A 144,179-nucleotide genomic window follows, 5' to 3' on the forward strand; every position below is an offset into this window, starting at 1 on the left:
AGCTGTGTTGTGTTCGAATTATGTCTTTTTGATGAATTGAACCTCTTGTCATTATGACAAAGTGCTCTTAGTCTCTTATAATATTGCATTATTTGAAATCCATTTTAACTCATATTAGTGTTTAATAATAGTGTTTACATTGTATATCATTTTTTCACTTTATATTTTTAATATGCTTATATCCTCATATTGAAACATATCTCTTTTATTTTTATTTACTTATTTTTTTGGTGGATAGCCACTCCAGGGATCAAACTCTGTACCTCCTTTTTGTTTTTAGGAATGGAATGAGAATTTGTTTACAAAGATGTGGGTAGAATACAGGGAAAGTCTTTGAGATCTTCATCCAGTGAGATAAGAAATATGTAGAACAGATAAGGAGTACATTACAATTTGTGTGAAGAAAGGTTAAAAGATGGGAATATATTTTGCTGAGTTTTGTATAGACATTGGAAGGATGCACAAGAAATCCATCAAAACTGTGGCATATAAGGGAAAGAGGGAGACTGAGTATTTAGGTGCAGCACTGTGGATGAGACATTTTCTTTTATTTTTTATTATTATTATGATTTGATTTGATTTGATTTTGTCAATATACAATGTGATTGATTATTGTGGCCCATTACCAAAACCTCCTTCCTGACTCCCTGTCCACCATCCCTCGCAACAACCTCATATCTGTTTGCTTGTTGTATCAACTTCAAGGAATTGTAATTGTTATGTCTTCTTCCCTCCCCTCCCCAGTTTATTTGTGTATTTATTTATTTATTTTTAGCTCCCACAAATAAGTGAGAACATTTGATATTTTTCTTTCTGTGCCTGACTTGTTTCACTTAATATAATTATCTCTAGGTCCATCCATATTCTTGCAAATGGCAGTACTTCATTCTTTTTTATAGCAGAGTAGTATTCCACTGTGTAGATTTACCACATTTTCTGTATCCACTCATCTGATGATGGACATTTGGGCTGGTTCCAACTCTTGGCTATTGTAAAGAGTGCTGCGATGAACATTGGGGAACAGGTATACCTTCAACTTGATGACTTCCATTCCATTTTTTCATATGTCTGTTGGCCATTTATATATCTTCCTTTGAGAAATGCCTATTTAGCCCTTTTGCCCATTTTTTACTTGGGTTGCTTGTTTTTCTCTTGTTATGTTGTTTCAGTTCCTTGTATATTCTGGATATTAATCCTTTGTAAGATATTTATTTTGCAATATTTTCTCCCACTCTGTTGGTGGTCTTTGAACTCTGTTAATTGTTCCTTTTGCTTTGCAGAAGCTCTTTAGTTTGATATAATCCCATTGTTTATTTTTCCTTTAGTTGCCCATGCTTTTGGGGGGTATTCATGAAGTCTGTGCCCAGTCCTAGTTCCTGAAATGTTTCTCCTATGTTTTCTTTAATAAGTTTTATTGTTTCAGGGTGTATATTTAATTCTTTAATCCATTTTGAGTTGATTTTAGTATATGGTGAGTGGTACCAGTCAAGTTTCATTCTCATGTATATTGATATCCAGTTATCCCAGCACCATTTGTTGAAGAGGCGCTCTCTTCCCCAGTATATAGGCGTGGTGCCTTTGTCAAAGATCAGATGGCTGTAGGTGTGTGGGTTGATTTCTCGATTCTCTATTCTTTTCCATTGATAAGCATGTCTGTTTTTATGCCAGTATCATGCTGTTTTGGTTATTATAGCTTTGTAGTATAGTTTAAAGTCAGGTAGTGTTATGCCTCCAGCTTTATTTTTTATGCTCAGCTTTGCTTTGGCTATGCATGGTCTTTTGATATTGCATATTAATGTCTGAATAGTTCATTCCATTTCTGATAAAAATGTCATTGGAATTTTGATGGTTATTGCATTGAATTTGTATGTCACTTTGGGTAGTATTACATTTTCACAATGTTGATTCTTCCAATCCAAGAGCACGAGATATCTTTCCATCTTCTTGTATCCTCTCTAATTTCTTTCAGCAGTGGTTTGTAGTTCTCATTATAGAGATTTTTCACCAGAAGTGGGATTGCTGGCTCATATGGAAAATCCATCTGTAGTTTTTTGAGAAACTTCCACACTGTTTTCCATAGTGATTGTACTAATTTACAGTCCCAACAACATTGCAGGATTGTTCCCTTCTCTTCATATCCTTGCCAGCATTTGTTATCCTCTGTCTTTTTTATTATAGCCAGTTTAACTGGGGCAAGGTGATATCTCAATGTGGTTTTAATTTGCATTTCTCTGATGACTAGTGATTTTGATCATTTTTTAATATACCTGTGGACTATTTGTATATCTTCCTTTGAAAAATGTCTATTCAGTTCCTTTGCCTTTTTAAATTCAGTTATTTTTATTTTACTGTGTAATTGCACGAGTTTGTTGTATATTATGGATATTAATCCCTTGTTGGATCCATAGTAGGCAAAAATTTTCTCCCACTCTATAGGTTGTCATTTCACTCTGTTGATAGCTTCTTTTGTTGTACAGAAGCTTTTTAGTTTGATATAGTCCCATGTGTTTATTTTTTCTTTGGTTGTACTTTGGGGCTCATGTTCAAAAAGTCATAGACCTAGTTCCTGAAGTGTTTCACCTTTATTTTTCCTTAGTAATTTTACAGTTTAAGGCCTTATACTGAAATCTTTAATCCATTTTGAGTTGATTTTAGTATATGGTGAGAGGTGCATGTCTAGTTTCATTCTTCTACATATGGATTTCCAATTTTCCCAGCACTAAGTATTGAACAGGCAGTCTTTTCCCCAATGCATGTTTTTGTTCCCTTTGTCAAATATCAGATGGATGTAAGCCTGAGGGGTGATTTCTGGGTTCTCTATTCTGCTCCACTGGTTTCAGTGTCTATTTCTATGCCACTACCATGCTGTTTTGGTTGCTATAGCTTTGTAGTATAACATGAAGTCAGGTAGTGTTATGCCTCTGGCTTTATTTTATCTACTTGGGATTGCTCTAGCTATTTGAGGTCTTTTATTGTTCCATATGAATGTTGAGATTGTTTTTTCCATTTCTGTGAAGAATGTCATTGGTTTTTTGATGGGGATTGCATTGAATCTGCAGATTGCTTTGTGTAATATAGACATTTTCACAATGTTAATTCTTCCAATCCATGAGCATGCAATGTCTTTCCTTCATTTTGTGTCTTCTTTAATTTCTTTCAATAGTGGTTTGTAGTTCTCATTGTAGAGATCTTTCACCTCCTTGGTTAAATTGTTTCCTAGGTATTTTATTTTGTTCATGACTGTTGTAATCAGGCTTACTTTCTTGATTTCTCTTTCTGTTAACTCATTATTGGAGAATATAAATGCAACAGATTTGGGGGCATTTATTTTGTATCCTGCAATGTTACTGAAGTTATTAACCACCTCTACGAGTTTTTGATACAGTATTTAGGTATTTCTGTATTTAGTATTATGTCATCTGCAAATAGGGACAGTTTGACTTCATCTTTTCTAATCTGGATTCCCTTTCCTTCTTTCTTTTGTCTGATTGCTCTGGCTAGTATCTCCAGTACTATGTTAAATGGAAGTGGTAAGAGTGGGCATCCTTGTCTGGTTCCTGTTCTTAAGGGAAAAGCCTTTAGTTTTTCCCCATTCAGAATGATACTGGTGGTGCATTTGTCATCGATGACTTTTATTTGTATTGAGATACTTCCCTTTTATACCTAATTTTTTGAGAGTCTTTATTGTGAAGGGATGTTGAATTTTGTCAAATGCTTTTTCAGCATCTATTGAGATAATCATATGGTTTTTGTCCTTGAGTTTACTGTTGTGATGTATCACATTTACGTACTTTCATATGTTCAACCATCCTTGCATTCCTGGGATGAATCCCACTTGATCAAGGTGTATAATTTTTTCGATGTCTTGCTGAATTCTAATTGCTAATATTTTGTTGAGGATTTTTCTATCTATGTTCACAAATGATGTTGACCAGTACTTTTCTTTTTTTATTGTGTTTTTATCTGGTTTTCATATCAGAGTTATCTTGGCCTCATAGAATTAATATGGGAGAATGGCTTCTCTTTCAATTTTTTGGAATAGTTTGAGGAGATTTGGTATTAATTCCTCTTTGAAGGTTTGTTAGACTTCAGCTGTAAAGCCATCCGGACCTGGGCTTTTCTTCGTTGGGAATTTGCTGATTACTACTTCAATATCATTGCTTGGTACTGGTCTGTTCATGTTTTCTTTCTCTTTTTTGATCGATCTGGGTAGTTTGTATGTGTCGAGAAACTTATCCATATCTTCCAGGTTTTCATATGTTGTCATACAGTTATGATTTTTGGATTAAAGTCTGTTTTATCTTATATAAGAATAGCTACTCCTGCTTGTTTTTGGTTTCCATTTGCATGGTATAATCTTTTCCCATCATTTCGCTGTGTGTCTTTACATGTGAAGTGAGTCTCTTTTGAAGTGGGTCTAACTTTTTAATCCAATCAGTGTCTTTTGAATGGGGAATTTAATCCCTTTACATTTAGGGTTGTTATTGAAAGGTATTATCTTTCTCCTGGCATTTTATTGATTTTTGTTTGGATGTTTTAAATATCTTTTGTTCCTTCTTCCTGTTTTTTTGTTTGTCTTATTGTTTATTTTTTGGAGATGGCAAAATATAATTTCTTTCTCTTTCTTGTTTGCATTTTTGTTCTACAAGTGGGTTTTATTCTTTCTTGAGTAATCGTGGTAGTGATTATCATTTATCAAATTTCGAATGCAAGGCTTCCTGGAGAATTTCTTATATGGCTGGTTGTGTGGTGGTGAACTTCCACTGGTTTTGTTTGTTGGGGAAATATACTATTTCTTGGTTATTTCTGGAGGTTAGACCTGCTGGGTATAGTATTCTGTTCTAGCCAGTAGTGTCTCTGTTGTGAAGTCTGCTGTTACTCTGATGGGAACACCCATATAGGTGACTTGATGCTTTTGTCTTGCTGATTTTAGGATTCTGTCTTTGTCTTTGAGTTTTGACTGTTTGACTATAATGTGTCTCGGAGAGGATGTTTTTGGATTGAATCTGTTTGGGGATCTTTAAGCCTTCTGGATATGAACGCCTGTGTCTCCTTATACCTGGGACATTTTCTGCTATTATTTTGTTGAATAGGTTTTCAATAGTTTTTCATTATTCCTCCCATTCCAGAACACCCATGATTAGGATGTTTGTGCAGTTAAGGTTGTGTGCTAGCTCTCTTAGATTTTCTTCTTTTTTTTAATCCTTTTTCTTTTTCCTTTTTCTTTCTTTCTTTTTTATTTTTTTTTTTTTTGTCTGCATGGATTATTTCAATAAGGCTACCTTCAAGATCAGAAATTCCTTCTTCTGCTTGCTCTAACCTGCTTCCTAAGCTCTTGGTTGTGTTTTTAAATTTCATTGAATGAATCCTTCAGGTCCTGGGGTTCTGCTGCGTTGTTTTCAAGTTATTAATCTCTTTGTAAATTCCCTATTTCATATCCTGGACCCTTTTTCTCATATCATTGTGTCACCTGAGTCTTCTTGTATCTCATTGAGTTTCCTTAAGACTGTTGCTTGGAATTCCTTTTCTGTCATTTTAAGAGTTTCCTGCTCTATGGCATCTGGTACTTGAGAATTAGTGTATTCTTTTGGTGGTTTCATATTTTCTTGTTTTTTCATATTTTTAGTATCTCTACATTGATGTCTGGTCATGTCATAAAGCAGTTGCTTCTTCTATTACTCTGGAGTTGGCTTTGAGGAGGCTTACTCCTGTAGATGTGTTTTGCATTGACCATTGAATAGGGTGTTTAAGTATTGGTTCCAGTAGTATAGTTTTCATGTGGGTACTTTGGTACATTGGAATTGTGTATGAGTGCTTCTGTAGTGTGGGCACTGGGGCACTTAGTGATTCCTTGCTGAGGTTAGTGATACTGTGTTGGTTCTTCATGGATGTGGGCCAGCTCTAGAGTTCTTGGGAAGCATCTGGGTGCTTTGCTGCTCTTTGACTGGGGCAGGTGAACTTGGCTGGGCTTTTTGGCACTCCAGCTCACATCCCATGACCCTGATGGTTGCACTGGCATATACTGGAACTCCTCAGTTTGAATGGATAACCACAGGCAGGGTTTCTCTTTCCTCTTTCCTACACGCAGAGGCTCCTCCTGGTTGCTTGCTTCCCCCAGTTGGGGGATGAGTTCATGGTGATTGGGATTTTCTTCCTTACTTTATTTGGGTATCCTGGGTTTCTGCACTTCCTGGGGGTTCCATTTGTGTCTCTCCCCGGGTCAAGGGAGTCATGTAGGCTGCACATGTACTTCCCACCCCCAGTTGTGCTACTGCATTTGGCAGCATAATTCCCCCTTTGGGTTGGGCCACTGGGTTGCATGTTTGCACTCACTCATCTCTTTCCCCAGGCTCTACTGGTGACTCTCTTTTCAATGAAGTTGATTGGTCAACAGGCCACCCACATGGCAACAGTGGCTGCTGTTGTGGTGATCAGCACTCTTGCAGCAGAGTGGCTGTGGCAGTAGTTGTGGTGGACTACCAACATGGCAGTGGTGTCTGTGGCAGTTGCCCTCAGCTCCTGAGTACCTGCACACTCTTGCTGTTTGTCTTCAAGAACTCCCAAAATTCCTCAGTTCCCTGCACACTCCTGATATCTGTTGGGTATCAACCATTTTAAAGTAGAGATTTTTCTCTTGCTGGTAGCAGAAGAGAAAGTCATAAATATTTGAAGTGTGAGAGAAATTTAACACGAGTGAGGTTCTCTGATGCTGAGATATAGAAGGCCACAGGACAAGAAACTGTAAGCAGCCTCTAGTTGCTGAGGGAAATCCCTGGAAAACATTCTGGGATGAAAAGGGAGTTTTCAGTCCAACCACCTTAAAGAACTGAGTTCTGCTAAGAATATGTTTGGAAGAATATTTTCCCTAATGCCTCCAGATGAGAACTCAACCCAGCTGACACCTTGATTTCAGCCTTGCAATATCCTAAACAGAGAACCCAGTCATGCTGTGCTGAACATGTGAACTATGGAAACTGTGAGATAATAAATGGGTGTCGTTTTAAGTCAGTAAATTTGTGGTAATTTTTTACGTAGGAAGAGGAAATTAATACAAGTTATGATTTACGTACAATAAAATGCTTAGATCTTAAGTGTGCCATTCAATGAGTTTTGTAAAATGTGTATGTTCATGTTACCTGCATCCCTATCAAGATAGAGAGTATTTCCATCACCCCAGAAAATTCCCTCTAGCCCTATTAGTCAGCTCTACCAACATCAGGTAACCTCTGATCCTATTTCTATCATTACAGTTTTTTCTGTTGCAAAATTACAGATTAAATTGATCATTCAGTATGCACCTTTTATATCTGGCTTATGTCACTCAGAAAAATATTTTTTAGATTCAGCCATGGTATAGGACCTTATTTTTTACTGTTAAGCAGTGCTAAATTGCAAAAATATTCCACACTATATAATAATTCTAGACACCTTGGCTGTTTTCAAATTTAGGCTATTATCAATAAAACTGCTGTGAACATTCTTGAGTAGGTCTTTTAGTGAATATATGCTTTTATTTCTCCTGGATAGCTGTCTATAGGTGGAATTGCTTTGTTATACAGTAGACATATGCTTAACTTTATTTGAAACTGCTGAATAGTTTCCCAAAGTTCTAGCATTATGCTCTCCCAACAACATTGTATGAGAGTTCTGATTACTCCATATACTCTTCAAGATTTGGTGTTGTTAATTTTTTTAATAGCAATTCTAGTGGGTATGCAGGAATATCTCATTATGGCTTTATTTTTCATTTGTCTGATGACCAATGATATTGAGCATTCTTTCATGTTCTTATTGGCTATTCATATATCTTGTTTTGTGAAGTGTATTTTGAAGTGCTTTGCCCAGGTTTCATTTATTATATTTCAAATATTATATTTATTATAAATAGATTTTCATTTATTATTGAGTTCTAGGTATTATTACTTGCTATTCTGGGTATAAGTCACTTGTCTGCTGTATGTTGCAAATATTTCATCCAATCTGTAGCTTTCCTTTTCATCTCCTTAGTGTTATGTTTTGATGAGCATAAGTTTTAATTTTGATAAAGCAAATCATATTAATTTTTTCCTTTATATTTCATACTTTCTTTGTTCTTTCTAAAAATCCTCTGCCTGCAACAAGTTTGAAAAGACATTATCCTATGTATTCTTCTAGTAGCTTTATAATTTTAACTGTTGTGATTAGGTGTATGATCTATCTTAAATACTGTTTTTGTGTGTTGTATGAGGTAGTAGTTTAGGACTTTCTTCCATTTGGATAACTGATTATTCTAGCATCATTTATGAAGAGATTCCCCTTTGCCTTAGTAATTTGCTTTACACCCTTTTTGAAAATCATATGTGTAGGTCTAATTTATGAACTTTCTGTTTTTTCCCAGTGGCTGATTTGTTCATTCTATTGCCAGTATCACATTGCATTGATTACTGTTGCTCAATGCAAAGTCTTGAAGTCAGGTGATGTGAGTCCTTCAATGTTGTTCTTTTTCAAGATTGTTTTGACTCTTCTAGGTCTCTTGCCTTCCCAAATGAATTTTAAAATCAGCTTGTACATTTCTAGAAAAGAAAAAGATAGGATTTTTGGGATTTCATTGAATCAATGTTGTTCAATGAGATTTTCTGTAATGATGAAAATGTTTTGTCTCTGTGCTGTACAATATGGTAGCCATCAGATATATGTGGCTTTTGAGCAACTGAAATGTGGCTACTGTGACTGAACAAAATGACATTAAATTTTTTTTTTTAATTTTATTTTGTCGATATACATTGTAGCTGATTATTGCTCCCCATCACCAAAACCTCCCTCCCTTCTCCCTCCCCCCCTCCCCCCCCAACAATGTCCTTTCTGTTTGCTTGTTTTATCAACTTCAAATAATTGTGGTTGTTATATCTTCTTCCCCCCCCCCCCGGTTTGTGTGTGTGTGTGTGTGTGTGTGTGTGTGTGTGTGTGTGTGTGTGTGAATTTATATATTAATTTTTAGCTCCCACCAATAAGTGAGAACATGTGGTATTTCTCTTTCTGTGCCTGACTTGTTTCACTTAATATAATTCTCTCAAGGTCCATCCATGTTGTTGCAAATGGCAGTATTTCATTCCTTTTATAGCTGAGTAGTATTCCATTGTGTAGATGTACCACATTTTCCATATCCACTCATCTGATGATGGGCATTTGGGCTGGTTCCAACTCTTGGCTATTGTAAAGAGGGCTGTGATGAACATTGGGAAACAGGTATACCTTCGACTTGATGATTTCCATTCTTCTGGGTATATTCCCAACAGTGGGATAGCTGGGTCGTATGGTAGATCTATCTGCAATTGTTTGAGGAACCTCCATACCATTTTCCATAGAGGCTGCACCATTTTGCAGTCCCACCAACAATGGATGAGAGTTCCTTTTTCTCCGCAGCCTCGCCAGCATTTATCGTTCATAGTCTTTTGGATTTTAGCCATCCTAACTGGGGTTAGATGGTATCTCAATGTGGTTTTGGTTTGCATTTCCCGGATGCTGAGTGATGTTGAGCATTTTTTCATATGTCTGTTGGCCATTTGGATATCTTCCTTAGAGAAATGCCTACTTAGCTCTTTTGCCCATTTTTTAATTGGGTTGCTTGTTTTCTTCTTGTAAAGTTGTTTGAGTTCCTTATATATTCTGGATATTAATCCTTTGTCAGATGTATATTTTGCAAATATTTTCTCCCACTCTGTTGGTTGTCTTTTAACTCTTTTAATTGTTTCTTTTGCTGTGCAGAAGCTTTTTAGTTTGATATAATCCCATTTGTTTACTTTTCCTTTGGTTGCCCGTGCTTTTGAGGTCGTATTCATGAAGTCTGTGCCCAGTCCTATTTCCTGAAGTGTTTCTCCTATGTTTTCTTTAAGAAGTTTTATTGTTTCAGGGTGTATATTTAAATCCTTAATCCATTTTGAGTTGATTTTAGTATACGGCGAGAGGTATGGATCTAGTTTCATTCTCCTGCATATGGATATCCAGTTGTCCCAGCACCATTTGCTGAAGAGGCAGTCCCTTCGCCACTGAATAGGCTTGGTGCCTTTGTCAAAGATCAGCTGGCAGTAAGTGTGTGGGTTGATTTCTGGATTCTCTATTCTATTCCATTGGTCAGTGTGTCTGTTTTTATGCCAGTACCATACTGTTTTGGTTATTATAGCTTTGTAGTATAGCTTAAAGTCAGGTAGTGTTATGCCTCCAGCTTTATTTTTTTTGCTCAGCATTGCTTTGGCTATGCGTGGTCTTTTATTGTTCCATATAAATGTCTGGATAGTTTTTTCCATTTCTGAGAAAAATGTCTTTGGAATTTTGATGGGGATTGCATTGAATTTGTATATCACTTTGGGTAGTATGGACATTTTCACTATGTTGATTCTTCCAATCCAAGAGCATGGGATATCTTTCCATCTTCTTGTATCCTCTCTAATTTCTCTCAGCAGTGTTTTGTAGTTCTCATTATAGAGATTTTTCACCTCCTTGGTTAACTCAATTCCTAAGTATTTTATTTTTTTGGTGGCTATTGTAAATGGGCAGGCTTTCTTGATTTCTCTTTCTGCATGTTCACTATTGGAGAAAAGAAATGCTATTGATTTTTGAGTGTTGATTTTGTATCCTGCTACTGTGCTGAAATCATTTATCAATTCCAGCAGTTTTTTTGTAGAGGTTTTAGGCTGTTCGATATATAGGATCATGTCATCTGCAAACAGGGACAGTTTGACTTCATCTTTTCCAATCTGGATGCCCTTTATTTCCTTCTCTTCTCTGATTGCTCTGGCTAGTACTTCCAACACTATGTTGAATAGGAGTGGTGAGAGTGGGCATCCTTGTCTAGTTCCTGTTCTTAAAGGAAAAGCTTTCAGCTTTTCCCCATTCAGGATGATATTGGCAGTGGGTTTGGCATATATGGCTTTAATTATGTTGAGATACTTTCCCTCTATACCTAACTTATAGAGGGTCTTTGTCATGAATGAGTGCTGAACTTTATCAAATGCTTTTTAATTTTTTTAATGAAACTTAATTTAAATTTAAACAGATACACATGGCTAGTGGCTACCATATTGGAATGTACAGCTCTAGGTCAATTTATTGAGAATTGACATCTTAATATTGAGTCTTCCTATCTAAGAACATCTTGCATCTCTCCATTTATTCATCTTAATTTCTCTCAGCAATGTTTTATGGTTCTTAATGCATTGACCTTACACACATTTTGCTAAATTTATCCCTAAGTTTTGTTGTATTTTGTCAAATGCTTTTTCTGCATCTACTGGCATGATTACAGGATTTTCTCCATTAATCTGATAAGATGGTGAATTACATTGATCAATTTGTATATGATATATATATATATATATATATATTTATCCAACATTGCATTCCTGCAATAAAACCAATTTAGTCAGGGTGTATTATCCTTTTTATATATTGCTTATTTTGACTTTCTAATATTTTGTTAAGGACTTTTGTATCTATGTTCAGGAGTGATATTTGTGTATAATTTCTTTCTTGTATGTCACATTTTGGTATCAAAGTTATACTGGTTTCATATATTAGTTAGAAAATGTTCCTTCTCTTTTATTTTTTGAAAGAACCTATATATTATTGGTATAATTTCTTTCTTAATTGTTTCATAGAATTCACCAATTAAGCCATCTGGGCCTGCAAATATATTCATGGGAAGTTGTTTAATTATGAATTTAATTTCATGAACAAATACAAGGGTACTTTAAAACGTTTGTGTAAAATAGAATTAAAAGATAAATATGAATTTTTCCATGAGGTTTTTGAAATATCCTCATATAGGTTTCCTACTTCTTCTTGTATTGGTTTTTGTAATTTGCTTCTTTCAGAGAATGTGTTCATTTTTCTGCATTGTTGGATTTATTGGCATAGTTCATAATATCTTTCTTTAAAAATCTTTGTAACATCTGTATAATCTATAAGTATATTCCCTTATTCCTGATATTAATAACTTTTGTTTTCTTTCTTTTGTTTTCTTGATAAATCTTGCTCAGTGTTTATTGATTTTATTAATCTTCTCAAAAAAAATCTTCTGGCTTTGTTGACTGTGGTGGGTTAGAAATCTTGATTCTCCTTTGATCTTAGAATAGGATTTTTAGGTAATGCATGAATGAGCCAAAAGGCTCTTGAGTAGGGGACAAAAGTCCACAGATAAGTTTGGCAAAAGCCAGCTAATCAATTCTAATACTGTTTAGGGATGGGATTGTGTACTTTGACTGTTTTAGATTGCTGGTTTGATTCTGGCTTGAATGACTATTGACTATTTAACCTACTGATTGTTTTTAAGATATCTTAAGGAAACTGCTTGAATGCTGTTTAAATATGCTAAGGAAATCCCTGTAGGAAGTATGTGGAAAAGAAAATGTTTAACAAGGACAAGCTGTTTGTTGGTGAATTAACTTAGATTTTTACAAATTACATTCTGGAATGTCACATTGTTAATTTACTGCTGTTACAAGTTTTACACTGCCTGTTTTTATGTCCTTCTTTGATGATTAAATCAACTGATTTTTCTTGTGAAACTTCCTTGTCTTGTCAATAAAAAGAAAGACTGATTTTGAATCAGAGCTGCTCCGCTGATGGATGGCAGTCCCTCCAGGCTTTATTGATGGTACTTTGAGTGAATTCTTTCTTTCTCTTTTTTCTATCTCAGTTACACAGAGGAAAGTATAACAGTTGACAATCTCTACTGTTTGTTTTTAATTTACGAATTTCAATTTTATTTTTATTATTTTTTTCTTCCAGTTATTTGGGCTTAGTTGACTCTTGTTTTCTGATTTCTTGAGGTGGAAGCAAAGGTAATTGATTTTATATCTTCTTTTCTAATACAGACATTTAAAGTTATAAATTTTCCTCTGAGTGTTTTAGCTGCATTACACAATTTTTGACATGTTGTTTTGTTATTATTTATTTTCACATATTTTCTTTTTTTTTTTTTTCTTTTTCTTTTTTTTTTTTTTTAAATTTTATTTTGTCAATATACATTGTGGCTGATTATTGCACCCCATCACCAAAACCTTCCTCCCTTCTCCCTCCCCCCCTCCCCCCAACAATGTCCTTTCAGTTTGCTTGTCATATCAACTTCAAATAATTGTGGTTGTTATATCTTCTTCCCCCCCCCACTTTTGTGTGTGTGTGTGTGTGTGTGTGTGTGTGTGAATTTATATATTAATTTTTAGCTCCCACCAATAAGTGAGAACATGTGGTATTTCTCTTTCTGTGCCTGACTTGATTCACTTAATATAATTCTCTCAAGGTCCATCCATGTTGTTGCAAATGGCAGTATTTCATTCGTTTTTATAGCTGAGTAGTATTCCATTGTGTAGATGTACCACATTTTCCTTATCCACTCATCTGATGAAGGGCATTTGGGCTGGTTCCAACTCTTGGCTATTGTAAAGAGTGCTGCAATAAACATTGGGAAACAGGTATACCTTCGACTTGATGATTTCCATTCCTCTGGGTATATTCCCAACAGTGGGATAGCTGGGTCGTATGGTAGATCTATCTGCAATTGTTTGAGGAACCTCCATACCATTTTCCATAGAGGCTGCACCATTTTGCAGTCCCACCAACAATGGATGAGAGTTCCTTTTTCTCCGCAGCCTCGCCAGCATTTATCGTTCATAGTCTTTTGGATTTTAGCCATCCTAACTGGGGTTAAATGGTATCTCAATGTGGTTTTGATTTGCATTTCCCGGATGCTGAGTGATGTTGAGCATTTTTTCATATGTCTGTTGGCCATTTGGATATCTTCCTTAGAGAAATGCCTACTTAGCTCTTTTGCCCATTTTTTAATTGGGTTGCTTGTTTTCTTCTTGTAAAGTTGTTTGAGTTCCTTATATATTCTGGATATTAATCCTTTGTCAGATATATATTTTGCAAATATTTTCTACCACTCTGTTGGTTGTCTTTTAACTCTTTTAATTGTTTCTTTTGCTGTGCAGAAGCTTTTTAGTTTGATAAAATCCCATTTGTTTATTTTTCCTTTGGTTGCCCGTGCTTTTGGGGTTGTATTCATGAAGTCTGTGCCCAGTCCTATTTCCTGAAGTGTTTCTCCTATGTTTTCTTTAAGAAGTTTTATTGTTTCAGGGTGTATATTTAAATCCTTGATCCATTTTGAGTTGATTTTAGTATACGGTGAGAGGTATGGATCTAGTTTCATTCTCCTGCATATGGATATCCAGTTATCCCAGCACCATTTGCTGAAGAGGCAGTCCCTTCGCCAGTGAATAGGCTTGGTGCCTTTGTCAAAGATCAGCTGGCAGTAAGTGTGTGGGTTGATTTCTGGATTCTCTATTCTATTCCATTGGTCAGTGTGTCTGTTTTTATGCCAGTACCATACTGTTTTGGTTATTATAGCTTTGTAGTATAGCTTAAAGTCAGGTAGTGTTATGCCTCCAGCTTTATTTTTTTTGCTCAGCATTGCTTTGGCTATGCGTGGTCTTTTATTTTTCCATATAAATGTCTGAATAGTTTTTTCCATTTCTGAGAAAAATGTCTTTGGAATTTTGATGGGGATTGCATTGAATTTGTATATCACTTTGGGTAGTATGGACATTTTCACTATGTTGATTCTTCCAATCCAAGAGCATGGGATATCTTTCCATCTTCTTGTATCCTCTCTAATTTCTCTCAGCAGTGGTTTGTAGTTCTCATTATAGAGATTTTTCACCTCCTTGGTTAACTCAATTCCTAAGTATTTTATTTTTTTGGTAGCTATTGTAAATGGGCAGGCTTTCTTGATTTCTCTTTCTGCATGTTCACTATTGGAGAAAAGAAATGCTACTGATTTTTGTGTGTTGATTTTGTATCATGCTACTGCATTTTCACATATTTTCTAATCTCTCTTGTGATTTCTTCTTTGACCCATGAGGTTTTTAGTAGTATATTATATAATTTCAAAATATTTGGGGATTTTCTATGTACCTTGTTGTTATTGGTTTCTATTTTAATGATTGGGTGGTTGGAGTATGTACTATGTATTATGTAAATCTTTAGAAATGTGTTGGGACTTGTCTGATGGCCCAAGATATGGTCTATATTGATGAATGTTCTTTAGACAAATGCATATTTTGCTCTTAATTGTCTGGTATTCCATAAATGTCAATTAGATCAAATGGTTGATGATTTTAATTATTTCATATTCTCTCTGATATTTTTCTGTACACATTATCAATTATCAACACGGTGAAACGGTGTTAAAGTCTTCACATTTCTAGGTTTATCTATACTTTCCTTTGTTTCTGACAAGTTTTGCTTCATATATTTGGGAACTTTGTCTTTAGGTGCAACACATTTAGAATTGTTATCTCTTCTTGATTAATTAACCCTTTCATCATCATGAAATATCCCTCTTTATCTCTAGTAATTCTTGTCATCATGAGTTCTACTTTGTCTGATATTAATATAGATATAACATCTATCTTATGCTTAGGGTTTATGTCCTTTCATTTTCAGCTTCTTTGTGTGATTATGCTTAAAGTCTGTGTCAAGCAAGAAAAATGTAATAGAGTCTTACTTTATAATTCTGTCTGACAATTTTGCCTTTAATTGAGGTGTTTAGTCTATTTGCATTTAATATGATTATTGATTTTTGTTTGCCTAATCTGCTCTTTATTTTTCTGTTCCTATTTTCCTAGCTTTTTGGGGGGTTAATCAAATTCTTTAAGTATTTCAGTATATTTCCTTTATTGATATTTTAGTTATTCCTCTTTCTATTTTTAACTATTGTTTTAGGTATTATAATACATCTTCAACTTATCACGGTCTACATTATTCAAAATCTTTATCATTTCATGAATATTTAATAATTTTGTGACAGTATATTTCAATTACCCACCCTTTCGTTCTTATCGTGTATTTTATTTTCACATATTACATAAACCACACATTCCTTTGTTGTTCTGTTTACATTAAATAGCTGTTAGTTTTTCAGAGATTTAATAGTATATATACAAAAATATGAATAAATGTTTAAGAGACTATTTGTATTTATTGACCAATTTACTTTTCCTGATAGTTTTCATTTCTTCCTGCAGAGCTAGGTTTCTATCTGATGTCATTTCCCTTCAGCTTATTTAATTTCTTTCAGTATTTTTTATAGTACAGTTCTGTGGTAGATAAATTCTTTCAGCTCTGTCTGTCTAAAATGTGTATATTTTACCTTCATTTTTAAGGGAATTTTTTTACAGTTTACTGGTCTTCACTATTTTTTATAGAAACCAGCTATCATTCTTATTATTGATCTCCTGTGTGTAATGCTATTTCATTCTCTGGCTGCTTTAAAGATTTTCTACTTACCATTGGTTTTCACAATTTGACTGATGTCTGTAAGTGTGTTATGTGTATTTATCTTTCTTGAGATTTGCTGAGCTTCTTGGATTGGTGGGTTGGTATCTTTTATCAATATTCAAAATAATTTTGGTCTTATCCCTTCAAATATTTTTATGTTTCATTCTCTCTCCTTTCATCCTGGGACTCCAATTACATATATGCTAGACCATTTGATATTGCCCCACAGGTCTCCAATATTGTGTTCTTTCGTTCTTTCTTTTTTTCTTTCTTTCTTTCTTTCTTTTTTATTGTCATCTCTTTGGTTCAGTTTGGAAATTTCTATCTTTGAGAAAGAATAAGATCTGCCTTTGAGTTTACTAGTAAATCCTTTTGTGTTAAGTTCAGTCTTCTTTCATTCCAATTGCTTCGTTATTTTAGATATTGTATTTTTTAGTTCTAGAATTTCCATCTGGTCCTTTTTAGAGTTTCCTTTTCTCTGCTGAATTTTTATATCTCTTTATAGAGTTTCTTTTATTTTCTTTAATTTCTGAAGCATATTTATAATAAGTATTTTAAACATTGTTCTTGTTAATTCAATAGCTGGATCATTTCTAGGTCTCCTAATGAATTTTGTTTTCAGTATTATGGTTCACATTTTTCTGATTCTTCACATATCTACTATTTTATTGGATATTGGACATTGTAGATGATGTTGTATAGACTCTGGATTATGTTATCTTCTTCCAATTGTTAAGTTTTGTTTTGGAAGGCAGTTAATTACTTCAGAGTCTCCTGGATTCTATAAAGTTTGGTTTACAACTTTGTTTGGGGTGGAAGGGGGCTATTTTTATTTTTCCCCTAGTCCTAGGGTATAGCCCTTACTCCAAGTTTATAGTTCTTATTCCTAGAGCATGATCTTTCCTAGGGCTTAAGTGAATGCCTGGTGTGTTCACCAAGGTATCTTTACTCTGGATGGGTTGCGACTCTAGTATCTCCTCAGTATTATGTTAGTTCTAAAATCTCTGTTCAGCTCTTAGTCTCCTAGTAGCTGAGGATTTGGGCAAGGAATGGAACCAAAGGGCACTTCTATATAATTTTCTATAATACTCTCATTTTCAGTAACTGCCTCACAAATTTCAGTCAACATAGCAACTTATAATTCTGATCTCTCTTTCCTTCACCCATGAGTCTGCTGCTTTCTGCTTGGGTTCTACTCCCTGCACTGAAGTTTGGAAATTGCCCATAGGTAGAAAGCCAGGGAGTATGTGGACCTCAAATTGTGTGCTTCTCCTTACTTGAGTATAGCAGACCTGCATTCAACTATCATATGCCTGAAAACAATTGCTTCATATATTCTGTCAAGGAAGCATCTGAATGGTGCAAAGGCCTCATGAGAAGGAATTGGTCCACACCCACCGAAATCAGTATTGAAGACATATAAAAAATTAGAACATTTCAACTAGAGTAAGCTGTCAGATTTCTCAACATATTCTCTGAGGACCTGGAAGGATCCAGTGTTACTTAATGTAGTTCTAGCTGCTTCACCAATTCACTATGCCTTTTACCCTAAGTGTTAGAAAAGGAAGAGATTGAGCATTTCATCAAACCCTTGTAATGGTTACAAATGCATACTCTGCAAGATTGTACAGAGATTGAATGCACTGTGAACAAGGCACTTATTCCCCAACTCCATCCTGCATCCAGCTCTCAAAATTAAGCAACTTCTTGATATTCTTGCTAACAGGAAGGTCCTAAAAAAATGACCTTTCCCAAATGTATCAGACATCAAGAGATGATAACTACTGCAGATACCCATAACAGCATGCTCATTAAGGAATCTTCTGAATTGAGTACCTGTCATGAATTCAAATTGCTATCCTTTTTGGAGTTTTTCAGTGTTTCATAACAACTCTGCATCTGATCATTCCAGGTCTGATAATATATTCCAATAATATCTGAGGGCATTATTTCAAGTCTTGATTAATTAAATCAAACACAAGAAACAGGAAAGTAAAAGTTCCATCATTCTAATGTTACTTTCTTAGGCAACTAGTGACCTCCCTACCCCTTTTCACCCCATCTGCAGCAAGAGGAGATTCAAGGGAGTCCTCTTTCTTAAAACAGCAAGATCAATAAGCTTCCCTGCAATTTGATTTTTATTATGTTTTTCTTCCACAGAAGTTAAGAATTTTTGAGTTACTTCATTGTTTACTATGAAAAAAGTGTGTAGTTTGAAGTTTATCAGCACATGGACACTTTCCAGGCTAAGACATTGGTTTCCATGTATGTTCTAGAATGAACATCATTCATTCTATAATGAACATCATGGGTGAACATCAACCAACTCTTTCTACTTCCTCTTAGCCCCCACAAGTCAGGTCATATTGACACTGCTACTTGCTTGCAACTGAAGAGCAATATTACATACATATAAGAATTCTGTACAAATTGTCAAGGCAACCCAGTTGTAACAAAAATCAAGAAAAATTACAAGGAGCTCCATGGCTATGTCTTTACTATATGTGCTATTCTCACTTCTCTCTGAGGATTGCATTCCAAATCAGGAGTAGATATTCTTTGTATCACCATGTCACTAGGTAGACAGCATTAAAGTATCTTGCTGAGTTCCTAAGATCACACCCATTGAATGCTGGTATCCTGAACTGTCTGACCTTGCAAATTCTGGGTTATACTGAGTCATGTCTATTGGAAATTTTGGTGCTGAAAGATCTCCCATATTCACCTCATTAGGCTGATCAAATTACACGATTAACTTCAAGGGATCTCAGATTACCCTGAGTCTTAAACTGGACCAGGAGGAGGTATCCATAAGACAACTACCCAAGGAATTTAAGCTTTTCCAAGCTGTCAAGAAGGGTTATCTGTCCATAAAAAATGCCGTGTAGGGAGGAATTGCAGCATTTTTTAAGAAGGCAGTTTTCTTGTTATCTTGGCCATGCTAAATGTAGCATATCTGGGATCAGTTTACAAGAAAGCCTCATAGAAGCTACTTGTGATGTCCTGGAATTTATTCTGATATTTAAAAGACTAAGAGTACAGACTGTGACAAGCTACTTGACATAACTAGTTAAAGGCACCTACTTTTCCATGGTGGTAGGGGAAATGGAGAAGCAAAGGGATCAAGAAGACTTAGATAAGAATCTATATTGATTTTGCAGGGCCATTCTAGAGCAAGAATTTTCTTATTGAGCTTCCTCTCAAAATGTCCCAAAGGGATCCCAGGACCACCTCTAACGTCTGCCGTGCCAGTTGTTTTCAATACATGAATTAACAGGCACTACTTTTTCTGATAATGTGTCCCACACATTGAGATTTAAAATTTATTCCACTATTTAGAAGATAAAAGTAACTTCAAAAATTTGGAAAACACAGAGAGTTTGAAAAAAAATGCTGATAATTTCTTGGCCTAACTCACCCTAGAAAACAATTACCATTAATATTTTGGTATATTTCTTTCCTATTTTTTGAATGCATTTAAAATCATTAAACCAGTTATTATAAATTAAATATGTTTGTACATGTCAATGCACTTCCAAGCGACTCAGAATTCTCTGAAATTAAAAGTAAATTTAACATCCTCATCTCCACCTCAGCTGTTCTTCAGTCCCACAAGTAGAGATACCACTTACACTAGTCATTGATTCCTATTCCTCTCATGGTTTCTAACTTAGTAGTAAAGAATGCGTTTATGCTTCTATTTCTTGGTGTTTTAAACAGCATCTATTGATTCCTTTCCATTCAAGAGAGTTTAGTGATTAACAGCTGAGATTCTGAAGTCAGACTGCCTGGGTTTGAATCCTGGCTCTGTGACCTGGCCCAAGTTTCTTAATCTCTTTAGGCCTTGGTTTTCTCATAGGTAAAAATGGTGATAAAAATAGTACCCACCTCACAGCATTGCTGCAAAGATTATATGAGTTGATGTAAAACGTTTAGAATAGTGTTTAGCATGTATTATATGCTCAGCAAATATTCTTCCTATTTCCATTCTACTTCACCATATTTGCTATATTATTTTAAATTTTTCTTTATAGATTTCAATAATAAATAAATCTGTATTTTGTATTTCAACTTTAAACAGTGTCTACTGATCCTGAAATGTGAGATATGAAAGATAATATAATCAGCATTCTTTTAGTTACCTCCCTCCCACTTCCCAACTTGTGTTAACTATACCTTTACTTTCATGTGATCAAGTTGGTTAATCTTTATATTCTGTTTTGAAATTGTAATTCTTTTTGTTTCTTTTCTTGCTACTCAAAGTATTGCCCTTCCACCAACAACCTTGGAACTTAGGATTCTGGGGCCTTGGTAGAAATGCTGAAGCTCAGGCCATACCTCAGACTTGCTGAATCAAAATCTGCATTTTTACAAAGTCGTCAGGTGATTTCCATGCTCATGAAAGTTTAGGTGGATTGCTTTAGAGCACTACTTCTCAACATGACTGCTTCCCAGGTGATTCTAATATGGAAGCAGGAATGAGAATCATTTATTCATAGATAATTGTGATGGGAATCTAAAGTTACTCCAAACTCTACTCTGATGAACACTCAGAACCCCTGGACCCTTGGAGCCTCTCCACTCCAGGCAAGTAGTTTAACTGTCTTTAGAATGTAGATGCCGTTTTCAGGTTTAATTGTGATGGCAAGTCTAAGCTGTCAAACACATTGCTCTAAGTGGGTGGGATGGCAGTGGGTAAGAAGAGGAGCTTTAATGGCCTAGCATTTCTGAATGCAATTCTTTAATTTTACTAAAAATTGCCCCTTGGCCCACTTCTGCTCTTGGATTTCCTGAGTCTAAGCTTAGCACTTCTCTGGAGTTCTCTTAGAAGAAAGTACTCTTAGTACCCCAGTTTTGGGTTGTAGTTTTTCCTCCTCTATTTCCTCCTTTAATCAGACCCCATCTGCTTTCTGTCTTTAAGGATTTCCTCAAACTTCCTAGGCTATTGCTAAATGCCTTCTTATTTTCTAGCTCCGCTATGGATTAATTATTTTTGAAAATGTGTTTTCTATCATTTCAATGAGACTATGGGAACAGAAATAAATACATGTGCTCAGTCCACCATCTTTTCCTAGAACACCTTCCCCAGCTGAGTATAAGAAATTTGTGGTCAGGAACATTCTCCGAACTATTACCAGCATATCTCAACACCCCCAAGCAAATAGTCATGATTAAGGAATCATGTAGGCAAGTAAAAATGCACTGAAGTGGATTATTCAGGAAGACTGACCAACTCTTGTTAGGTCTTTGATTGGTTCTTTTGTCATTGCAAGCTGAATGTAATGAGTTAAATTTGTTGATTTATTAATGGTATGACATCTCCAGCGTTGCTCTGGCCACTTAGACTTAGATGAAGACTTAAACATTCAAATTCCAGATGCCAGATGATCTAGGTGTGTTTGCACCTAGAACAACATACTAACAGATGGTATGCATTTAATAAATGATAGTTAGATATGAATGAATGAATAACTATGTGCCTACATAGCACTCATTTGTACCATAATACTTTGTCTCTACTACCTGGTTAGGAGCTGGACCAAGGTGAGTTTCTGTTCTCTGATTTACGTGACAGAGCCTGGGTCATGTGAGTCTAGAGGCAGATGGGCAGGTGTGGCATGACCATGATAATCAATAGTAAAGATCTTTATATGGAGATTTGTCAACAGCCAAACCGTTGGACTTATCTCTGCCAGAGCCATCTGTTAATGACTTTTTAGCTACACTTCCGGAGGACACATCAGAACAACAAAATGAAGAAAGCAGTAATTCTTCTCTAGTTCCTGAGTCACCTAGAATTTCTACCCTTACTAGAATAACACAGCGGCTGATATTCTCAATGGAGCTCCTTGTCAGTTTAAAGACCGTATTTTAGATGAGGGAGAATGTGGATTTTGTATGTCAGGTGGCAATGTGTCAGGCAGTGTTTTTGTTCCCCGGACTCCGTTATGTTTGCAGGTTGCCGGAATTTGTTGGTGTAGCAGTAGAATTAGACTACAGTCTTGTTACAAACCACGCAGGATTTTCGTCAGGCTTTCCTTGGTGTAATGCAACCTAATGCAATAAAAACAATTGCCTGGAGGGAAAAAAACCTCTCCTCTAGCCCTCTGAGCCTATATAGCAAATGGCAATATTCTAAATGAATTCTGCTGTCTGTTGGATAATGTTGCCTTTGCTCAAAACACATGCTAGCCGCCTGTGTCCTACATTTATCCCCTGTTGCTACTTAACCATCCATACTAAGAATGTTTTCTTAAGGTCTTCTCCCCTTTGACTTTTCCCTAGTTACTTGGCTAACTTTTTGCCTTTTTTCCACCAAGGGTTCTTGCCTCATACTCTTCCTCCAAAGTGGGAAGGAAAAAGAGCCTATTGACAAAACAAAGATAAATGTTTTGAGGAGCTAAAGTGAAAAAAAGAACTATATGTGAAAGATTTGGGCTCCCCAAGCAGGAGGGACATTATTAAAACAAAAAAACACTCTATTTTTTTGAGAGGTCTTTATGCTGGAGCTACAGCATACGGTACTGGGTGGTATGACTGTTCATATCCTGGAATTTCTTGTAGGATATAGCTACTCTTTAAGTGAAAACTTTGCTAGGGACAGAACCCTAGAAGAAAACGATCAAAAGGATTTTTGAAAACAGAGGGAGAAAAAGAAATATAGAGAGAAGGAGACCACAAAGAAAGCAATGTGATTGAGTTGATGGAAGGCTGTTTTTGCATAGCAAGAGGAAACAGTCTGGAAAGCTGTATTCCTTAATGTCCTACAATCCTAGCTCAGAGGAAGGTAACCAAAGACAGACTCACAAGCACAGAGCAGATTGAGTAACAAACTGGGTAACCTTATAGAAATCTTTGGCGAGAAGCCATTTGATTAGAATTCTGGTTCATTGGAAGAGCTAAAGATCCACTGCAAGAGTTTTATTTTATTTTATTTATTTATTTAATTTTTTTTTGGACCTTGGAAAATCTACATATTCACTTAGCACAGTATAATGGAAAATGGATCAAATCTGTAGTCATACAATTTGGGTTAAATACTAGCTTTTTCACTTACCAGCTCTATGAGCTTAGGCAAGGTTGCAAACCTCCCTTAGCCTCACTTTCTGTATTTGAAAACCAGGCTAGTAACATTTATCTCAAAGGAACATTTTCAGCATGTATTAAATGAGATCATATGTAGAAAGCATGTGCTAAAGTATCATTTGTCATCACTGTTATTATTTCAGGGCATAAGCTGTTAGTTTATTAAAAAGAAAAAAAATTCCTCCAGGGAACTGTCGAGTACACGTCAAGACTACCAGGGAAATTATCTATATATGGTCTTTATTGCATTATCTTAGCATTTCCAACTTCAACTTTGTAATATTTACTCCTTCCTGGTGCTTTGGCTACTGCAAGAGATTCTTTTGGGTATCAGAAATATGTTCTTTTTCTCTGCAGAAGAAAAATTGGTCAAGCGTGGATTTTCTCAAAATAACATGTGAAAATTCTTCATCTTTAATATTGCTAGCAACGTACATTCAACAACCAAATTGCAAAATACCTATTGATGGTGACCTTGTACTTGTGATCAATAAACTCCACTTGTTCGACACTCTGAATTAAAACATGGAGGAAGAAAAATCCAGCTAGTTACTAATGAAACTTGACCATGATTGATTAAACTAAGGAGAACATGGCATCCACTTTGACATTTTCTTGTTTACACCTATGTGCTGAGATCAGATCACAGATGCAGTAGGTTTGGTTAGGTGGTTCAGAGAAGGGTAATGAATTTTAATATTGAATAACAGTACTTAGAATTTACACCTGATATTCAAGTACGTCTCAGACATCATCTGATTAATTTTTAAGCCCATCCTGTGAAGCAGATGTTGTTTTTGGTATACTAATAAGAAAAACAAGTCTCCAAAAGGTCAAAAGACAGGGTAAAACAAGTTAGAGATACAGCTACGGATTAGAATTCAGGCCTAATGACTTCCACTTGATTCATTCTATTGCTTTTTGAAATGTCAGAGGTGATAACTTAGGTCAAAAAGATGTTCTTTCAACTACATAGACCTTTGATTCGGCTACAATTCAATAAATAGTATTTAAAATGTTTGTTTTTCCTATTTACCATATAATATGTCTTGTTAATTTTCCATGTGAAATAATTTAGCAGTCTTGTCTCGATACAATTTTAATCAAGTTATACCCACACCAACAAGCCATAAACACTAGCTGGTGTTTGTTAAAGCTCCCAATAACTAATGGGCTAAGATTCTAAAAAACCTGATATTAAAAGCTGTCTTGGGGTCTTAAATGCTATTTTCACCCCTCAAAATTGTCTTCTTATACAGCAAGCAGGAAACCTATTCAGATTGTGTCACAATGCTGGAAAATTAATGAAGTAATTGGTTTATTTTCTAACTGCAAAGATTAGAAGATGATACCTCATTCTTTAAATATATTTATCTATTGGTTGATATTTGAGTGAACAGTATGGGATTTTCTATAGATGATCTATAGTTAATAACAGTATATTGTATATTTAACAATTGCTGTATTAGTCCATTTCTGTTGTTTATAACAAAATATATGGAACTGGGTAATTTTTAAGAAAATGAAATTTATTGCTTACAGTTTCAGAAGCTAGGAAATCCAAAGTCCAGGAAACATCTGGTGAGGGTCTTTGGTGTTGGTGACAGTGACCTGGGGGTCTCAAATGGCAGAAAATGCTCGAGAAGAGAGAGACTAACCTTTCATATGCTCTCCTTTTAAAGCACTCCATTCACTACAGCATGGTCCTACAATCTAATCACCTCTTCAAGGCGCCACCTTTCAATTACCATAGTAGGATTTCCCATCTTCAACAGTTACAGTGGGGATTAAGCCTCAGTGAGGTGGGGGGAGGACATCCAGTCTACAACATTTTGCCCCTGACCCACCAACACTCATGTCCTTTTCACACACAAATCCATTCATTTTGTCCCCAAAGTCTTAACTTGTTTCAACTCAGAAGTCCAAAGTTCAAAGTCCCATCTGTAAAATCAAAAACAAGTTATCTACTTCCCAGATACAATGGTGGGACAAACATAGGGTACATATTCCCATTCAAAAGGGGAGAAATAAGCCAAAGAAAGGGGTAACAGGTCCCAAACAAATTTGAAACCCAGCAGGACAGACATTACATCTCAAAGCTGGCAAATTATGTACCTTGACTCCATGTTCAACATCCTCTGCACACTGGTGCAGGGGTTGGGTCCCAAGTCCTCAGGCAGCTCTGCTCCTATGGCTTTCCAGGTCTCACGCCACACTTCAGCTCTTGCAGGCTGGTAGCTCCATAGATATGGGGTCTCCATGGCAGTCCCACTCTCAGGGCTTCACTAGGCATAGTGCTGATGCGGTTTCTCTGCTGCAACTCTGACTCCACGTTTCCACTGGGCACTGCTCTAGCGAAGACTCTGTGGTGATTCCATCTCTGTGACAGATCTCTTCCTGGGCCCCCGGGCTTTTCCATACAACCTTTGAAACTGGGGTAGAGGCTTCTAAGCTTTCAGAGCCATGGCATTCTGTGAGCCTGCAGACCTAACATGACACAGACACCGCCAATGCTTCCAGCTTGTATTTTCCGAAGCTGCGGGTCCAGTCACACCTGGGACCAATTTAGCTATTGCTGAGGCAGCCAAAGCAGCTGGGGTGCTGATGCTGGAGGCAGCTTCCTGTGGTGGCCCTAGGTAGCGAGCCCAAGGAGGGTGCCTCAGGCCTGTTCCCTGAGTCCACTGTGTCTCCCTAGGCCTCTGGGCCTGTAATGAAAGATGCAGCCTCCAAGATCTCTGAAATGCCTTCAAGGTCTTCTTTCCCTTCTCTTAATAATCCCTTTCTTCTGTACTCGTCTCCTTAGCAAAGGGTCCTTGGGCTATACCCTTTCTTTTGTGGCCAGGCTGAAAGTTTTCCAATTTTTGCCCTCTGCTTTCTTTTGAATTATAAATTCCGGCATTATCTCATGACTTTTCTGCCATAACTCATCATAGGCTGTTCCATGCAGCCATGCAGCTTCCTTAATGCTTTGCTGCTTAGAAATTTCTTCCATCAAATATCCTGGGTCAGCACCTTTGAGTTCCACATTCCATAAAACTTTTGGACATGAATAGAATGCTGCCAAGTTCCTTGCCAGTTCACAGCAAGGATGATCTTTGCTCTAGTTTCCAATAAGTCCCTTCTCATTTACATCTGAGACCTCCTCAGAATGGCCTTTACTATCCATATTTCTATCAGCATTCTGCTCACCACCACGTAACCTGTCTCTAAGACATTCCAAACTTCCCCTCATCTTTTTGTCTTCTTCTGGGTCCTCCAAATTCCTCCAACCTTTGCCTAACACTCAGTTCCAGAGCCACTTCCACATTTTTAAGTATTTGTTATAAGCAACACCCCTGGACTTTGGACTCCCTAGCCTCTGAAACTGTAAGCAATAAATTTTGTTTTCTTATAAATTACCAAGTTGCAGGTATTTTGTTATAAGCAGCAGAAATGGACTAATACAGAAGTGTTGCTTTGTGTTGCTTTGCCCCCCATGGATTTGTCACCCCACTTCCCCTGGGTGACAGAGAAACAAAGAATTACTCAAAGCCCATCTCTTCTGAGCAGTGAGAGACCCTAAAGTGGTTAATCTTCCTGGGACCCTCCAGCAAGAGGCATCCCTTCCTCAGGAAATTAACCCTGAATTGGGGTTCCCTTCCTGCATTTATTTTCCAGACGAGGAAGTCACAGGAAGAGAACATAGGTGGGATTATAGTTTAACAAAATAGGCTGGTAACTTTCAGTGAAACAAGCCAGATGACATTCCAGTAGACAATTAAATGGTCCTATCAACAACAGCTTGATCTTAGCAAACATTCCTTCTCCCTCCAACAATTTTCCAGTATCTACACATATCAAGCAGTAACCTGTCTGTCCTTGAGCCAGCAGCCTTGCTGTGCCACAAAACGTTATCTTAAACCAGAGACTTTATAGCCTGAGGAAAATTTCTAGTCCTCCTCAAGGTCAATATTTGAAACTGAAAGGCTTTGGAAAGCCAGGCCTTGTGAAGTACATATGCTTTATAGCATATTCCACACAGAAAATTGGTATGGTGTAGGTATGTGGTAGCGAGCAGAATGCTCATAGAAATATGGATAGTAAAGGCCATTCTGAGGAGTTCTTGAATGTAAATGAGAAGAGACTTATTGGAAACTGTGGCAAAGATCATCCTTGCTGTGAATTGAAAAGGAATTTGGCTGCATTTTTTCCATGCCCTAGGACTTTGTGGAAGGTGGAACTTCCCTAGGAGTTTGGTGGAAGAAATTTCTAGCAACAATGCATTAGGAAAGCTGCATGGCTACTTGTAAAGCCTACACTGAGTTATGGTGGCAAAGGCATAACATAAAGCCAGAATTTTAAAGGGAAGCAGAGTAAACATTTAGAAAATTTTCAGCCTGGCCATGTGTAGAGAAGCAGAGAGCATGCAATTGTGCAGCCCAGCAACCATTAGCTGAGAAGATTAGTGCAAAAGAAAGGGAATATCAAGAGAAAGAGAAAAAGGCCCTGAAGGCATTACAGAAGCATCTGAGGCCAGCCCTTCCATTTCAGGCCCAAAGGCCTAGAGAGACAAAATGGTCTTGGGGAACAGGCCAAGGCACCCTCTGTGGGCTCACTCCGCAGGCCCACCTCTGGAAGCTGCTTTGGCTGCTCCAGCAGTGGTTAAATTGGCTCCAGGTGTGGTTGGACCTACAGCTTTGGAAAATACAAGCCAAAAGTCTTGGCAGCATCCTCGTGGTGTTAGGGTTATAGGCTCGCAAATGCCAGAGCTCTGAAGGCTTGGGAGCCTCCACCCCAATTTCAAAGGATCTATGGAAAATTCAGGGTACCCAGAAGGAGATCTGTCTCAGGGGCAGAGTCACTGCAGACAGCCTTCACTAGAGCAATGTCAAGCAGAAACCTGGGATCAGAGTTGCAGCAGAGAAACCCCAACAGCCAGGCCTAGTGCAGAGAGCAGGAACACCATTCAGCCCTAGACGTGTAGAGCTACCAGAGTGGAACACCAACCTGGGAGACCTGAAGTGTGGCCTGAGACCAGGAAATCCATAGAAGCAGAGCTGCCCAAGGACTTGAGGACCAAGCTCCCCCACCAGTGTGCAGAGGACGTTGAACATGGACTCAAAGTACATGATTTGCCAGCTTTGAGATTTAATGCCTGCCCTGCTGGGTTTTGAACTTGTCTGGGACCTATTATGCCTTTCTTTTGGCCTATTTCTCCATTTTCGAATGGGAATATGTACCCGATGTTAATCCCACCATTGTATCTTGGAAGTAGATAACTTGTTTTTGCTTTCACAGATGAGACATTGAACTTTGGACTTTTGAGTTGAAACAAATTAAGACTTTGGGGATGAAATGAATGTTTTTGCATGTGAAAAAGACACGAGTTTTGGGGGGCCAGGGGTGGAATATAGTGGATTGAATTATATCTCCCCTAAACTCATTGAAGCTTGAATTGTTTCACCCAAGTTTTATGTATCAGAAACTTAGCCCCAACTGTGACTGTTAAGAGGGTGGGAAATCCTATTATACTAATTGAAAGGCAGAGCTTTGAAGAGGTGATTAGATTGTAGGACTGTGCAGTCATGAATGGATTAAAAATGGTGGTCAGGGACATGGTTCTGAGGCCTTTAAAAGAAGAAGAGAGTCTGCCTCCACCATCTTGCAATGTGAGACACCTGGGTTGCTGTCACCACCACCAGATGGACTTTGGACTTCCCAGCCTCAGAAACTATAAGCAATAAATTTTGTTTTTCTTTATAAATCACCCAGTTTCAGGTATTTCATTATAAGCAACAGACACGGACTAATGCAATCTATTACAGAATAATCATCAAGGGAGTTCTTAAGATCATCCGATCTTGATAATAAAAATTAAAGAAAAGTGGTTTCATGTTTCAACAGTCTTGATTTTTTTTCCCCAAAATTACTTGTTAGCCTAAATCACAAGGGAACGTAGAGCAGTTTATTTGGGGAGACACAACATCTTCAGGCATCATGCCACAAATACCAGATTGTATTAAGGAAATAAGAGGAATTTATTTTTATCAATAAAATAAATTGTAGGAATGGGATATGGAGTCTGTCATCTATGGGAAGTGGAGTTTTCTCCTTTCTCCCCAAGGATTTCTCAAAGTACTTGTTTTGCTTGGGGAATAACATAATTTTCTTTTGCGTTATATTCACTATCTCATTATATTTCACCTAGGGTCTTTCCATTTTCATAATGTCCAGGCTTATTCAGAAACGCAGATCGTCCCCTACTACTTTGGGACAATTTAAAAGTCAGGAAGTGAATCTTTCTAATTCACTCTAATTAGAACCTCTTTAACTGACTCTAATCTCTCTAATTTTATCTAATACATGGGTCAATTCCGAATATTACATCATAAATTTACCAGGATTTTAAGGGTTTTGAATTAAAGCCACAAAATAATTCTTGTTATTTTCAGTTCAACAGCCGTTTACTGAGTCATTATGTTGGGCCAAACACTGCTCTAGGTGTTAGAACACAAAGTTGAAAAGACATAGTTGCTGCCCTAAAAATACTCACAAGCCGATAGGAGTACAGACATGGAAATATTTAACTTCTAAACAAATGTGATAAGTGCAGAGGTATGCAAAGGTAATTAAAAGAGCAGTTTCCTATTCCAGGTGAGAATCTGTTATGCAACTCAACCTATTCTTTCAACATCTACCAAGTAATAATAATAATAATGATGATGATGATGATGATGATGATGATGATGATGATGATGATGATGATGATAACAACTTTTGATGTCCGGGAAGATTGTTCGAGCAAAGACTCTATTACCCCTCCCTCAAATCACCCTCTTCCAATGCCTGTGCTTGTTAGATGTTGCTATATTTTGTCTGATAACTATAGTTTTCCTTCCTTTTATCCTGCGTGAGAGACCAATTTTAAGGCTCAAGCCCTAATTTGGATATACTTATTTATTTCAGAAAGAAAGGTTATATCTTCTTTGTTTCTCACTCTTGTGAAGTAGATGCTATTATCAGTACATTTCATGGATGAGGAAACTGAGACTCAGTGAGGAATACATGCCCAAAGTCACACAGCTGGCAAGTGGTAGAACGGGGCTTTAAGACAAGAGAGAGTTCTTAAACACAACGCAAATGTTTCCCAAACTTGTGGTCTTTTGGGTACCACTTTCATGATTTTGACATATCTATGTTAACATCTAGTATTTACTTAATTTTAAAAAGTGGCTCATCTCCTTTTTAGAAACCTTAATCTTATCCTAGGCAATAGAACCTGAGCAATCAGTTTTCTAGTGCTAGCCATATATATGTATGTACATGTTTGTGTATACCCATAAAATTAGATAAATTTATAACTTTTGACATAAAAAAATATTAGCTCATGAACCACCTAAAGTTATCTCGCATATCATAAATAGTAAGCATGCCATACTTTGAAAACATTGCCCTACTTCATACTATTTGTGTAGTTGACTGATCATGATTGCATGCAAATTCAGTAGTGGATATCTCTGATTAAAACTTAGATAATTAGGTGCTGCCTCCTTTTACCTCCAGAAGAGATTAAATTAATTCACAGAACAACAAAGACTATGCAAAGGAGTGGCTATGGCTCAGATATAAGAGAAAGTAATAGGTGGTGACTAGTGAAACAATAATCTGTGGGAAAATGTCTTATTAAGAAGAAAATTTGGACAAAGGAGAAATCAGACTTCACTGAAAAGCAGCTAAGGAGAGGAAGCTTGCACCCAAAATACTAAGAATATAGGCAGTATTGAGGGACTTGGAGTTTTGTACCAGTAATTGTAACACGCAAACAAGTCAAGTTAGTGTTATTCTCCTTGTGATCAATTGTAAAGCAATGTGAGCCTTTCACTCCAGTGTCATCATGACTCACTTTGAGGAAACATATGTGAAATCAGGGGCATCAGTGTTTCTGACACCATTGCCACCCCACTTGAGATACTCCCAGGACCTCAGGTGCTGGCAGCATAGACAAAAAGTAAGCGGTCAGCTGGCTGCCTGGCTGTTCCAATGGCCAACAGAACAGTTTGTGTGCGTGAGCAGGCTTGAATTCTTACCATCTCTGTCTCTCTGGGATAAGGCAATGATTATAGATATTAATGAGGAGTGCTTGCTTGAGCTCTAGTGGACTCTGTTCAGCTTAAACATGAGTTTATGCTGTTGTTGTTTTCAATTTGTACCATTAACAGAAAACATTTAAGAGGAAACCGTAAGATTAAGAATGAAACCAGAAGGCTTGTGGTGAAACCCAATAACGTAGTATCCCCATTTTGTGCTAATTGGTTTAAACTAGCAATCAAAGAGGCCAGATGGCCTCCTCTGGGAAGGAGAGCACTACATTTTAGGAAAATATATGCTTGTCCTTCTTCATGAATATTCGTACTCTTTTTCTTGCCAACATCATCATTTTTCATTTTAGCTCTTCAACAATAACCCAGATTTCATTTGCATGTTTTAAAGTATACGACATAGATATTAAAATATCAATCTGTGAACATTTTTTCATTAGGATATTAGTCTTGTTAGCTTGCATTTTGGTGTATTTTTATAAATTGGGAAAATGTTACTCTTTGGGATATATTCAGGACAATTTAGAAACAAATTCCAGAAATTGACAATAAGACAGTAAATTTGATTTTGAGATCGGGAGCCATGTCCAGCAAAGTCTCTGGAGTAATAGCTGATGAATTAAATGTCAGATGTGGAGCTAGTCAACAGGATAGGATTTGGGGGATCTGGGAAGTCTTCAGAATTGAAAGAGAAAAGTGGAGTAGTTTGTAGCATGGGAGTTATGCCCAAACTGTCAGATTGAGTTGTTAAATTTCAATATGCAGTTCTGTTCTTATGCCCAAGAAATGATATTGATCTTTCCATTTTCTAGGGTCTTCTCTATTTTCTCCCTTTTGGTTTGTGTTAAAAGCTAGTTTGGGCAGTATGCCATCATCCATTCTACATCTTCCATTTTTTGCAAGTTTTTTCTTTTTTTTCTTTTTCTTTTTCTTTTTATTTATTTATTTATTTATTTATTTATTTATTTATTTATTTATTTATTTATTTATTTTTAATTTTATTTTGTCGATATACATTGTGGCTGATTATTGTTGCCCATCACCTCCCTCCCTCCTCCCTCCCCCCTCCCCCCACTGATGTCCCCTCTGTTTGCTTGTCATGTCAACTTCAAGTAATTGTGGTTGTGCAAGTTTTTTCTATTACATGTATGATATTCTATTCAAAACAGCCCAGTTGATATTTACTACTATTCACATGCCTAGATCATAAATACCAGACTCAAAAGAATGTACTTTCATAGTGATTATCAGTCTAAAACATTCATTAAGTATGAATTCTTTCCAAGGTTCCAAATAAGAATACAAATAGGACGACAAAGAAACCACAGTCCCTGGCTCTTGGAAATTACAATCTAGCTAGGCAGACAAGGAATCAATCCATATGTTTTTTAAAAAATATTTTAAACAAATATATCAGAACTTAGCAAAGTGATTTCTCACCTCTTCTAAGTGGTACCTTTGGAGTTTATAAACTTATTTTTGAAGTGACTACCATCGTTCGAAGGAATCTTTGGGAACCCTCTGATATGGTCGTCAGAACCTGTGATCCGTTCTTTGGAATTTCTTCACAGGCCAAAAGCATTTCTACTCTGAAGGTGAAGTTGATTTCAGAAAACAGTTTAAAAGTCATTTGGAGCCAAGGCTGGTGAGTAAGAAAGTCAAAACAAGATGAGTGATGCCACTTTAGTGTTAAATTGAGCTGTGCCTACAAGTCAATGATGCTGATTTTCTTGGATGGTTTGGAAATAGATTTTGAAAGCAGTTTCCCTGTATGAGTTTCCAAGTTTGTTTGTCTTTTTTAATGATGATGTCATTGGAATAGGTGGACAACCTTCTAGCTATCAATAAGCAGTTCTCAATCTGAATACTATGACTTTTAGAGAAGTCAGAGTTTCTTCATAGAAACAATGTCATAAGCGGTGGTTTGATCTCCAGACCAGATCACAAAACCCTATTTAACCCTGTAGTACAACTGAAGAGGGTAATAGCACTCTTTTAACTATACTTAGTCAGGATTTAGAGCTTTATTTCTTCTGTGGGAAAATACAATTGGCATTCAAATTCTCCCACAATTCTGATAGCAGAATTTAGAATTCCCTCATTTCCATGATGGCAGATCAGGTATTAGAAAGATCAGGTATTCTGGGTAGAAAAATAGTGACAGATACTCCAGGCACTCCATTAATTTGTTTACTATATGTTTATAAAAAAAAGTCACTTCCCAAATGTTTCGAACTGGTTTTCTCCCTTTTCAACACTTCCTGGTCCTTGCTCTATCAATTATCCCTTCTCTTTCTTGTGTTTTCTTTCCCTCTCTACTGGCTCTTTCACCTCAACCTGCAGACTTGCTTAAGTTTTTCCCATTGAAGCAAACAAGCTTCTGTCCACCTTGGTGTCCTCCACTAGATTTCATTCCTTCTTGGTCTCCTCCGTGTTGTCCAGCCTTCTTAAGAGAATAGCCCATCACTGTCTCCACTTCCTCACTTTCTATGTGATACTTATTCTACTACAGTCGGGCCTGTGCCTCCAAAACCAAGATTGGTAAATTGGTGATTAGAAAAAATTCCTGAAAAACTATTTTCATTTGGTGGGGACAGAAGCCTAATTTCAGGGTGTTAAGTAATGAGTGGACAGTGAAGCATTGAAAGCACAGATACTCACAATGAAAAAAGAGGGGAATATGATGGAAGCTGAGATGGGGTGGAATGGGAATGGGATATGGGGAGTAAAACTCAAGCAATGTTTTTTGTTTAGATAGAAAAGACATATACGTGATTGCAAACATATGGAAAGGAGCCAAGAAGAGGGAGAGGTTGAAGATGTTAAAAAGATGGAGTCTAGATGGAGGATTTGAACTTAAAAAGAAGGGACACATCTTTCTGTGGACTAAAGGGAAAGATACAAGGGGGTCTTCCAAAAGTTCGTGGAAAGATTTGTATTATCTTTTAGTTCTATTTTTCTACAAACTTTTTGAAGTACTTGTGTGTGTGCACAGACATGTGTGTGTGTCTGCATGGACTTGGCTCATGTGATGATGGAGGCTGACAAGTCCCAAGATCTTTGGGGTAAGTCAGCAAGCTGTAGACCCAAAAGAGCCAATGGTGTAGTTCCAGTACAAAGGCTGGCACACTGGAGACCCAGGAAGAGCCAATATTTCATTTTGAGCCCAAAGGCAGGAAAAAGCTGATATTCCAGGTCAATAACAGTCAGGTAAGAGAGATTCTTTCCTACTTGCTGGAGGGTCAGCCTTTTTTTTTTTTTCAGGCCTACAACAAATTGGACGAGGGCCACCCACATTGAGGAGGACAATCTCCTTTACTCAGACTACCAATTCAAATGTTAATCTCATTCAAAAATACCCTCACAGACATATCCAGAATAATGTTTGAAAAAATATCTGGGTACCCCATGACCCAGTCAAGTTGACACATAAAGTTAATGATAACCTGAGAGAAGTTAAAATAGAGGACTTCAATTTCCTTTGAAAGCTCAAAATCAAGGCCACATTTGGTGATCAAGTTACAAATTCAATTGAAGGTATAAAAATCACAAGACAGTAGGGTACTAGGGCAAATAATTTTAAAACTATACTATGCAAAACTGAATCTTTCCTCTCTATAGTTCTGAAAAACCTTCATTTTGCACCACTTTTTTCATCACCTTACCTCAGTGTCCAGATCTGAATGTGGGTATCCCCACTTCCAAGAGATGAAGAGGTTGTCTATTCTATTATTATTGCTTTCCCCCCTGTAATGTTCTTATAAATATTAGAAATATCTGACAAGATTTTTCTTAAAAGATCTTCATAGTCAAGCTTCCATTCAGCAGGACTTAACAGCCTATCTCAGAGATTTGGATGATTATACACAGTGTCACTCATTTCAAATACAAATTAACAAAAAGACTATGTGACCCTAGCAATAGATTCACTGTTTATTGCTATAATCACTGCTTAGAATCTCCAGGAGCACCTGAGCAGATGGAATGTTTTTATATTTTCGAACCTGATTCAAATTCTATATTGGCTTTAAAATGCCATTCTTTATGTCATGAAAAGTCTTTTTCATTTTTTGTCTTTATTGAAACATAATTGATTATACATATTAGTGGAGTACAGAGTTGACTATCAGTATTTGTGTACACTATGTGATGATCAAATTCAAGATAATTGGCATATTTGTCATTATAAAACATACTCATTCTTATTAACTACTCATTGGAGTCTTTCTGGGTTGGATTTAACTACTGTTTTCAATATTGATCATGGTTTCTAGTGTTAACCTACTGTATGTATTGCTTAGGTCATTCCTAATTCATTGGCTGACTGGACATAACATTCTCTAGTATAGTATTATTGGGAGATGTGTGTGCATTTGAAAATTACATTTCAGAAGGTGTGGCTTATCAAATATGTAATTACTAGTAATGTGGGAGCATACAGCAGGTAAAACCTGCTCTTGGATTCAAGCTATCATGTTGTGGACCAGTCTACATAGGCCAAATTGCCAGAGCATGTTAATTTCCTAATCTTTTGTATAGTTTCTAGGCTGAGTCTGGCAAGTGTTGCAGCATTACAAGGGCATTACTGTGACCAGGACAAGGCAACAGGGAGGATTCTGTACATACTTTCTTCTTAATTCCAGTCCAAAGAGGAAATATCAATCTTGGACTGCCTCTAAATTTTCCTTGCAAGTCAAGTATCAGGGAGTTCAGAATCCATAGAGAACATTCGTGAATTCTTTGTTTACATATTGTTGTTTACAAAAGTATCTTCTGTAGTTTAACTTAAATACTGTAATTTTCAAAACCATCCAAAGCCCTTCATGGCTTTTTAACTAGAGGCAACACAACTTGGCCCTTGACTAGATTCCAATGTGGGACTTTTCACGATTACTGGAACACTCCCTTAAAGGTTCCCTATACCAAGATGGTATAGGCTGGACCAGTATGGGCCATCTGATCATCTTATTTTCAGTCTACTTATTAAACATGTTTTGTTTTTATTTTTCATTTGTGGCTAACATTTGTATAATATCTGTTGCAAAGATATCCAATATGTTCCCAGAAAGTAACCAACACAGGAGTGAAGCTAGGATCACTAAAATGGCTTGGGGTATGTATTTCTTCATCAAAGCCTATAGAGTAACCTGAGTCCCATTATTATCATTTAGATTTAGGTGTAAAGATCCCTAAGTGCTTCTATGTACCATGTTTTCTGTGCTTTCCACAAAAGGTATTCTTTGCAAACATCAAAGGCAGCAGTGATAAATGACATGCACCTAATGCATAAAGTCCCACTCCCACATCTATTTGAAGGCAGTCTGCTTTTCTTTCATGGACCCACACTATCTCAATCTGGACTATTCAGGCTGAAAATAACCACATAACAATCCAAGATAATTCATGTAAAAGCAGGAGCTTTTTGCCTAAATTACCTGGGTAATGATAGCTGTGAAAAGAGGGTGATAGGGACATTTCTTTTGGGAGAGAGACAATTAGATTATTCAATTATATTGACTTTATTAGTGTCATTAGAAATATGGTGTGCTTAATTTTCAAAGATGATTAAATATCTTTCTCTTTTATCTGTAGGCAGCCAGCCTTCAGATTTCAGCTTCCTGGAAAGGTAACTGAACTCTAGGGCTCAGAGGAAATGTTTAGATGGGGGAAGAAACAAAGATAATAATTGTTGCTTCTGAAAAATAGAGTGCTTCTCATGATGTCATAACAGAATGCAAAAAAACAACATGCAAAACAATGTGAGGACCAAACATATGCTATCTGGAACCAAATGCTTCCAAATCTTATATATTTTAAGGGCTAAAGACTGAACCAAAGGCAATGTCCTAAACAAGGAAATAATAATAAATTCACTAATTCATTTTTTTCACATTTTGTTTCTATTACACCAGGGTAGTTGTCTAAGTAAAACTTTTACTCTGATCAACACTCTGAATATCTAAAAGTGTGAGCCTGATGTGTTGGTGTAAAGTGTAACACTTGTGAAACATAGTATACTTGAATTTCCAACATCCTGCTGGCCATCTCTGCAATATTCTGCCACACTCTAGAACTCAATATGTCCAAAAAGAAATTGGCAACCTGCCACTCTCCCCTTCCCACTTCCCACCCACTGATTTTACCTTATTATAATGAGTTCAGAGGTTCTCCAACTAATTTATAAGAGCAGAATTTTGCTTTACAGAAGCTTTTACTAAGACACCTATTTCTACCCTAGCCTGCAGATACCAGAGATAAGAGGCTATCTATATATTGAATTAGCAAGTGAAAATAAATGCTTTGAAGCCAGAAAAGAAATGTGGGAAGTATTATGCACACAGCATCCACCTTGGGATTTGTTTTGTTTGATTTCAGTGGTTTGAGAGGCTAGGTTTGGAGTTCACATATTTGAGTGTGTGTGTGTGTGTGCGTGCACGCATGTGTGCGTGAGTGTGTGTGTGTGTGATTTCTGGGGGGAGATGGTGATTGGAAAATATTTTAAGAATACTACTATAAGGGTAATTGAATGGAAATTACTACTTGATGTCAGGACAAATGTGCATTAAACACTCTGTACACGGTTCAGTTTAACTCTCTTCCTCTTCTGAACATAGAATATACAGCACAGGATCAGGTATTTTTATTACAGAAAGAGACTATCACATGTACAGTGATAGTAGGGGGAAAAGTGTCTTTGTGTACAGAATCATTATTGTAAAGAATTTGTATAATCAAATGATAAACAAAACAATATTACAATGGGCCGTCTACCCAGGCATGAAAATGGTTCTGTTATGCTGAATGTTTCCCAATAGTGGCATTTTTGCTGTAGAAGCCTTTACTTATGGAAATAAAAAGTAACATTACCTGTTGAAGGCTAAATAGAATTGCTCATTGTTCTTTTCTTCCATCAGTTACCTGTGTACATTATCTTTTCTATTTAAAGGCAGCCTCCTGTAGTACTGTTACTGAGCCTGGCTGAAGAATGAAAGTGTGAGGTTAAAAGATTGACATGTAATCAAATGGTCTGAGAAAGCAGTACCTATATGCAGACTTCCATATAGTTTGCAATTTTATGAAAGGAACCAGGGTAGGCTCCTGCAAGTTGAAATTTCCTGTTGCACAGGGATGGACTAGAAAAATATTCTGGGGACAGGTGTTGACAGCTGGATTTATGAGTTAATCATTGATTTTCTCCAGAAGTGAAAAAAAGTGGCGGCTATATTATCAAAAACAGACTTTTTAGTCAGGATTTGAAAAGGGAGAGAGAAGAAGCTGGTTAGAAAGAAAGACAAAGATTTACCAAAGAATCAGGATAACAGTCTCCAAATAACAGTGACATCCCGCAGTAACAAAGGAGAATAGTAGTGTGAGTAGTGACATCTCTTTGAGCCTGTGAAAGAACAAGATTCCCCTTGGATACTAGTCCTAGGACCTTGCATTGAGAAAACAGGGGCTGATGAGTGCCTTTAGCTTACAGCCCTTGACTGCACATTTCACATTCTGGGCCAACCCTTGCAGGAGAAGAAGAAATGAGAGAGAGAGGCAATTGTGACAGGGAGCTTTTCAGATAAGGATAATAAGGTTCCACTCTTGATAGCAAGCAATTTGGGACTTAGTGCAGAGGTCTGAAGAGTGAATGCCATGGTAACAAGAATGGAGAATTTTAACAGAAACATTTTGATCCATTTCAGAGGGAAAAGATGAGTTGCATATGAAGGAGAAAAAAAAAACACAATAGCAAAAAAGAAAGATTAAAATATGGATAACGGTTCTGGCTGTTAAACGAAGAAGGAATAGGGGTTAGGGAAACTGTGAAGGAAGATACTTAGATTTTGCAATGGCCTAAATCTTAGTTGTACTTCAATTGTGCTTTATTGATCATAGAACAGAATGAGATTCCTTAGATCTTCTCACCTTTCTCTTCATCCCAAGGAAAATTTAGAGCTGGCGTTCTGAACCCGGGGCCCATACACACCCTCCTGCCCTCCAGAGTCCATAAATATAATTCAGGAGGCCCATGAATTTGTAAGGAAAATATTTACATCTTTATTTTCACTAATCTCTAATTGAAATTTAGCATTTTCTTTAATTATTAATGTAGGCAACAAACTGCAGTAGTATTAACCATATCTGTAATTTGTTTTCAGTAATAATCACAGGTATTTGCATATTATAGTTTATACAGATATTTTGAAATACAGTTTATGTTTACCACTATTTTGAAATTATGTCATTTATTAGATTTGTCACTATATCTTATTTAATGCATTAATAAAATACATATATTAACGTATCACAAATGTGTGATTAAAATAATTTTTTAACTGGGTTTTTATATAATTGATTTCCTTCAGACTTCTATGTATTTAATTTTATACATTTAAAGAGGTTTACAGAGGAGATTGGCTTCTGCTATGACAACATGAGTAGCTCCAATTATCCTTTCCCCAGTTAAAATGGTAAAAATTTTATATAAAACAAAAAACAGCTACTTAAAGCCTTTGGAATGATTATAAGGGCAAAGAAAAAACAAAGAAAAATTTATTGGAGAAAAATCTATGGAAATTTGGTAAGAAAGTCTGTGCTATTTCGATCAAGACTGCTCTCTTCCTCTGCCCTCTCAGCTCAGCAAGGGAAGACTTCACTCCGGACTGCTGCAGCCAAGAATCCAGAACTCCCCCCCCCCCCACCCCCCAGCTTCCATCTGGAAGGTTTACTTCTCAAGTAAAGCAGAATGCCAGTGTTTCTCATTCTGCCTATTGCTGAGGCTAAGTCCTGAGCAATGTGTTGAAGAGGTGGGGGCTCTCTTCTGTTCAACCCTCACTCATGAGACAGAAGCTCTACTTTGGGCATGGCACATTGAAAATACTGGGGCCTCCATAGCCATTGCCCTGGTTCATGAGGTGGTGGTTCCACACCAGGAGAGGCAAGCCAAGAGGTCCGCAGTTACTGCCACCCTTTTCCACTGAATGCTGAGCACTCAGCTTCTAGAGTGGGGTGTCACTCAAAAAGAAGAATACATTGTTCCCACCCTCAGTTCAAAAGACCAGGCTCAGAGATTTTCATGGGGAAGGGGAGAAGCAGGTCATTAAATAGGTAGCTCCTAATTTCTTCCCAAAGGAACTGACTTCCTTTGCAACAGTTTAAATGTGAAAACAGTGGAAAAGTTTAAACTTAAAAACAGTAGCAGATGTAGTAAAAGGAATTGGAGGGGATTTGTGGATCTAATGTAGATACAGCCTATACAAGGTCAGCTAGTTTTCAGGAGTGATCTGGAGAATAAGACAGCTGCCAGGAACCCTCATGGGGTCAGAACAGACTCAACAATCCAATCAAAAGACAGAGATTATCAAACCAAATGTTTAAAAGAATGATTCAACTATGGTTGAAGAAAGAATGATTCATATGGTGTCTACATGTGAAACACTTTAGATTTAAAGACAAAATAGATTGAAAGTAAAATGATGAAAAATATATGTAACACAAATAGTAACTACAGAATACTAGAGTGGCTATATTAATTTCAGAAAAAGTAGACTTTAAAACAACAAAAAAATTATTATGAGATAAAGAGGGGCATTTTATAATGGCAAAAGTGTCAATTCCTCAGGAAGATATAACAATTATAAACATATATATACATATACATATACACCAAATAACAGAACACCAAACTACATGAAGCAAAAACTAACAGAGATGAAGGGAGAAATTGACAATTCAACAATAATAATTGGAGACTTCAATACCCTGCTTTTCATAATGGATAAAACCACTAGATAAAAGATCAGTGAGGAAATAGAAGTCTTGAACACACTATAAACCAACTAGACCTAACAGATATCTATAGAACACTCCACTCAACAGCAACATAAAATAAATTCTTCTCAAGAGCACATGGAACATTCTCCAGGATAGACTACATGCTAGGCCATAAAACAAATCTAAATAAGTTTAAAGGGTAAAAATATTATAAAGTATGTTCTCTGACCATAGTAAAATGAAATTAGGAGTCAATAAAGGGAAAACTCTGGGAAACTCAAATATATATACAAATCAATAGCACACTCCTAAAAAAAAAATAGATCAAAGAAGAAATCAAAATGGAAATTAGAAAACACATTGTCATGAATGAATCTTAAGGCACAACATAACAAAATTTGTGGGATGCAGTTAAGCAGTTTTCAGGGAGAAATGTATAGCTGTAAATGCCTACGTTATGAAAGAATAAAATATCTCAAATCTAACCTACTACCTTAAGGCACTGAAAAACAAAGGAGCAAACTAAACCTAAAGCAAGCAGGAGGAAAGAAATAGAAAGATTGAAGCATAAAATAATGAAATATACAATAAATTAGAGAAAATTAATAAAATCAAAATGTTTTCTTTGAAAACCTAAGCAAAATTGACAAAACTTAGCTGGTTTGACCAAGAGGAAAAAGAAGAAAAGATTCAAATTACTAGAATCAGAAATGGAAGAGAGGACATTACTACCAACCTTAGAGAAATAAAATGGATTATTTTTAAAACTATGAAAATTTTATGCCAACGAATTGGATAACTTAGGTGAAATGGACAAATTCCTAGAGAGACACAAAGTACTGAAGCTAACTCAAGAAAAAATAGACAATCTGAATACACCTATAACAAGTGAAGGGATTCGTTGGTAATCAAAAAACTACCCACAAAGAAAAGCCTGGGCCCAGATGGCTTCACCCTGAATTTTATCTACATTCAAAGAATTATTACCATGCTAATGGTTTGTCGATTTTATTTATCTTTTCAAAAAACCAACTTTTTGATTCATTGATCTTTTGTATTGTTTCTTGGGTTTCAATTTCATTAAGTTCTGCTCTGATCTTAATGATTTCTTTCCGTCTGCTAACTTTAGGTTTGGGTTGTTCTGCTTTTCTAGATCTTTAAGGTAAAGTGTTAGGTTGTTCACTTGCCATCTTTCCATTCTTCTGAGGTGAGCATTTAATGCAATAAATTTCCCCCTTAATACTGCTTTTGCAGTATTCCACAGGTTTTGGTATGATGTATCATTATTTTCATTAGTTTCAATAAATTTTTTGATTTCCTGCTTGATTTCTTCTTGGACCCATTTGTCATTAAATAGAATGCTGTTTAATTTCCATGTGTTTGTATAGTTTCCCGAATTTCGGTTGTTATTGATTTCTAGTTTTAATCCTTTGTGGTCTGAGAAAATACATGGGATAATTCCAATTTTTTTGAATTTGTTGAGACTTGATTTGTGACCTAATATGTGATCTATCCTGGAGAATGATCCATGTGCTGATGAGAAGAATGAATATTCTGAGGTTGTTGGATGGAATGCTCTATAGATATCTGCCAAGTCCAATTGGTCTAGAGTCTTGTTTAGATCTTGTGTTTCTCTGCTGATTCTTTGCCTAGATGGTCTGTCCAATATTGACAGTGGGGTGTTCAGGTCCCCTGCTATTAGTGTCTATTTCCTTCTTTAGGTCTAATAGAGTTTGTTTTATAAATCTGGCTGCTCCAACATTGGGTGCATACATATTTATGATTGTTATGTCTTCTTGAAGTATCAGTCCTTTTATCATTATGTAGTGTCCCTCATTGTCTCTTTTTATGGTTTTTAGTTTAAAGTCTACTTTGTCAGATATAAGAATAGCTACTCCAGCTCGTTTTTCTTTTCTGTTTGCATGGTAAATCTTTTTCCATCCTTTCACTCTTAGTCTATGTGAGCTAACAAAAAAAAGAAGAGAGAAGATTCAAATAACAAAAATTAGAAATGAAAAAGGTGATATAACAACTGATTCATTTGAAATACAAGGAATCATTCGAGACTACTATAAACAACTATACGCCAACAAATTTGAAAATCTGGAGGAAACGGATAAATTTCTGGACACACACAAGCTCCCAAAACTGAGCCATGAAGATTAAGAAAATCTGAACAGACCAATAACAATAAAGGAGATTGAATCTGTTATCAGAAAGCTCCCAACAAAGAAAAGCCCAGGACCTGATGGATTCACAGCAGAATTTTACAAAACATTCAAAGAGGAATTGAAACCGATTCTTTACAACTATTGCAAAAGATTGAAACAGACGCAATTCTCCCAAACTCATTCTATGAAGCAAACATCATCCTGATACCAAAACCAGGTAAAGATATAACCAAAAGAGAAAACTACAGGCCGATATCCTTGATGAATATGGATGCAAAAATCCTCACTAAAATACTAGCAAACAGAATACAGCAACACATATGTAAAATTATTCACCACGATTAAGTGGGATTCATCCCAGGGATGCAAGGTTGGTTCAACATACGCAAATCAATAAATGTGATACACCATATTAATAAAATCAAATCTCTATAGATGCTGAAAAAGCATTCGATAAAATTCAACACTCATTCATGACAAAGACCCTCTATAAGTTGGGTATAGTGGGAAAGTATCTCAACATAATTAAAGCCATATATGATAAACCCACTGCCAATATCATCCTCAATGGGGAAAAGCTGAAAACTTTTCCTTTAAGAACAGGAACTAGACAAGGATGCCCACTCTCACCACTCCTATTCAACATAGTGTTGGAAGTACTAGCCAGAGCAATCAGAGAAGAGAAGGAAATAAAGGGCATCCAGATTTGAAAAGATGAAGTCAAACTGTCCCTGTTTGCAGATGACATGATCCTATATATCAAACAGCCTAAAGCCTCTACAAAAAAAATCTTGGAGGTGATAAATGATTTCAGCACAGTAGAAGGATACAAAATCAACACACAAAAATCAGTAGCATTTCTATTCTCCAATAGTGGACATGCAGAAAGAGAAATCAAGAAAGCCTGCCCATTTACAGTAGCCACCAAAAAAAATAAAATGCTTAGGAATTGAGTTAACCAAGGTTGTGAAAAATCTCTATAATGAGAACTACAAACCACTGCTGAGAGAAATTAGAGAGGATACAAGAAGATGGAAAGATATCCCATGCTCTTGGATTGGAAGAATCAACATAGTGAAAATGTCCATACTACCCAAAGTGATATACAAATTTAATGCAATCCCCATCAAAATTCCAAAGACATTTTTCTCAGAAATGGAAAGAACTACCCAGACATTTATATGGAATAACAAAAGACCATGCATAGCCAAAGTAATGCTGAGCAAAAAAAATTAAGCTGGAGGCATAACACTACCTGACTTTAAACTATACTACAAAGCTATAATAACCAAAACAGTATGATACTGGCATAAAAACAGACACACTGATCAATGGAATAGAATAGAGAATCCAGAAATCAACCCACACACCTACAGCCATCTGATCTTTGACAAAGGCACCAAGACTATACACTGGGGAAGAGACTGCCTCTTTAGCAAATGGTGCTGGGAGAACTTGATACCAATAAGCAGGAGAATGAAACTAGACCCATACCTTTCACCATACACTAAAGTCAACTCAAAAAGGATTAAAGAATTAAACATACACCCTGAAAAAATAAAACTTCTTAATGAAAACATAGGAGAGACACTTCAGGAAATAAGACTGCACACACACTTCATGAATATGACCCCAAAAGCACGGGCAACCAAAGGAAAAATAAACAAATGGGATTATATCAAACTAAAGAGCTTCTGCACAGCAAAAGAAACAATTAAAAGAGTTAAAAGTCAACCAACAGAGTGGGAGAACATATTTGCAAAATATACATCTGACAAAGGATTAATATCCAGAATATACAAGGAACTCAAACAACTTTACAAGAAAAAACAAGCAACCCAATTAAAAAATGGGCAAAAGAGCTAAGCAGGCATTTCTCTAAGGAAGATATACAAATGGCCAACAGACATATGAAAAAATGCTCAACATCACCCAGCATCTGGGAAATGCAAATCAAAACTACACTGAGATACCATCTCACCCCAGTTAGGATGGCTAAAATCCAAAAGACTCTGAATGATAAATGCTGGCGAGGTTGTGGAGAAAAAGGAACTCTCATACATTGTTGGTGGGACTGCAAAATGGTGCAGCCTCTATGGAAAATGGTACGGAGGTTCCTCAAACAATTGCATATAGATCTACCATATGACCCAGCTATCCCACTGTTGGGAATATACCCAGAGGAATGGAAATCTTCAAGTCGAAGGTATACCTGTTCCCCAATGTTCATCGCAGCACTCTTTACAATAGCCAAGAGTTGGAAACAGCCCAAATGTCCATCATCAGATGAGTGGATACAGAAAATGTGGTATATCTACACAATGGAATACTATTCAGCTATAAAAACGAATGAAATACTGCCATTTGCAACAACATGGATGGACCTTGAGAGAATTATATGAAATGAAACAAGTCAGGCACAGAAAGAGAAATACCACATGTTCTCACTTATTGGTGGGAGCTAAAAATAAATAAATCAATTCACACACAAAAAAAAAATTACTTGGGGGGGGAAGAAGACACAACAACTACAATTCCTTGAAGTTGATACGACAAGCAAACAGAAAGGACATTGTTGGGTGGGAGGGGGGAGAGGGAGGGGGGAGGGGGGTTTGGGTAATGGGCCACAATAATCAACCACGTTGTATACTGACAAAATAAAATTAAGGGAAAAGAAACAAAAACAAAGAATTATTACCAATTATCCACAGACTCTTCCAAAAAACAGAAAAAGAAGGAAAACTTCCTACATCATTCTATAAGTCCAGTACTACCCTGAGTTCAAAGCCAGAAAAAGACATCACAAGAAAAGAAAACTGCAGTCCAAATTTTATTAGGAATATAGACAAAAATTATTTAACAAAATACTATCAAAACAAGCTAAGCAACATATGAAAAGAATTATACACCATGACCAAGTGGAACATATCCCAGGGATGCAAGGTTGACTTAATGTTCAAAAATCAATTAATAAAATTCATCATATTAATAGAGCAAAAAAAATCACACTGTCATTTCAGTAGGCACAGAAAAGCATTTGACAAACTCCAACCCCCTTTTATTATAAAAACAATCAACAAACTAGAGATCGAAGGAATCTTTCTCATACATTATGTTCCACTGTGTTGCTGCAATTTCTTAAATGAATACTTGAGCCCTCCTAGGGCTATACTGGTTTGTGGATAGCTGTCTATATTTGTTTGTTTTTCTTTTTCTCTCTTTTTTTTTTTTTTTTTTGTGGAGGGATGAAGGTTGGTATCTCCTATTCCTCCCTATTGGTGATGTCTCTACTGAAAAGAATGTCCTCAACTTGATAAATGCCATCTGTGAAAAACCTACAACTAACATCATACATAATGGTGACTGGATGATTTCACCCTAAGGACAGAAGTAAGACAAAAAATGTTTGCTCATGCCACTTACAATTAACATTACACTGGAGGTTCTACCCAGGAAAATTAGGCAAGAAAAAGAAATAAAAGATTAGAAAGGAAAAGGTAAAAATATGTCTACTTGCTGATGACATGATCTGGTATATAGAAAACCCCAAGGAATTCACTAAAAAAAACTATTAGAAGTAATAGATGAGTTCATCAAGTTTGCAGGATACCAGATTAATATATAAAAATCAATTGTATTTCTATATGTTTGCAATAAAAAATCCAAAAATGAAATTTAAAAAGCAGTTATGTTCACAGTAATATAAAATAATAAAATACTTAGGAATAAATTTAACAAAAGTAGTACAAAACTTAAACTCTGAAAACTACAAAGTATCGTTGAAAGAAACGTTTTCTTTAAACTTATTATAGAAGAGCTAAATAAATGGAATTATAAAAGATCTAAATAAATGTAAAAATATCCTATGGTCTACAGATTCAATGCAATCCCTATCAGAATCCCAACTGAATTTTTTGCATAAACCAACAATCTGATTCAAAAATATGCCAGGGGACCCAGGATAGCCAAAACTATACTGAAAAAGTAGAATAAAGTAAGACTCACACTTCCCAATTTCAAAACCTAGTACAAAGCATTGGTAATTAAGACAGTGGGATACTGGCAGAAGAACAGAAATATAGATGAACAGAACATAAGGGTTCTTCAAAAAGTTTGAGGGAAAATAGAATTAAAAGACAATACAAATATTTACATAAACTTTTTGAAGTACCCTCGTAGAACTGACAGTCCAAAAATAAACTGATGCACCTAAGGTCAACTGATTTTGACAAGGTGCCAAGACCATTCAATGGAAAAAGAATACTCTTTTCAACAAATGGTGATGGGACAATTGGATAGCACCATGTAAGATAATAATATTGCATGCCGATCTCACACTATATACAAAAATTAACTCAAAATGGATCATAGATCTAAATGTAAGAACATAAACTATAAAATTCTTAGAAGGAAATATAGGGATAAATCTTCATGACCTTGGATTTGGCAAAATATTCTTAAATATATTATACCAAAAGCATGAGCAAAAAAAGAAAAAAATAAATTGAACTTCACCAAAACTAAAATCTTTTGTGCTTCAAAGGGCAACATCAAGATATCAAAAACACAATCCACAGAATGGGTGAAAATATTTGCATATCATATATCTGATAAGGCACTTACATCTAAAAAAAAATAAAGAACTCATAACTCAATAATAAAAAGATAAATAACACAATTAAAAATGAGCAAAGGACCTGAATAGACATTTTCTCAAAGAATGTATACAAATGGCAACCAGCACAAGAAGTATGCTTAGGGAAATGTAAATCAAAACCAAAATGAGATACCAGTTCATACCCACTTGAATGACTAGTCAAGTGCTGGTGAGGATGTGGGGAAATCAGAATCCTCCTATACTTCTCGTAGAAATGTAAAATAGTTCAGCCACTTTGGAAAACAGTGTGACAATTCCTCAATTAAACATCAAGTTACCATATGACTCAGCAATTCCACCCCTAGGAATATATCCGAAAGAAATAAAAACATATGTCCACATAGAAACTTGTACAGAAAAGTTTATAGCAGCATTATTGATAGTAGCCAAAAAGTGGAAACAACTCAAATGTCTATTAACGAGCAAATGGATAAACAAAATGTGCTATATCCATACAATGGAGTATTATTGAACTATAAAAAGGAATGAAATACCTTTTCTCCAGGAAATGAATTTCCTTCATTGCCTTCATCAGTACAACATGGATAGACCTTGAAAACGTTATAATAAGTGAGGGAAATCAGTCACAAAAAGCACATATTGTATAATTCCATTCAACTGTGTATGAACTTCTTAGGCTTGCCATAAAAAAGCACCATAAATTGGGTGGCTTAAAACAATAAAATTTTATTGTCTCACACTCTGGAAGTTAGAAATCTAAAACCAAGTTATCATGCTTCCTCCGAAACCTGTATGGGTGAATATTTCCTTTCTCTTTCAGCTTCTGGTGTTTGCCAGAAAGTTTTGGCATTTTTTTGGCTTGCATAATGTCAGTCTCTGCGTCCATTATCACATGACCTTCTTTTCCTTTTCTCTCCACATCATCTTCTCTCTGTGCCTCTGTCCAAATTTCCTTCTTATAAGAACATCAGTCATATTGGATTAGGAGCCAACCCTACTTCATTATGATCTCATTTTAGCTTATTACATTTGTAATGATCCTATTTCCATATAAGGTCACATTCTAAGGTACTGGGGGTAAGACCTTGAATATATCTTGCAGGGAGATACAATTCAACATACAAAATATGAAAATCTGGAAAATCTATAGAGACAGAAAGTAGACTAGTCATTGTTTAAGGCTAGGGGCAGGGGCAGGAGGATGGGAGGATGATAGCCAAACGATATGGGATTTCTTCTTCAGGTGGGAAAAATGTTCTAAAATTGATTGTGGTGGAGATTTCACATATCTGTGAACATACTAAAAATTATTGATTTGTACACTTTAAAAAGATGAATTGTGTGGTATGTGAATAATATTTTGATAAAGATATTTTTAGAAAGAAAGATTTTATAGGAATTATCCAACAGTTTTCACCAGATTTCTAAGGGACCAACGGTATAAAGAAAGGCAAAAAAGTCAAGGGTAGCCCCCACTGACAGACAGCAGGGGCATGGAGACCTCAGAAGCTGAGAGCAGCCCCCACTGACAGTTGGCAGGAGTGTGGGGACCTCAGTAGCTAAAGGCAGACTCCGTCTCTTCCCTCCAGAAGAGGAGGGACCTCAGGAGCCAAGGGTAGCCCCCACTGATAGATGGAAGGAATATGAAGTGATGTCACATGGGTGGCCCACCACTACCAGACACCACCACAGCTACCACCACCACAAGGGTGGCCTGCTACCACAGCAACAGCCATTGCCACTGCAGCAGTCACCACTACTGTTCAGGAAGCCCAATGATCACTTGACTGCATTCACACAAGGATGGTCACCAGCAGAGCCAAGGAAAAGAGCTGAGTGAGAGAAGACGTGTGACCCAGTGGCACAACCCACAGAGGGAATTACACAGCCTCCTGCTGTAGCTCTCCTGAGGGGGGGAGTACCAACACAGCCCACTCGACTGCCTTGATCTGGGGAGAGACAATGTCGAGCCCCTAGACTGTGCAGAAATTCAATATAGCCAAACAGAGTAAGGAAGAAAATTCCCAACCACCAAAATCCCATCCCCCAACCAGGGGAAGCAAGGACCCAGGAGGAGTCTCCACCTTTAGAAAAGGGGAAAGAAAAACCCCACCCAGGATCACCATTCAAACTGAGGAGCTCCAGTATACCCAAGTGCACCCATGAGGGTCATGGGACTTGAGCAGGGATGCCATCGAGCCTGCCCAGGGTCACCCGGCCAAACAGTGACAGGGAACACAGGTGCTTCTCCCAAGAATTCAAGAGCTTGCCCAGGTCATCAACAACCCAACATAGTGTCACTAACCTCAGGAAGGAATCACGAAGCGCCCCAGTGCTTAGGCCACAGAACCTCTCACATGCAACTCCAACACTGAATATGGCTTGTACTAGTCCATTTTGTGTTGCTATAACAGAATATTTGAGGCTGGGTAATTCATAAAGAACAGAGGTTTATTTAGCTTATGATTCTGGGACAGCTGTATCTGGTGCAGGCCTCAGGCCACTTCTACTCATGGCTGAAAACGGTAGGCAGCTGGTGGGTACAAGCAGATCACATTGTGAGAGGAAGCAAGAGAGAGAGGGGGGAGGTGCCAGGGCCTTTTAAACAACCAGTTTTCATGCGAACTAACAGAGTGAGAACTCACTCACTACCCCTCCACCTCCAGGCAGAGGATTAATCCATTCATGAGGCATCTGCCCCCATGACTCAAACAGCTCCCAACATTGCCACATTGAGGATCAGATTTCTATGAGTTCTGGGAGGACAATACATCCAAACTCCATCATTCCGCCCCTGGCCTCCCAAAACTCATGTCACTCTCACATACAAAATACAATCATTCCATCTCAACAGTCCCAAAAGTCTTAGCTCACTCCATCACCAACTTAAAAGTCCAAAGTCCAAAGTCTCATCTGAGATGAAAGGCAAAACTCCTTCCAGCTGTGAACCTATAAAACATCACAAACAAACTTATCTACTTCCAAGATACAATGGTGGAACAGACATTGGGTACACATTCCCATTCCAAAAGGGAGGAATAGACCAGAAGGAAAGAGAAACAGGCCTCAAACAAGTCTGAAACCCAGCAAGGTAGGCAGTAAATCTTAAAGCTCCAAAATAATCTTCTTTAACTCCAAGTCCTGCATCCTGGGCACAATAGGGGATCTGGGCCCCCAAAGCCTCAGGCAGCCCCACTCTCACAGCTCTGCCAGGCACAGCACTGGTGCTTTTCCAGGCCAGTGTTGCATGTTGCCAGTGACCTTACAGTTCTGGGGTCCTGGCAGCAGCCTGGCTGCCTTGGCACTACTGGACATTTCCCAAGTGGATGCCCTCTTTGGGGGCTCTGACCCCACATTTATGCTCCACATTGCTCTAGTAGATGGCCTCTGTGGTGGCTCCACCCCTGTGGCAGGTCTCTGCCTGGACCCCCAGGCTTTTCCATACATCCTCTGAAATCTGGATGGAGGCTGCTATGCCTCTGCTGCTCTCATGTTCTGCCAGCCTGCAGACTTGACATGAAATGTACACTACCAATGTTTCCAGATTGTGCTCTCCAGAGCTGCTGCACAAGCCACACTTGGGGCTGCTTGCGGCAGGGCTGCTCCAGCCAGTGCAGCTGGGATGCAGGGAGCGGGTTTCCAATGGTAGTGGCACCCTGGTTCTGTCCTCTGGTATATCTGGGTCCTCCTAGGCTTCTGGGTCTGTGATGGAAGCAGCACCCTTCTAGCCTTCTGAAATGCCTTCAGGGCCTTTCTCCAATTGTCTTGGCTCTTAGCATCTGGCTGCCTCATCACCCAGCTAAAGTCTTTAGCAACCAGTTTATCTTCTTCACCCTTGCATTTTTCTCTTGCTCTCTGCTTCTCTACCAACTGGCCAACCTCCAAATTTTCCAAATCTTTATGCTCTGCTTCTCTTTTAAATTCTGGGTTTAAATCATTCCTTTTCCGCCATAATTCATCACAGGCTATTACAAGTAGCCATGCAGCTTCCTTAATGCTTTGCTGCTTTGGAAATTTCTTCTGCCAACCATTCTGGTTTACTACTCTTAAGTCCCACCTTCCACAAAATCCTAGGGCATGGACACAATGCAGCCAAGTTTCTTTGCTATGGCGTAGCAAGGGTGAACTTTTGTCCAATTCTCAATAAGTTCCTCATTTCTATCTGAGACCTCATCATTAGCATAGCTTTTACTGTACACATTTCTACCAGCATTCTGGTCACAACCATTTAACCAATCTCTAAAATGTTCAAAACTTTCCCTCATCTTTTTTTCTTCTTCTGAGTCCTCCAAATTCCTCCAACCTTTGCCCAGTATGCAGTTCCAAAGCCAATTCCACATTTTCAGATATCTGTATAGTGACACCCCACTTCTTGGCACCAATTTTCTGTACTAGTCCATTTTGTGTTGCTATAAGAGAATATCTGACACTGGGTAATTTATAAAGAACAGAGGTTTATTTGGCTTACGATTCTGGGACAGCTGCATCTGGTGTGGTCCTCATGCTGCTCCTTCTCATGGCAGAAAGTGGCAAGCAGCCAGCAGGTAGAAGCAGATCACATGGTGAGAGGAAGAGAGAGAGGGAGGTGTCAGGTTCTTTTAAACAACTGGCTCCCACAGGAACTAATAGAGTGAGAATTTACACACTACTCCCCCTACCAAGGGAGAGCTTTAATCCATTAATGAGAGATCTGCCCCCTTGACTCAAACAGCTTCCAACACTACCACATTGGGGATCAGATTTCCACATGAGTTCTGGGAGGACATTACACCCAAACTCCATCACAGCTGAACTACCCACATGGTCCACTACACTATTGCATCTACCTGGAAACAGTATTAAAATACTCTACTCAATGGTCAATATAAAACACATCGACAGGAGGAATTCTCCTCAAGGCCTACTCCAGAATAAAATAAGAAGCAACTGCTCTTCCAGATGACAAGAAATCAATGTAGGGATACTAGAACTATGGAAAAATCAGAAAATATAACACCACCAAAGGAACACAACAATTCTCAAGAACCAGAAACTATACATAAGGAAACCATTGAAATGACAGAAAAGGAATTTGGAGCAACAACCTCAGTTAGACAACACAATGAAATGAGAAAAACTATGCAGCATATGAAGGAAGAAATCTACAAAGAGATTAATACCATAAAAAAGAATGTAACAGAACTCCTGAAACTGAAGGATTCATAAAACTAAATAAAAATACAACTAAGAGCTGAAGCAGCAGGCTAGAGCAACAAGAGGAAAGAATTTAAGCTCTAGAAGACAGTCTTTTTGAAACAACCCAGTGGACAAAAAAATAATAATAATAATAGTAATTAAAAAGAAATGAAGAAAATCTAAGAGAGCTAGCAGAAAAGCACACAAACATCCAAATCATGGGTGCTCTGGAAGAAGAAAAGAAAGGAAAAGTAATTGAAAACATACTCAAAAAAATAATATTGAAAGACTTACCAGGTATAGGGAGAAAAGTGGACATTCATATCCAGGAGGCTCACAGATCCCTAAACAGCTAAGCAGATTCACTTCAAAAAGATATCTCTAAGACACATTATAGTTAAACTGGAAAAACTCAAAGACAAAGACAGAATCTTAAAGACAGCAAGAGAAAAGGGTCAAGTCATCTACAAGGAAGTACCCATCAAGAAATAGCAGATTTCTCAATAGAAACTCTACAGGCCAAAAGATAATGGAATGATATATTCAAAATACTAAAACAAAAAACTGCAAGCCAAGAATGTTATACCCAACAAAGCTATACTTCATAAATGAAGGGGAAGTAGTGATATTGGTTGACAAGCAAAAACTGTAGGAGTTCACCACTACATGATCAGCCCCACAAGAAATCCTCAAGGTAATCCTGCATCTGGAAACCAAAAAAATAATAATCACTACCATGAATATACAAAAAAGAACAAAACTCACAGGTAGAACAAAAATGCAAACAATAAAGAGAAAGAAAATATATCTTATGACCTCAGAAGACAAACACTGAAGATGAACAATAAAAAGGGAAAAAAGGAATGAAAGATATTTGAAACATCCAAACAAAAATCAATAAAATGCCTGTGGCAGCACAATACCTTTTAGTAACAACCCTATATGTAAATGGATTAAACTCCCCACTCAAAAGACACTGACTGATTGGATTAAAAAGCTAGACCCAACTACACAATGTCCACAAAAGACTCACTTCACCTGTAAAAACACACAGAATAATAGTGAAGGGATGGAAAAAGATACACCACACAAACAGAAACCAAAAATGAGCAGTAGTACCTATTCTTATACCAGATAAAATAGACTTTAAGCCATACAAAGAGGCATAGAAGGCCATTGTGTAATGATAATGTGATCTAACCAGCAAGAAGATATAAATATAATAAATAACAATCATAAATATATATGTGCTCAAAACAGGAGCACCCAGATATATGAAACTAAGGAAAGAGATACAACTGAATACATTACTAGTTAGGGACTTGAACACACTTTTCTCAGCATTGAACAGATCATCTAGACAACAAATCAACAGAGAAACACAGGATGAAAACTACACTTTAGGTCAATTGTGCCCGGCAGATATCTACAGAACATTTCATCCAATGACTACAGAATATACATTCTTCTCATCAGCACATGGAACATTCTCCAGGATAGAGCACATGTTAGGTCACTAATCAAGCCTCAACAAATTTTTAAAAATTGAAATCATTTCAGGTATCTTTTCAGACCAAAATGGATTAAAACTAGAAATCAATAACAAATGAAACTCAAATATACATGGAAATTAAACAACATGCTCCTTAATGAGCTATGGGTCCAAGAAGAAATTAAACAGGAAATCAAAGAAATTTCTTCAAACTAATGAAAATAAAGACACATTATACCAAAACCTGTGGGATGCAGCAAAAACAGTACTAAGAGGGAAATGTATTGCAACAAATGCTTACATCAAACTAATAAAAAGATTTCAAATAAACAACCTAGGGCTAAACCTCAAAGAACTAGAAAAACAAGAACAATTCAATCCCAAAATTAGTAGACAGGAAGAAATAATTAACATCAGAGCAGAACTAAATGAAATAGAAATGAAAAAATAAGTAAAAGAATATTCATAAAATCAATGAAACAAAGTTTTGTTTTTGAGAAGTAAACAAAACAGGCAAACCATTAGCTGGCTAACTAAAGAAAGAAGACAGAAGAACTGAATGACAAAAATCAGAAATGAAAAAGGAGACATTGCAACCCATACCACAGAAGTACAAAGATCATTTGAGACTATTATAAACAACTATACTGCAATAAAGTTGAAAACCAGGAAGAAATGGCTAGATTTCTAGGAACATACAAACTAAAAGGCTGAATCAAGAAGAAATAGAAAACCTGAACAGAGCAAAACCAAGCAATGAGGTTGAAGCAGTAAACAACAGTCTCGCAACAAAGAAAAGCCCAGCACCAGATGACTTTACTGCTAAATTCTAACAAACCTTTAAAGAGGAATTAATGCCAATTATCTTCAAACTATAACAAAAAATTGAAACAAAAGCCATTCTCCCAAAGTCATTCTATGAGGCCAGCATCACTCTGGTATTAAAACCAGAGGAAGAAAACAACAACAGAAAGGAAAATTACAGGCCAATATCCTTGATGAACATAGACACAAAAATCTTCAACAAAATATTCACAAACGAAATTCATCCACACATCAAAAAAATTATACACAGTGATCAAGTGGGATTAATCACAGGGATGCAAGGATGGTTCAACTTACACAACTCAATAAATGTAATGCAACACATCAACACTACAAGATCAAGGATGAAATCCATACGATTATCTTAATCAATACAGGAAAAGCATTTTACAAAATTCAACATCCCTTCATAATAAAGTGTCTAAGCAAATTAGGTATAGAAGGAAAGTATCTCAACACAATAAAACATATACACTACAAATTCATGGCCAATGTAAGAACAGGAACAAGACAAGGATGTCCACTCTCACCAGTCCTGTTTAACATAGTACTGGGGGTACTAGCGAGAGCAATGAGGCAAGAAAAAGAAATAAAGGGCATCCAGATTGCAAGAGATGAAGATGAACTGTCCCTGTTTTTAGATGACGTGATCCTATAGGCAGAAAAACCTAAAGAGTCTACAAAAACAAAACAAAACAAACAAAAAAAAAACTCTTAGAACTGATAAACAATTTCTTTAAAGTTTCAGGATACAAAATCAATATGCAAAAATCAGTAGCATATTTTGTACTCAATAATGAACTAACAGAAAAAGAAATCAAGAAAGCAAGCCCATTTACAATTAGCACCCCCCCAAAAAATACATAGGAATAAATATAGCCAAGGTGACAGATCTCTACAATGAGAACTACAAATTACTGCTGACAGAAATTAAAGATGACACAAAAAGACACAAAGACATTCCATCCTCTTGGATTAGAAGAATTAACATTATGAAAATGTCCGTACTACCCAAGGTAATATACAGATTTAATGTAATCCCCATCAAATTACCAATGGCATTCTTCACAGAAATAGAAATAACAATGCTAACATTCATATGGAACAATAAAAGACCCCAAATAGTCAAAGCAGTCTTGAGCAAAAATAAATAAAATAAAGCTAAAGACATAACACTACCTAACTTCCAATTATACTACAAAGCTATAATACCCAAAACAGCACGGTACTGGCATAAAAACACACATTCAGACCAATGCAAATAACAGAGAACCCAGAAACCAACCCACGTGTTTATAGGCAACTGATCTTTGACAAAGACACCAAGAACATACATTCAGGAAAAGACTGCTTTTCAATAAATGATGTTAGAAAAACTGGACATCCATATGTAGAAGAATAAAATTAGATCTGTACCTCTTGACATATACAAAAATCAACTCAAAATGGGTTAAAGACTTAAATATAAGACCTGAAACTATAAAACTCCTAAGAGAAAATATAGGGGAAACACTTCAGGAAGCACAATTGGGCAAAGATTTTATGAATAAGTCCCCAGAAGCAAAGGCAGCAAAAGCAAAAATAAACAAATGGGATTATATCAAGCTAAAAAACTTCTATGCAGCAAAATAAATGATTAATAGAGTGAAAAGACAACCTACAGAATGGGAGAAAGTATTTGCAAACTAAACATCTGACATAAATGATTAATATCCAGAATATACAAGGAATTCAAACAAGTTAACAGTAAAAAAAAACAAGTAACCCAATTAAAAAATGGGCAAAAGAGCTGAATAGGCATTTGTCAAAGGAAAATATACAAATGGGCAACAGACAAATGAATAAATGCTTAGCATCATTAAGTATCAGAGAAATGCAAATCAAAACCAGGCTGAGATATCATCTCAGCCTATTTAGACTATTAACAAAAAGACAGAGAATAACAAATGCTAGCAAGGATGTGAAGAAAGGGGAAACCTCCTACACTGTTGGTGGGACTGTAAATTGGTGCAGCCATTATGGAAACAGTATGGAGGTTCCTCAAACAAGTACTGATAGAACTGCCATATGATCCAGCCATCCCACTGCTGGGCGTATACCTAAAGGAATGGAAATCATCATGTTGAAGGGATACCTGCACTCCCATGTCCATCACAGCTCTATTTACAATAGCCACGAGTTGTAACCTACCTACATGTCCATCGATGGACAAATGGATAAGGAAAATGTGATATGTATACAAAATGGAATACTACTACTCTGCCATAAAAAGGAATAAAATTATGTCATTTGCAGCAACATGAATAAACTTAGAAAAAATTATGTTAAGTGAAATAAGCCAGGAATAGCAAGAAAAATACCACCTGTCCTCACCCATAAGTAGGAACTAAAAAAAATAAATAAATATAAAAGGAAGAAAGATGCAACAATCATAATAATTTGCTAAATGTTCAAAAGTTGAGAATAGAACTGATGCCACCAGAGGGTGGGAAATTGGGGGTGAGGGGGAGTTAGCGAGAAATTGGTAAAGGGCAACAAAAAATGATTACATTGTGTAATGTTGAATATGCAAATTATCCTGATTTGAGCATCATATATTGCATGCAGGTATTGATGTTCAACATTGTACTCCACAGATATGTGCAATCAATAATGATTCAATTAAAAAAAGATAAGAACACCTCGTTCAAAACTACTTTTGCAAGGAAAACTTAGTCTTCTAAGGCTGTGTTGTTCAGTATTGTTGCCACTAGTCAAAGTGGCTATTTATAATTGAATTTAAATTAATAAATTTAAATTAAATTAAGGCTTTAGCTCCTATTCACACTAGGCACATTTCAAGAGCTCAATAGCCAAATGTGGCTAGCGGCTAGGGAAGTGGATAACACAGGTACAGGAAATTTTCTTCATCACAGAAAGTTCTATGAGGCAGCACTACTGCACAAGTGCTCCACCACTGTTGCTACTACTGTTGCTCCACTCTCTACCCAGATTTAACTACCTCCAAATCAGGTGTAGGGGCCAAATGGATTTTTACAAAATTGACATCAGTATAAATCATAAAGCATTACCGTGCTCCTGGAAATTTACACCAATTATCACATTTAATCCTACAACAACCTCATGATGGGATATTTTCCCACATAAAAATGAATTTATTTTATTTGTCTGGATGACTTCAAATTAGAGTTAAATTTCTCAAGACTTTAAATGGTGGGATCAATAATCAGAATTCATAAAAAAAGCAGTTGGAGATAAACTAAAGGAGTCCTGCATTTCCAATTTAAAAGCTGCCAGGTATTTCAACACAGGTGAAATTTGCCTGATTGGAATATCTGAGTCTGAAGGCAAATTAAGTGATGAATATAAAGTGTCATTAGTAGGAGGAAAAAGATGTTAATCACTGTCATATGGTTTACAACTGTAGGTGTAACAACATCAGCAGCTACAACATCACAACTATACAATTTAGCCAAGATTTAATGAAAAGGCTGTCACTGGCTTGGGTGACTGCCAGCCTGTGATTTTAAACTTGTATTCTGGCTTTCAAAAACAGATGCATTTCCCACCCTGAAGCCATCTTGTAAATATATTTTCAAGCTCTCCTTTTTTTTTATCCTGAAATGCAGTTCTTGACATCCATTGCAATATGTAAGTATCAGAAACATCCAAATATGAAACTAAAGCTAGGAACAAATTTGAGAATGTAAAGAAATTGCACCATTACAACGTTCCAACAAGAAATGTTTAAAGTGCATTTATCACTGTCGTTTGGCTTACTCTGGCCTCTTCTTAGTAACAGATTTTTCTTGTGAAAGAGTAGCGTGGGGAATTTTTTTTTTTTTTTAGCAGTTCTCTAGTTAACAAAAATGCTTGCTCAGACAAGTCATAATAACTTTTAACGGTGATTTAATACATGACTCAGAGATGAACAACCAATGAGAGTCAGACATTCTGTTAGTGCCAAAAGTTTTTAATTTTACTGTTTTGTTCTTTTCGAAAAGAGAATAGAAATGACACATTACTCGTGTTTTTTTTCTACATTCTGAATTTTATGATTTGAAGGAACTTTACTGATTAATTAATTTATATGACAGCTGCTTCTAATATTGCTTCACATAATACATTGTTCATAAAGAAGGTGCATAAAGGTGTGATTCTCATTTATAACCAAGTAAAGAAAGGACTGAATTCAGCATTTCTTTCCTGAATCTAATGTACATCAAGCATTTCAGCAAGTTAATCCTCATTAACCTCCCTTTTTTTTATATCTTGAAAAAATTATTTGCAGTAAAGTTCATAAAGTATACTACTCTTAAATGTACAGCTCACTGAGTTTTTCCATGTGTCTACACCCATGTAAATACCACCTAGATCAGGGGTCACCATTTTGTGTAAAGGCCAGAGAGTAAATATTTTAGGCTTTGCAGGCCATATGGTCTCTGTCACAACAACTCCACTTTGCTGTTGTAGCAAAAAGGCAGACCTAGACGGTATGTAAACAAAACGGCATGGCTGTGTGCCAATAAATATTTATATACAGACACTGGAATTTGAATTTCATATAATTTTTTAGTGTCATAAAATATTATTCTATTTCTAATTTTTTCCCAATCATTGGAAATGTAAAAACCCTCTTTAGCTCCTCAACCATACAAAGTAGGTGGCGGCCCAATTTGGCTACCACCCAGGCTGTAGTTTGCTGACCACGCCCTAGGTCAAGATATAAAATATTTCTAGCACTACAGAAGTCTCCCTCAAGCCCCTTCCCAGTTAATAACCTCTTGCGACACCAAGCCAAGGGTTACGATCCCCTTACTGGTCACAAAAATAAATAAATAAAAATAAAAAATAACCTCTCCACAGAAGTAACCATCTTTCTGACTTCTATCTCCATTGATTAGATTGGACTGTTCTCGAAATTCATATAAATGGAATCATATAGTCTCTATTCTTCTGTGTCTGGCTTCTTTCACTTCTTCTTGTCGGTAAGATTCAGCCATGTTGTTGTATCCATAGCTCATTTATAATTTCTATGTGGTATTCTGCTTTATGAATATATAATTAATTATCCATTATTTATTTATCCTACTTGTGGATATTTGAACTGTTTCCAGTTAGGGACTATTATGAATAAAGATACTATGAGCATTCTTGTACACACTTTTTGGTAGACTTAAGCATTCATTTTTTTGGATCAAAGTGAGTGTGTGTGTGTGTGTGTGTGTGTGTGTGTGTGTGTGTGTGTGTGAAAAGTATTTCTAAACTATTAGATCTGATTAGTGGTCAGAACCACCTACAGTGCATGGTCTTGTGAGACTGTCTAAACCTCCTTTAAAAATTCTTACATGGAGAATCTAAAGCCTGGAGGGAAGCACACACAGCCCAGCAGCCTCCGAGGTGAGCTGAGGCCAGACCCATGTGGCACCAGGCTCAGTCTAAGGCCCAGAGGGAAGTGCCCATACCCCAGTAGCCACTGAGGTGAGCCAAGACCTGCAAGGGACCGGGGCTCAGTCTAAGGCCCCTGGAGGAATGGAAATGCACGCAGCCCAGCAGCTGCCGAGGTGAGCAAGACCAGACCCTGTGGCACCGGGGTCCAGTCTAAAGCACTGGGGGGGGGGGGGGGGGTAAGGGAAGTGCACACAGCCCAGTAGGCACAGAGGTGAGCTGAGACCTGGACAGCACCAGCCACGGAAATCTAGAACAGTCTACAGCCATGGAAATCTAGAACAGGAGGCAAGGTGGTGTAAAATAGATACCGCCACACCTTCTGTCACCACAATGACAGTTCACCACCACAAAAGCAGCCAAGGCCACTGAACAGGTAATCTGCCACTCGCTTGACTACGTTGATATAAGAAGAGTCACCAGCAGAGTCTGCAAAAAGAGGAGGAACTCTTTATCCTCACAGCCAACCCCAGAGTAACAGAAGAAGCAAGTCCCCTACCAGATGATCAAACATCTCGAAAAAATAGCAGAACTACAAACAAATAAGAAGATATGACAACACCACAGAAATATAGTAATGCTCAAATTCCAGACACCATAGAACAAGGAATCCTTGAAATGTCTGAAAAAGAATTCTGAGCAATGATCTTAAGAAAGCTTGAAGAAATAAAAGAAGACTCAATTAGAGAATACAAGGAAACAAGAAAAAAATCCAGAATATGAAGGAGGAAATTTACAAAGAGATTAATACCTTAAAAATGAATGTAGCAGAACTCCTAGAAATGAAAGATTCACTCACTGAAATAAAAAGCACAACAGAGAACTTAAACAGCAGGTTAGAGCAAGCAGAAAAAGAATTTCAGATCTTGAAGATGCTTTTTTCAAAATAATCCAGGCAGACAAAAAAAAAAGGTAAAAAGAATTTTATGATGGCGAGGCTGCGGAGAAAAAGGAACTCTCATACATTGTTGGTGGGACTGCAAAATGGTGCAGCCTCTATGGAAAATGGTATGGAGGTTCCTCAAACAATTGCAGATAGATCTACCATACAACCCAGCTATCCCACTGTTGGGAATATACCCAGAGGAATGGAAATCATCAAGTCGAAGGTATACCTGTTCCCCAATGTTCATCGCAGCACTCTTTACAATAGCCAAGAGTTGGAACCAGCCCAAATGCCCATCATCAGATGAGTGGATACGGAAAATGTGGTACATCTACACAATGGAATACTACTCAGCTATAAAAACGAATGAAATACTGCCATTTGCAACAACATGGATGGACCTTGAGAGAATTATATTAAGTGAAACAAGTCAGGCACAGAAAGAGAAATACCACATGTTCTCACTTATTGGTGGGAGCTAAAAATTAATATATAAATTCACACACACACACACACACACAAACCGGGGGGGGGGGGAGAAGATATAACAACCACAATTATTTGAAGTTGATACGACAAGCAAACAGAAAGGACATTGTTGGGGGGTAGGGGGGAGGGAGAAGGGAGGGAGGTTTTGGAAAGAATAAAAAGAAGAAAAAATTTAAAAAAAGAATTTTAAAATGTGAGGAAAATCTAGGAGAGATAGCAGACAACCTGAAGCACTCTAGCATGCGAATTATGGGTATTCCAGAATGGGAAGAGAAAGGAAAAGGTATTGAAAACCTATTCAAAGAAATGATAACAGAAAACATCCCAGGGGAAGGGAGAGATGCAGACCTTCAGATCCAGGAAATTCAAAGGTCCCCAAACAGATTCAATCCAAAAAGATCCTCTCCAAGACACATTATAGTCAAATTATCAAAGGTCAAAGACAAAGAGAGAATTCTAAAAGCAGCAAGAGAAAAGCATCAAGTCACATATAAGGGAAGCCCTGTCAGACTAAAAGCAAACTTCTCAACTGAAACCCTACAGGCCAGAAGAATGTGGAATGAAATATTCAAAACACTAAAAGAAAAAAATTGCCAGCCAAGAATTCTTTACCCAGCAAGGCTCTCCTTAAGAAATGAGGCAAAATAGTGTATTTCCCAGACAAACAAAAATTGTGGGAGTTCACCACCACACAACCAGCCCTGCAAGAAATTCTCAAGGGAGTCATTCATATGGAATCTGAATAATAAATGTCACTATGACGGATACACAAGAAAGAGAAAAACCTGCCATTAAAACAAAAATGCCAGTGAGAAAGAGCAAGAAGCTAAATCATGCCACTTCAAATATCCAACTAACAGTGAAGAGAAATAAAGGGGGAAGTAAGGATCAAAAGATATTTAACACATCTAAACAAAAAGCAACTAAATGACAGGAATTAAACAATACCTGTCAATAACCACCCTAAATGTGAATGGATTAAACTCCCCAATCAAACAGCACAGATTGACTGACTGGATTAAAAAGCTAGACCCAAGTATATGATGACTTCCAGAGAACCATCTCACAGACAGAGACACACACAGACTAAAAGTTAAGGGATGGAAAAAGATATACCATGCAAATGGAAACCAAAAAAGAGTAGGAGTAGCTATCCTTATATTGGATAAAATAGACTTTAAGCCAAAAAACATAAAAAGAGATTAAGAAGGCCACTATATAATGAGAAAAGATCTATCCAGCTAGAAGACATAATAATCATAAATATATAAGCACCCAGCTATATAAAGCAAATACTCTTAGACCTAAAGAAAGGAATAACGTTAATAACATTATTAACGTTAAGAAACATTAATAGTGGTGACCTGAACACCCCACTCTCACTATGGGACAGATCTTCCAGGCAACAAATAAACAAAGAGACACAGGATTTAAACTACATGTCAGAGCAACTGGAACTGGCAGATATATACAGAACATTTCACCCAACAACTAAAGATTATACTTTCTTCTCATCAGCTCATGGAACATTCTCCAGGATAGCCCACATATTAGGTCAGAAATCTAGTGCCAGCAAATTTTTAAAAATTGAAATCATTCCAAGTATCTTTTCAGACCATAATGGACTAAAACTGGAAATCAATAATAAGCAAACCCAGGAAACTATACAAATACGTGGAAAGTAAACAATAGGCTCCTGAATGACCTATAAATCCAAGAGGAAATTAAACAGGAAATCAAAAAATTTCTTGAAACTAAGGAAAATAAAGATACATCATACCAAAACCTGTGGGATACTGCAAAAGCAGTACTAAGAGGCAAATGTATTGCAATAAACACTTACATCAAAAGAATGGAAAGACTTCAAATAAATGACCTAACACTATGCCTCAAAGAACTTGAAAAATAACAATCCAATCCTAAAGGTAGTAGACAAAAAGAAATAATTAAGATCAGAGCAGAACTCAATGAAATAGAGAACCAAAGAATGATAGAAAAGATAAATAAAATAAAAAGTTGGTTATTCGAGAAGATAAATAAAATAGACAAAACATTACGTAGGTTAACCAAGAAAAGGAGAGAAGACCTAAATAACAAAAATCAGAAATGAAAAAGGAAACAGTACAACTGATACCACAAAAATATGAATAATCATTAGAGACTATTATAAACAACTATATGACAACAAATATGAAAACCTGGAAGATATTGATAAGTTTCTAGACACATATAAACTACCTAAATTTAACCAAGAAGAGGTAAAATATCTGAACAGGCCAATAACAAGCAATGAGATTGAAGTAGTAATCAGCAATCTTCCAACAAAGAAAAGCCCAGGTTCAGTTGGATTTACAGCTGAATTCTACCAAACCTTTAAAGAGGAATTAATACCAATTCTCCCCAAACTATTCCAAAAAAATTGAAACAGAAGCCATTCTCCAAAACTCATTCTATGAGTCCAAGATAACTCTGATACCAAAACCAGATAAAGACACAACAAAAAAAGAAAAGTACAGGCCCATATCCTTGATGAACATAGATGTAAAAATCCTCAATAAAATATTAGCAGTCAGAATACAGCTACACATCAAAAAATTTATACACCGTGATCAAGTGCAATTCATCCCAGGGATACAAGGATGGTTCAACATACAAGTCAGTTACTGTGATACATCATATCAATAAACTCAAGGACAGAAACCATATGATTATCTCAATAGATGCTGAAAAAGCATTTGACAAAATTCAACATCCCTTCATGATAAAGACTCTCAACAAATTAGATATAGAAGGAAAGTATCTCAACATAATAAAAGCCTTCTGTGACAGCCCACCACAGTATCATTCCGAATGGGGAAAAACTGAAGGCTTTTCCCTTAAGAACAGGAAACAGACAAGGATGCCCACTCTCACCACTTCTATGTAACATAGTACTGGAGATATTAACCAGAGCAGTCAGGCAAGAGAAAGAAGGAAAAGGCATCCAGATTAGAAAAGATGAAGTCAAACTGTCCCTTTTTGCAGATGACATTATACTATATATAGAAAAACCTAAAGACTGATCAAGAACTCCTAGAGGTGGTTAATAACTTCAGTAACATTGCAGGATACAAAATAAATTCCCCCAAATCAGTTGCATTTATATTCTCCAATAATGAGCTAACAGAAAGAGAAATCAAGAAATTAAACCCATTTACATCATTTGCAAAAAGAATAAAATACACCTAGGGATCAATTTAACCAAGGAGGTGAATGATCTCTACAAGGAGAACTACAAACCACTATTGAAAGAAATTAAAGAAGACACAAAATGAAGGAAAGACATTCCATGCTCTTGGATTGGAAGAATTAACATTGTGAAAATGTCTATACTACCCAAAGCAATCTACAGATTCAATGCAATCCCCATCAAAATACCAATGACCTTGTTCACAGAAATGGAAAAAACAATCTCAACCTTCATATGAAACAACAAAAGACCATGAATAGCCAAAGCAATCCTGAGAAAAATACATAAAGCTGGAGGCATAACACTACCTGACTTCAAAGTATACTACAAAGCAATAGTAATGAAAACAGCATGGTACTGGCATAAAAATAGAAACTCAAGCCAGTGGAGCAGAGTAGAGAACCAAGAAATCACCCCCCAGGCTTACAGACATCCGATTTAAAAAAAGGGATCAAAAACATACATTGGGGAAAAGACTGCCTCTTCAATAAATGGTGCTGGAAAACTTGGATATCGATATGTAGAAGAATGAAACTAGAGATGCATCTTTCACCATATACTAAAATCAACTCAAAATGGATTAAAACTTAAGTAAAAGACCTGAAACTGTAAAATTCCTAGAGGAAAATATAGGTGAAACACTTCAGCAACTAGGTCTGGGCACAGGTTTTATGAACATGAGCCACAAAGCAAAGCAACAAAAGAGAAAATAAACAAATGGAACTATAACAAACTAAAAAGCTTCTGCACAGCAAAGAAAACAATCAACAGAGTGAAACGACAACCTACAGAGTGGGAGAAAATTTTTGCTAAGCATGCATCCAACAAGGGATTACTATCCATAATATATAAGGAACTCAAGCAATTATACAGTAAAAGACCAAATAACTCAATTTAAAAATTGGCAAAGGAACTGAATAGACATTTTTCAAAGGAAGACATACAAATGGCCAATAGGTACATGAAAAAACGCTCAACATCACTGGTCATTAGGGAAATACAAACTTAAACCACACTGAGATATCACCTCACCATGGTTAGACTGGCTATAATCAAAAAGTTGGCAAATAACAAATGCTGGCGAGGATGCAGAGAGAAGGGACTGCTCCTACACTGTCGGAGGGACTGTAAATTAGTACAAACACTAAGGAAAACAGTATGGAGCTTTCTCAAACAACAACAGATAGATCCTCCATATGATCCAGCAATCCCTGTTCTGGATATGTACCCAAAGGAATGAAAATCATCATGTCAACGTGATACCTGCACTCCCGTGTTCATTGCAGCTCTGTTTAACATAGCCAAGACATGGGACCAATCTAAATGTCCATCGATGGGTGATTGGGTAAGGAAACTGTGGTATATATACACCATGGAATACTACTCTGATGTAGAAACAATAAAATTCTCCCATTTGCAATAACATGGATGAGCTTGGATAAACGTATATTGAGTGAAATAAGCAAAGCACAGACAGTTAAATACCATACGTACTCCCTCATAACTGGGAGCTAAGAGATTAAGAAGAAAGGAAAGAAAGACCACAGTGGTGCATTGGACTTGCAGAGGGAGAGAACATACCTAGGGATACAAAGTGGAGTGGGGAAAGGGGGATGGGGATGGAGGTCGGGGATAATTGTGGGCATAATTGGGTGGGAGACAAGGGGTATAATCACAATTCATGATAATGGACATGCTGCCATTATGGATCTTAGGCACAAGTGAAGACAATTTGCTTTGTACCCCACGAATATTCATAACCAATAAAAGCAAAACAAAACATTTAAAAAATAAAATAATAAAAATTTCCTGTTAAAAGAATAAAATAAATAAATGAATAAAAATTCCTACAGCAAAACTATTAAGTTTCCAGTGTTCAATGGCAGTGCAAAGATTCCTAGTAGAGTAGGCAAGATGGGGAATTCCATGCTGTGGTATTCCATGCCACAACCCCCCGCAAAAAATATAAAGAAGATCCTAAGACTGCAGTGAAGGCCAGGCACACAGACAGACTGAAAATGGGGTATATCTAACCCATGTATCTGCCTTACATGGGGTAAAGACACAGAAAGTATATAACACTGCAGTGATGCTGAAGGATATGAATGTGTAATACTGGAGATCTGGAAAACTGCTGGCCCGTTCATCATGTCAGCCCCTTGTCAGCTATAGCTTCAGCTCTGGCTCCCATACTCCCATAATTGTGATCCCCAGACAATTAAATTTCGTAAATAAAATGGGGTAAAAATATATTTTCTACAGCCAGACTTTAAAAATTTGCCTCTGAGTAATTAGCCTCTGAATAGGAGATACTAAAATTTAATTTCTAAGTTATATGGAACATGAAAGAAACAATCATTGAAGGCTTCCAGTGGGGTAGAGGAAAGAATAGTAGTGGATTTCTCTTTCCCCCATCACCAAGATTTTCCTTTCTCTGTTTCAGTTTTTATTACATCACTGTCAGCGTCTCTGTCACTCTCAGTTTTTCTCTTTAGTCTATCTTTCAGTGTGTATCTGTCTCAATGTATTTCTTTGTGTGTGTCTCTCTCAATCTCTCAGTTTCAATCTTATCTTATTTCTCGTTCGCTCTGAATGTGTGTCTGTTTATATGTGTGTGCTGCTGTTTCTCTCTGTCTTGCTGTCTCTTTTTGTCACTTTATGTCACTGTCATTCACTGTCTTTCTTGTTTCTCTGTGTATGGATATGCATATCCCCTGTGAATGTTTCTGTGACACTCTCTGTGTGTTTCTTTTTGTTTCTATGTGTGAGTGTGTGTCTCTTGTGTCAGTGTTTGTCTGATTTTCTGTGTCTCTATCTCTCTCTCACACCATACTTACTAACTCAGTCACACACATACACACGGGCCTGTCTCCTAGCCATAGAGGAAACAAAGCAAAATATTCTAGAACATTGCACCTATTCAGAAAGAAGTATAGTAAAATGGAAGCCTGGAAAATAAGAGTGGAGCACCTTTTACCCTCATTCTGCTTGTTTAACTCTCAAGACAAAGATGTCCTAAATGCAAATTCCTACTGAGGTTTTTTCCTGAGGCTACTCTTTTGAAATAAGCCTGCAAAGTTATCCTTAAATATTTGGCAAATATGAGGATGCCTACAGAGTGTGATTTGAAGAAGCCCACACAAAGAAAATTTGCAACAATGCTGTCATGTCACCTTTAGTGATTCATTTCATTAGCTTCAGCATTGCCTTCTTCCCACTTTTCTCTTTGAAAATGCGAAAATTTACAGTGAGATGTTAGTGGCTTATGAGAGGCAGGAGAAGCTCCTTCTGGCTACCTGTAATGATGTGTGTGTGTGTGTTTATTTGGAGGTAAAAAAGGGGGGGGGAATGGAGATAAAGAATATGGAAGAAAAATTAGGATGAGGTCTTAGGCAAGAGCCAGGGGCAGCCCCCACTGCCTGGCAGAAGGCAGGAGCATGCCATAAAAAAAAAAAAAAAAAAAAAAAACATGTCTTCACGGGTAGTCCACCACAACCACTGCCATAGTAAATGATCAAGGCAAAAGCAGCTCAATTCCACGTAGAAGCCACCACGCAGGCAGCCCACAGTCACTTGACTGCATTCACGCAAGGAGAGTCACGAGCAGAGACTAGAAAAAGAGGAAATTTCTTCTCAAAGCCCACTCCAGAGTAACAGAAGAAGGAACTGCTTCTAACAGATGACCAGACATCAATGTAGAGATACTAGAAATATGAAAATCCATGAAAACATGACACTACCAAAAGAATACAGTAATTCTCTGATACCAGAACCTACAGTACTGGAAACCCTTGAAATGACTGAAAAGGAATTTCAAGCAGCAATCTTAATGAAACTCACAGAGATACAAGAAAACTCATTCAGACACCATAATGAAACAAGAAAAAAATCCAATTTATGAAGGTAGAAATTTACAAATAAATTAATAGCTTAAAAAGAACCTAGCAGAACTCATGGAACTGAAAGATTCACTCAGTGAAATAAAAAACACAACTGAGAGCTTAAGCAGCAGGCTAGAACAAGCAGAAGAAGGAATTTCTGATCTCCAACATAGTCTTCTAGATATAACCCATGTGGACAAAAAAAAAAAAAAAATTAGAAAAAACAAATTTAAGAAATGAAGAAAATCTAAGAGAGCTAGCAGACAACCTTCAACACACAAACATTCAAATCATGGGTGTTCTAGAAGGGGAGAAGAAAGGAAAATGCATTGAAAACTTATTCAACAAAATAATAATGGAAAACTTCTCAGGTTATAGGGAGAGACATGGACCTTCAGATCTAAGAGGATCAAAGATCCCCAGACAGATTAAATCCAAAAAGATCCTCTCTGAGACACATTATAGTTAAACTGGCAAAGTTAAAAGATGAAGAGAATCCTAAAAGCAGCAAGAGAAAAATATCAAGTCACCTATAATGGAACCTCTATCGTACTGACAGTAGGACTTCTCAACAGAAACTCTTCAGGCCAGAAGAAAAAGGGATGATATATTAAATATGCTAAAAGAAAGAACTACCAGCCAAGAATACTATACCCAGCAAGACTATCCTTCAATAATGAGGAAGGAATGGTGTATTTTCCAGACAAACAAAACTGTGGTAGTTCACCACATGAACAGCCCTACAAGAAACCCTAAGGGATTCCTGTATCTGGAACCTGAAAAATTATAATCACTACCAAGAATACACAAGGAAGAACAAAACCCACTTGTACAACAAAAATTCAAACAATAAAGAGAAAGAAACTATAAATTATGACCTCAAAAGACCAACAAACACTGAAGACAAACAATAAAAGGGTAAGAAAAGAACAATAGGTATTTTAAACATCCAAAAGAAAATCAGTAAAATGCCTATGATAACACCTTTCAATAACAACCCTAAATGTAAATAGATTAAACTCCCTACTCAAAGACACTGACTGATTGTACTGAAAAGCTAGACCCCTCTATACGCTGTCCACAAGAAACTCATTTCACCTGTAAAAATACACAGAATAACAGTGAAAGGATGGAAAAAGATACACCACACAAACAGAAACCAAAAATGAGCAGTAGTACCTTTCTTATATCAGATAAAACAGGCTTTTTTTTTAGTTGGTTTATTGAGAAAATAAACAAAATAGACAAGCCATTAGGTAGGGGCAATTGAAAAAAGAAGAGAGAAGACCCAAATAACAAAAATCAGAAATGAAAAAGGAAACATTACAACTAATATCACAAAAATATAATCATTAGAAACAATGATAAAGAACTATACTCCAACAAATTTGAAATCCCAGAGGCAACGGATAAATTGTTGGACATGTGCAACCTACCAAGACTGAACCAAGAGAAATAGAAAACTTGAACAGACCAATAACAAGCAGTGAAACTGAAGCAGTAACCAGCAGTCTCCCAACAAAGAAAAGCCCAGGACCACATGGCTTTACTGTTGGATTCTGCCAAATATTTGAAGTGGAATTAAAACCAATTCTCTTCAAACAATTCCAAAAAATATAAACAGAGGTCATTCTCCCAAACTCATTCTATGAGGCCAGCATCACCATAATACCAAAACCAGACAAAGATGCAATAAAAAAGAAAATTACAGACCAGTATCCTTGATGAACGTAGATGCAAAAATCCTCAACAAACTATTAGCAATCAGAATAGAGCAATACATCAAAAAAATTAAACACCATGTTCAAGTGGGATTTATCCCATGGATGCAAGTATGGTTCAAATATGCAACTCAGTAAATGTGATACAACACATTGACAAAATCAAGGGCAAAAACCCTGTGATTATTTCAATAGATGCAGTAAAAGCATTTGAAAAAATTCAACATCCCTTCATGATAAAAATTCTCAGCAAATTATGTATAGAAGGAAAGTATCTCAACACAATAAAAGTCATATATGACAAGCACCCCACGAATATTATCCTCAAAAGGAACAATGGGGATCCCAACTTCCACCACTCCTATTTAACATAGTATTGGAAGCAATAGGCAGAGCAATCGGACAAGAGAAAGAAATAAAGGGATCCAGATTGGAAAAGACAAATTAAAACTGTCCCTGTTTGCAGATGACATGATCTTATATATAAAAAAAACCCAAAGACTACAAAAAAACTCTTAGAGTTGATAAACAATTTCAGTAAAGTCACATGGTACCAAATCAACATGCAAAAAATCTGTAGCTTTTTTATATTCCAATAACAAATTAGCAGAAAAAGAAACCAAGAAAGCAAGCCCATTTACAATAGGCACCAAAAAAATAAAATACATAGGAATAAATTTAGCCAAGGAGGTGAAAGATCTCCACAATAAGAACTACAAATTACTGCTAAAAAAAAATTAAAGAGGACACAAAATGGGGGAAAGACATTCCATGCTCTTGAATTGGAAGAATTAACATTGTAAAAATGTCCATACTACCCAAAGTGATCTACAGATTCAATGCAATCCCTATCAGAATACCAATGATGTTCTTCACAGAAATAGAAAAAACAATTCTAATACTCATATGGAACAACAAAATACCCCAAATAGTCAAAGCAGTCCTGAGCAATAAAAAAAATAAAGCTGGAGACATAACACTACCTGACTTTCAATTATACCACAAAGGTATAATATCCAAAACAGCAAGATACTGCCCTAAAAACAGAAACTCAGAAAAATGGAACAGAATAGAGAATCCAGAAATCCACCCACATGCTTACAGCCAACAGATATTTGACAAGGGCAATAGGAGTATACATTGTGAAAAGGACAGCCTCTTCAATAAGTGGTGCTGGAAAAACTGGACATCCATATATGGGAAATGAAACTAGACCAGTGCCTCTTGCCATATTCCAAAATCAACTCCAAATGGATTAAAGACATATATAAGGCTCAAAACTATAGCTCAATTTGGCAGCACATATACTAAGACTCAAAACTATAAAACTCCTAAAAGAAAACATAGAGGAAACACTTCAGGAAGTAGGAATGGGCAACGAACAAGACCCCCAAAGCACAGGAAACAAAAGAAAAAAATAAACAAATGTGATTATATCAAACTAATATGATTCTGCACAGCAAAAGAAACAGTTAACAGAGCAAATAGACAGCCTACAGAGTGGGAGAAAATATTCACAAACTATTCATCCAGCAAGGGATTAATATCCAGAATACACAAGGAACTCAAAACAACAGTAAAAAAAACAAGTAACCTGATTAAAAACTTGAGCAAAGGAGCTGAATAGGCTTTTCTCGAAGGAAGATGTAAAAGTGGCCAACATACACATGGAAAAATGCTCAACATCTCTCAGCATCAGGTAAATGCAAATCAAAACCACATTGAGATGTCATCTCATGCCACTTAAACTGGCCAGTATCAAAAAAAATTTTTAAAAGAGAGAGAATAATAAGTACTGACAAGGATATAGAAAAAGGGAAATCCTCCTACACTGTTGGTAGGACTATAAATTAGTGCAGCCATTATGGAAAACAGTATGATGGTTTCTCAAACTACAGATAGAACTGCCATATGATCCAGCAATCCCACTGCTGGTTGTATACCTAAAGGAATGGAAATCATCATGTTGAAGAGATACCTGCACTCCCATGTTTATTCCAGCTCTATTTACAATAGCTAAGCATTGGAACCAACCTCAATATCCATCGATGGACAACTGGATAAGGAAAATGTGGTATATATACATAATGGAATGCTACTCAGCTATAAAAAGGAATGAAATACTGCCACTCACAGCAACATGGATGAACTTAGAGAAAATTATTTTAAATGAAATAAGCCAGATACAGAAAGAGAAATACCACATGTCCTCACTCATAAGTGGGACCAGAAAAAAAAATTTTTTTTTAAAGAAAGAATAATCACAATAGCCTTGAACTTTCAAAAGGAGAGAACAGAACTGAGGCCACTAGAGGTGGGAAAGGGGATTGGGGAGGAGGGTTAGGAAGAAATTGGTAAAGGACCACAAAAATGTTAATATTGTATAACAATAATATAAAAACAGGAAAAGGAAAATTAGGAGACCCACTTTGACTTATTGGGTAAACTTGTCCAAGTCACTTAGAAAATGTGAAGGGAGGTGTGTTAGGAAACTGGACTAGGCTTCAGGCTCCTCAAATCCTACTTTAATTAGTGACTCCTCTTTTACCAAGTCTTTATATTAGATTTTCAAGCAAGATTTTGACTGAAGAAATTTGAAGAAAATAAGTTTGAAAAAAATTAGTAGACTAGATGATTTCTGAGGTCCCTTTCATCTCAGAATACCTCTGATTCTAACCCTAAAGCCCAAGGGTTTGGAACTACCTCCAAAAATTAGATGTGCTTCATTTAAGGAAATGTATACTGAAAGGAATGCCAAACAGTTTCATTAGTCAGTAATTCTTCAATTTGTATATTTGACAATTTTTGATGTACTTTAAAACAAAAAATCCCTTGGTCATTTGACAGATTTATTCATGCAGGCTTATATGTACAAATTTGTAGACAAAATTCCATTTTCCCATTGATTTACATTCTGTTGTCAAAAGTGGATATACCCATAGAAAAGATTAGAATCCCAATACAAAGAAAAACACACTTAGAATGCAGCAAACCTTCCTTTTAAAGCTTAGAAAACTGGCTTCTTAGAGTGTAAAAATAAAGTAGGCTGTTTCCTCCATTTTCACCAATTTTAAATTAGTAGATTCCAAATTAAAGCCATGTGACTGCATGCTGCTCAGCTGAGGTTTGGCTCTGCTTATATACATTCAGTTCTTTCCCTCTACACCTCCACATCTCCACCCCAAATAACATGACCTGAACAGGGTATTTTTTCATTGATAGTAACTCTTGCATAAAAGGGAATCATAGAAATGAGAATTTGTTGTCGTTGCTGTTGTTCACCATTACTCCTGTTGGAAATTGGCTGAACAAAAAGCAATCTTTCTATGGGCCATATAACATAAGAAAGTAAATCTGAAATACTGGACCCTTTTAACGATATTCTACCTGTATCTATGATGAAAGAGCTCTCTTCACAAACTAATTGTGGAAATAAAAGAAATATTAGCCTACTTCGGTGCGAAGACCTCAGCAGTAGCACTTGTATCACCAAACTGAATGTCCTAATTATAAATGAGCCGTGCCTGTTTGTCAAACCACTTACAACTCTCTGAGATGTATAGCTTTCCCTTTTATCCTCTTGTCTCAGTCATTGGGATTACTTTATGTACTTGAAAGTAATGAGATTGCATTTTCCCCCCCAAATATCCTATCACTCATACTTTTCATTTAAAGCACACTGACCTTTCCCCCCAATTAGAACAAATTAGTGACGTTTTACTTCATCTCAAAACCAGTGAGCTATTGTAAGGGCAGACTCGATGGTGGGGCTCTAATGGGGCCTTGAAAGCTGAGCAGGAGAGAAAGGAACAGAGAAAGCAGAAGGAGTAAAGGAAAGTGGGGGTGGGGGTTCAAGGGATGGTGACAAAGGGCGGGATAGTGGAGGCAGTGGTTAGAGCTCAAAGGAAAGGAAAGGGAAATGAGTGGGCTGGCCTGGAGACAAGGAAGAAAAGCCCAGGGATTACATAGGGGGCAGGGTGTAAAGACAAAAACAACAAGAAAGAAAGAAAGAGCAGGGGACAGGTGTGAAGTGCATTGAGCCTCAGAATGGGGGAAGCAGGGAGGGTGGTGAAGGGGCTGCTCCATCTGCTTTCAACTGATTTCCTTGCTTCTGCTGTATACAAGAAAGAGCTCTAGCTTGCTGCCTGGCTCTCATCTTTCTCTCTGTCTCAGGGCCTTTTCTCTTTCATAATGATAGGAATACATTAGGATAAAGAGGTGGATAAGAGATTGCTCAAGGCACAATGCGTTTGTAAAAAGGGGATGGCAGACAGTTTTAAGTTCAATTCACTGTGAGGTCTGGCAAACCATCTAACTCCTTAGAACCTCACTCTCCGCATTCAGAATTAAGGGCAAAAAATACTACTCTCTAAGGTTTTGGCTAAATTAATTTGGTCAAATTAAATCATATGCAGGCAAATGCCCAACACAGAGTCTGGCACATAGTAAGGGCTCAGTAAGTTACCCTTAGATCCTCATGCCAGCTTTTGCAGATATACAGAAGCATTTGTAGTCCATTATTTGTATAGAGTATGCAAACCACACTGTGGTACAATTTGAAAGTCCCAGGATTTAGTGTTCTATAGCAATATAGGGAGAGTACAGTCAACAACAAATTAGTGTGTAACTTTGAGTAGCTAGTTGAGAGGATGTTCGATGTTCCCAACACAAAGAGGTGACGAAAGTTTGAGGTGATGGATATGCTAATTGCCCTGATATGATCATTGTGCACAGGATGAACGTACCCAAATATCATACTGTACTCCACAAATACACAATTATCATGGGTCAATTAAGAGAAATAAAAAGGAAGAAACAAAGAAATAAAGAGTAGAATAGTGATTACCCAGGCAGGGAAAGGGAGGGGTAAGAGAGGGACAGGGAAAGGTTGGTAAACAGGTACAAAGTTACTAAATTACAGTTAGATAGGAAGAGTAAGTTCTGGTGCCTTAGGGTGACAATAGCTAATAATATTGTATTGTATATTTCAAGATAGCCAGAAAAAAGGATCTTGAATGTTATAATCACAAAGAAAGGATAAATGTTTATGTCATACATATGCTAAATATTCTGAATGGATCATTATATAGTACATGATTGTACTGAAACAACAAACTCTAGCCCGGAAACATGTACAATGAAAATAAGTGAGCTAATTAAGGAAGAAAAAAAAAAAAAGACCCAGTTTGCTTTTGCATGGTTTCTTCTCCTAGCCAAACGTGTCAAAGTCTCTGAACTTGCATAACTTACAGAGTCATTTGTATTTATTAAAGTACTGTTTGAATACAGTTCTCTTTCACATCTAATCATTCTACCTTGGGCAACAAGAAAAACATTTTAGTTTCTGTTTTGTGCCATGTACTTTATATCCAACCCAATGCTTCTTAAACAGTGAACATTTATCTCTTGGAGGAAGGGAAAGCAACTAGACATGGCATGTCCTCTTGGAGCTTTAGTTTTAGATCCAGATTTAGGAGAAAGCAGTGAAATAATTTAACTAATGCATAAATTGAAAACATCATTATTATATTCAAACAAATACAAATACACCATAAAATAGAAAGTAATTTGAGTGAGTTTTAAAGATGAAGCATGAATATGAAGTTTCCAAGTTATTTTCCACTAAGACTACTTTAGACTATGCCCACAGACCACCCGAACACAAAACCAATCTTGTTATAGTTAGATAGACCAACCTACTGTAACATATAGACCCAAAATCAAAATGCCTCAACCATAAGAGAAGTTTATTCTTTGCTTACATTAGAGTGTCAGGTGAGTATTCCTAGTCAACCAGTGGCTTTCATCCATGTGGTGATTAACGAATCCGGCCTGTCTCCAGCTCATGAATATATTATCCCCTATGCCAGTGTTTCTCACATTTTAATGTGCATTTGAATTACCTGTGGATCTTTTTAAAATGCAGATTGTGACTCAGTAGCTCTTGGGTGGGGGCTGGAATTCTGCATTTCTAATGAGTTCCCTAGGAATCAGAGGCTGCTAGTTTCAGGAATGCACTCTGAGAAGTAAGGCTATAGAACAATGGTTATCAAAACTTACTGCACATTACAATGGCCTGGTGAAAGTTTTAAAAATCAATTTTACTGACATAAACAATAAACAGTGAACACCTATGCATTTAAATGTACAAGTCCCACTTAAAATGTACATATCCATGCATTTTGAAATAGGGACTTACCCATGTAATTGTCACCATAGTCAAGATGCAGATCATTTCCATCATCACAAAAAGTGCTCATGTGCTCCTATACAATCAATGCCTTCCCCCATCCCCAGGCAACTACTGATGTGCTTTCTATCATTATAGATTAAGTTGAATTTTTTAGAATTTCACGTTAATAGAATTGTGTATTCCTGGCTTCATTCACTCAGTATAACATTTTTGAGATTTGCCCATGCCATTATGTGTATCAGTAATTTTTTCTTTTTTATTACTGAGTAGTATTCCATTGTGTGAATACACCACAATTCATTTATCTACTCACTTAATGATGGACATTTGAATTGTTTCCAGTTTTGCGTGATGGTGAGTAAAGTTGCTGTGAACATTCATGTGAAATAGTTCGGGTGAATATGTTTTCTTTTTCTTTTTTTTTTTTTTTTTTTTTTTTTTTTTTATAAATTTTATTTTATTTTTTTTATTTTGTTTGTCGTTTTTTCGTGACCGGCACTCAGCCAGTGAGTGCACTGGTCATTCTTATATAGGATCCGAACCCGCGGCGGGAGCGTCGCCGCTCTCCCAGTGCAGCACTCTACCGAGTGCGCCACAGGCTCGGCCCGTGTTTTCTTTTTCTTGACTATCAAGAAGTGGACTTGCTAGGTCATATGTTAGAAGTATGTTTAATTTAGAAGTTAAACCATGTTTTTCAAAATGGTTGTACCCTTTTATATTCCCACTAGCAGTGTAGGGGAATTCTGATGGCTCTACGTCCTCACCAACATTTGGAACTTTCAAACTTTATAATTTTAGTCATTTTAATGGTTGTGTAGTAGTACTTTATTGTGGTTTTTATTTGAATTTTCCAAATGAATAATAATGCTGAGCATATATTGTATTCATTGATCAATTGTGTATATATTGGCTATTTGCATATATTACTTTTAAAAAATGACTGTTCAAATTTTTGCCCTTTTTAAAATGATTGTTTCATCTTATTACTGATTCTTAAGGGTTCTTAATATACCATGGATGGAAGTCCTTTGTCAGATATATTTATTGTGAATATTTTCACACACAGTATGGCTTGTACAGTCATCATTTTCTTTTTCGTAAGTAGAAGTTCTAGATTTTGATGAAGTCTAACTTATAAATATTTTTGTTTATGGTTATTATCTTCTATGTCTAAGAAACCTTTGCTTCTGCCCAGGTTGTGAAGATATTCTCTTACATTTTCTTCAAAATAATTGTATAGTTTTAGCTTTTATATTTAAGTCAATGATCCTCTTTGAGTTAATTTTTGTGTGTGGAGTCTAAGCCCTGGAGGAAAGTGGCCACAGCCCAGAAGCTGAGAGGTGAGCAGGGACCCATGTGGCACCAGGGCCCAGTCTAAAGCCTGGAGGGAAGTGCCCACAGCCCAACAGCTGCAGAGGGGAGCTGAGACCTGCTCAGTACCAGGGGCTCAGTCTATGGCCACAGAAAGCTGGAACAGGAACCAAGATGGTGTAATATAGACACTGCCACACTTTCTGTCACCATAAGGACAATTCACCACCACAGTAGCAGCCAGGGGCACTCTGCAGGCAACCTGCCACTCACTTGACTACACTGATATAAGAAGAGTCACTAGTAGGGCCTGCAAATAGAGGAGGAAGTCTTTATCCTCATAGCCAACCCCAGAGTAACAAAAGAAGCAAGCCCTCTCCCAGATGACCAAACATCAATGAAAAAATACTAGAACTACAAACAAATAAGAAGATATGTCACCACTAAAGGAATACAGTAATGTTCAAATTCCAGACACCATAGAACAAGGAATTCTTGAAATGTCTGAAAAAGAATTCCAAGCAATGATCTTAAGAAAGCTCGAAGAAATAAAAGAAGACTCAATTAGAGAATACAAGGAAACAAGAAAAAATTTCCAGAATATGAAGGAGGAAATTTACAAAGAGATTAATACCTTAAAAAAGAGCATAGCAGAACTCCTGGAAATGAAAGATTCACTCAGTGAAATAAAAAACACAACAGAAAGTTTGAGCAGCAGGCTAGAGCAAGCAGAAGAAAGAATTTCAGATCTTGAAGATGGTCTTTTCAAAATAACCTTAGCAGACCAAAAAAAAAAAAAAAAAAAAGGAAAAAAGAATTAATAATAATGAAAAAAATCTGAGAGAGATAGTAGACAACCTCAAACACTCTAAGATGTGAATTGTGGGTATTCCAGAATGATAAAAGAAAGGAAAAGGTATTGAAAACCTATTCAAGGAAATACTAACAGAAAACTTCCCAGGTGTAGGGAGAGATGCAGACCTTCAGATCCAGGAAGTTCAAAGGTCCCCAAACAGATTCAATCCAAAACGATCCTCTCCAAGATACATTATACTCGAATTTGCAAAGCTCAAAGACAAAGAGAGAATTCTAAAAGCAGCAAGAGAAAAGCATCAAGTCACCTATAAGGGATCTCCCATCAGACTAACAGCAGACTTCTCAAATGAAACTCTACAGGTCAGAAGCAAGTGGAATGATATATTCAAAGTACTAAATGAAAAAAAAAAATTGCCAGCCAAGAATTCTTTACCCAGCAAGGGTCTCCTTCAGAAATGAGGGAGAAATATTGGATTTCCCAGACAAACAAAAACTGTAGAAGTTCACCACCACAAAACCAGCCCTGCAAGAAATTCTCAAGGTGTCTGGCTCCAGAGTTAGTGCTCCTGAACAGTCCATAATACTGCCTTATACAAATGTAATGTGCCCTCTTGGGACAAGTAAACAAGCTTTACTTTTAGAATTGTCTTTTTTTAATAATCCAGAGACAAAGAAACTGTTTAGTATAAAACTGTAGACCGCCGGGACACTTTATGGATGGCCACAGGCCCAAGAAAATATACCAAAAGGAAAAGAGGTGCATGTGCATATGGATGTACACACACATTGTTTTATTAAAAGAGATACATGAGAGCTGCATACATGGGCAGCCCAGCTGCGTGTGTAATACCACCCCCGCCCCACACCTTAGTCACCTGAAGTGCAGCAGCCATCAAACCAGGTAGATTTCCTACGTGAAAGACCCCTTACAATGCTGAAGAAGTAGCCAGCCCAGTTTGGCACAGCACATCCTGCCCCTGCCACCTGTAGCATGTCCCCCACCTCTGCCATCACCTGCAGCCATCCACACTGCACCAGTCAGACCAGCTGCACAAGAAATCCATACACATGCTTTTGCACCAGACAGCACAGCTGCATGTAGCACCCATCCACCCAAGCCACTACTCAATCCAGCCCAGTTGTGCATGCAACCCCCCCACCATAGCCACCTACAGCCTAGCTGCCACCATTACCATCATCATACCAACCAGACCAGCCACGTGCAGGACCCCCTGCCAACACCAAAGCAATAGCCAGCCTGGCTGGGTGTGGAACCCCCAGCCACTGCCACCTGCAGCACAGCTACTGCAATTGCTGCTTTTGGTAGCCACCACCACTGCCACTACCACACCAGTCAGAATGGCCATGCACAAGACCCACCACTGCCACCACACATTGACACAGGTAGGGTCATGTGCAGAGCCACCAGAATGATGCAAGCCAGCACAGACCTGCATCACAGTGGACCAACCCACTTAGGGAATTACACTGCCCCCATGGTCATGAACCCAGTGGTTGAAACTACATGTCCAGCACACACAACTTCCATGACCTGAGGAGAGACACACACAGAGAGCCGACAGAGTACAGAAACCCAGGATAGCAGAATAGTGTACAGAAGAAAATTCCCAGCCACCACCAATCCATCCCCCAACCAAGGGAAAGAAGGACCCAGGAGAAGCATTGGCCTGTAGGAATGAGGAAAGAGAAGCCCTGCCCAGGTTCACCCACTCAAGCTGAGGAGATCAACATACTCCAGTGCACCCATCAGGTTTCACAGGAGACTAGCTGGGAAGCCAGCAAGCCTGCCCAGGGTCACTCACCCTGCCAAAGAGTGAAAAGGCACCCAGGCACTTTGCCCAAGACCACAAGATCTTACCCACATCTTTGATAACCCAAAACAGTGTCACTAACCTCACCAAAGAATTACTAAGTGCCCCAGTGCCTACACCATGGAGGCACTCAGAGGCAACTTCAACATTGAATATGGCAGATGTACCCACACAGAGACTACTGTGTCTACCCAGAACCAATACTAAAACACCTTACTCGAGAGTCAATGTAAAACACATCTACAGGAGGAAGTCTCTCTCCTCAAAGCCCATTCCAGAATATTAGAAAAGGAACTGCTCTAACAGATGACCATACATCAACACAGAGGTACTAGAAATACAAAAAAAAAAAAAAAAAAAAAAAAATGACACCACCAAAGGAATACAATAATTCTCAAGTACCAGACCCCATAAGAGCAGAAAATCGTGAAATGTCTAAAAAAGGAATTCCTAGTAACAATCTTAAAGAAACTCAGTGAGATACAAGAAGACTCATTTAGATAATACAATGAAATGAGAAAAATAATCCAGGACTGGAAGGAGGAAATTTACGAAGAGATAAATAACATAAAAAAGAATGTAGTAGAACTCCTGAAACTGAAAGACTTATTCAATAAAATAAAAACTGTAATTGAGAGAGTAAGCAGCAGGCTAGAGCAAGGAGAAGAAAGAATTTCTGATCTTGAAGACTGTCTTTATGAAATAACCAAAGTGGACAAAAAAGAAAAGAAAAGAAAAGAAAAAGAACAAGAAAAAAGCATTTTAAAAAATAAAGAAAATCTAAGAGAGCCAGCAGACATCATTAAGCACACAAACAGTTGAATCATGGGTGTTCTGGAGGGGGAGGAGTGAGAAGCAGGCATTGAAAACATATTCAATAAAATAATAGCACAAAACTTACCAGGTATTAGTAAAGGTACAGACTCCCAGATCTAAGAGGCTCAAAGGTCCCCAAACAGATTAAATCCAAAAAGGTCTTCTCTGAGACACATTGTAGTCAAACTGTCAAAAGTCAAAGATAAAGAGAGAATCCCAAAAATATAAAGAGAAAAGTGTCAAGTCACCTATAAGGGAGTCTCCATCAGACTAACAACAGACTTCTCAACAGAAACTCTACAGGTAAGAAGAAAATGGGATGATATATTCAAAGTGCTAAAGGAAAAAAAACTGCCAGCCAAGAATACTACATCCAGCAATGCTATCCTTCAGAAATGAAGGAAAAATAATGTGAATCCCAGAAAAACAAAAGCTGTGGGAATACACCACATGACAAGCTCTACAATAAATCCTAAGGGAGTCCTGTGCCTGGTATCCCCCCAAAAAATAATCACCACCGTGAATACACAATAAAGAACAAATACCACTGGTAGAGCAGATGTGCAATAAGAAAGAGAAAGAAACTATACCATATGACTTCAAAAAAAGCAATGAACACTGAAGACAAACAATAAAAGTGAAAGAAAAGAACAAAAGATGTTTAAATCAACCACATGAAAAGCAATGAAATATCAGGAGTTAGACAATACTTTTCAATAACAACCTTAAATGTACATGGAATAAATTCCACACTCAAAAGACACAGACTGACAGATTGGAATAGAAAGCTAGAACCAAATATATGCTGTCAGCAAGAGACTCACCTCTCCTGTTAAGACACACATGGACTAACAGTAAAGGGACAGAAAAAGATATATCACACAAATGGAAATCAAAACGAGTAGGAGTAGCTGTTCTTATATTGGATAAAATAGACTTGAAACGAAAAATCCTAAAAAAAAAAAAAAGACGAAGATGCACCCAACATCGGAGCACCCAATATATATAAAACAAACACTGTTAGGCTTAAAGAAAGAGATAGATCCCAATACAATATTAGTTGGGGACCTGAACACCCCTCTGCCAACACTGGACAGATCATCTAGGCAACAAATCAACAGAGAAACACAGGATGTAAAGTACAATTTAGACCAACTGAACTTGGCAGATATCTACAGAACATTTCATCCAACAACTGGAGAATATATATTCTTCTCATCAGCACATAGAACATTCTCTAGGATAGACCACATGTTAGCTCACAAATCAAGTCTCAACAAATTTTTAAAAATTGAAATCATTTCAAGTACCTTTTCTGACCACAAAGGACTAAAACTAGAAATCAATAGCAAGCAAAACTCTGGAAACTATACAAACACATGGAAATTAAACACCATGCTTCTGAATGACCTATGGGTCCAAGAATAAATTAAACAGGAAAACAAAAAATTCTGATGAAAAAACTGATGAAACTGATGAAAAAAAAGACACATCACACCAAACCAGTGGGATACAGCAAAAGCATGACTAAGGAAGAAGTTAATTGTAATAAATGCTTACATCAAAAGAACAGCAAGATGTCAAATAAACAACCTAATGCTACACCTCAAAGAACTAGAAAAATAAGAACAATCCAGTCCCAAAATTAGTAGATGGAATGAAATAATTAAGATCAGAGTAGAACTAAATAAAATAAGGAACCAAAAAAATGACACAAAAGATCAATGAAACAGAAAGATGGGGTGTTTTGAAAAGATAATCTAGACAAACCATTAACTAGGCTAACTAAAAAAAGAGAGAAGATCCAAAAAACAAAATTCAGAAATGAAAAAGGAAACATTACAACAAATACCACATAAATAAAAAGAATCATTAGAGACTATTATAAACAACTATATGCCAACAAATTTGAAAACATGAAGGAAAGGGAAAAATTTTGGACCATACAAACTACCAAGATGGAACCAATAAGACAAAGAAAGCCTGAACACATCAATAACAAGCAACAAGATAGAAGCAGTAATCAGCAGTCTCCCAACAAAGAAAAGCACAGGACCAGATGACTTTACTGCTGAATTTTACCAAACCTTTAAAGAGAAATTAACACTAATTGTTTTCAAACTATTCCAAAAAATTTAAACAGAGGCCATTCTCCCAAACTAATCCTATGCAGCTAGCATCACTATGACACCAAAACCAGAGAGAGATACAACAAAGAAAGAAAACTAGAGGCCAATATCTTTGATGAACATAGACACAAAAATCCTCAACAAAATATTAACAAACCCAATAAATCAACAAATCAAAAAAATTATACATCATGACCAAGTGGGAATGAAAATTAAGGACAAAAATCATGTGATTATCTTAAGAGATGCAGAAAAAGCATTTGACAAAGTTCAACATCCCTTCATGATAAAGACTCTCAGTAAATTAGGCAAAGAAGGAAAGTATCTCAACACAGTAGAAGTCATATATGACAAACCCATCACCAATATCATCCTAAATGGGGAAAAGCTGAAAGATTTCCCTTAAGAATAGGAATATGAAAAGGATGCCCACTCTCACCACTCCTATTTAACATAGTATCGGAAGCACTAGGTAGAGCAATCAGACAAGAGAAAGAAATAAAGAGCATCCAGATGGCAAAAGATGAAGCCAAACTATCCCTGTTTGCAGATGACATGATCCTATATATAGAAAAACCTAAAGATTCTACCAAAAAAGAAAACCTCTTAGAGCTCATAAATAATTTCAGTAAAGTTGCAGGGTACAAAATCACCATGGAAAAATCTGTAACATTTCCATATCCCAATAATGAACTAGCATAAAAAGAAATCAAGAAAGCAACCTGTTTACAATAGTCACCAAAAACATAAAATACCTAGGAATCAATTTAACCAAGGAGGTGAAAGATCTCCACAATAAGAGCTACAAATCACTGCTGAAAGAAATCAAAGAGGATATGAAAAGATGGAAAGACTTTCCATGCTCTTGGATTAGAAGAATTAACATTGTTAAAATGTCCATGCTACCTAAAGCAATCTACAGATTCAATGCAGTACCCATCAAAATACTGACATTCTTCAAAAAATAAATAGAAAAAAAACAATACTAACAATCATATGGACTAAGAAAAGACCCCAAGTAGCCCAAGCAATCCTGAGCAAATAATAATAATAATAATAATAATAATAATAATAATAATTATTATTATTATTATTATTATTATTATTATAATAAAGCCAGAGATGTTATGCTACCTGACTTCAGATTATACTGTAAAGCTATAGTAACCCAAACAGCATGGTATTGGCATAAGAACAGACATTTAGACCAGTGGAACAGAATTGCATACCCAGAAGTCAATTGACATACTTAACAGTCAACTGATCTTTGACAAAGGCAACAAGAACATATATTCGGGAAATGACTGCCTCTTCAATAAATGGTACTGGGAAAATTGGAAATCCATATGTAGAAGAATGAAACTAGACCTGTACCTCTCACCATATACTAAAATAAACTCAAAATGGATTAAAGATTTAAGTATAAGACCTGAAACTATAAAACCCCTAAAAGAAAATGGGAAACATTTTAGGAAGTAGGACTGGGCAAATACTTCATAAATAAGACCCATAAAGCACACGTAAAAAAATATATATAAGCAAATGGGAATGGGATTATATCAAACTAAAAAGCTTCTGCACAGCAAAAGAAACAATTAACAAAGCAAAAAGACCTTTAAAAAGCTTCTAAAGAATAGGAGAAAATATTTGCAAACTGTACATCTGACAAGGGATTAATATCCACAATATACAAGTAACTCAAACCACTAACAGTAAAGAATCGAGTAACCTGATTAAAAAATGAGCAAAGGAGCTGAATACACATTTGTCAAAGAAAGATATCCAAAGGGCAACAGACACATGAATAAAGGCTCAACATCACTAATCAACCAGGAAATGTAAATCAAATCCACATTGAGGATGAGGCTAGCTGAGGTCCCTATCTCCAAGCACAGGCTCCCTGAGGCAGCGCCCTAAGTTCTAGGCTGGGACACAGTCAGGGCCACTCAGTCTGTGGCCCCAGAGCACTGGCAGCAGCAGGGGGGAAGATGAAGGATGAAATGCTGCTATTGTCTTCTTTTTCACAGGCTAGTTTGAAAACACAGTAAGTTGAAAAAAGAGTCAGTTGAGAGGTTTGCTGAGAAGTTGACTCTAATACTTCAAGAAAAATATAAAAATCACTGGTATCCAGAAAAACCATCAAAAGGATAGACCTACAGATGCATTCATGTCAATAAGTTTCAGAGAGTTGATCCTGATGTCCTGAAAGCCTGTGAGAATGGCTGTACAGCGATCTGGGCTTGCTGAAGGAGCTCACTCTCTGGGTGGACCCATGTGAGGTGTGCTATCAGTATGGAGAGAAAAACAATGCATTCATTGTTGCCAGGTTTGAAAATGAGGATGAGAACAAGGATGAGATCTCTAAGAAAGTTACCAGCGCCCTTGTTAAGGTTACCTCTGTTTATCATTCACGATCCTCTTCTGCTTATGAAGAAACAAGAAGTAGAAGTGAAGCCCAATTCAGTGACTGCAAACCCAAGCCCTGTGTACCAGATTTCAGAATGATATTCCACCTCTTCTAATGTGGCACTCTGTCCAGAAAATAACGGCAAGAATGTACTGAAGGAACAGCCATTACAGTCACTACCCTCCTTTTGTTCCATTTGGTTATCCAAATCAGGGAAGGAAGAATAAACCATATCATCCAATTCCAGTGACATGGTTACCTTCTCCTGGAATGCATTGTGACTGGAATCACTGGATTAATAATCACATTTTAGCACCTGACTAGCTCCTTTTGCTTCTGTTGATGTATTGAGAGAAAGGTAGACTAAACCTTACTATACATTAAAAGTTAAAAGTTCATATTAATAGTAGTGCAATTAGATGGACCAAACCATCAAACTTATTTTTATAGAGAAGTTATAGAGAATAATCTTTCTTTAAAAAAGATGTATATATATATGTATATGCACTTTAGATACATTGATACAGTTTGAAAAACTTTATTAAAGTTAGTCAAGTGCCTGAGATTTTAATAATGGACTTGAGTATTTACATATTGTGCATCAACTTTGTTGGATACAAGAACACTGTAGGAGTGGAAAATCTGTTTTACCACCTTTGAGCATTCACTTTATGGAGAGTATGTAAGTTATTTATACACAAGGAAATCTATTTTATGTCATTGCTGTTTAGAAGAATTCTGTGAAATCATGTAATTGCAAATAAATAGGAGTTTGAGGCATGAAAAAAAAAAAACACATTGAGATATCAGCTCACCCCAGTTAGGCTGGCTATTATAAAAAAGACAGAGAAAACAAAGCCTAGCAAGGATGTAGAGAAAAGGGAACCATCCTACACTTCTAGTGGGACTATAAATTACTGCAGCCATTATGGAAACAGTATGAAGGTTCCTCAAACAACTACTGAAAGGACTGTAATACAATTCAGCAATCCCACTGCTGGCTATATATCCAAAGGAATGGAGATCATCATGTTGAAGGGATACCTGCACTACCTTGTTTATTGTAGCTCTATTTACAATAACCAAGAGTTGGAACCAAACTAAACATCCATCAACAGATGAATGGATAAGGTAAATGTGGTACAGATACACAATGGAATACTACTCTGCCATAAAAAAAGAATAAAAGTCTGCCCTTCACAGCAACATGGATGAACTTAGGGAAAATTATGTTAAGTGAAATAAGCCAAGCACAGAAGAGAAATACCACATGTCCTCACTTACAATTAGGAGCTAAATAAATAAATAAATCAGAAAGAAAGATACAGTGATCACAAAAATACATCGAACTTTCAAAAGGAGAGAACAGAACTGAGGTCCTCAGAGGTAGGAAAGGGGAGGGGGGTTAGCTAGAAATTTGTAAAGGCCCACAAAAAATAATTACATTGTATAAAGTTAAATATACTAATTATCCTGATTTGAGCATCACATATTGCACACAGGTATTGATATTCAATGTAGTACCGCACAGATATGTACAAACAATTATGGTTCAATAAAAAAAAAAAAGATATTTGATTACTTCCTATCCTGGCAAAATGGAATAGACTTATTTTCTTTTATTCCTTTCTACTTAAGTACAAGTGAAAACCCTAACATATATGAAACAAATAAGAAGATTTTTAAACGTAGAGAGAAGAAGACAGACTAATTAGGGATGTTGGGACCCAAGGAATGACATGATGGAATGACAAGATGGGTTTACTATTTGCTTCATATATCCCAGACATGAAACTCAAGCCCTCAACCAGGAAACACCAACAGACGGAAACACGAAAGTTTCCAACAAAACCCTGTTCTTTCTAGCCAGAAAACAAGGGAAAAGACAGCCTAGCAAGCCAGAAAACTTTTAGGTAATAACTGCTGTACTCCAGCCAAACACCACAGAAAAAATTGTGACCCCTCCCTCACCCATGCAAGTAGAGGACTTAGTGGGGAGCCTAACAACTTCTCAGGGCTATAACCAGGCAGTATAACACTCTCACCAGGCTTTTGTCATAAAAAGCCAAATAGGGAACTGAGACTTTTATCACTGCCATCTTCCAATGAGGTCATCCCCCAACTCCCACAGTGTCAGTGAAGACTACAAGGGGATCTTGGACTTCCACCTGAACCTAACAGTAATGAGGTACCACTTTCAATCAGGGAGGCATCAGTGTAAGCCTAGTATGGAGCTGGAAATCCCACCTCTATTCAACAATAATGTGGAATATATGACATTTGAGTGCTAAAGGAAGCTGAGTACAGAAACTGGACTTCTATCCCCACCTGGCAGTAACTAGGTACATCCCCCTCTCTTTGCCAAAGCAGTATCAGAAGAAACCAGCTAACGTAAAAGGTATAAATAAGATCCAGGGTCTCATATAATAATACATGATATATCCAGGTTTCAGTAAAAAGTCACTAATAATACCAAAACCAAGAAGATCTCAAACTGAATGAAAAAAAACCCCAATAGGTGACAAAACCAACATGACAGAGATATTAGAATATTTTAAAGCAGCCTCATAAAAATGTGTTAAACACAATTATTTACATGTTTGAAGCAAATGAAAACTTAGAGAGTCTTAGCAAAGAAATTGCCTCAGCAAGAAATGGAAGATACAAAGAAGAGCCAAATGGGAATTTGAGAACAGAAAAATGCAATAATAATAATAATAACCAACAGCAGAATGGAGGGGACAGAGGAAAGTATCAGAGAACCTGAAGAGAGAGCAATAGAAAATACCCAATCTGAACAACAGAGAGAAAATAAACTGAAAAAAGAAAACAGTCTCAGACCCAACATTTGTGTCATTGTAGTCTCAGAGGAGAGAATAAAGAGGGCAGGCTGGAAAAAGTACTCAAAGAAATAATGGCTGAAAACTTGACAGATTTGGAAAAAGGCACAAAACTACAGATTTAAGAAGGTGAATGAAACCCAAACAAGGAAAACCCAAAGAAATCCACACAAAGACACATCATAATCAAATTTCTGAAAACTTAGAGACAAAGAAGTATATTGATATAATGAGAGGTATGAGACCTTACTTACAGGTGACCAACTTTCAAACTGTTTGAATGGCATAGATTTTTCATAAGGAATCATGGAGTGCTGAAAAAAAAAAAAAAGAACTGTGAATCCAGATTCCTATATCCAGTGAAAATATCCTTCAGGAATGAAGGGGAAATTGAGACATTCTTAAATAAAGGAAAACTAAGAGAATCTTTGACAGCAGATCTACCCTAAAAGAATGACTAACAGAGGTTCTCTCTGAACAGAAAGGAAACAGTAGAAGGAGGAACCTTTGAAGAAATGAAAGAGCAAGCAAAAATATGGACAACTACAATAGGTTTTTATTCTTATCTTGAGTTTTCTGATTATGTTGGATATTCGAGGAAAAATTTCAACACTGTTTTATGTGATTCTAAATGTATACTCCAGTAATTTATAATAAAGCAGGGAAAAGAAAACATGGAAAGGAAAAAAACAGAAAAAACAAACAGAAAATGAAAGGTAAATATGCAGACATAGCTCTAAAATGTTGATAATTACATTAACTGTAAATAATCTAAGTACCTCAATTAAATGACACATAGTAGAAGATTGGATTTAAAAAACCTGACCCATATGTCATTAAATGGCCAACAGACATATGAAAAAATGCTCAACATCACTCAGCATCCGGGAAATGCAAATCAAAACCACATTGAGATACCATCTAACCCCAGTTAGGATGGCTAAAATCCAAAAGACTATGAACGATAAATGCTGGCAAGGCTGCGGAGAAAAAGGAACTCTCATACATTGTTGGTGGGACTGCAAAATGGTGCAGCCTCTATGGAAAATGGTATGGAGGTTCCTTAAACAATTGCAAATAGATCTACCATACGACCCAGCCATCCCACTGTTGGGAATATACCCAGAGGAATGGAAATCATCAAGTCGAAGGTATACCTGTTCCCCAATGTTCATCACAGCACTCTTTACAATAGCCAAGAGTTGGAACCAGCCCAAATGCCCATCATCAGATGAGTGGATACGGAAAATGTGGTACATCTACACAATGGAATACTACTCAGCTATAAAAACGAATGAAATACTGCCATTTGCAACAACATGGATGGACCTTGAGAGAATTATATTAAGTGAAACAAGTCAGGCACAGAAAGAGAAATACCACATGTTCTCACTTACTGGAGGGAGCTAAAAATTAGTATATAAATTCACACACACACACACACACACACACACACACACACACACACACACACACAAACCGGGGGGGGGGGAAGAAGATATAACAACCACAATTATTTGAAGTTGATACGACAAGCAAACAGAAAGGACATTGTTGGGGGGGAGGGGGGAGGGAGAAGGGAGGGAGGTTTTGGTGATGGGGAGCAATAATCAGCTACAATGTATATCGACAAAATAAAATTTAAAAATAAAAAAAAAAAAATAAAGCCTTGGGAGAGATCATTGACATGAACAAAAAATTAAAATTCAATAGTAAGCTTAGAAGGCTTAGTCTACAACCACAATTACTTGAAGTTGATACGACAAGCAAACAGAAAGGACATTGTTGGGGGGGAGGGGGGGAGGGAGGAGGGAGGGAGGTTTTGATGATGGGGAGCAATAATCAGCCACAATGTATATCGACAAAATAAAAAAAAATAAAAAAATAAAAAAATAAAAAAAAAAACCATGACCCAACCTTAGACTATCTACAAAAAACTCATGTAAATTAAAGCAATACAGGAAAGCTGAAAGTAAAAGGATGGAATAATTTACATCATGATCACATTAATCTAAAGAAAGCAAGAGTGGGTATATTAATATCAGACAAAATAGACTTTAGAGCAAATAAAATTACCAAGGCCAGAGAGGGGCATTATATAATGATATAAGGATCAATTCACTAGGTAGACATAGTAATCTTCTATGTATATGTATCAAAAAACAGAGATGCAAAATATGTGAAGCAAAAACTGACAGAACTAAAAGGAGAAAAAGAGAAATCCACAATTACAGTTGGAGACTTTAACACTCTTCTCTGAACAATTGTTAGAACAACTAGACCAAAAATCGGCAAGAACATAGAAGAATACAACACCACAATCAATTAGCAGGATTTAATTAATATGTATAAAACATACCACCCAACAACAGCAGAATACAATGCATATTATTTTAAAGATCCCGTGGGCTATTTACTGAACTAGACCAGATCCAGAGTCATAAAACAAACCTCAACAAATCCAAAAGAATTGAAATAATACAGAGTGTGCTCTCCCACCATGATGGAATCAAACTAGAAAATGAACATAAAAATTTCCAAACACGTGGAAACTAAACAATACACTTCTAAATAATCCATGGGTCAAAGAGGAAACTTGAAGGGAAATTTAAAATACATTGAACTGAATGAAAATGAAAACACAACATATCAAAATCTGTGCAACATGGCTAAAACAGTACTGAGAAGGGAACTTACAGCACTAAATGCTTACATTTGCAAAGAGGCAAAATCTCTAATCAATAACTTATGTTATTGATTCAAGAATCTAGAAAAAGAAGAGCAAAATAAACACAAAGCAGGCATATGGAAATAATAAACATAAGGGCAGAAACCAATAAAATTGAAAACAGAAAAACAATAAAGAAAATCAATGAAACAAAGTCCTGGTTCTTTGAAAGATGAATAAAATTGACAAACCTCTAACAAGACTGACAAAGAAAAAAGAGAGAAGACGCAATTTACCAATATAAGGAATTAAGTGGGATGCCACTATAGACCTTGCAGGCATCAAAGGGACAATAAGAGAATGCTACAAACAGTCTTACAAACTTAGATGAAATGGACCAATTCCTCAAAAAATAAAAATTACCACAACTCACTCAAAACAGAATAAAGTATTCGAATAGTCCTATAGACTGTCAAATAAATTGAATTCTCAGTTTTAAAGCTTCCCAAAAGAAATCTCCAGCCCAAAATGATTTCACTGGAGAATTCTTAAAAATGCTTAAAGAAGAATTAACACCAGTTCTTCACAATCTCTTGCAGAAAATGGAGGCTAGTATTCTTTTTTGTTGGTTTTATTTATTTATTTATTTATTTATTTATTTATTTATTTATTTATTTATTTATTTATTTATTTATTTTTGATTATACATATTTATAGGGTACAGAGTTGACTATCAGTATTTGTGTACAGTATGTAATGATCCAATCAATATTATTAGCATATTCATCATTGCAAATTGTAATTATTCTTTGTGTCCCTTACCATAAGGAAAATGTGGTATACATACACAATGGAAATGTAGTATACATACACTCAGCCATAGAAAAATGAAATTCTGCCATTTGCAGCAACATGGATAAGCTTGGAGGAATTGATGTTAAGTGAAATATGCTAGGCACAGAAAGAGAAATACAGCATATCCTCACTCATAAGTGGGAGCTAAGGAAGGAAAGAAGGAAAGGGAAGGAAGATAAAGGCTAGTATTCTGAAACTACTATTACCCTGATACCTAAACGAGACAAAGACTGTAGAAAAATAAAAATTATAGACAATATACCTCATAAAAAATATTCATAACAAAATATTAATAGAATTCAGCAGTATACAATGAGAATTATACACCATAACTAAGAGAAGATTATTCCAAGGATGCAAATCTAGTTGATATGCACATTTGAAAACTTATCAGTGTAATCCGCCATGTTAACAACTTAAAGAAGAAAAATCACATGATCATATCAATCTATGCAGAAAAAAAGAATTTGACTAAATTCAACATGAATTCATGGTAATCCCTCTCAGTAAAATAGGAAGAAAAGGGAACTTCCTCAACATAAAAAGCATCTACAAAAAACCTGTGGCTAACATTACACTGAATGTTGAAAGAATGGCTGCTTTCCCCCTAAGATCAAGGCCAGATGTTTATTCTCACCACTCTTACTAAACATAGTTCTGGAAGTTCTAATTAGTGCTATAAAGCAAGAAAATTATATAAAAGGCAAATATATTGGAAGAAATAAAACTCCCCTTTTGAAGATGACATGATTGTCTGCATAGAAATTCCCAAGAAATCTATAAAAAGTCTCCTAGAACTAATATGTAAATTCAACAAGATCATAGGATACAAGATAAACATACTAAAACCAATTACATTGTTTCCATATACTAGCAATGAACATGAGATCACCAAAATTAAAAATACAATACCATTTACAATTGCTCAAAAAAATCAAACACTAATGTGTAAGTCTAACAAAATATATACAGAGCTTGAATACTGAAAACTACAAAAACCTGATGAAAGTAATTAAAAAAGATATAAATAAATGTAAATACAATCCCATGAGCAATAAATAAATAAGTGATCATAGATTGAAAGATTTAACATAGTAAAGATGCCAATTCTCCCCAAATTAATATACAGGTTTAATGCATTACTATCAAAATACCAGCAAGATTTTTTTTGGATATATAAACAAGATTATTCTAACTTTTGTTGAAAAAGCAAGAGAACTAGAATAACTACAACAATTTTGAAAAGAAAGAATAAAGTGAGGTGAGTCATTCTACCTAATTTCAAGACATTATAAAGACACAGTAATCAGGACTGTGATATTAGCAGATTGATAGGGCTATCCAGTAATGGAACACAATTAAGAACTCAGAAATGCACCCACACGTATGCAATCATCCCTCCCTATCTCCAGGTTTCACATCTGCAGATTCAACCAATCACAGATTGAAAATATTCAAAGAATAAATAATAACAATGCAACAATAAAAAATACAAATAAAAAACAATGCAGTATAACAACTATTTACATAGTTTTCACATTGTACTAGGTAATATAAGTAATCTAGAGACGATTTAAAGTACACAGGAAGATGTGCTTAGGTTATATGCAAATACTGCATCATTTTATATAAGGACTGGACTTGAGTATCTGAAGATTTTGGCATTCCTGGGGATGGGGGGGTCCTAGAACAATCCCCTGTGGATATCAATGGAGGCCTTTATGCCCAACTGATTATTCACAAAGAAGCAAAAGCAATTCAATGGATGAAAGAGCTTTTTCAACAAATGGTGCTGGAGCAGGTGAACATCCATAAACAAACGAACAATAAAAGAACTTTAACCTAAGTCTTACACTTTATACAAAAACCAAGCCAAAATGGTTCACAGACTTAAATGTACAATGTAAAGCTGTAAAACTTTCAGAAAGCACATAGTAGAAGATGTTCAAGATCTAGCGCTGAGCAAAGAGTTCATAGACTTGACACTAAAAACACAATTCAGAAAAGGGAAAGTTAATAAATTAGGTCCTATCAAAATTAAAAATATTTTAGTCTGAGAAAGACCCTGTGAAGAGGATGAAAGGACAAGCTATCAACTGGGAGAATATATTTGCAAACTAAATATCAAACAAAGGACTCATATGCAGAATATGTAATGAATTTTCTGAACTCAGCATTAAACAAACAATTCCATTAGAAAATGGCCAAAAGACATGAAGAGACATTTACCTGAAGAGTATATACAGGTGGAATACAAGCACATGAAAAGATGTTCAACATCATTAGCCATTAGGAAAAGACAAATTCAAATAGCAATGAGATATCACAACAAACCTACAACAATGGCTAAAATAGAAAATAGTGACAATACCAAATGCTAATGAGGATGTGAGAAAGTGAACTACTCATACGTTGCTCTTGGGAATGTAAAGTGATACAACCATTCTAGAAAACAGTTTGACAGTTTTTTAAAAAAATAAAAATAAACATGTAACTACTATACAACCCAACAATCACACTCCTCAGCTTCTAGCCCCAAGAAATAAAAACTTATATTCACACAAATCCTGTACCCAAATGTTCATAACAGCTTTATCTGTAATAGCCAAAAACTAGAAACAACCCAGATGCCTTTAAACAGGGTGAATGGTTAAACAAACTGGTACAACTATACCATGGACTACCACTCAGCAATAAAATGGAACAAACTATTGATACACACAACTTGTATGAACCACCAGAGAATTATGCTGAGTGAAAAAAGTCAATTCCCAAAGGTTACATACTGTAAAATTCCATTTACATATTCTATAAATCACAAAATTATATAAATGAAGAAAAAATTAATGGTTGCTAGGGGTTACAAAAAGGGTGGAGTGGAAGGGAAATCGGTATAGCAATAAAAGGGTAACATGAGGGATCATTATGGTGATAGAAATGTTCTGTATCTTGTCTGTATCAATATCTCTATCTTGTGATATTGTGCTACAGTTTTGCAAGATGTTACCATTAAAGAAAACTGGGTAAAGTGTACTTTGCATCTCTCTGTATTATTGCTTATAGCTGCATGATAATCTACATTTATCTCAAAATAAATAGTTTAATTTAAAAAATTATGACAATTATTAAATTACCATTAAAAACAAACAAATAGAAGACAAAGTATTAGGAACATCAAAATGTACTATGTACATACAACAAATATTTAAAAGGTTTTTATTTCCATTGCTGTTATCCTCTTGGGCACTCTGTGATCTTCAAAGTATTACCTCTCATTCCTTTCTTTAGAAAATCTAAGCAGCTGATTAATTACTCTTATAGGTCTCTAAATCTTCCTTATCTTTAATTTTCTATTTCCTGAAAAATAGTCACATAAGAGTAAATTCTTCTCTGGGGTGCAACAGGGATCAGAACAATATTCCCTTGAGAGCTAAATGTAATAAAATGAAAGCAGATATAGGCCTTAAGAAACTGCATCTGGTCATACTTTCATCACTAATTAGCAGAGTAATCTAGGAAAATCTACTTATTCTCTCTGGTTCTCAGTCGCCTCATCTGTAAGAGAATAATCTCTAAGGAACCCATAAGCTCCGGTATTCCAGGAAATCAAAGGCAGGCAGTTCTACGGAAGAAAGTTTTCCCCACCCTGAGCTAATTGGACCAGCTGTGTGAATGCCATTCCAGTTCTTAGATGCTAGAAGTCAGTGTGGCTTCAGGGCCTGTTCTGTCTGCTGGAGACAGTGGAACTGAAGTTGCAGGTATACTACTTTGTATAAATGTTAGGGAGAAAGAAACTTGGACAACCCAGGAAAGGAGTGAGATAAGAATTTCATGTTAGGCAAATGTGTGGTTGACTCTAAGCTCTGTGCCAATCACAATGGGAAACTCAACTCAGTGCCACTTGGGAAGAGGCTAGGTGCCTAGTCTAGCACCAAAAGAAGTTTTCTGTGTGCCAAGACGCCAAGAAAGCCTATTGAATAGTGACTTCAGCCTGAGGCTGCTGAAATGGGACCTAAAACCCAGACAGCTAAGGATCTTGCTTCACCAGAGACCCAGACAATGGAGAGTAGTGCATGTGTTTGTGTCCGTGCATGCACATGCACATGTAGACAAGGAAATCAACAGGGTAGAATGGTCATACATAATATACTACATGACAATATTGATTGTTCTGATCAATTAACATGGAATGTGTTTACATTATCTTCATAAATTTCTTTCATCAATGTTTTGTAGCTTTTAGTGTAGAAATCTTCCATTTGTTTAAATTTACTTCTAAGTATTTTATTCTTTTCAATGCTATTGTGAATGGGATTGCTTTCTTTTCACTGTTAGTATATTGAAATGCTACTGATTTTTGTGTGTTGATCTTGTATCATGCATCTTTTTTGTATTCTTTTGTTAACTCCAGCAGTTTTTTAGCAAAGTCTTTAGAGTTTTCTATATATAAGATCATGTCATCTGCAGAGACAAATTTACTTCTTCCTTTCCTATTTGGATGCCTTTTCTTTTTCTTGCCTAATTGCTCTGGCTAGGACTTTCAGTACTATACTGAATAGAGGTGGCAAGAGTGGGCACTTTTGTGTTGTTTCTAATCTTAAAGGAAAAGCTTTCAACTTTTCACCACTGAGTATAATGTTAGTTGTGGACTGGTCATATATAGCCTTTATTGTGTTGAGGTACATTCCTTCTATACCTGGCTTAGAGTTAAACTTCCTGAGCCTCACTTTCCTAATCTGTAAATCAATAGAGTTGAACTACATCTCCAAAGCTGTAATCTCTAAAGTTCCTTCTATTTCTGACATTCAGTGATTTCCCACTTGATTTACATATTCATTCAGTCATCAAATATTTAGCGAACATGTACTATGTGCCAGCCACTGCACCAAGCATGGGTGTGGTAAGGGTGTCAGATACAAAAGTAAATAATCCTAGCCCTTAAAAAGCTCTCATGATTTTTTTATGCCATCTTAAAGGCAGCGAACCTTTTCTTTAGGAGCTAAGGAGCCATTGGTGGGTTTATTTTAGGAGAGGAATGAGATCTTATTTGCACTTAGAAAGCCATATCAACCTAGTGGAAATGACTAAAGCAGCTGTTGCAGTGGTTCCTGACAGAAGTGAGGAGAGTTTGTACACCATCCTGAAGTGAACTTTGGTAAATAAAAGTGCAATGTGATGCTCACTCTCTGAACAATTTTTTTTTTTTTTTAAAAAGCAAGAGTAAATTTTATTCAAAAGATATGTATTCGGCACAAATTACACAGCCAGAAAAGGTCCACTTTAGCTAAGAAATTGGTTTCCTGCTGAGAAAGTTCAGATAAAGGGACTGGGGCCATCACCCACCCACAGAATTCTTGTGTCCTGTGTACCTTTAGGAACTGGAGTTTCCCCTACTGGAGACAGACCAGCTATTCAATGGGAAATGACTGTTTCTCAGAAGTCAGTCATCAGAAGAGAGAAGTTGGGTTTGACAGCTGTGCCCATAGTCTTTACCACAGTTATTTATATTTTTAAAGCTGCTTTCCAGTAACTGAGCAATCCTCAAGGTTGGCAATTACCCCAGGAGACCTGTGACCACAGAGACCTTCTGCTAAGGCCCAGGGCCTGCTCCACAAGGAGCTAATAGGTAGGGGGTGGACTGTATAAAAACAGGGGGGCCAAAAGATAGCAGGTGGCATTGTAGTGAGGGAGGGCACCCTGTGGGCTAACTGCAACTGGTGACTGGTACAGGTGAGCCCCAGCCTGGGACATGCTAGCATCAGTGCTGCCTGATGAGGGATGCTTGGATACAGCCCTGTTCTCCCAACATAGCCGGCTGGTGGGCCCTGAAGAGAGGAGAGCAGGCGCTCAGACAGAAATTCCTCATAACTGGCTCCTCTCTTCCTCCCTAAGCTGCTGCTGCAGGGACGGGGAGCCCTGGATATGCAGTGGCAGGAAGGTTACCTTTGCCTCTAGACTCATAGAACTGGTCTTCTGGGAACCCACTGTGCTTGGTTTGCCTTCTTTCTGCTCCCAGATGAGAGAAGAAGGGAGCACAGAGGTGCAAGTATCCCACAGTTGCCGGTGTGGTTTCTCTGGCTTATCTTTTTTTTTTTTTTTTTAAATTTTATTTTGTCGATATACATTGTAGCTGATTATTGCTCCCCATCACCAAAACCTCCCTCCCTTCTCCCTCCCCCCTCCCCCCAACAATGTCCTTTCTGTTTGCTTGTCGTATCAACTTCAAATAATTGTGGTTGTTATATCTTCTTCCCCCCCCCCCGGTTTGTGTGTGTGTGTGAGTGTGTGTGTGTGTGAATTTATATATTAATTTTTAGCTCCCACCAATAAGTGAGAACATGTGGTATTTCTCTTTCTGTGCCTGACTTGTTTCACTTAATATAATTCTCTCAAGGTCCATCCATGTTGTTGCAAATGGCAGTATTTCATTCGTTTTTATAGCTGAGTAGTATTCCATTGTGTAGATGTACCACATTTTCCGTATCCACTCATCTGATGATGGGCATTTGGGCTGGTTCCAACTCTTGGCTATTGTAAAGAGTGCTGCGATGAACATTGGGGAACAGGTATACCTTCGACTTGATGATTTCCATTCCTCTGGGTATATTCCCAACAGTGGGATAGCTGGGTCGTATGGTAGATCTATCTGCAATTGTTTGAGGAACCTCCATTCCATTTTCCATAGAGGCTGCACCATTTTGCAGTCCCACCAACAATGTATGAGAGTTCCTTTTTCTCTGCAGCCTCGCCAGCATTTATCATTCATAGTCTTTTGGATTTTAGCCATCCTAACTGGGGTTAGATGGTATCTCAATGTGGTTTTGATTTGCATTTCCCGGATGCTGAGTGATGTTGAGCATTTTTTCATATGTCTGTTGGCTATTTGGATATCTTCCTTAGAGAAATGCCTACTTAGCTCTTTTGCCCATTTTTTAATTGGGTTGCTTGTTTTCTTCTTGTAAAGTTGTTTGAGTTCCTTATATATTCTGGATATTAATCCTTTGTCAGATGTATATTTTGCAAATATTTTCTCCCACTCTGTTGGTTGTCTTTTAACTCTTTTAATTGTTTCTTTTGCTGTGCAGAAGCTTTTTAGTTTGATATAATCCCATTTGTTTATTTTTCCTTTGGTTGCCCGTGCTTTTGGGGTCATATTCATGAAGTCTGTGCCCAGTGCTATTTCCTGAAGTGTTTCTCCTATGTATTCTTTAAGAAGTTTTATTGTTTCAGGGTGTATATTTAAATCCTTAATCCATTTTGAGTTGATTTTAGTATACAGTGAGAGGTATGGATCTAGTTTCATTCTCCTGCATATGGATATCCAGTTATCCCAGCACCATTTGCTGAAGAGGCAGTCCCTTCCCCAGTGAATAGGCTGGGTGCCTTTGTCAAAGATCAGATGGCAATAAGTGTGTGGGTTGATTTCTGGATTCTCTATTCTATTCCATTGGTCAGTGTGTCTGTTTTTATGCCAGTACCAATAACCAAACCTTCCTGTTTTGGTTATTATAGCTTTGTAGTATAGCTTAAAGTCAGGTAGTGTTATGCCTCCAGCTTTATTTTTTTTGCTGAGCATTGCTTTGGCTATGCGTGGTCTTTTATTGTTCCATATAAATGTCTGAATAGTTTTTTCCATTTCTGAGAAAAATGTCTTTGGAATTTTGATGGGGATTGCATTGAATTTGTATATCAATTTGGGTAGTATGGACATTTTCACTATGTTGATTCTTACAATCCAAGAGCATGGAATATCTTTCCATCTTCTTGTATCCTCTCTAATTTCTCTCAGCAGTGGTTTGTAGTTCTCATTATAGAGATTTTTCACATCCTTGGTTAACTCAATTCCTAAGTATTTAATTTTTTTGGTGGCTATTGTAAATGGGCAGGCTTTCTTGATTTCTCCTTCTGCATGTTCACTATTGGAGAAAGGAAATGCTACTGATTTTTGTGTGTTGATTTTGTATCCTGCTACTGTGCTGAAATCATTTATCAATTCCAACAGTTTTTTTGTAGAGGTTTTAGGCTGTTCGATATATAGGATCATGTCATCTGCAAACAGGGACAGTTTGACTTCATCATTTCCAATCTGGATGCCCTTTATTTCCTTCTCTTCTCTGATTGCTCTGGCTAGTACTTCCAACACTATGTTGAATAGGAGTGGTGAGAGTGGGCATCCTTGTCTAGTTCCTGTTCTTAAAGGAAAAGCTTTCAGCTTTTCCCCATTCAGGATGATATTGGCAGTGGGTTTGGCATATATGGCTTTAATTATGTTGAGATACTTTCCCTCTATACCTAACTTATAGAGGGTCTTTGTCATGAATGAGTGCTGAACTTTATCAAATGCTTTTTCAGCATCTATAGAGATGATCATATGGTCCTTGTGTTTGAGTTTATTAATATGGTGTATCACATTTATTGATTTGCGTATGTTGAACCAACCTTGCATCCCTGGGATGAATCCCACTTGATCGTGATGAATAATTTTTCGTATGTGTTGCTGTATTCTGTTTGCTAGTATTTTAGTGAGGATTTTTGCATCTATATCCATCAAGGATATCGGCCTGTAGTTTTCCTTTTTGGTTATATCTTTACCTGGTTTTGGTATCAGGATGATGGTTGCTTCATAGAATGAGTTTGGGAGATTTGCGTCCGTTTCAATCTTTTGGAATAGTTTGTAAAGAATCGGTGTCAAGTCCTCTTTGAATGTTTGGTAAAATTCTGCTGTGAATATATCTGGTCCTGGGCTTTTCTTTGTTGGGAGCCTTCTGATAACAGCTTCAATCTCCTTTATTTTTATTGGTCTGTTCAAATTTTCTACGTCTTCACGGTTCAGTTTTGGGAGCTTGTGTGTGTCCAGAAATTTATCCATTTCCTCCAGATTTTCAAATTTGTTGGCATATAGTTGTTTATAGTAGTCTCGAATGATTCCTTGTATTTCAGATGAATCAGTTGTAATATCGCCTTTTTCATTTCTAATTTTTGTTATTTGAGTCTTCTCTCTTCTTTTTTTTGTTAGCCATGCTAATGGTTTGTTAATTTTATTTATCTTTTCAAAAAACCAAGTTTTTGATTCATTGATCTTTTGAATTGTTTTTTGGTTTTCAATTTCATTCAGTTCTGCTCTGATCTTAATGATTTCTTTCCATCTGCTAACTTTAGGTTTGGATTGTTCTTGTTTTTCTAGTTCTTTAAGGTGAAGTGTTAGGTTGTTCACTTGCCATCTTTCCATTCTTCTGAAGTGAGCGTTTAATGCAATAAATTTCCCCTCAATACTGCTTTGGCAGTATCCCACAGGTTTTGGTATGATTTATCATTATTTTCATTAGTTTCAATAAATTTTTTGATTTCCTGCTTGATTTCTTCTTGGACCCATATGTCATTAAGTAGAATGCTGTTTAATTTCTATGTGTTTGTATAGTTTCCAGAGTTTCGTTTGTTATTAATTTCTAGTTTTAATCCAGTGTGGTCTGAGAAGATACATGGGATAATTCCAATTTTTTTGAATTTATTGAGACTTGCTTTGTGACCTAATATGTGATCTATCCTGGAGAATGATCCATGTGCTGATGAGAAGAATGAATATTCTGAGATGGTTGGGTGGAATGTTCTGTAGATATCTGCCAATTCCAATTGGTCTAGAGTCTTGTTTAGATCTTGTGTTTCTCTACTGATTCTTTGCCTAGATGATCTGTCTAATATTGACAGTGGGGTGTTCAGGTCCCCTGCTATTATGGTATTAGTGTCTATTTCCTTCTTTAGGTCTAATAGAGTTTGTTTTATAAATCTGGCTGCTCCAACATTGGGTGCGTACATATTTATGATTGTTATGTCTTCTTGATGGATCAGTCCTTTTATCATTAAGTAATGTCCCTCATTGTCTCTTTTTATGGTTTTTAGTTTAAAGTCTATTTTGTCAGATATAAGAATAGCTACTCCAGCTCGTTTTTCTTTTCTGTTTGCGTGGTAAATCTTTTTCCATCCTTTCACTCTTAGTCTGTGTGAATCTTTATGGGTGAGGTGGGTCTCTTGTAGGCAGCATATAGTTGGGTCCTCCTTTTTAATCCAGTCCGCCAATCTGTGTCTTTTAATTGGGGAATTTAAGCCTTTTACATTAAGAGTTGTTATTGAAAGGTGTTGATTTATTCCTAGCATTTTATTGGTTGTTTGGTTGTCTTAGGTGTCTTTTGTTCCTTGCTTTCTGATTTACTGTTTGGTTTCTGTGTTTGTTGGCTCCTTAGGTTGTGGATAGTGTTTTTGTTAGCTTGTTTTCTCTTCATGAATGACATTTTTACTGTACTAGCGGGTTTAGATTTTTCTTGGGTTTTTATGGCAGTGGTAGTTATTTTTCAGGAACCACACCCAGTACTCCCTTGAGGATTTCTTGTAAGGGTGGTCGTGTGGTAGTGAACTCCCACAGTTTTTGTTTGTCTGAGAAATATACTATTTGCCCCTCATTTCGGAAGGATAGCCTTGCAGGGTAGAGTATTCTTGGCTGGCATTCTTTGTCTTTTAGTATTTTGAAAATATCATCCCATTCCTTTCTAGCTTTTAGGGTTTGTGATGAAAAGTCTGATGTTAACCTGATTGGGGCTCCCTTATAGGTGATTTGACGCTTCTTTCTTTCAGCTTTTAAGATTCTCTCTTTGTCTCTGAGTTTTGCCAATTTGACTATGACATGTCTTGGAGAAGGCCTTTTTGGGTTGAATACGTTTGGAGATCGTTGAGCTTCCTGGATCTGAAGATCTGTGACTTTTCCTATACCTGGGAAGTTTTCTGCCACTATTTTGTTGAATATGTTTTCAATGGAATCTCCATTTTCCTCCCCTTCTGGAATACCCATGACTCGGATATTTGAGCGCTTGAGGTTGTCTGATATCTCTCTCAGATTTTCTTCCATGTCCTTGATTCTTTTTTCTTTCTTTTTGTCTGCTTGTGTTATTTCAAACAGCCCATCTTCAAGTTCAGAGGTTCTCTCTTCAACTTCTACAAGCCTGCTCGTTAAACTCTCCGTTGTGTTTTTTATTTCGCTGAATAACTTCTTCAGTTCAGCAAGTTCTGCTACATTTTTTTTCAGGACATTGATTTCCTTGTACATTTCCTCTTTCAGATCCTGTATACTTTTCCTCATTTCATCATGATGTCTAGCTGAGTTTTCTTGTAGCTCATTCAGTTTCCTTAGAATTATCACTCGAAATTCCTTGTCAGTTATTTCAAGGGCTTCTTGTTCTATAGGATCTAGAGTATGAGATTTATTAACTTTTGGTGGTGTACTTTCTTGATTTTTTGTATTTCTGGTATCTTTTTTTTTGGTGTTTATTCATTGTGGCAGAGGGTTTCACAGTCCACCGGTTTGAAACTAATGACTAACTAGGATGTTGCTGTGGTTGCCAATTTGGTATGGCTCCCTCTATGACTGCTCAGTTGGCCTCTAGTGCCTTGTGTGTGTGGTTGCCTCGGGTCTTGGGCTTCTCCGGGGAGCCACCTTTCTGGTCAGCTTGGACTCTTCTGGGCTGGTGGATCATGTACCACAGGGTGTGTGATCTCTGTTGAGCTTTCACTTCCTGTGCAGGACTTCTCCCCTTTCCATGTGCTCTGTTAGATCGTGCAGTGGCGACCCCACCGGGTGTGTGGTTTCTGTCGAGTCTCCGCCTCCCTGGCCGCACGTCTCCCCCCTCTGTGCGCACTGTGCTGGGCTGGGGCGTGTCTTCTGCAACCCTCGTCTATCAGCTGGGCCTTCAAGACCCTTCTCGGCACCGCCTCGCCCAGGAAGTCTACCAGGTTTCTGCTAGGCACAGACGACCGGTCTCTCTGGGTGCCTTTGTAGCACTGTGTAGATCTTTCTCGGGTCTTGTTCACCTTTGTATCCCCCTGGTATAAACCGAGTCTAGCGCCCGCCTGCAGCCTGCTCTCCGGCAGGTTCAATCGGACCTGGAAACTCTCCTACCACACTATTCCCAACCAGAAATTCGTTAGGTTTTTTTCCAAACTGGTGGCTGCAGAGATGGTATCTGCCTCCCACTAACAGGAAGTTTACCGGGGCCAGAGTCCAGGGTGTGGTGGAGTGACAGTCGGCCTGCCCCTACTTCCTTGCCCTCCCAACACTGGCGGGGGACACCCCACGCCACCAGTCCCACCAGAGAACCGTGGAGAGAGTGGGAGAGGAGGCCGGCCTGCAGGCTCCAGAAAGCCCCGCGCCAGGCCAAGCAAGTGGGAAGGCTCAGTGATGGCTGAGCAGGGCGGAGCTGCCCGCACCTGGGAAAATGGAGGCAGCACCGGGGCGGTGAGTGGCCTGGTGGTGCAGGCAGGAGCTGGGTGGGCATCCACCCCCCGAACAGAACTGGGCCAAGGGTCACTCACAGGGTTGTGCCAGGTCGGGCGCTCGCTCTGTCTCTGGTTTGTCGCCTTCCGTGTTCTCGGCCGCTGCCACCTCGGGCTGTTCAGTCACGGCAGGGCTCGGGCGCTCCCAGGAATCTTCTGTAATGCCGGCCTGAAACCTCGAATCCTGAATAGGGCAGCTGGCCGCCTTCAGCGCGGCCCCGGCCTCCGGGATCCTGGGGGCTGGCGCCGTGTTCCCTGTTTCGAGACTCGCTTTTGCAGCTAAGAAACAGTTCTTTTCCTGCTCCACACTTCAAAGCTGTTGCCTGTAAATGAGGCAGCCTCTCCTGCCGGGGGCAAAGTGGCGTTCAGCCCCCACGACCAGCCAGCAGCAGCGGTCCTCCCTTAAGAGATGGCGAGAGGAAGGTTCACAAGTTTCCCGGCTGCCTGAGGCCCAGTGGCCACCTTTTCCACCTCAGCTACTCCGCGCCAGCCGCCGCAGCCACCGCCATCTTGAAACCCTGAACAATTTTAAATATGGAAAACATGAAGGGGCCAGGGATGGAACATACTGGTCTTGTATAATTCTAGAAAATGTTACAACTTGGCACAACACAGTATGAAAAAATAGTAATATTTACCCAATTCTTAGTGAAGCGTTTTAAAGGCCCGGAATCATTTTTCCCCAATATACTTATAGAGTGCAATGGAGGGGGAAAAAAAACATGTAAAAGGGGGGACAAAAAGGGCTTAAAATGATAGCTACAGGAACCTAATGCCTTCGTGGATTTTCTAGAATGCCCACCTTTATGGAAACCTCACTCTAAACATAATAACTTTACCTTCCAGTGTTCAGTCATCAGATAGCTATCTTAAAGTCAGGGGGTCTTCAGGTGCCCTCCTCTCCAGAATAATGTGAAATATTTAGAAAGTAGCCTGTATCTTTTAAGGTGCTGCTCAAGAGACTAAAAAGGGGTATTCTTTTGCCTAGATACACTAAGACTTAGTAGCACGTCCTTCTCCCTAGGGATACCACACAGGTTACTATGTAAAATCACCATGATGAAGACTCTTCTTAAGGTAGAAGTAATCAGTGATTTAACAATTTAGAAAGGTGTATATATGTTGAAAAGGTAGAGACCCTGATCATAGGAGGGTGAGGGACCTTCAAGTGCTCAAAACACACTAAACAAATATGATTTTCTGTGTCCCAAAACTCATTTTAAATGGCATCAAAATTCAGTTGTTTATTGAAGAAGTCCAGGAAAGGACTTTATGCTTTTATTATACCTTTGCAGCTTATTACCCGTCAAAAAATTACCAGGGCTTCTTTCTTCAACATCAATAGTGTGTGACACTACCTTCCTGTGCCCCAAAGAAACACGTGTTCTAAAGTGGTTGTACAGAAGGAACCACTTTGGAACTTGAGTATTTATGAACAGAATTTAGTGTTGTGATCACATGCAGCTTATAACTAAGTTATTGTGATATATATTGAATTATCTGCATAAAAAATAACTGTGCTTTATAGTCAATGGGAGGCATACATTGGAAAGTCAATGTAAATGACTAATTCTTCAAACACTGACACATAGCTAGATGAAATGCTTAGTTTTTCTTTTTTTTTTAATTCACAGACTCTGGGCTGAGGCACCTTGAATTTCCATCCCTTTCTTTATGTTCTCTTATAACCCTGGGCTTCCCCACCTCATGACTCTCTAAAGAATCAACTTCTCCTGGAAGACCAGCTCTAGGTATCCAAGGGACTCCAAGCAGCACAAATTCTGGGCCATATGGTTCAGCCAGATTGGTTGTGAGGGTGTGTGTGTGTGTAATTTATAAAGAAACAATTTATTTCTTATAGTTTTGGAGACTGGGAAGTCCAAAGTTGAGGGGTTACATCTGGTGAGGGGCTTCTTACTGGTGGGGATTCTCTGTAGATCCAGAGTTGGCACTGGGCATTACATGGCAAGAGGGCAAGAGCATACTGATGTGTTTGTTCAACTCTCTTCCTCCTCTTATAAAGCCACTAGGGCTACTCCTGTAATAACCTTATAATCCATTAACCAATTAACCCATTAATCCATGAATGGGTTAATCCATTCATGAGGTCAGAGCCCTCGGGATTCAATCACTTCTTAAAGGTCCCATCTTTTAAATACCATAGTTGGATTTTCCACCCTCTTAATACTAGTATCTTGAGGACTAAGTTTCAACATGAGTTTTGGAGGGACACTTAAACCACAGCACCCTCCTTCCGGCTCTCCCCCCACAACCAGCCATTGATCTACTTTCTGTCACTACAGATTAGTTTTCATTTTCTAAAGATTTATATAAACGGAATCATATAGTGCTATGGTTTGAATGTCCCCTTCAAAACTCATGTTGCAATTTAATTTCCACCATTAAGAGGTAATTAGTCCATGAGGGCTCTGCACTAAAGAACAGATTCATGTCATTATCTTGAGAGTTGGTTCATTACCACAGGAGTGGGATCCTGATAAGAGAGTGAGTTTGGCCCCCTTCTCTCTTGCTCTCTCCCATTATCTTACACTTTTACCTTTCACCATGGATGACACAGCAAGAGGCCCTCAGCAGATGTGAGCTCCTCAATCTTGGATTTCCGAGTCTCCAGAACTGTAAGAAATAAATCTCATTTCTTTATAAATTACCCAGTCTGTAGTATCCTGTTATAGCAACACAAAACAGACTAAGAACTACAGTATGCACTCTATTTACTCTGGCTTCCTTCATGCAGCATAATTATTTTGAGATTCTAACATGTTGTGGCATGTATAAATAGTTTACTCACTTTTATTGCTATGTAGTATTCCATTGTATAGATTATATCCAATTTTGTTTTTCCATTCACCGGCTGGTAGACACTTGAGATGTTTTCAGGGTTTTGGCTATTACCAACAATGCTGCTATAAACATATTCATATACAAGTCTTTGAACAGACATAGGCTTTTATTTCTCATGGATAAATGCTGAAAAGGGGAATGACTAGATCATAAGGTCTGTGTACATTTAACTTTTTAAGAAAATGCCAAATTATTTTCCAAAGTGGTTAGAGCATTTTACATTCCCACCAGGAGTATATCAGAGTGAAAGTTATTCGACATCCTTGTCAGCACTTGTTGAAGTGTGTTTTTTTTTTTTTTATTACAATTTCAATTTTTCCATTTAATTTCTTGTTTGGTCATTTATTGTTTTCCTAATTTTGTTGAATTGTTTCTTCGCATTTTCTTAAAGTTTGCTGAACTTCCTTAAAACAATTATTTTGAACTCATTGTCAAGCAGTTCATAAACATTCATTTTTTAGGGTCCACTTCTGGTGCTTTATTTTGTTTCTTTGGTGGTGTCATGTTTCCCTGATTGTTCTTGATTCTTGTGGCTATGCATTGGTGTCTGTGTATTTGAAGAAGAAGGAACTTATTTCAGTCTTTGCAGACTGGCTTTGTCTGGAAAAGCCCTTCACCAGTCAGACCATCCAGAGATTCTGGGCAGGCCATCTAGTGTGGCCCATGGGTGGACTTACTGCTGAAGTCCTTGGGAAGGCTGGCCTGGTGTGTAGATCAACAGGTGGGTGGGCATCGTGCCTGGGTCTATGGAGTTGAACCTGGAGCCTGGATCCACTGGGTTTGACAAATTGGTTTGGTTCACAGGGCTGAGCCTAAAGCCTGAGTCCACATGGGCTAACCTGACACTGGGGTAGGCCTTGAGACTGAGTACCTTGACAGTGGCCTAGCACTTGGGTAGGTCTGAAGCCTGAGTCTACAGGGGTGAGCCCAGGTTCTGGATCCACAGGTGCTGACCTGGAGCCTAAATCTGCAGGGGATGGTCCTGGAGCCTCAGTCTGTGGGGGCTGGCCTAGCATTAGAGTCTACAGAGGTAGACATGGACCCTGGGTTTGCTGGAACTGGCCTAGACCCTGGGTCTGCTAGAGTGTGAGGTGCCAGGGACCAACCTGGCACTGGACAGGGCTGGAGCCTATATCCATGGATGCCAGTCTGGTGCTTGAGGTCAGGGGTGCTGACCTGGCACTGGCACAGGCCTGAAGCCTAGGGCTGCGTGGGCCAACCTGGCTGTGGGGTGGTCTGGATCATGGGGCAGGCCTGGAGCCTAGGGCCCCTGGGGTTGGCCTAGAGGTGGGACAGGCACAAAGACTGAGTCCTTAAGGTAGGTCTGAGGCCTGAATTTGCAGGATTTAGCTTGGCACCAGGGCAGGCCTGGAGGCTCAGTCTGCAGGTATCAGGCTAGAGTCTGGGATCATGGGGGACTGCCTGGTGCTGAATTTAACAGGGCCAGGCCTGGTGTTGAGGTCTGAGACAAAGGGCAGTGCTCATTTCCTTCTACGTTCCCCAAGTGGAGGATATCTCTCTCCACGCTGGGATGCTTGGGGTTGACAGAGGAGTGACTTGAGTAATGTAAAACTGTCCTTTCTACCCTCTTCAATGCATGTTTTCTCATTTATGTGCTATACCCTGGTGTCATAATCTCTCACCTGGTTTCTTTAGCTCTTATGAAGTTATTTTCATACATGGACGGTTGATCAAATTGATGTTTCTGCAGGGGAATGAGCATGGAAAGTCCTTTTCTGCCATCTTGCCGATGTCTGAATCTGTAGTTTGTTTTTAAAAATTTAACCATCCTAATATTGTGTAGAGGTATCTCATTGAAATTTTAATTTATACTTCTCCAGTGACTAATTATGATGAGCATCATTTCATGTGCTTATTTGCCACCATTTACCTTGTCTGGTGAAATGTCTGTTCAGACTTTTGCCCATCTTTTAATTGAATTGTTTATTTTATAATTGTTGTGTTTTGAGAGTTCTTTATATATTCTAGATGCAAGTCATTTATCAGATATATGCATCACAAAGATTTTCCCCCAAATGCTGGCTTGCCTTTTTATTCTCATAACAGTGTCTTAGGCAGAGGAGAAGTTTTCAATTCTGATAAAATCCTGTTTATCAAATTGTTCTTTTATGGGTTGTGCTTATGGCATCATATTTAAGAAATATTGCATAATTCAAAGGCACAATTATTTTATTCTACATTGGTGTCTAGTATTTTTATAGATTTTGGTTTTACATTTAGGTCTATAATCCATTTTGAGTTAACTTTTACATACATAGCAAGGTATTGCTCAAAGTTTGAATTTTTGTGTTTGGATATCCAATTGCTTTTGCACTATTTGTTGAAGAGACTCTACTCCAACAAATTGCTTTTGAACATTTTCCAAAAATTTGTTGTCCATGTATGTGTGTGTCTCTTTCTGGAATGTCTATTCTGTTACATTAATTTATTGTCCATCTTTATGCAAATAACACACCATCTTGATTTTGGTAGCTTTATAAAAAATTCTTAAATCATATAGTGTTAGCCCCCCCAACTTTGTTCTTCTTTTTAAAAGGTGTTTTAGTTATTCTAGGTAATTTTCATTTCCATATGAATTTTAGAATCAGCTTGTCAACTTCTACATAAAAGACTGTTGGAATTTTGGTGAGTACATTGAATTTATAGATCAATTTGGAGAGGACTGACATCTTAACAATGTTGAGCCTTCTGACCTTGTGAAAAAATTATATTTCTCAATTTATTTAGGTCTTTAATTTCTCTCAGCAACATTTTGTGGTTTTCAGAGTACAAGCCTAGTGAATATTTTATTAGTTTTATCAGAAAATATTTAATATTTTTATGTCATTGTAAATTGTATTTTTTACTCTTTAATTTCCTATTTACCATTGCTAACATACAGAAATACAATTGATTTTTAAAATATTGATATTTTATCCTGCAACATGGCTGAACTCATTTATGAGCTCTAATAGTTTGTTCGTGGATTCCTTAAGATTTTCTATACACAAGATCATGTAATCTGTGAATTAAAAAAACAGTTACTTCTACTGTTCCAATCTAGATACTCTTTATTCTTTTTCTTGTCTGGTTTCACTGGTCAGAACCTCCTTTCAATGTTAAGTGGTGCTGTTGAAAGCAACATTCATGTCTTATTCCTTATCTTAGGGGAAAAGCATTGCCTCTTTTACCATTTAAGTATGATATTAGCTGTGAATTTCTCATAGAAGCCATTTATCCATTTGAGGATGTTTCCTCCTATTCCTAGCTTGTTGAGTGTTTTTATCATGAATGGATGCTGGGTTTTGTCAAATGCTTTTCATGTGTTTATTGATTGTTGTGTGGTTTTTGGCATGTATCTTATTATCATGGTATATTACATTGATTGATTTTCATATGTTGATCCAACCTTGCACTGCGGGGATAAATCCCACTTGTCATGGTGCTTACTTACTTTTACATGATGCTAGATTTGGTTTGCTAGTATTTTGTTGAGGATGTTTGTACCTATATTCATAAGGAATATTGGTCTGTAGTTTTCTTGTAATGTCTTTGACTGGTTTAGTATTAAGGTAACATTGGACATATAGAATAGATTGAAAAGTGTTTCCTCCTTTTTTATTTTTTGGAATAATTTATGAATAATTGGTATTAATTTTTCTTTTAATATTTGATAGGAATTCACCAGTGAAGATATCCAGGTCTGGAGATCATTCTGGAAAGGCTTTTAACTAGAAATTTAATTTCTTTAATAGTTATAGGGCTACTCGTATTATCTATTTCTTTTCTATTAAGATTTGTTAAGTTATGTCTTTTAAGAATTTTTTCATTTTATCTAAGTTGTCAAATTTATTGATATAAAGTTGTTAATAATATTCCCTTAATATCTTCTCAATGTCTGTATAATCTGTAGTAGTGTTACTTTTCCCATTCCTGATATTGGCAATTTATTTCTTCTTTCATTTCTTATTGATTTCAAATTTAATTCTGTTCCAATAAAAAATACTACTCGGCATGATTTAAATCCTTTTAAATATATTGAGATTTGTGTTGTAGCCCAGAATATGGTGCATCTTGGTAATGTTCTGTAAACATTTGTACTTAAAGAGAATGTGTATTCTGCTGCCATTGCATTGAATATTCCATCAATGTTAACCAGGTCAAGTTAGTTGATAATGTTGTTCAAGTCTGCTATATCCTTTCTGATTTTTGCCTGCTTATTTTATCAATTGTTGAGAGAAAGGTACTGAAATCTTAGACTATAAGTGATAATTTGTCTATTTCTCCTTATAGCTCTATTGTTTATTTTCTTCATGCATTTTGAGGCTATTAGGAACTTAAACATTTCAGATTGTTATGTGCTCTTGATGAATTGACATACTTATCATTATGAAATACTCTTTATTTCAGGTAAATTTTAGCCACCATTTCCTCAAATATCCACCTCCCATTCATTTGCAATTACAACTAATATTAGGCCACTTTAAGTAGTCCCACAAATCAGAGATGCTCTTTTCATTTTGCTTTTTAAAGCTCTTTTCTCCCTGATTTTTATTTTTCTTAGTTTCTATTGCTATGTCTTCAAGTTCACTAAACTTTTCTTCTGCAATCTGTAATCTGCTCTAGTATAATTTACATCTAAGACATGGTAGTTTTCATCTCCAGAAGTTTCATTTTGGATTTTTCTATATTTCTACTTATCTTTTTGAACATCTGAATTGTACTCATAATAACGGAACATAATTACAATAGCTATTTTAACATTCTTATCTGCTAACATCTACATCAGTTCTGGATTTATTTTGGTTGGGTTGATTTTTCTTTTTATTATGGATTGTATTTTCTCACTCCTTTATATGCCTAATAATTATTTTATTGAGTGCCAGATGTGAATTTTACTTTATTTTATGCTGGATGTTTTTGTATTTCAGTAAATATTCTTGATCTTTGTTTTGGGATGCAGTTAAGTTACTTGGAAATAGTCTGGTCTTTTCATGTCTTGCTTTGAAGATTTGTTAGGCTGGTCCCAGAGCAGTCAGTGTTCAATCTAGATCTAATTATTCTCTGCTAATAAGGAAAGATTCGTTCTGAGAACTCTCGACAATGCCCCTTGGATTATGAGGGTTTTTTTAGTCTGGCTGGTGGAAATACACATTATTCGTGGCCTTATGTAAATGCTGGATGATGTTCCTTCTAATATTTTTGGATGGTTCTTTTCACCAGCATCTGGTAGTTTCCTCATATGCACATGCTAACCAGTACTCTGCTGAATACTAGAGAGGAATTCTACATAGATCTCTAGAGTTCTTTCTCTGTGCTGTTCTCCCTTCTGTGGCACTTTGTCCTTCAAACTTTAGTCACCTTGATCTTCCTGGACTCTCAAACATCTCCTGAATTTAGGAAGACTGATAGCTCCACCTGGGTTCCCTCTCTCTCTGCTGCAGCCTAGAAACTCTGTCAAACAGTAAGCTGAGGCAATTTGCATGCTCATATCTTTTGTTTCCTCTTTCTCAGATATTGTTATCCTTCACTACTTGATGTTCAATGTCTTGAAAACTGTCATTTCGTGTATTTTGTCTAGTTATCTAGTTTTTTTCAGGCAGGAAGTATGGTAAGTCTGGGCCCTGTTATTCCATCTTGGCTGGAGGTATAAGTTTAACTACTTTTTGAAACCCAATATTCTTTATATACCTTTAATGGAAGCTCTTAAGACTTATTTTTAAAAGCATATATTTGTTTAAATTTGCCTTGAATATAGTGTAGAGGTTAAGAGCATGGGCTCGTCAGCCGAACTTTTTGAGTTCAAATCCCTTTATGCCATTTGCTACCTGTGTGATCTTATACAACTTATTTAACTTATTTGTGTTTTAGCTTCCTCATCTGTAAAATTGAAATGATAATGATACATACCTCACAGAATTGCTGTGAGGATAAAATAAACTACCAATATGGGTACAGTACTTATAATAGTCAGCGTTTGGCCCAGAGTAAGCACTCAATAAATGTTAGTTGTTCTTATTGTTGTTATTATCATTATTGCTACATGAGAGTAATCAACTCAATACCTGCTATCAAAACAGAGTCTCCACTGGGGTTCACAATTTAGCTAGGAAGACAAAACTAAAAATGGAATGTTTCAAGAATAATAAAGTGCTAAATTGAGTTGAACTGACTGTGTACATAGAAAATAGAAGTCAGTGTGAGCCAGAATGGACAGAGAAGAATATATACGTCTGTATTAGTTTCCTATGGCTGCTGTAACAAATTACCATACAGCTGCTTAAAACAGTTCAAAGTTATTATCTCACTATCCTGGAGGTTAGAAGTCTGAAATAGGGTTCACTGGGATAAAAGCAAGGTGTCATCAGAGCTGTGTTCCTTTTCCAGCTTTTAGAGGTCCCCTGCATTCCTTGGCTCATGGCCTCCTTTACCCATCTTCAAAGGCATTAATGGCCTATTGAATCATTCTCATATCACATCACTCTGACTTTGACTTTTCTGCCTTCCTCTTCCACATTATAGGACCCACACAGATACTCCAGGATAGTCTCCCCATTTTGAGGTTAACCTTAATTCCATCTTCTACTTTAATTCCCCTTTGCCATGTAAAACAACGTATTTATAGGTTATGGAGATTCAGATAAAAATTGTCTAGGGGAGGCCATTATTCTGCCTGCCATTAGGTCCAACTGAAGCTGGGCTTGAAAGATGATCAGTACACTGGAAACTCACATTGGCATCCTTCATGAATTATAGATTTTTCTCTTTGTCACTTGTCCCATCACTACGCAGCCAGGATTCCATTCTGTAGCCTTTACTTCTACACCCTTGTAAGGTAACTCAAAAACTCACGTGATCTCAACTGCTCCTTGACTGTTCCTGCACCAATTCTCTGACATCAAGTGGGTGCCCTACGAGTCAATTCAATCCTAACATGAACTACCTGGAATTAGCACAGTCCCCACAAGTTAAGGGAATAGTCCTTCAATTCCAACACTAACTAGCTGAAGTTAGTGTAGACTCTCACAAGTTAAGGGCTCAGTCCAACAAGACTGCCCCATTTTAGATGCCAGCCACAAATGTCAGTATCCCCAAGGTACTCCCACTTCTGCCTGGCCTTTCTGAATACAGGGGATTGCATGATTCCCCTTCTGGTTCAATAATTGACTAGAAAACACCATACTTATGATTACCAGTTTATTATAAATTTTACAAATGAGCAGCGAGATGAAAAGATACATAGTGCAAGATCTTGGGAAGGAGAGTGATGTAGAGCTTCCATGCCCTCTCCTCCTGGAATCCAGGCATGCCGCCCACCCAGCACATTGATGTGTTTACCAACCCTGAAGGTCTCTAAGCCTCATTATTCCAGGGTTTTATATGGAGTTTCATTATATAGATTGAACTCAATCTCCAGCCACTCTCCCTTCCCTGAAGGTCTCTTCCTTTCAGTCCCAATCCTCTAATCACATAGCTGTTTTTTCTGGCAACCAACCTCCATCCTGAAGTTATCGAGCCCCACCCCCTATGAGTCACCTCATTAGCATAGCAAAGACAGCCATATCACCTTGAGAATTTGAAGCACAAATATATATGTATATATATATATAGAGAGAGAGAGAGAGAGTGCGTCTGTGTGTGTGTGCGTGCAAGTATGTTTTTTATTATATGACACCCTCTATGTTAGTGACACCAGAAGATTTTATTTTCTCTGGTAGACTCTAAGATAGCTTCACCAAAGACATTCAATCAATTTCCAACCTCAATACGGCCAGAATCAGGTGAAAAGTCTGTCCAAAGTTCTTTCTTAATTTCCTTGGATCTTAGTAAGTATTCAAAATGTATTTGGTGGAAGAAAGGAAGGAAGGGAAGAAGGAAGGAAGGAGGAAGGGAGGGAGGGAGGAAGGAAAGAAAGAAAAGAAATAAGGAAAGAAGAAAACAAAAGAAAGTAGGAAAGAAGAAAGAGGAAGGAGGGAAGAATAGACATAGATATTATCCTTGAGGAGCTCTAAATCTAGTAAAAAGAAAAAAAGATACATTAAAAAATCATTTTCATACGATCTGGAAGACAGTGAAACTTCATGGAGGATGGATTAATTCCAGAAGGATGAGTGTGAGTTAAATAAAGAAAGGGGAGAAGTGGGTTCTAGACAGAGTATCTATCTAAAGATGTGATTAAATAAAACAGCAGGTTTCCTTGATATCAATCACTTCTTTTCTTACCCTTTCTTTCCAATTCTTTTTCTGTGGCTTCCATCCCCTTCCCATCCAGTTTTCTTCAGGGTGGGCTGTTGCACAGCCTCTCAGAGAGCTCCCTATCTTCGACTCTCCTTGAACTTCTGTCTCACTTCCCTCCAATGCAGTGTGCGTATGTAAGCAAGAATCTTCCTGGGGTATTTAGATGTCATTCTCCTACTCAGAACAGGTACATGAAAAAATGTACAGGTAAATGCAAATTAAAACTACAATGAGATACCACCTCACCCCAATTAGACTGGCTATAATCAAAAAGATGGTGAATAATAAATGCTGGTCAGGATGTGGAGAGAAGGGAACACTCCTACACTGTTGGTGGGACTGTGAATTAGTACCACCGCTATGGAAAACAGTACGGACGTTTCTCAAACAACTGGAGATAGATCCTCTATATGATCCAGCAATCCCACTTCTGGGTATATACCCAGAGGAATGGAAATCATCATGTCGAAGGGATACCTGCACTCCCATGTTCATCACAGCTCTATTTACAATAGCCAAGACATGGAACCAGCCTAAATGTCCATCAATGGATGATCGGATAAGGAAAATGGGGTATATATACACCATGGAATACTACTCTGCTATAAAAAAGGATGAAATACTCCCATTTGCAACAACATAGATGAGCTTGGAGATAATTATTTTGAGTGAAATAAGCAAAACACAGAGGGATAAAGACTGCATGAGCTCACTCATATGTTGGAGTTAAGAGAGAAAGAAGGAAGGAAAGAAAGACCACAGTGGTGTGTTGGACTTGCAGAGGGAGAGAACATAGCTAGGGATACAAAGTGGAGTGGAGGGGAGGGGAAAGGGAGGGAGGTTGGGGATAATTGTGTGGGGGACACGGGGTACAAATGCAATTTGTGGTAATGGGCATGCTGCCAGTATGGATCTGGCCTTCACATCTTGGGCCTGAGGGGTGACAATCAGCTTTGTATCTCATGAATATTCATAACAAATTTTTAAAAAGTAAAGAAAGAATGAAAAAAGAAAACAAAATGAAAAAAAAAGAAATTCAATCACCTCTCATAGAAAGTCCAAATATCTTATGTGTCAAAGCCCTCTCTAGCCAACTCCTCCTTACTGAACTTCCTTCAGTTCTTGCTACTGTCTGACTTGAACTCTTTGTTCCAGCCAAGTAATCTTGTTTCTTGAGTGAGTAAATATGACTTACTCGCTTCTGTCTCCAAACTATCCCACATGCCAGAAATCTCTTCTTCCTCTTCCCCTTCTTTAATGAACACAACTCAGGCAGGAGATCAAACTGATGACTGAAATGGAGCTCATTGTAGTAAGCAAAATGCAAGTTAACTCCCTGCAGACCTGGATCAGGCAGAAAAATTTTGTGTCAGCACTTGGGTTTCTATCAGCAGTTCTGGGCCAGCTGTGATCTCAAGGTCTTCTGAGGACTCCTGGGAGAGAAAACTCAGGCAATTCAGATCTCATGAAGTTAGGTTCAAGTTCTGAGGTTGCCCCAAAGAAAATTTGAGGTGATATAGTTTGTCTTTAGATGTTCCACTGGCCTCACTGTCTTCTTTTATATTTTTCCTCTTTTAAATCCTGTACCTCTAATCTACTACTCACCATCATTTCCCCTCATCCTGACAGGAAGAAAAGGAAAACCAATAATGTTATTTATATTACAGTGTTAGGGACTGATGCTGCTATGTCTCATGGGAGAATGTCAGGGGGTTGAAAGGAAACTCTGTCACTAACTTGCTGTGTGATCTTGGGCAAAGGGTTTGGCGGCTCTGTGCCTCCATTTTCTTATCTGTAAAATGGGGATATTAAGTGTACCTACATTACTGTCAGCTACAATTATTATTGTGTGTGAATTTCCTACAGAGTAACCCTACCTATAAGCTAGCCTGCTTGTTTTTTAGTGCCTACAAAGACGGGATCACTATACCTCCTAGGATAGTTTACTAATTTTGAAATTTAAAAGGTGTATAAGAAAGAAGGGGTGATACTTGCAGAAGAGAAATGGGTCCTTCTCAAATTTCTAACACAAAGCTAGTCTACCATGGGTATTGTGAGACTGGTTCATTCCTTCTGAGGCCAATGCTTATGTAATTGTAATTATTGTATTTATAGTAATAATCATAATAATTATCTTTGAGTATCTACTATGTGCAGGCATTGTACTGTTTTATATGCATAGTCTAAGTTAATCCTTGCAATAACCCAAATTATTATTATTACTATTAGTACGTATAGCTAAATTTTAGATAGGGCTTATTATGACCCAGGAACTTTTCTAAGTGCTTTAATTATTTTATTTTATTTTAAATTATCAATATACAATGCAGTTGACTTTCATGTCCCTTTACCAATTCCTCTTTCCCACTTCCCTCTCCCCGCTCCTCCCCATCAACATTATATCTGTTCACTTGTCTTAACATGTTCAAGGAATTGTGATCATTGTGTCTTCTTCACCCGCCCCATTAATTTGTTTGTATATTTGTGTATTTATTTATTCTTAGCTAAAACAAATAAGTGAGAACATGTATTTCTCTTTCTGTGCCTGGCTTATTTCACTTAATATAATCTAAGTCCATCTATGTTGCCACAAATGGTAGTACTTCATTCTTTTTTATAGCAGAGTGGTATTCCACTGCGTACATATACATTTTAGTTATGCATTCATCTGATGATGGACATTTGGGCTAGTTCCACCTCTTGGCCATTGTAAATAGTTCTGCAATAAACATGGGAATACAGGTATCCCTTCGACCTGATGATTTCCATTCCTCTGGGCATATACCCAGCAGTGCAATAGCTGGGTTGTATGGTAGATCTTTCTGTAATTGTTTGAGGAACCTCCATACCATTTTCTATAAAGGCTGCACTATTTTGTAGTCCCACAACAGTGTAGGAGGGTTCCTTTTTCTCCGCAACCTCACCAACATTTATCATTTTCAGTCTTTTGGATATTAGCCATCCTAACTATAGTGAGGTAGTATCTCAGAGTGGTTTAGAATTGCATTTCCTGAATGCTGAATTTCATGTGTCTGTTGGCCATTCCTAAATCTTCCCTTGAGAAATGCATATTCAGCTCCTTTGTCCATTTTTTAATTGGGTTACTTGGATTTTTGCTATTAACTTGTTTGAGTTCCTTGTATATTCTGGATATTAATCCTTTGTCAGATGTATATTTTGTAAATATTTTCTCCCACTCTGTTGGTTGTCTTTTTGCTCTGTTGTTTCTTTTGCTGTGCAGAAGCTTTTTAGTTTGATATAATCCCATTTGTTTATTTTCCTTTGGTTGCCTGTGCTTTGGGGGTCATATTCAAGAAGGCTGCATGCAATCCTGCTTCCTTAGTGTTTCACCTATGTTTTCTTTAAGGAGTTGTATTGTTCCAGGATGTATATTTAATTCTTTAATCCATTTTGAGTTGATTTTGGTATATGGTGAGAGGTAGTGATCTAGTTTCATTCTCCTACATATGAATATCCAATTGTCCCAGCAGCATTTGCTGAAGAGGCAGTCTCTTCCCCAGTGTGTAAACTTGGTGCCTTTGTCGAAGATCAGATGCCTATAGGTATATAGGTTGATTTCTGGATTCTCTATTCTGTTCCATTGGTCTGTGTGAATGTTTTACACCAGTACCATACTGTTTTGGTTACTGTAGCTTTGCAGTATAGTTTTAAGTCAGGTATTGTTTTTGCTCAAGATTGTTTTGGCTATTCATGGTTATTTGTTATTCCATATGAATTTTAGGATAGTTTTTTCCATTTCTGAGAAAAATATCATTGGAATTTTGATGGGGATTGTGTTGAATCTGTAGATCTCTTTGGGTAGTATGGACATTTTCACAATGTTAATTCTTCCAATGCAAGAGCATGGGATATCTTTCCATTTCTTGTGTGCTCTTAAATTTAATTCAACACTGATTTGCATTTCTCTTTGTACAGATTTTTCACATCATTGGTTAACTTTATTCCTAGGTATTTTATTTTGGGGGTGACTATTATAAATGGGGTAGCTTTGTTGATTTCTCTTTCTGCTAGTTAGTTGTTGGAGTATAGAAATGCTACTGAATTTTGTGTGTTGATTTTGTATCCTGCAACTTTGCTGAAATCGTTGATCAACTCTAAGAGTTTTTTTGTAGAGTCTTTATGCTGTTCAATATATAGGATCATATAATCTGCAAACAGGGACAGGTTGACTTCATCTTTTCCAGTCTGGAAGCCCTTTATTTCCTTCTCTTCAGTGATTGCTCTGGCAAGTACTTCCAACACTGTGTTGCATAGGAGTGGAGAGAGTGGGCATCCTTGTTTTGTTCATGTTCTTAAGGAGAAAGCTTTCAACTTTTCCCCATTGTGGATGTTATATTGGCAGTGAGTTTGTCACATATGGCTTTAACTGTGTTGAGATTCTTTCTTTCTGTACCCAATTTATAAAGGGTCTTTATCATGAATGAATGCTGAATTTTGTCAAATGCTTTTCCAGCATCTATAGAAAGGATAATATTTTTTTTTGTCTTTGATTTTACTCTTGTGGTGTATCACATTTACTGATTTGCATATGGTGAACCAACCTTGTATCTTGGGATGCATCCCACTTGATCATGCTATATAATTTTATGTATGTGTTGCTGTATTCTATTTGCTAGTATTTCACTGAGGGTTTTTACATCTGTATTCATCAAGGATATTAGTCTGTAGTTTTCTTTTTTTGTTGTATCTTTGTCTGGTTTTGGAATTAGGGTGATGTTTGCCTCAGAATGAATTTGGGAGAATGGCCTCTTTATCAATTTTTGGGAATAGTTTGTAGAGAATTGCTATTAATTCTTCTTTGAAGGTTTGGTAGAATTCTGCAGTGAAGCCATCCAGCTTTACTTTGTTGAGTGACTGGTGATTACAGCTTCAATCAGTTTGATTGTTATTGGTCTGTTCAGATTTTTTTTGTCTTCTTGGCTCAGTCTTGGTAGTTTGTGTGTGCCCAGAAATTTATCCATTTCCTTCAGATTTTCAAATTTGTTGGCATATATATTTATAGTAGTCTCTAATGATTCCTTGTATTTCTGAGGTATCAGTAGTAATACCACTTTTTTCATTTCTAATTTTTTGGTATTTCTGTCTTGCTCTTCTATTTTCAGTCTGCTTAATGGTTCATCAATTTTATTTATCTTTTCAAAAAAACGTTTTGTTTTATTGATCTTTTGTATCATTTTGGGGGTTTCTATTTCATTTACTTCTGCTCTGATCTTTATTATTTCTTTCCATCTACTAACTCCGGGTTTGGATTGTTCTTGTTTTCCTAGTTCTTTATGGTGAACAATTAGGTTGTTTACTTGCCATCTCTTGATTCTTCTGAAGTAAGCCTTTAAAGCAATAAATTTTCTCCTTAGTACTGCTTATGCAGTATCCCACAGGTTTTGGTATGATGTGTCATTATTTTCATTAGTTTCTATAAATTTTTTGATTTCCTGTTTAATTTCTTCTTGGACCCATATGTCATTAAATAGAATGTTGTTTAATTTCCATGTACTTTAATACTTTCCAGAATTTCATTTGTTATTCGTTTTTAGTTTTAATCCATTGTGGTCTGAAAAAATACATGGAATAATTCCATTTTTTAAAATTTGTTGAGACTTGATTTGTGACCTAACATGTGATCTGTCCTGGAGAATGTCCCATGGGCTGATGAGAAGAATAAATATTCTGAAGTTGTATGGAATGTTCTGTAGATATCTGCCAAGTCCAACTGGTCTAAAGAGCTGTTTAGATCTTGTGTTTCCCTATTGATTTTTTGCCTAGATGACCTGTCCAATGTTGAGAGAGGGGTGTTCTGGTCCCCTGCTATTATATTAGTGTCTGTCTCTTTCATTAGGTCTAATAGTGTTTGCTTTATAAATCTGGCTGCTCCAATGTTGGGTGCATATATATTTATGATTGTTATGTTGTCTTGTTGGATAGATCCCTTTATCATAATATAGTGGCCTTCTTTATCTCTTTTCATGGTTTTTGGTTTAAAGTCTATTTTATCTAATAAAAGAATAGCTACTCCAGCTTGTTTTTCATTTCTGTTTGCATGGTATATCTTTTTCCATCCTTTTTCCTTCTTAGTCTGTGTGTGTCTTTACAGGTGAGGTGAATCTCTTGAAGGCAGCATATTTTTGGGTCCATCTTTTTAATCCAATCAATCAGTCTGTTTCTTTCGAGTGGGGAATTCAATCCTTTTACGTTTTAAGTTATTATTGAAAGGTGTTGATTTACACCTGGCATTTTATTGATTTTTGTTTCGATGTCTTAAGTATATTTTGTTCCTTTCTTTCTAATTTACTGTTTGTCTTCTGTGTTTGTTGGTTTTGTGGGATGGTAGATAAACATTTTTTCTCTTTATTGTTAGCATTTTTATTTTACTGGTGGGATTTGTTCTTTCTTGGGTATTCATGGCAGTGATGGTTGGTTTTCAGATACCAAATCCAGTACTCCCTTGAGAATTTCTTGTAAGGCTGGTCATGTGGTAGTGAACTCCTGCAGTTTTTATTTGTCTGGGAAATATACTATTTGTCCTTCATTTTGTAAGGATAGCCTTACCAGGTAAAGCATTCTTGGATGGCAATTTTTGTTTTTTAGTATTCTGAATATATCTATCATCCCATTGTTTTCTGGCTTTTAGGATTTCCAATGAAAAGTCTAATGTTAGTCAGATTGGGGATCCCTTATAGGTGACTTGATACTTCTCTCTGGCAGCTTTTAATATTCTCTTTGTCTTTGAGTTTTGCCAGTTTGACTATAACATGTTTTGGAGAAGACCTTTTTTGATTGAATTTGCTTGGGGATGTTTGAGCCTCCTGAATCTAAAGATCTGTACCTTTCCCTATACTTGGAAAGTTTTCTATTATTTTGTTGAATATGTTCTAAGTTCAATTTCCATCTTCCTCCCCTCTGGAATACCCATGATTTGGATATTTGAGCACTTAAGGTTATCTGTTATCTTTATTAGATTTTCTTCAATTTATTTATTTATTCATTCATTCATTTTTTTTTAATTTTAACTTCTCAATATACATTGTAGTTAATTTTTATGACCCTTTACCTGTGACTCTTTCTCCTCTTCCTCTCTCCCCTCCCCACGATCATATCTTTTCACTTGTCTTAACAAGTTCAAGGAATGTTGCAATTGCTGTGTCTCCTTCCCCCCTGCACCCTTTATTTTTTTGTGTTTATTTATTTATTTATTTTTAGCTCACATAAATAAGTGAGAACATGTAGTATTTCTCTTTCTGTGCCTGACTTGTTTTGCTTATATAATTTTCTCTAAGTCCATCCATGCCATTGGGAATGGTAGTATTTCATTCTTTTTTATAGCACAGTAGAATTACATTGTGTAATATACCACAGTTTCCTAATCCCCTCATCTGATGATGGACATTTGGGCTGGTTCCAAATCTTGGCTATTGTAAATAGTGCTGCAATAAACATAGGAGTACAAATATCCCTTCAGCATGATGATCTCCATTACTCTGGGTTTATTACCAACAGTGGAATAGCTGGGTCATATGGGTCATACGAGGAAACTCCATACCACATTCCATAAAGGCTGCACCGTTTTGCAGTCCCACCAACAGTGTATGAGAGTTCCTTTTTCTCCACAACCACTCCAGCACTTATCACTCTCAGTCTTTTAGATATTAGCTATCCTAACTGGAGTGAGATGGTATCTGAGTGTGGTTTTGATTTGTATTTCCCTGATGCTGAGTGATGTTGAGCATTTTTTCATGTGTCTGTTGGCCATTCGTATATTTTCCTTTGAGAAATGCCTATTCAACTCATTTGCCAATTTTTTAATGGGGTTATTTGTTTTTTGTTGTTGTTGTTGTAAAGTTGTTTGAGTTCTTTGTATATTCTGGATATTAATCGTTTGTCAGATGTATAATTAGCAAATATTTTCTCCCACTCTGTTGGTTGTCTTTTCACTCTGCTGATTGTTTCTTTTGCTGTGCAGAAAGTGTTTAGTTTGATATAATCCCATTTGTTTATTTTTCCTTTAGTTGCCTATGCTTTTGGTTTCATACTCACAAAGTCTGTACCCACTCCTACTTCTTGGAGTGTTGCCCTTATGTTTTCTTTAAGAAGTTTTATTGTTTCAGGATGTATATTTAATTATTTAATCCATTTTGAGTTGATTTTGGTATATGGTGAGAGGTAAAGGTCTAGTTTCATTCTCCTACATATGAATATCCAGTAGTCCTAGCACTATTTGCTGAAGAGGCATTCAAATCCCCAGTGTGTAGACTTGGTGCCTTTGTCAAAGGTCATATGGCTGTAGGTATATGGGTTGATTTCTGGGTTCTCCATTCTATTCCATTGATCTGTGTGTTTGTTTTTATGCCAGTACCAAGCTGTTTTGCTGTTTTGGTTATTATAGCTTTGTAATATAGTTTAAAGTCAGGTAGTGTTGTGCCTCCTGCTTTTTTTCTTCTTTTTTTTTTTTTTTTTTTTTTGCTCAGGATTGCTTTGCCTCTGCGTGGTCTTTTGTTGTTCCATATAAATATCTGGATAGTTTTTTCCATTTCTGAGAAAAATATTATTGGAATTTTGATGGGTATTGCATTGAATCTGTAGGTCACTTTGAGCAATATGGACATTTCCACAATGTTAAGTCTTCCAATCCAAGAGCATGGGATATCTTTACATCTTCTTGTGTCCTCTTTAATTTCTCTCAACAGTGGTTTGTAGTTCTTTTTGTAGAGATTTTTCATATCATTGGTTAACTTTAGTCCTAAGAATTTTATTATTTTGGTGGCTATTGTAAATGGGTTAGCTTTGTTGATTTTTTTTTTTCTGCATGTTCACTGTGGGAGTATAGAAATGCTACTGATTTTTGTGTGTTGATTTTGTATCCTGCAAATTTGCTGAAATCACTTATTGGCTCTAAGAGGCTTTTGTAGAGGCTTTCGGCTGTTCAATATATAGGATCATATCGTCCACAAACAGGGACGGTTTGACTTCATCTTTTCCAATCTGGATGCCCTTTATTTCCTGCTCTTCTCTGATTGCTCTTGCTAGTACTTCCAACACTATGTTGAATAGGAGTGGTGAGAGTGGAAATCCTTGTCTAGTTCCTTTTCAAGTTTCCTGCTGAAAGCTTTTCCCCATTCAGGATGATATTGGCAGTGGGCTTATCATATATGGCTTTAATTGTGTAGAGATAGTTTCCATCTATACCTAACTAATAGAGAGTCTTTATCATGCATGAATGCTGAATTTCGTCAAATGCTTTCTAAGCATCTACAGAGATCATCATAGGTATTTGCCTTTTATTTTATTCATACACCAGTATCATGTTTATTGATTTGCATATGTTGAACCAACCTTGCATCCCTGGAATGAATCCCACTTAATCATGGTGGACAGTTTTGTGTATTTGTTACTGTATTCTGTTAGCTAGTATTTTATTGAGGATTTTTGCACCTATATTCATCAAGGATATTGGTCTGTAGTTTTCTATTTTTGATGTATCTTTGTCCGGTTTTGGTATCAGGGTGATGTTTGCCTCATAGAGTGAATTTGGGCAAATGGCCTCTGTTTCAATCTTTTGGAATAGTTTGTAGAGATCTGGTATCAATTCCTCCTTGAAGGTTTGGTAGAACTCTGCAGTGAACCCATCCTGGACTGGGCTTTTCTTTGTTGGAAGCCTTCTGATAACAGCTTCAATCTCTTTTATTGCTATTGGTCTGTTCAGATTTTCTATATCTTCTTGGCTCAGTTTTGGTAGTTTGCATGTATCCAGAAATTCATCCATTTCCTCCAGATTTAAAATTTGTTGGTATATAGTTGTTGATAGTAGTCTCTAATGATTCCTTGTATTTCTGAGGTATCAGTTGTAATATCGCCTTTTTCATTTCTAATTTTTGTTATTTGAGTCTTCTCTCTTCTTTTGTTTGTTAGCCTTGCTAAAGGTTTTTCAATATTATTTATCTTTTTAAAAAACCAACTTTTTGTTTCATTGATCTTTTGTATCATTTTTTGGTTTCTATTTCATTTAGTTCTGCTCTGATCTTAATTATTTCTTTCCATCAACTAACTTTGAGTTTGGATTGTTCTTGTTTTTCTAGATCTTTAAGGTGAAATGTTAGGTTGTTTATTTGCCATCTTTCCATTCTTCTGAACTAAGCATTTAATGCATTAAATTTCCCCTTAGTACTGCTTTTGCAGTATCCCACAAGTTTTGGTATGATGTGTCATTATTTTTATTAGTTTCAAGTAATTTTTGATTTCCTGTTTAATTTCTTCTTGAATCCATATATTATTATGTAGAATGTTGTTTAATTTTCATGTGTTTGTATACTTTCCAGAGTTTCATTTCTAATTGTTTTCTAATTTTACTCCATTGTGATCTGCAAAAATACATGGAATAACTCCAATGTTTTTGAATTTATTGCAACTTGCTTTGTGACCTAACATGTGATCTATCCTGGAGAATGTTCCATGAGCTGATGAGAAGAATGAACATTCTGAGGTTGTTGGATGGAATGTTCTGTAGATATCTGCCAGGTCCAGTTGGTCTAAAGTGCTGTTTAGATATTGTTTCTCTATATTGATTTTTTTCCTAGATGATCTGTCCAATGTTGAGAGTGGGGTGTTCAGGTCTCCCGCTATCATGGTGTTAGTATCTATGTCATTCTCTAGATCTAATAGAATTTGCTTTATAAATCTGGCTGTTCCAACATTGGGTGTGTATATATTTATGATTGTTATGTCTTCTTGATGGATAGATCCTTTTATCATTATATAGTGGCCTTCTTATCTCTTTTTATGATTTTTGCTTTAAAGTGTACTTTTTCTGATATAAGAATAGCTACTCCAGCTCGTTTTTCATTTCTATTTGTATGGTATATCTTTTTCCACCCTTTCTCTCTTAGTCTTTATGTGTTTTTACAGGTGAGGTGAGTCTCTTGAAGGCAGCATAATTTGGGGTCCATCTTCTTAATCCAGTCGTTCAGTCTGTGTCTTTTGAGTGGGGAATTTAATACCTTTGCATTTGGGGTTTATTATTTAAAGGTGTCGATTTACTCCTAGCATTTTATTGATTTTTGTTTAGGTGTCTTAAGTATCGTTTGCTCCTTTCTTTCTGATTTTCTGTTTGTCTTCTGTATTTGGTGGTTTCTTGGGATGGTAGGTAAACTATATCTTTTTCTTATCCTGAAGGGACTCCCAATTCTAGGCAGTGGGAATTAGCCTGGACTGGGGTCCTGTGGCACCTGCCTGTTCTCGCATGGCTGGCTCCATGCATGTGGGCCCAGTGGCTCTTGGGCCTCTCTGGGCAGCAAGGACTGACCTGAGCTGGGGGTCCTGCAGTGCCTGCCTGTTCTGGTGCAGCTGACTTGGGGCCTGGTGGCTATCAGGCCTCTCTGCATGGCAGGGATTAGCCTGGGCTGAGGGTCCCATCTCCCCTGTTTCTTCTGGCACAGCTGACTTGGTTCATGTGGACTCAGCAGCTCTTGGGTCTCTCTGGGCAACAGGGACTGGCCTGGGCTGGGGGTCCTGCAGTGCCTGCCTTTTCCACCATAGCTGACTTGTGTCATGTGGTCCCAGCGGCTCTATGGCCTCTCTGGGCAACAGGGACTGGCCTGGGCTGGGGGTCCCAGGGCACCTGCCTTCTCCAGTGTGACTGACTTGGGGCATGTGGGCCCAGCAGTTCCTGAGCCTCTCTAAGTGGTGGGGCCTGACCTGGGCTGGAGGTCCTGTGGTGCCTACCTTTTCTGGTGTGACTGACTTGGGACATGTGGGCACAGCAGCTCTCAGGCCCCTCTGGGCAGTTGGGACCAGCCTGGGTTGGGGGTCCCATGGCACCTGCCTTTTCCAGTGAGGCCAGCTCAAGGCATGTGGGCCTGGAGGCTCTTGGGCATCTCTAAGTGGCAGGGACTGACCTGGGCTGGAGGTCCCCATGGCGCCTGCCCTTCACAGCATGGCCGACTTGGGGAATGTGGGCTCAGCAGCTCTCATGCCTCCTGGGTGGCAGGCACTGGCCTGGGCTGGGGTTCCCATGATGCATGGCTCCTGACTGTTCCAGCACAGATCTTGGGCCTCCCGTTGTTGCTTTTTAATAGTTGCAAGTTGGTTGATTTGTGGGAGAGAGTGATGCTAGGAACCATCTACTATGCGATCTTGACCAGAAGCCCTCTTTCTTCAATTTTTTTAATTCTTTTGTTTGTGTGTGTTATTTTGAACAAACAGTCTTCAAGATCAGAAATTCTCTCTTCTGCTTTTTTTAGCCTCCTGGTTAAACTCTCTGTTGTGTTTTTTATTTTGTTGAATGAATCCTTTAGCTCCACAAGGTCTGCTACATTCTTTTTCAGGGCATTGACTTCTTTGTACATTTCTTCTTTCAGATCCTGTATACTTTTCCTCATTTCATTGTGTTGTCTAACTGAGTTTTCTTGTATCTCACTTAGTTTCCTTAGAATTGTTGCTCGAAATACCTTGTCAATCATTTCAAGCACTTCCTGTTCTATTTTTTTTTTTTTTTTTTTGTCTTTTTGTGACCGGCCGCACCGCGCTCAGCCAGTGAGCGCACCGGCCATCCTTATGTAGGATCCGAACCCGTGGCGGGAGCACTGCTGCGCTCCCAGCGCTGCACTCTCCCGAGTGCGCCACGGGGTCGGCCCGTTCCTGTTCTATTTGATCTAGGACTTGAGAGTTATTATTTCCCTTTGGTGGTGTCATACTTTCTTGGTTTTTCATATTTCTGATAGCTTTGCTTTTGTGCTTAGTCATCGTGGCAGGGGGTTTCATGGTCCACTCATTCCACCCTGTTGTCTGGCCTGGATCCTGCAGGACTGCCAGTTTGGCATGGTATTCTTGGGGCCTGTGGGCCTGGTGGCTCTTGGGCCACTCTGGGCAGAGGAGACTGATCTGGACTGGGGGTCCCCTGATGGCACCTGCCTATTCTGGCATGGCTGGCTTGGGGCCTGTGGGCCCGTGGCTCTTGGACCTCTCTGGGTGGCAGGGACTGGCCTGGGCTAGGGGTTCTGCAGCTCAGCACCTGCCTCTAAGTGCTTTACTTATATTAACTGATTAAATCACATAGCAACCCAAGAGGTAGGTACCATTATTTGCTCATTTTACAGATGAGAAAACTGCCACTGAGAGTTTAAGTAACCAACTCCAGGTCATACAGCTGCTAGGTGGTGGAGCTAGACTTTGAACCCAAACAATCAGGCTCCAGAAAGCTCTCCTTAACCACTAAGTCATATTGCATCCCTTATCATGTGGCAATTCTAATTTTCACAGTCTCAGAGAGAATAACAGCTGCCAAAATTCTCTTGTACTTATGGCTCCTGGCCTCATGCTACCCTCCCAGCCCTTGGGGAAATGTTGCTTTGCTGTTCATTTTACCTCAGATGTCTTTTTAGGGATTGTTCTCACCTTCTCTTCTTTGCTAGTGATGAATTGTGTGACTTACCATAAATTGCTTGATTTTTTAATTCTCAGTTTCCTCCCCCATAAAATAGAAATTACATCTATCTAGAAGTATTGTTATTACTATCTGCCCCAGCCCATACCAAACATCTCATGCTAACTCACCCACACACTACTCAGCTGGCAGCTAGTAAAGTCAAATACCTGGCCTCAGGGCCCATTTCATGGCAATCACCTTGAACCCACTCACTTTGCTGCTGTTCTGGCTCTTCAGTCCCTCTGGATTGATCCCTATAGGTACTTGCCTCCTGACCTTGGCTCTGCATCCTGTGTCTATCTTCAGCTAATCTCCCATACTTGATCATCTCAGCTCTTTTCATTTGAATCCTCAGTGCTTCCTAGGTAAAGGTTTGTATTCACTCTCTGTTCCACCTGTTTCTGGCTGTTCCACCTATCCCCTCCCTATCCAAGTTTCAGACCCACTTCTTAATAAGCTAACCCTGGGCCACTGCCAATATCTATCAGACTAAACTTCTTGTAGTACATGTTGTGCAGCAACACGACTGCTTTTCCCAGTTTACCACTGCTGAATTCCCATTCAGGAGTTTCCTACATCTAGAATGCACCCTTAAACCAACCACGGCAATGACAATTTTAATCCTTGTCACTCTTTTGCATTACTAAGCACTATCCTAACCCCTGTAGATTCTAAGCACTTGGGGAGACAATTCAGATAAAAGATTCCATTCAGCGTTCTTCTCAATAAAAATAACCACTACTACTTATGAAACATTTACTATATGCCAGGCACAGTACTAAGTCATTTACACATACTCCTGCACTTAAACTGTCCAACGATCTTATGAGAGAAATATTGTTACCTTCATTTTCCAACTGTGAAAACTGAGGCACATAAAGTTTGAGCGACTCACTCAGGATCACACAGCCATCATGAGGTACAGCTGGGATCTAAATTCAGTTCTGCATTTTTCAAATCACACACTTTTAACCACTGAACATTATTGCCTCCCAACTTACATTCTGGGCCTGTTTACAGTTCAACGAATTGTGAAACTCTTTGCCTTCTCTGTCCTACTAACCTTGCCCACACAGTGGGTAGGTGGCTTCTAGCACTCTTGGTTAAGCTCATCCTACCCATGTCCTTCCCTATGGCCCATGCCAACAAAGGGCTAGGGAAAGAGGAGGTGCTGAAACTCTCAGCTCCACAGTGGCCAGTCGTAGGAGCTGGTGTAAGAGGAAGGCTGTGGATTGGCAATACTCTCACCTCAAGAATGCTCCCAAGCAAGTTGCAATTTCTCACTGGGTAAACTGGGACAAGTCCTGGACCCATGCCATTATACTGGGCCAACTCATCTGCACACTATGTGGCAGGCAGCCAAAGAAAACGAATTCCAGACCTCAGGGCCTCACTTGAAGAAATTGCCTTGAACCTTCTCGCCTGTGCTTGCTCTTTACTTCCTTCTTTGTTCCTTTGCATACCAGGCTACAGACCTTCTTGTAACTGTCTCCTGTTTGTGGCCTTGCATTCACCCCTTAGGTTTGCCACACTCAGCTTTTGACCCTCTCAGTGCTCTCTAAGAACAGGCTTACCCTTATCCCCTGGTTCTTCCTGCTCCTTAAAGTTCTAGGTCACTACCCTGACCAATTTAAGCTCCTGCCCCTGGAAATCCTGCCCAGACACTGGCTCCAGCCCTCAAGGAGGTGAGGGTTGGAGGAACAGAGAGAGAGAGACCAGAAAGTGATGAGCAGCAGTCAGTGAGAAAGATGCCCCCACCTAGTATAAATGCCTCCTTCGTGGTATACTAAACCCTAGACCTCCTTCTCTGTTTAGAAACTTACTGTGGCCCACCCATTCATCCCACAAAATAGACATGATCCAGGGAGCTGAGAATGAATACATGTGTCATATTTCATAAACTATAAATTAGAATACATGGACTGATTCTATGAATGCGCTTGTGGCAACAACACAGTGCAATATTTGAATTCATGACTGCGCTGGAAAATTTTGGTGTACCATAACCATGGTTATACAGTATGACAGAAAGGTGACACACATGCTTGTGTGATCAAAGAAATGCCCACTAGCCTGACATATTGACTATACCCTACAACACACTGTTCATTCCTTGCAGTCCAGCCACACTCATCCCCTTTCAGTTCTTCATATTTGCCTAAGTCAAGGTGCAAGCTATTACCTTTTCTGGTAATCTTGGTCTCTCTTCATGAGAATTAACTCCTTATCCTTCCCTCAATCTTATCTCCATTATCACTTCTTTAAGGAAGTTTTCCATGCCTCCCTCACTTATGGTACCATGATCCCGTCCATTGGATCCATTGTAGCACTTGCAATTGCAATTTTGTGTTTATTTCTATGATAATGTGATTAATGTATTCCTCTCCCATTAGACTGAAAGTTCCATGAGAATAGGGGCCATGTCTTATTGTTCTCTATTGTCTCCTCAGCACCTAATAGTCTACACCTAGTACGTGATTTTTTGGTTTAGTTGTGGAATAAATGCCCACCAACCAAATCTCCCAAAAATCTTTGGCTAAATGCATGGACCTCCAGGAAAAGAAGGGTCCTGAGGTGCATCTGGGTTGGTTCCTTCCTAGCAGCAAGTTGGTACTTAGGAGTTTAACAGATGAGTAAAATATGAGCCCTTGACAAGAACAAAACAATCTATGTACCTTTCTAAAGTAGAGTAATTGTGATAGCCGGGACACAGAGAGATAAGCAACATGCCCACAACCAAGCTCATTTAGTTAGTAGACAGCAGAGCCAGGATTCAAACCCCAGCTATCTAGCTCCACTTGATTAGCTTGGCTGAACATCAGTTTTCTCAACTGTGAAATGGGAGCAATTGTGCCAGCTTGAAGAGTTATTATAAGAATTAAATGAGATGATGCATTGAAACCATTTGCACATAAGTGTTCATTGAGTGGTATCTATTACTATTAGTTTATTTGGAGGTGAAGGTAAACCAGAAAAGCTATGTGCTAGAACCTGGGAAAATACCTGTCGTTCCATAGCCTCCACTCATCCTTGCCATCTCTCCCTCCCATCCCTACTTTCCTTCCTCTCCCCCACCTCCAGCGATCATCTCCAGAAAGAGATGTTTTTAGGGGTTAAGAAAGGAAGAGAGGGGAGCAGATTGAAAGAGAGAGAAGTTAGGAAGAAAGGAGCTGAAAAACACACTGGAAGGAGGAAGAAAAACAAGGAAGAAGGGACAAAGCATGTAAGATGGTTACACCTGCCTCCTCTAAATGAAATAAAAATATGGCTGAACACAGCTTGACTACATAACTTTCTTTCCTCTTTAAAAAGAAGGGTACTGGGTAAGAGTCCAGTTAGGTTATGGCCAGCCCTGCCCCAAATTTTCTGAAAAGGACAAAAGGCCAAGAAAAAAATGCCTCAATTTAACACACACACACACACCACTGTTCAACCACTTTGGCATTTTCCAGTCATGTTGATGTTCGTATGTCTGTTGGTTGAGCATGTCCCTGGCTCTCACAGAACAGGAGCCCCAGAAGGGAAAGTTTCTTTTCATCTGCAACCAAGTACTTAATGTTTACTGGGAATTGTGATGAGAGATGGATGAGGGGAATGGTTCTTCTGGTGGTAGTAACCCAGGCAGCTCCCCATCCCCTGCTGGGTTTGTTTAGCTATGCCTCAGATACCAGCATACCTGGGCCTCTTAGAACACAAGGACTCAATTGAATAGATTCCCTGGAAGTCCAAGGGGCAGAGCACAGAGGAAGAAGTGATTCTCGGGAGATTTCTAGGCCCACTTGGCAGATTGAAGACTTGGGAAACCTCTGGGGTACAAATCCAAACCAAACTTGTGAAACACTGGCTTATTCCCAAGTCCTCTGCTAGGGTCTTTGGGGAAAGTCTTAAATGCAAGCCAGTCAAGTTGAACATTACACTATTTATAATTACAAGACAGAAACAAAGGGAGAAGGGACAGAAACCAGGAACATAATTAAGGCTTGGCTGGCAACATCTTGGATACAGCGCCATTAAAAGTAAATCATTTCTATAAATCAATGAATGCAACTTTTTTTAAAAAAAATTGTTTTCATCAAAGAAAGTGAATGTGCAAAATGAACCATTGTAGTACTTAGCATTCCATAAAATGAAAAAGGTACTTGTATTCAAAGAGAAATGTGCCATAAGAGGTGAGATGTTGCAGGATCTTAATCATGAACATATGCAAAGTATTATTGTAATTAACATTGTTACAATCCTATATAATATTCTTAGAAATACAACTTATTCGGTGGGGGGTGAGGATTTTGCATGTGATGAGATACCATAATACTACTTCCCTATTCATGTTATGGTGAACTGACCATCTTTAGATTAGTAATATGCAAAGCTGTCAAATAAATGGAATTTCCAATTCTCACCATTGTAGTCACATGATAAAAGTTGTTTTTATGGTAAAATAGGATTTAGAATTCTTGAGTTATGTTCTCACCTTCCTCCTCATCCTACTATAGAAGCTCAATAAGTCACTTTACCTCTCTGAATCTCAAACACTCCATTAGTCATTCAGGCTTTAATGCATACTACAGATAATGTTTGCTTCTTTCAAAAGATAATTTTCTCCCTACTGTATCATAGCTGTAGCCCATATACAATGTGATTTGGAAAGTCCTGAAGATCAATTAAGACCTATATTTCTAGCGTTTCTCTCCAAGAAATCTTGGAGACAGCAGATAGCAACCCTAACAGAGAGGATAAGAGCACAAAAGGAATCTCACCTTACCCAGTAGCCCCTTCTTCCTCCTCAAGGTTGACCCTTTCTTCTTGTTCCCTATAATACTAGGCCAAAAGAATGTCAGCACCCAAGGCCTGCCCTAGGGGATTCACAGCCCAGATCCTGGAAACTAGGCAATGGTCTTCAAAGAATATGACTTCATTCTCCCTTTCAATTCAGTAAGCATTTCTTGAGCACCTACTCTGCGTACTGCCTTAAAGGAAGAATGCTAAAAGAGCACACGTAGAATTTGGAGACCACTAAACTTTCTGAGAACTCTCACAAGGGCCCCCTACTCTTCACATTCATTCACTGACTACCACCTCCTTCTCACTCCTCCAACCTAGGATTGTTCTTCATTCAGGGTGGCCAACAGACTCTTTGGCTCCTTCCTACTGGTAATGCCAGATGTGAATTACAACAGTAGCAGAGCTCTTGGGTGAAATAAGCCAACTGAGCTTAGAAGACCCAGAGTACCTTTGAGTCTCAGAGAAATGCCCAACTTCTGAAACATCTGAGGCAAAGTGTTTTCTGCCTATCACTCCAATCTTTAGGAGGGGTTCCAAGAGGCTAGAGACAATGGGTTCTGCTGCCCACACCCCCTTCCCAGTGGCCTTTCAGGTAAGGAGAGCATGGCTTCCCTAATCTCCCATAATCCACATCAAGTTGACTCCTGGTGCAAAAATACCACTCAACCACTACATGCAATTGGAACAGAAGTCTGTCCTCTCTCTTCCTCAATTCACAGTCACTTCTACCCTTGTTGTCCATACAAGAAAAATTGGTAGATTGGGAGGGTTGAGTCTCCAGTTTGACTTCATGTTCCTGTTCACTCTGCACAAGGCTCTGAATCCCCTAGGGCAGTCCTTAGGTGCTGACGTTCTCTTGGCCTAGTATTATAGGGAATGAGAAGAAAAGGTCAGTGTTGAGGAGGAAGAAGGGGCTGTTGGGTAAGGTAAGATTCCTTTTGTGCTCTCATCCTCTTTGTTAGGGTTGCTATCTGCTGTAGGTGAATGTCCCCCTAAACTCACTGAAGCTTAGTCCCCATAGTGACTGTTGAAGGTGGGAAGTCCTATTATGGTGGTTGAAAGGTGGGGCCTTGGAGATGTGATTGGATTCTGAGGACCATGCCTTAGTAAATGGATTTATAAGTTGATGGTTTAATGGTAGTCATGGGCATGGTTCTGAGGGCTTTAAAAGGAGGAGTGAGGAGTTAGTTCTCCCTCTTGCTTCTGCCTTTCTCACAATGTGTGTTGCTGAAGTCACCACCAAAGAAGGCCTCACCATAAGTGTTCTGTGGACTTTGGACTTCCTATCCTCTGAACTGTAAGCGATAAATATTATTTCTTTACAAATTACCCAGTTCCAGGTATCCTGTTATAAGCTACAGAAAGACTAATACACTGTCAAAGCTGCATCTTGTGCTGGAGAAGTCCTTATAAACCAGAGGGTTAACAGAGAACAGTCTGGACAACAAGGAGAAGCAGAGAAACCCCAACAGGTCACCCATAGTCATACAGATTGTTCCTTCCAGCTCTACTGAGACCACAGCCCAAGCCAGTGATCTGCTACCAGGGTTCCTTGTGCAGCTCTGAAAAAAATCACTCAAAGCATACAGCTGCTCACCATTAATCGATGAGCCGATCATTAACACTGCTTATGTAGACTTTGGGCCCAATATGTGACATTCTTTGTTAAAGCAACGTCTGCCAACAGTCTTCTGAGTCCCAAGGGACACCAGCTGGGACTGAGATGGAGCCAGATGCAAAATCAGATTAAACGTGACCACTGGCATGTCTGAAACCCAGGCAGGGGAGAAGCCAAAGAGAGGCCAGAAGTCCTAGGCAAATAGGAGCAAGAGAAGAGACAAAGGTAAGGGAGAGGAAAGAAGGGAAGGACAAAGGAGGAGAGAAACAAGCAAAGCATTTCTCAGAGGGTCCCAGACAAAGGCCTTACATGCCATGGAGCTTGCCATTCCCCACCCCCCCCACACACCCCCCACACACACTCCCCATTCACACTCACTGAACCTTCATTCTTGTTCCCTTTACCCTCCTCTCTCCCTGTATTCATTGTTAAGGTAACCAAAACCAAAACCACACATTTACAAACAGCAAGACATGTCAAATCTCTTTTGCTTAAAATTTGTCACCTGCCTTTTAGTGGCTGAGAAAGATGCCAAATTTCAATTAGATCTTTTTTTCCTACCAAATCTCTTGCTACCATACTGTTCTCTGTAGTTGTGTCATTCAGCTCTCTTAGGTGATCTGGGAGGGCAGAAGGTGTCCCGCGCTACCGTCTCGCCAGCAAGAACGACGCGGCACACAAAGGATCCTTCTGCAGATCAGCTTTAATGCATCTTGAGAGGGAGAGCATAAGCTTGCCAAAAATGGAGACCCCGAGCGAGGGAACCCGCGCCCTTTATATAGAGACTGCTCCTCGCCTAGGACGTGCTCCTACCTTATTGGTGGCTGCCTAATCGGCCCAGGCGTGTTACCGAGCAGCCCTGCCCTCCACCGGAAATCAGCGCCATCTTGTAATGGCGATTTCAGGCAGCTCCTCACATCTCCCCCTTTTTTATCATTTAAAGCGGCTGGTACAAGCTCGGCGGTCGCGGACAAATTAGCCAGCGTTCCTGTCCTAGGTCGTCCCTCCACAGACTTTGACCTTACCCGTCATAGGTTGACCCTATCGCCACCGGGCACCATGTCTTAGGTTGGTTCAAGTCTGGGGGAAGTTGCCCGTCTCTGGACACACTGGAGCCTGTTGTTACACATAGACCTGTTTGAGCAAGGGCGAACTCCTCTGAACAAGCTTCAGGGAGGCCAGCCAACAGGAAGGGGGAAGGGGAGTCAGAGCAGGCTAATCCTTAAGCATGGACAGCCAAACGTCAGGGTTGGCCCCCTGTTCCAGGGCTAGAAATGCCTGGGCGATTTCAAAACCTTTTAAACCAACCGGATTAACCCCAGACCAAGAACAGGCATACCTCTCCGAACTTACCCTCCTGCAGTTCTGAATCCTCCCTGTCTCCAGGGGGTCTCCGAAGGTGCTGACGATGACACAAGTTCCCGGGTTTCGGCACCAAATGTCCCGCGCTACCATCTCGCCAGCAAGAACGACGCGGCACACAAAGGATCCTTCTGCAGATCAGCTTTAATGCATCTTGAGAGGGAGAGCATAAGCTTGCCAAAAATGGAGACCCCGAGCGAGGGAACCCGCGCCCTTTATATAGAGACTGCTCCTTGCCTAGGACGTGCTCCTACCTTATTGGTGGCTGCCTAATCGGCCCAGGCGTGTTACCGAGCAGCCCTGCCCTCCACCGGAAATCAGCGCCATCTTGTAATGGCGATTTCGGGCAGCTCCTCACAAGAAGGGTCCCTTTCTTAAAATTCTCCTCTGAGTTCAAGTATTACTATAGTGAGGCTGACTGTCTTTGGCACCCTTTTATCTGTCCTTTCAGCACCATCGTCCTCCTTGATCCTAATTCCCTCTGGCCAGGCCCCTGTTCAAAATTTTTCTGCCACATTCCATTACCCTAGTCCCTCAAGAACCTGCTTTTCCTTCTGCTATACAACAAATGAACTTTCTCAAAGGTGTTAAATATAGTTGGTGGCTTAGTGTGTCACTTTACTCTGGCATCCTTGTTGCATTTTCATAGGGTTTAACCCAAAGAAATAGCCCTCAGATGATAGAATAACAAGTGTGACTACAAAGAAGAGAAATTTTGGAAGAGACCTACCTATTCTGCTTCTGGGAAAGGCTAATCTTGGGGTTGAGGATAACACTATCAGGTCACCAGAGATATTTGCCAAAGCTGAAAGGCTGCCCTGTGATTTGTTTTAGATTGGTTAGGAGGAAGGGGCAAGGAGAGATAGTGAAGTGAGTTTTACTTTCAACCTTATTGTCCAAATTCTCAAGAGCTCCTACCTTCAGATTCTCCATAAAATGTCTATCATGCAATGGCATTTCCTCAGCTGAATACGTTTTCTGAAGCCGTATCTATGAGGATGCCAACAAAAGAAAAATTGGACTCCTTTGGCTCCAGGGTTACTCCCCAGAGTCATTCATAACCCACAGTTACTTCTAAACAGCTATGGTCTGAATGTCCCCCAAATACATGTGTTGAAATATAGTCCCCATTATGGTGGTATTAAAAGGTGAGCCTTTTGGGAAGTGATTAATTCATGAGAGCTCTATCCTCATGAATAGATTATGCATTGTAAAAGGGATGGAGGAAACTAGCCTAGGCCCTCTTGCTCTTCTGCCATGTGAGGACAGAGCATCCTCTCTGCATTTTAACAAGATCCACAGGTAATTCAAATGCAAACTATAATTTAAGAAACATGGGTGCTATGGTTTCAATGTTTTTGTCCACCCCAAAATTCATGCTGAAATTTAATACCCAGTGCAACATTATTGAGAAGTGTAGCCTTTGGGAAGTAAATGAATCATGAGGGCTCTGCTGTCATGAATGGGATTAGATGTCTCTATAAAAGGGCTTGATGGAGAAAGTTCAGCCCTTTTTTTCCCTTCTGCCACGTGAAAATACAGCACTCCTCTCCTCCAGAGGATGCAGCAACAAGGCATCTTCTCAGAAGTGGAGATCGGGCCCTCACCAGACATCAAACCTGCCAGTGCCTTGATCTTGGACTCCCAATCTCCAGAACTGAGAGCAATAAATTTCTGTTGTTTAAAAATTACCCAGTTTCAGGAATTTTATTACAGCAGCACAAAAGGACAAAGACAGACTTCAGTACCAGAGAAGTGGGGATGTTGCTACAACAAATACAGTAGTCTCCCTTATCCACAAGGGATACATTCTAAGATCCTCAGTGAATGCCTGAAATTGTAGATAGTACTGAACCCTATATATATACATAGGTTTGTAGTTTGTGGTACAACAGCAAAACTAGCACAAATCTCTTTTTCCTTTTTCACAGTTTCACAGACAGAAGATTCATTCTTACCATGGATATTAGCAACTTCAGCATATGAGTTTTTTTCTTTTCTTATTAAGTCTAAAACTTTCAACTTTACACTTAAAGTAAGCACTTTACTGCTTCTTTTTGGCATACCTGAATTGACAGGATTACTATTCCTGTGCTTTAGGTCATTACTAAGTAACATAAGGGTTACTTGAACAAAAGCAATACAATACGATGACAGTCAATCTGATAACTGAGATGGCTACTAAGTGACTATTGGGTGGGTGGCATATACAAAATGGATACATTGGACAAAGGGATGATTCACATCCTGAGTGGAACAGAGTGAGAAAACATAAGATTTATCATGCTACTCAGAATGGCTCACAATTTAAAACATAAAATTGCTTATTTCTGGAATTTTCCATTTAATATTTTTGGACTGTGATTAGCCATGGGTAACTGAACCTGCAGAAAGTGAAACTGCAGGGGAATTTCACTGTATCTGAAAATGTGGAAGGAACTTTGTAACTGGGTAATGGGTAGAGGCTGGAACAGTTTTTAAGTGAATGCTAGCAAAAGCCTAGATTGCTTTAAACAGAGTTAAGGGTGATTCTAGTGAGGGCTCAGCAGAAAAGAAAAATTGTAAAGAAAGTCTCAGTCTATATGGTTATGAAAGAAATGTAGATAGAAGTATAAACTGTAAAGGTCATTCGGAAAAGGTCCCAGATGGACATGAGGAGCAAGGTATTGAAAACTGGAGGAAAGGCCAACCTGGATATAAAGTGGCAAAGAACTTAGCTGAATTATGTCCATGTCCTAGAACTTTGTGGAAGGCAGAAATTAAGAGCAATGAACTAGAACACTTGGAAGAAAAAATCTCTAAGCAACAAAGTGTTGAGTGCTGCATGGGTTCTTTTAACTGCTTAAAGTAAAATGGTAGAAGAGAGAATTGATTTAAAGATGGAATTTATAATTAAAAGGGAAGCATAATATAAAGATTTGGAAAATTATAAGCCTGGCCATGTAAAAAATAAAAAAGTACGTTTAGGAGAGAAAACCAAGGGTATGGCCAAATGACCCCTTGATTAGTATGGAGAGAAGAAAGCCAGATGCTATTCATTAAGACAATGGAAGAATGACCCTTAAAGCATTTTGGAGATCTTTGAGGCTGCAGCTCCCATCACAGGTCCAAAGTGCTAGGGCCTTGAGGACAGAATGGTTTCAAGGGAGGGTCCTTGTAAACCTGTGGGACCTCAGGTCTTTCTGGCCATGGCCACCTCAAGTCTCTGCTTCCCAAATTCTGGTGCAGTGCTCCTTGGCCACTCCAGCTGTGACTCAAATGGGCCCAGGTGTGACTCAGGCCACCACTCCAGAGGACACAAGTGATAGGCCTTGGCAGGGTCAATGTGGTGCTAACTCTGCAGGCACAGAGAGTACACAAGCTGTGGATGCATGGCTACATCCACCCAGATTTCAAAAAATGCTGCAGAGAGCCCCCTGTAGGGAAATGCCTGACAGAGCCATGTGGTCAGGGCTGCCACAGGGATTTCCCACTAGAGAAATGCCAAGAGGAGGCATAGGGTCAGGTCACCCAAGAGACCCCGAACTGTAGAGTTACCAACATGCAACTCCATTCTGAGAGAGCTGTAGGCATCATATTCCAATCTTTGAGAGCTGCTGCATGGGTTGTGGCCAACAAAGTTATGGGAGTGGGTTCCTTTTGAGCCTTGGGAACCCAACTCCTACCCAGTGCATCCAGAAGGTAGCATGTGGAGTCAAAGATTATTCTCAAGCATCAGGACTTAATGTTGTTTTCCTTTTTGGGTTTTGAACTTACTTGGGACCTGTTACCTTTTTCTTTTTGCCTATTTCTCTCTTTTGGAATGAAAATGTCTATCCTATGCCTGTCCTACCATTGTATTTTGGAAGCACATAACTTGTTTGATCTCACAGGCTCATGGCTGGAGGGGGTTTGCCTCAGGATGAACAAGTGATTCAGATATTCAGATATTGAACTTCACCCATATCTGATTTAGATGAGACTCTGGACTTTAGATTTTGAGTTGATGCTGGAACAAATTAAGAACTTGGGGGCTGTCAGGATGAAATGAATGTATTTTGCATGTGGAAAGAACATGAATTTTGGAGGCCAGGAGCAGAATGCTATGATCTTAATGTCCTCCAAAATTCATGTGTTAACACTTTATCCTCATTGTGGCAGTATGAAGAGGTGTGATTTTTAGGAGGTGATTGACTCATGAGGGTTCTGCCTTCATGAATGGGACTAGGTGACCTTACAAAAAACTTAACGGATGGAGTTTGCCTCTTTTTGCCCTTTCTGTCCCTTCTGCCATGTGAGGACAAAGTGCTCCTCCCCACCAGAGATGCAGCACCAAGGCACCATCTTGGAAGTGGAAACTATGCTTTCACAAGACTGCCAATCTACTGGTGACTTGATCTTGGACTCCCAGCCTCCAGAACTGTGAGAAATAAATTTCTGTTCTTTACAAATTACCCAACATATGGTATTTTGTTATACAAATAGACTAAGACACAAATTATGTTCTCTACTCAGCTTACAGACTAGCTGGGCAAAGAAAGGGGATTTGCGTGATGATCAACATTCGCAGAGGTGGAGGTAGAGGAATCAAGTCAAAATCCAGTCCAGTCCACCCTGGGCTAGTCACTTGGCCTGCCTCTGCATTCTTTGTACCACATCTTATCTGCCTCTTGTTCCAGTAAACTCTGAGCCAGGCCAGAAAGGCAAGTCTATTACTTCTTCCAAGTAAGATGGCAGAGTTCCAAGTGCAGGAAGGAAGCAATCTTATCAGACCTCTGGCCCATTGATATAACCACAGAAGGAAATCATTGAGTTTTAAACTGAGAAAAGGAAGTCTCAGATAAAACTAGGAATTGCCTGGGAGTTTCCACTTTAAAGTCATTTTTACCACAAAAATAGAAAAGCTTTTTATTATAGCTAGGATAATTTATTTGTGGTCTTAGAGCTGAAGTGCTGCCTGCCTGTTTAGAGCTGTTTATACGGTCTTTACTAATGACTACTCCCTCCCACTCCCAAAAGATAGCCATTCTTTTCTCCACCCCACTCGCCTTTTTTGATTTATCAGGTCTTTTCCTAGAGGCCCAGGGTTCTTCTTTCAGACATTCTGAGGCTTCCCAGTACTATATTTAGGTTTATAATAGAAGAAATTGCCAGATGAGGCAAGGAGACAGCCTGGACCACATATCAAAAGAAATAATGGAATTGTTTTCATTGTTGATATGTTAATATGAAGGATTGTTTACTACTTGTCTGAGTCTGTCTAGAATGTATTCCTCCATTTCAAGGTTCTTTCTAATACTAGACTTTGAGAATTCTATGCAGTGTTTGAGGTTTTTTAGTCAGTCAGTTAGCTTTCTTATTTATTTTCATATTAAATGACATTCTTTTTCAACCACACTGAGAAAGAGATCAGATACAGTGAGGAGAGTGGCATGGAGGATGAGGTAAGTGTGCAAATATACAAATGAACACTGAGGCCAGAAACACTTTCAGACAGGCACACAATTTGCATGGAACTTTGTGCTCAACAATGATCTTCAGCCTTCTTCATCAAATTAAAGACTTCAGCCGAATTCCTAAGAGGCAGCGAACTAAAAGTCTTTTGGAGAGTTAAAGAAGAGTGGAAGACTCAATAAAGAATAAAAATCTCTTGAATTTTCTGTTTTCTTTTTTTTTCCAAGTTTGGGAAGCAATGCAATACAGGCAGTTTTGCTTTTGTAAATTCATTTTCTTAACAGCTTTATTCAGATATGATTTACATACCGTGCAATTCACTCATTTAAAGTGTACAATTCAATGGCTTTTAGTATATTCGTGGAAATGTGCAACCATCAACACTATCTAACTTTAGAACATTTTAATCACCCCAAAAAGAAACCTCATGTTCATTAGCAGTCACTCTCCATTCCCTTCAAACCCGTCCCCGAATCCCTAGGCAACCACTAATATACTTTCTGTCTTTACAGATTTGCCTGTTCTGGACATTTCATATAAATGGAGTCATACAACATGTTTTTGTCAACTTTCACCTAGCATAATATTTTTAAGTTTCGTCCATATTGTAGCATATACCAACACTTCATTCGATTTTATGGTTAAATAATAATCCATTGTATATACATATCGTGTTTGTTTATCATTTTTTAAATTTAATTTAATTTGATTTTATTTCTCAAAATACATTGCACTTGATTTTCATGCCCCTTTACCCATTCCTCTCCCCCGCCACATCATATCTGTGCACTTGTCTTAAATAGTTCAAGGAATTTTTGTGGTTATTCTGTCTTCTTCCCCCCACCTTTTATTTGTTTGTGTGTTTATTTATTTATTAATTTTTAGTTCCCACAAAGAAGCGAGAACATGTGGTATTTCTCTTTCTATGCCTGAATTGTTTCACTTAATTTAATTTTCTCTAAGTCCATCCATGCTATTGCAAATGGTAGTATTTCATTCTTTTTTATAGCAAAGTATTATTCCATTGTGTAGATGTACCACATTTTTCTAATCCACTCATCAGATGATGGACATTTCGACTGGTTC

The 144,179-nt window shown here is 37.8% G+C and overlaps 1 pseudogene; it reads left to right on the forward strand.

The window, feature by feature from the left end:
* The first annotated feature begins 34,512 nt into the window (after positions 1–34,512).
* On the forward strand, positions 34,513–87,006 carry LOC134368312 (protein BTG3-like; annotated as a pseudogene).
* Positions 87,007–144,179: the final 57,173 nt, after the last annotated feature.

The sequence above is a fragment of the Cynocephalus volans genome, chromosome X (genome assembly GCF_027409185.1).
Source record: "Cynocephalus volans isolate mCynVol1 chromosome X, mCynVol1.pri, whole genome shotgun sequence".
NCBI lineage: Eukaryota > Metazoa > Chordata > Mammalia > Dermoptera > Cynocephalidae > Cynocephalus > Cynocephalus volans.